General features: G+C 37.2%; 1 long non-coding RNA gene across 3 annotated transcripts; it reads left to right on the forward strand.

Moving 5' to 3' along the window:
* The first annotated feature begins 11,933 nt into the window (after positions 1 to 11,933).
* Positions 11,934 to 16,272, forward strand: LOC145072036 (uncharacterized). Of its 3 annotated transcripts, none has more exons than XR_013690896.1 (9): positions 11,934 to 13,200; positions 13,834 to 13,979; positions 14,101 to 14,150; positions 14,230 to 14,494; positions 14,564 to 14,628; positions 14,699 to 14,910; positions 14,985 to 15,034; positions 15,231 to 15,607; positions 16,062 to 16,272. It is a non-coding gene; the product is annotated as an uncharacterized LOC145072036 (long non-coding RNA). The 3 variants fall into 3 exon arrangements; XR_013690894.1 differs by having other exon boundaries at positions 11,936 to 13,200; positions 14,699 to 14,817; XR_013690895.1 differs by having other exon boundaries at positions 11,938 to 13,200; positions 13,834 to 13,913; positions 14,699 to 14,817.
* The last annotated feature ends 127,907 nt before the right edge of the window (positions 16,273 to 144,179 follow it).

The following is a 144,179-nucleotide window of genomic DNA, read 5'->3' on the forward strand; positions in this document are numbered from 1 at the left end:
AGTTAATTATGCATGTGAGTTCTATGAGTTCTCATTTTGAATGCATAAAAGGCAAAGCACCTTAATCAATGAAAGGTACATTGATAGGAAAGGGTGAGCTGCTTAACTACTTGGAAGACATGGTGGGCAGCTGTGCTACCATAAAGGCAAGAAATCGAGATCAAGAAAGTTCGATCCATAAGAGTTTGAATTTGTCGTAAACTTTGGTTTTGACAAATTCACATGGATAGGAACAAATACACTGTTTAAATCTAAGTGTCATAAGATTTCCTCCTTCATGAAAATGATTGTGAGGAAATGCTTTCACTAAGACAGATTTTAAGAAGATAGTGATTGTAAAATCGCATTCTCGAATTCAATTATGGTTACGGCATCCCTTTCCATAATTTGAATTGTGAGGTTTGGAAATTAATCTTAATTGTTTAGACACACATATGAACTATCGAAGGCAAATGTGTATAAGTTCAAGAAACCTTGATAAAAGATTATCAAAGCACTAAGTATTAGAAACATGAACTGAAGAAATTCAATAAGCATTGTTTTTCTGAAAGTTAAGATGTTTATGAATACATGTCGAAGCTAGTGGGAGCATAAGTGTTATGTTTTATAATAATCATCAAGATAGTGGGAGCATAAAAGTTATGATTGTATGATTATTAAGGAAAGTATTGCAAGGTTAGCAATATTAATTATAGAAAACAAGAGTCATACTTTGCAAAGTCGCAATAGTTGAAGAGTTGTTTTGCTATAACTAAGGGAGAGAATATTATGCTTCATTTCAAATCTAAAGGTTTAGGTTGAGAAATGTTAATAAAATTTAGTCAAAGGTACAAAGTGTGTTCTTAAAATTTCGATTATGATTACGGCATCCCTCTTCACAATTCGAATTTTGAGAACATAGCAAATAAAACATTATGCGTCATGTCCCATACGCTTCGGGTATAGGATCGATTGCAAATGCTTTAACGTTTGACCATTCTAAAATTTTCCAAATGTCGAGCACATTTAGAGGGAAAAAGGACTAGAATCGGTTTAGACTAAAAGGACAATCCAAGTTCGACGAGGATTGGTCGCTTGAGAGTAGTTGGAAGTATAGTATTGGAAAATATGGAAATGTTTCCATATTGGATGGACCATATCGACATCATTACGAATAGATAAGATTCTATTAAGAATGAGTTGTCATATGGAACATATGGAAGTGTGTCCATATTGGGAATTGAATATTGAGAAATCTATGATTAGATTAGAAACTTCTATGCAAAAGGATGTTCAAAGAATGTACTTTGAGTGAGAGACATCACGTCTATGGAATTGTCTTGTAACAATCTCCGATAGAGGACTTTGTAATATCATTGGCAATAGTCTTTGTGACTTTGGTGCAGTGACATTACGAAAGGATAAGTTGCATAGAATGTTAGAATCTAGCATATTCTATAAGTAGAAAGAATTTGATATTCTTTAACTTATGGAAAAAGGATTTGGAGTTGTGAAATGAGAATGATTGGAAATGTGTTCAATATGATCTATTTCACAAAGTAAGAACCATAGGTAAACATTGTGTGCATGCTAGGAGCATGGGACAAGTGTTGTAATTCAAGTAAGAAGTTGATTACCCGAAACTACAAATAATGAGTAATCAATATGGTGATAAATAAAAGGTGTTTTATTTATGCTCAAAGGGTTGAGGCCATATGGGATTAGTATTATTCTTGTGTTTCACATTTGCATGTTTTGACTTGCAGAATAATTGAGTTTATTAAGAATAATCGAATTATTCAAACGGGCCACAGTCGTTCATATGTTTGAAGTAGATATGAATGAAGACTGTCGTGAATTGGTGTGTGGATTGTCTAAAAGAGTATTAGACATAAACAAATGTTTGCTGCAACGTTCGTGAGTGCTTACGAATATGATTTGAGCATTGGATTAAACCCATGCTCACTTGGATCACTCCATGAATTGTATCACGAGTGATTGGTGAGATGATAACATCTTATATTCTTGAAACTAAGATGTGTGAGTTGTATCTTGCAAATCGGTTGCACATTGATAATATGTAAACGCACTAGTAACTTGGTGTTATAAAACATATTGTTGTGTATGATTCGGTGAGTGAATGCAAGCAAGAATTGTATCAAAGTTTATTCCTTTCCTTTTATCCAAAGTAGGATAAAAGCGATATCTTTGGGCCCCTCGATGATTTAGTGATGACAAACGTAAATGCTCGGCCGGGCTAGGGCTAATTTGATTTGTTCAATTAGTCAGTCGTCATAAATCGGGAATCGAGATATAATACAAAGAGAATGATTTGAAATCATATCTTATATGATATCTAGAATGGAGGAATATATGATCCCTTATCTAAGGACACACGTATCTGATAGGATCAAAGTTGACAGCGGCTTTGGAAAGGTACGATTGCAGACCAGGATCTGAAGTCATACGCATAATAGTTATTAGACTTATCCAACTGGGAAACTATTGGATTAGTGTCTAAATCCATAACTACTTTGTTATGTACTTGACCCGATGGTGCATGGTCCTTTTGGGTTGCCTTCACCAAAGCAACTTGATAGGATGATTTATGGAGAGAAAGGATTAAATATGATTTATTAATATATTATGAGAATAATATATTAAAGGAGAAATCATATTGTTTAATTAATATTAGTCAATAATTAATTAGTAATTAGTTTTGTGACTAAAAGAGATTAATTAAACTTAAGGGACTGGAATTGTAATTATAGGATAATTGCAATTTGGGCCATGGATTGCCTTGAATCAAGAGGTGGACGAATTCTATGGGGAAACCCATAAGAATTTCGTCCATGGGCTTGATTAAAGGAGTCTATGGGTTGCTTAGGGCTTAAGCAACCAAATTAGGGTTTCCTTGTTAGATAACCCTAATAGCCTCACTATATATAGAACCCTTAAGGCTCAAAAACGTGGGGAACTTCTTTTCTAGGGTTAGAACACGTTTTGGGCAGCCTCCATCCTCTCTCCTCTTCATCCTCTTGCTTATGGTGTTTGTGAACCATTAGAGGAGTGACACTTGTGACTCTAAGCCTTCCAAAGTCAATTCAAAGGAGGAATTGGGATTGTTATTGCTACATAACAATCAAGGTAATATCATAAACCTAATTATATGTTTATATTGATTTCCATATGCTAGAATTAGGGTTTATAGTCTTGGATTCAAAGCATGTACAATAGAGAAACCTAGATCCAAGCATTAGGGTTTGTATGAGCACATAGGATGTCTTATGACCAAAACTCATCACATATATTATCTAGCAATATCATTCTATAATGACTCTTGGGCATATAAATCTTTTAATGGATTCACGGAAGTTGAAGTTGGATCCTGCATCAACTTCTATCAATAATCCTCCAAACTTTGTCACCAAATTGTTTTCCTTATAGCATATGCAATCATGCACAATTTTTGCCTATGTTCATGTTGTAACTTAAAAAAAAAAGTCTTAAAGAAATAAAAATTTAGTTTTGAAATTAAGAGCTTAATAAGTGACTTAATGTAACACTTAATAGGATTTTGAGACACCATTTGAAGCGCTTAGGTGATATTTCAATTCCCAAACCATTCTTGAAATAGAAAATGTGTATTATAAGCTATGAAAGAACTTCGTGACGAGTTTACTGGGAGTACAAGTATTTTCCTTATTTTCACACCTGATATTGCATTTTATATTATATTATATATATATATATATATATATATATATATATATATAAGGAGAGAGAGACAGACAGACAGAGAAACAGAGAGACAAAGAGTTCAATTACAATTGATAATGATTATTGTTGCTTACTTGCTATGCGTGCGTCATTGCTACTTTTGTATGTATACATACATATATATATACATACATATACATATATACATATATATATACATATATATATATATATATATATATATATATATATATATATATATATATATATATATATGCAAAATTTAAAAATGGTTTTGAGCATACTACTTGTTGGAAACATGTGCTAGGATGGGTTGATTGAGAGATATATGGTACCTATAGATAGTGGTTTGTTGTGAGTAGATTTCTATATAATCTTAACGTTGCACAAGTAGAGGTTTGCTACCATGTGTATGGGCTATTACAAGATGGATACCCCAGTGCCTAGTTTATTGCTCATACAAAATTTGTTGGCTGTTTTTCCATTGATGAGTCGGGAGCTTAGCCATTGTTGAGTTTGGATTTTATGATGTTGAAAATTGATGCATGCATTGCACATCAGTTTGTATATAGTTCCTTGGAGTTTTGATATGAAATTTCAATCTCTAATAACCAATGTTTGGCCGTTGATTGAATTATGGGTTATTTAAACCCTTATGTTTTTAGAATGGTTTATTGAGAGATTAAACCTTATATGAGTTTATGAGTAAATAAATCCTTTTGGATGTGGGTTTTGTATTATGAATCCTATTGTTTGGATTTGAGGGTTATTAAACCTCTTTGTTTTGAAGTTTGTAATACTAATTTCCACATTATAGATTGTGGGTTATTAGACTTTTTGAAGTTTGTAATGCTAATTCCGTTGATTTGAAGTTTTGGATTTATTGGGTTTATTAGATTTGAAGTTTTGGATTTATTAGATTTATTTCCTTGTTTTTAATATGGCTTCATATGGCCTTTGTTACTGGCTATTCGAGTCCTTATTACTATATTCTTTTATTTAACAATATTTGTAGTTTTTCTTTGTTTTATATTGCCTTTTGGGGTTGGTATCGAGAATGATGATTGACACTATCATTAATCTAGATGAGTCAACCTTGGGTATCCTCACTAGACAATTTTATTATCTAACATTTTTTTTGGAACGACTGAGTTATATTAAACTCGCAAGAAGTTAGAAAAAACAATTACATCGCAATAGAAGAAGGGTTATGAAGCCAAACAGTCCAACCTAACTTAGCTTTTCTACGTCTATTAAAAATCCAAAAGAAAGTCTTATCAACGACATCATAAAAAAGTAAGGACTTTTTTGGAATAACCATTACAAAAATGGTTGCATTCTGAAAACTGCAAATGCACCAAAATGTCATCAAAACAACTGCATAAAAAATATTACGTTGACCTCCCCTCAATGTGACTGCATCAAACCGAGAGAGAAGCGATTGCACATAAATTTGATCAGGAAGACCTAAGCCCCACCAAATAGCAATACGAATCCAAATATGTAACGCTCACAAACCTTGGGCTAGACATTTAAAGTATAATGATACTAACTATACATTTATCGAACAATTAAAATCCTTCATTAGGTTGATTCTTCTTTATACGTGTTACGCGCTAATAAATATTTATCATATACACGCTAAGCGGAAAGATATTAACAGTATATAATACTTGTAGAAACTCTTAATATAATTTTTTTTGTTAAACAATAAAATAACATTAAAAATAAAATATTATTTACGATATATAATATTAACGAAAGTTGTAGTATTCATGACCACGAGTGCGTCGATATAAAGAACACTTAAATTTGACTTCGTATGAGGAGGTTATGATTTATCTAAGTTTCTCGTTCAACCCGATACGACAACGTGTCTTGTAAAATATATATCAGAGATAGGTTGCTTATTAGCCTAAGTGATCCAAAGATAGTCGTAGTAATCGTAATTACAAAAGATTGCATATAAAGAACATCTAAATCTGACTTCGTATGAAAGAGTTATGATTTTTCGAAGTGTCGAGTGTGACACAATACAATAGTGTGTGACACAGAAACTGAAATGAAAATCGGTTGATTGTTAGCCAAAACAATCTAAATGAAAGTTTTAGTATTCTTCAATATGAAATTTGCGATATAAAAAACGTCGAAAACACAACTCATATGAAGAAGTTATGAATTTCGCAACATTATTTATAGTCAAAGTCTTCTCGAATTGTAAAACGAAAAAAAAAGCGAATTAGACGATGAAGCCTAAATGAAAGTTGTAGTAATCATCGATTGGAATGCATGGATATAACAACCATCGAAAATGGAGTTTATATGCAAAAGTTTTGAATTTTTGAAAAAATAATAAATTCAGACCAAACCAGCAAGCGACGCGTGATGTAATCATAAGATACCCTTCCTCCCCATGACTTGTGACTAGATGCTGACACGTGGTAGGGCGCAGCGCACCCAGGCACAATGTGCCTCCTGAAAATTTCCTATAAATGGTTTGATTTTTGGCTCATTTTAACTCACTCCTCTTCCAAACTCTCTCTAACTCTCCCGAACCCTCGATGCCTGTTAGAAGAGAAGCTCTATTGAATCAAAAAGTCGAAGAAATAAAGCTTTTTTTGAAGTTTTGCCTACACAATGTCCGAATTTCGTTAAACAACTTGTAAGTTGAGTTATGATTACCGTACTTTAAGTATAACTTATATTTATGTTCGTAAACATTAATATGAACTTATAAATAAGATTTATTAGTAATACCAGTCGTTATACTGACTGATTTACCAAAGAAAGTGATGTCTAGTCTAGATATGTGAGGTATTTAAAGTAGATTTTCCAAACAAAAAATCTCAATATACCAAACAAATCCTACCTACGATACAATCTTACCTGGTTGTTCCTTATCAACTATACATCAATATTCTTTTGAGATTATTGATAAATATGATAAAAATTTTATAACGTTTAAACTTTATAAATGCAAACAACTATTAAGATTTAGCAATATTTGTGTTTCGGTCATTTAAATGGAAATATGAAGTGTCAGTCAAAGAGCTGACTTTTTTGCGAGTCTTCCACCTAAATCTAGTGAGTGCATAGTTATTTTCATGAACATGATTTTAATACAAGTAACTATTAAAAATTATTAAATATCTTTTGAAAGTTTATATCTAAATTAAATGTTTATTATCTGAATTATTTCTTAAATGTATATTTTTTAACATACACTGTGCGAACAATATATGTTTATATATGTGTTTAAGTGTTTATATGATATTATTACATGATAGTCTTAAAAATAAGTATTATTGCTTACAAGATTACTGTAAATTAAAATACCTGATACTTTGCATTAAATATATACACTAACTTATGATAGTGTTGTCTAAACATAATTAGCATTAAAAGTTGATTTCAAGGATTGTAATTTGGCCTAAGTTTAGAACTAAGACATATAAAAATATTTAGATCCAGTAAAGTTGGATAAAACGGTAGTCGTATATTGTATTGTGATTGCATGGTATAAATAGGAAAATGGATTTGGAAATTGATTATAAACACTATAGTCTTACCTAGTGATGAAATAAAATTTATAAAGGATGCTTAGTTTGAGTTAAATTGAAAGAGTGTTTAGTTATACCCTGTAGTGTAAATATATTACATAGGCAAAAAACTATGTTGATTACAGACATTGTAATGTTGTCTAGTTATACACTATGACTTAAAGAGGATGCTTAGTTTAATTAAGTTTGGATATTAGGTAGCATCATATTAAGGTTGTATGTAATAGGAATAGAGAGTAGAACTTTGTTCCGTGACATTATCATGCATCGATGTACGGATTACGTACCAGAGTATGATATATTATTTTTTTGGACAACCATATATGGTGGGTCCAATCATGAAACAAAAATGGTATGTCGGGTCATCTCCCAGAGTAAGATGACAATACTTGATCGTTATATACGGTCTTGTGAATTACTTTGCTAGTGTGGACTAATAATCCACATACGTAGATGAAATGGGATGACATATTCATCAAATACTCTGATGGCTTAAATTGCCTTTATGACTTACAACGGCCAAGGAAGCCGCTAGTTGTGTATTCAAACCATTGATCCAAACGATTTATCAGGCAAGTTGATTCTTCCTGATAATAATGGACTTGGATTTGTAAGAATCGATTGGGATAAGTATGTATAGGTAATCAAAGTAGAACATCCTGTGAAAAGATGATCAATGATCTCTGCTGATTAAGAGAAAACTAGACACATGATCGTCGCCACCATGATACCTCTAGAAGATAATCTCTCTCATGTAGGAATACTCTAAAGCTCCACCCTCCAAATCAAAATATTGAGTTTATTACAAACCTAATTATTCCATCTAGTTACCATATCTCCCGACATAATTAATCCACCATCGAGAAAGGGACGAGCCGAAGAGAATGAACAAGATATCAGAAATATCAAGAGACCACCTAGTGTATCCTGGACGTCAATAAGCTGCACATCCTGCATCAACATGGAGAAAGTGACCCACTGGGCCTGCATCATTTGGACGCTAGGAATTCTATTTTCTAACTTGTTTTGACTTGATTTCAGATTGAAGACTCGGTAGTTTCTTAGAGGATTATAAAGATATTTTGAAGGCATCAGGTTGTATTTGAACTTCGTTATGTTATTAAATTTATTAATATTGTGCTATTTAAACATAACTTTATATTTTCTATTTGAGCATAAATCCAACCAAAAGTATTTTTAAAGCTTGTTTTAAACTATAAGGCAATATGTTTTTCTATAGCTAAAACTCTGATCTCGATTTAATTAAAATCAAAATATTTTCAAAAGGTATTTTAAACTATAATAACGAGAGGTGCTTCAACTTATAAGCCACTTTTTAGTTTTATCAAATATGACAACCTAAAAAAGTTCAAAAAAATAAAATATTTTAGGCTTAAGGAGAGTGGTAGCACTCCTAGCATACTGCCACATCATTTTTTTTGGATGTCATGTTTTTTTTTTGCCACCTCACTGACGTCTTTTCCTTAGCATTTCATAGGAAATGGTAGCACCCCTAGCACTTTTTGATTTTTTTTTCTTTTTCAAACTTAAATAAATTATATTTTTTAATACATAATCATTTCATATCAAATAACTTTTTTAAAACATGAAAAATTAATATTAAATAAATTATATTTTTTTTTAAAATAAACTTTTCATATTAAATTAAAAATTTACAGTAAACTAAAACTTAAAATAGCTAAAAACACAACTTTATAACTCAAAACACGACTTAATACCTATAACATGACTTAATACATAAAAAAAAACACTTTTCATAACTAAATCAAGGAGTCCTCTTTCGAAAACTGGTCTTCCAATTCATCTTCCGGTAGCATATTAAGGTCAAGATTATCAATCGTCCAAAGATGATCGTTCAAATGGCGGTAAAGATCAACACGGATTAGTGTATTGTCGATTATCATCATTGTCCGTATCCATTATTGGCCACCATATTCTAGTGGTTGTGTGTTAAGGATGACTTTATTATCTTTGTACACACATATCGCGTTTCCTTCATGATCTAGTATCATATTTTGCAATATTATACATGTATACATCACCTCTGTCATCGTACAAATATCACAGAACATTGATGCATTCAAAAGTATTTGCCAATGCTTTTTAAGTTCTATAAATTCTCGCTCGATATATATTTTATCGCTTTTTCTTGGAGTCCTTAAATCTCGACCTTTGCAGGTCATCCGAATACAATAAAGTTTTAACAAATACAGAAAAGTCAGGATAGATCACATCGATAAGATAGTACCCAAATTAGTTTTCCATTCCTCGAAGTACAAATCACGAATTTGGAGCAATACTATCATACATTTTAATGAATATTGGTGAATTATTGAGAACATTAGCGTCATTAATCGAACCGACACTACCGCATTAGACTTACTAGAAACACAAATCTTGTGAGGTTATAGCTTCAAGTACTACTGTCGAATAATGATAATTGCCCTTTGTGAATGGTCCATGATGTATATTTGGACACATATTCCATCTCTAATGCATGAAATCTAAACTTCCTAACATCCCAAGTAAACCATGCATGTTCGCATGATGAGTATACAACTATTTTCTGCCAATGGAAGTAGGACGATGCAAAAATCGTGGACCGTACAAAGACATGATTGATTTCCAAATTCCGTAAAGAATTTCGCATGCAGTACATGCAGACATCCTAAAACTCCCGTCTAGTGCATGAAAGGGGGAGGGGGGATGCCATATGCTAATATACAAAATACAGCTATATATATATATATATATATATATATATATATATATATATATATATGAATTAGATCAAAGCCTAACATGTCTTTTGCGTCTAGGCGTTGCCGCATATATTCAGACGTTGCACTCACAATTTCGGCAATACACAAACAAATTTTTATGCATTTGGAGTCGTCGGCGGAGGTAATATCTTTGAAAGAGAGCATGCTTGACAAAATAATCATGCAGGCGACATTGGTGGGATGTTGCACGCTGTCTTTGGATATATCTTCTTTGTTTACGTTGCGAGCTTCATGGTTGTTAATATGTTGTTCTACTCTATTACGTACATAGATGATTGATTGTATTACTTATCAAGTGCATCGTCTAATGAAGATGACGACGATGATGCCGATGGAGACAACAATTATTTATAAACTGATGGAGTTGTTTATGCGATATACTGTAATGTATGTGTGTTGAAATATGAAAGGATACAGGTTATTTATAGTGGTTGAAAGAGATATTTAAAATTTGAAATTTATAACAAAAAAATAGCTCTTTTAAAAAAAATAAAGATTTTTTATAAAATATATGGTGGTCAAAGGATTTAATACAAAAGTCAAATCCCAACTACCCAATACCATTTCTCTCTATTCTTGTTGTGGCTATAGCGAGCCTTCTCGGACGAGCTTCATGGCGCATGTCAAGTGCGGTATGTAGCAAGCCTTAGTGCCCCACTCCCAACGACCGACTACTTTTAGCCTTATGAGCTTTCTGTAACGTGCTATTTAATATATATATATATATATATATATATATATATATATATATATATATATATATATATATATATATATATATTCAAAATAAACTAAATCAGTCCAAAATGATTGATATTATATTGCTTATTTCAAATGACAACTTTTGAATAAATGTGATTTTTTGAAGGGGTTTTTTATATGTAACCTACAAATTCTATTTTCTATCCCATTTTTGTATTTTCTTACTTTTTTGTCATTTTGTTTTGTTTTTTTACATTTTATTATTATTATTATTATTATTATTATTTAGATTAATAACAATGTACCATCCCAAATTCCCTCTCTTACCCCCCCCCCCCCCCATTGTGTTTTTTTTTTTTTTGTCTTTTCGTTGTTTTTTTACATTTATTATTATTATTATTATTATTATTATTATTATAATTATTATTTTTATTATTATTGATTAATTAATTAATCGATTTAAAAATAATAACAATAATAATAATAACAAGTGAGCGTGATACAACCTAAATATACAATATTATTATTAAATAAATTAAAATTTACATTTCATTAATTATCTAATATGTCTTTCAGTACAAAGATTATTGAATTGTCTATGTGGTCGAATATAAGTAGACAATCGAGCATGATACAATTTTTGTCATCCAGTAGAACATGCTGATTTGTGTATGTTCCACAACCAAGAAACAGTAGCCATGAGATGACCCTCTTGTAAATCAACCCTAATATAATGGCAACCGTTAAGGACAACAATATTTATAATCGGATGATTTGGGAAATCTAGTGCACTACAAGAAAAAGACCTTTTTACGACGCGCAAACCACGACACTCATTGATTTATGTTACGCAAAAGTGAGTGACATTAAAAAAGTGTCATCTCTTCGAAAAATTTAAGGATTTATGTCGCGTATTATTTTGCGCCCTTAAATTAGTGTCTGGAAAAAACACGGAGGGTACCTATAATAAAATGCGCGTCATCTAAGGATGTCGCTTTATAAATTTTAATGGAACGCGCGTTTTCAACCTTTAAGAGCTGAGCGGGAAATGAAATCCCCACAAATTAGAAAACCCCGCCTTGTTTTCATCTTCCTTCGTTTCTACTTTCTCTTTTCCATGGTTTGGTTAGTGAATTCCATAAGTTATCACACTCTAGGGCATTTTTTAGAATTCTTTGGTTCAAATAATATCTCCATTTCGATCTCTCTCTCTCAAAACGTCAAACAGGTTGAAAAGATTTGAGATGGTGGCTCGAGGGAAAGAATAGGGCAACGACGGTGGCTCCAAAGAAAAAAAGACGCCACACCGGTGACTTTAGGGATGGAAGATAACTACGATGAGTGGTCAAACCTCATGAAATTGATCCATAATTGCTACCTTTCTCCTACCTTTCACTCCCTCCCTTCTTTTTCACCATAATCATCTTCTTATTCATTCACAAATTTTCAACATGAAAATTGTTGCTACACATTCTAGTCATTCATATAAATCCCCAATTATTCAACTTGATTTTGAACCCTACCTACATCATCATCCTGGAAAAACCCTAGAACATCATCCCTAAAATGCCCAATAGAAATACCGATATTTAAAACCCTAAATTATTCAGATGATGATGAGAACTTGGATGAAGTCGCACCTTCTTCACCTTCCCGTTTGATTTCATTGCATTGTTGATTCAAACTTTTAAGTAATTTTTCTTGATATTTTTATCCTCAGATCTCTTCAACTATCTTCAATCGGTCGCTTCAATGTCTTTAATCGATCGCTTTTTCTTCCATCACCACCGGTCCTCTTCTTCTTTATTCGATTCTTAGGGATTGATTCATGAAATCGATGAGGCGACGACTTCAAAAGTTGATGGAAAGCATGTGGTGTTTGTGAGGTTCTCGGAGAAGCATATGAAGCTTCTGAATGCATTCATCCGCCAAAACCCTGGACTGCTTGAAAAATCCTTCTCCGTTATGCTGAAAGTCCCCCGTTTTATTGATTTTGACAACAAGCGGGTCTTATTTTAGATCAAAAATCAAACATCAACATGATCACCATCACAGTCCTTTGAGAATCTCTGTAATACGCGCATACATACTTGAAGATTCATATAATCAGCTGCGAATGAGATCCACACAAGATCTAAAGGGTAGGCTCACTGTTCACTTCCAAGGAGAAGAAGGGATTGATGCAGGCGGACTTACAAGGGAATGGTATCAGCTTTTTATAGAGGGTTATTTTCGACAAGGGATCTCTGCTGTTTACCACTGTTGGCAACGACTCAACATTCCAGCCAAACCCTAATTCCGTTTATCAGACAGAATATCTCTCATTGTTAGTGGACTCGGAAAAGGAGTGACTGCTAGTAGTATTGGTCTTCTTCTTCAGGCTTGCGGTCTTCGTGTCACTTCAATCAAAATTGGTTTGTATATGTTCGAATTGTACCCTGTTTTCATATTCCCATCTAAATTAAACTAAAAAAACATGAATTTTCATCACGTCAATGTTGTAATTGACATCAATATCTTGAAGATCTGGCAAGAAAAGGAAGTGTTTGCAGATTTGACATTACAAAATGGAAAAAAGTGCAATTGTTGCAACTTTTGTGGGTAGGTAGAATAAAAAACTCTCATTGGTTTTTCCCCGGTGGATAAATGGATAACGTAGATTAATATAATGATTTTGTTTTTGGTGTCTAGTCATTCTTGTTTAGTTAATTTTTATGAGAAGAATATTTCTTTGTGGGTTGGTGATGTGTTCTCTAGTCTTGTATGTATCTATCGGCCTCCTTGTGGGTACTGTTGTTTGAATTCATGTTGACCTGATTCCGATTTGTAGTTCTAATTAAATGTTTTCTTATGTCCCTTGTCAAGTGGGTGGGTGTTCGTAGTTCATCCTTGTTCTCTTTCCCACAAAACGCAAACATAAGTTCCAGTTTTTGAATTCAATAGAGAGTTTCAAAATTTCTTATTAGGACACGATTCTTCTAAAAATCTACACAATTATAACAGTGGGTGATATTATTTGAAATCTGTTTGATGTGTTCTCCATGCAGATCCGTATTTGAATAAAGATGCAGGAACAATGTCTCCTTTTGAGCATGGTGAAGTTTTTGTACTGGATGATGGGGGAGAAGTAAGTTACATACTGGTTTGGTGTTTTTAAGCTAAATTCAATGTTATTAATGGAAAGATTTACCAGGTAGTGTATTCTATTTCTGGTGAAACGTGAAGGAACATATATATATATATATATATATATATATATATATATATATATATATATATATATATATAATTTTAATGATTTGATTTGTGTGTAGTCTGTGATTGACAAGGAGATGAAGGAAATTATCTTGGAAGGACTGTTCAGGTAAAAGAAATGAAATTAAACAATGTGAGGGTTTGAGTTCCAGTTGGTTTAGATTTTATTTATTGTTTATTGTTGTCAGGCTGTTCCTCACATCACGGATGCCATTCAAGATTGGATCGAACGCGTGGCAGCTATACCAGTAGATGGAAAAGAAGGCCCACCTGATGTCTGTGTGATTGAATTGGGTGGCACTATAGGTAGGTTTAGTAAATAAAGCTATTACATCATATATACATATATTTTGGGATTTTTGTTGTTACTAATACATTTATTGATGTTGATGCCTGGGGACATTGAATCCATGCCATTTATCGAGGCTCTTGGACAATTCTCGTATCGTTTTGGTAAGTATGATGAAGATGAATTTGAATGGAAAAGTTAATGTGTGTGTGATGTGATATGTTTTGTTTTAGGTGCTGGAAACTTCTGCTTGATTCATGTCAGCCTTGTGCCGGTTCTAAATATTGTTGGGGAACAAGTGAGTTTACAATAACTACCTCTAGACTTTCTTCAACCTATTATTAACAAATTCATAATTTTTTTTTCAGAAAACAAAACCAACCCAACACAGTGTTCAGGGATTAAGAAGCTTGGGGAATATGTAGAAAGTATGTTGCTTGCTGTTCAGCTCAATAATGTAATCAGTTCTTCGGTCCCTGCATTTAAGGTATGCTTGAAAATGTTGAAGTTGAAGAGGATCATGAGTGTGTGTGTGTGTGTGTTGATGATCTCTTGTTATTCATAAACAGAGGAGATGAAGGTAAAAAGATTATACTCTTTTCCTTTTGCCCTTGGTTTTATAAATAATAACATATATACTAAACAATCTTATAGGGACTGACTGCAATGATGCCAACATTTGGTGCTGTCAGTTCTTGAAAAATGTAAGCATCTTTCACCATTTCAGTTTTCCATATCTCAAAGGATTAAATCATTAAATACGCATAACTACATAAGGTTTGGTTAAATATATTAACAGTTTGGCTGGCTCTTAGATAATAGATACCTACCTGCCTGATACACGAGTAAAACTAGTTTCTAAACATGATGAGATAGCTGATTGTAAATTTGTCGTGCCAGATAATTGTCTGGAAAGTGATAGATACTCCGAATCCTATGGGATCAAAATCAAAGAGAGTTGAGTACAAAGTTGTCCCAATATGTGGATTGGATTGGATGGGCATGAAGGTTCTATATACCATATTACATGGTCTTTGGATGGATCAAAACTGGTGTCTATCTCAGATGATCACATGTCAATTCTCATCCCAACTTTATGAGCCTTTTGACTCTTTATATTAAATCCTTTGATATCTTATTAGTGCAATGCTCGTGTCTGGGATCTTACTGGAAAAAAAGAGTATGATGATGCAACAGAGGTGATTGTTTCTCCTTTCACTGGGCTTGTGCTATTTGGCCATATTGCCAGGGTTTGGGATTGTTATATGTCCAACTCTGTAAGCCCACCTCTCACTTCAATTTATCTTTATTCTTGGTTCGCCTATTCTCTTTAGTGAAAACAATTTGAATGGAACATTGCCTAATATGTGACGTGATGTGATAGATTGTTTAAGTTGGATGTTTCCTTGTTAATAGTCTTCTTTATGAAAAATTTCCCTGTTAAGTCAACAAATAAGTTCAAAATCAATACATCTTTGTTTCATTTGCTACAGACAAGGAAAACAAGTCTGGATCACATTACCTCTTTTCTGGTTCATTGGATGTGCCATTTCAGCTACATTTGTTATGTGTGTTGTGTGGCCAACAAACATCTATTTTCATTACTTTGGTTTCTGCAATTATTGATCCACAGTAACTCCATGGACTGATTGTTATGCTTATAATGTGTTTTTGGATTGTCCTGTAGGTAGCATCTCAGCTTCTGATTAATTTGGTGTATTAATTTGGCAGGTTGATCTTGCTACATGGCCAATAATGATCTCTAGGGTCTGCTAGAAGGATTGGAGATAGCAGTTAAGCTATATGGCCAATAATGAACTAGTTCAACTATTATTTGTTGATGAATTTCATCTCTTTCACATTTGATGTATTACATTTGTCTACTATTGGAATGATTATTTGTATGACATTAACTTTTGTGCAATGGATTGTATATTTTGTATATGGTATTTTATTTTCTATTGAGACTTGAAATGCAAATTTAATTTGAAAATTAGTAAATCTATAAATCATTTTTTTTAATTTTTTTTTAAAATTACGATACGCAAAAATGTGTGTCATCTTCATTTATGACATGGCCTTTCTTGACAACGGTTTTAATGATACGCATTGCGAGTCATAAATGCACGTCGTAAATGCGTGTCGTCTCTAGATGACGCGCAAAAGCGTGTCGTCTCTCGTTATGACAGGGCCTTCCTTGACGCGCATTTGCACGTCGTCTGTGCGTTTTACGATGCATAATGAGCATCGTAAAAGGCTATTTTTCTAGCAGTGGTGGAACGCTCCAATGTGGGAAATGATGGGTTTTGAGCAAAAGAACCTCCTATGTGCACATGCAAAACCCTAAAACTTTGGATCTAGGTTTCTCTATTGTACATGCAAATTTATCAAAAGCTTATAAACCCTAATCTAACATACTTTGAAATCGAGATCTATAACGAAACAAGTTTAGATGATACCTTTCAATAGTTGCAAGAATCTTCAATCTTCAAGAAGTTTAGTGTCACAAGTGTAACACCTCTAATGGCTCACAAACACCACAAGCAAGAAGGTGGTCTAGAAGAGAGAAGGAGAGAGGCAGAATTCCGGATATAGTAACTGTAGGTTTTCTTGGTGTAGCCGAAACTGAAGCCTCGCGGTCCTTTATATAGCTAAGTTGCTAGGGTTTCACTCAAAACCCTAATTAAATGACTTAGGCCCTAAGCACCTTAAGAACCTTCTGGAATAAGGCCCCTTAGATGAAATTAGAGTGGGCATACACTCTAATTTTTGTCCCCCTTATATCCATAAGGATTCACAGCCCAAACCAATTATCTTATAATTGACAGTTCCAATCCCCCTTGTTCAATTAATCTCTTTGATCCACTAAATTAATTCTTAACTAATTCTTGACCAATATTAATTAAACTATATGATTTCTGTTTTAATATATCATTCATACAATATATTAATAAACCATAATAACCCCGCTCTCTCTCCTTAAATCATCATGTCCAGTTGCTTTGGTGAAGGCAACCCAAAAGGACCATGCATAACCGGGTCAAGTACATACCAAATATAGTTATGGGCTTAGACACTAATCCAACAGCCTGCTACTTGGATAAGTCTAGTAACTATAAATGCAAGTACGACATCAGTATTCGATTAGCAATCATAGCTCTCAAAGATGTTGTTGAACTCTAATCTTATCAGTAACCTGTCCTTTAGATAAGGGATCGTATACTCCTCTGTTCTAGATATCGTGTGGACAATTACATGGAACATAGTCATACTTATTGTCCACCGGCTTGTTTCTCGATCTCTAATTCGTCTGTCATAGAATTTAAGTGAACACATCAATTCAGTCCTGACCGGGCCCGACACATAAGTCAAACCAAATCAACGAGGGGCCAGATATCGCTTTTACCCTCTTAGAATAAAAGGAACAGATAAACTTCGACTTATATGCATTTACCATTCACTCATCAAATCATGCACAACAATGCGTTTTATAACATCACGTTGCTACTGCGTTTACGCATTATCAATGCACAACCAACTTGCAAACAATAAACCATATATCTAGGTTTCAAGACCATATGATATTATCATCTTGCGATCACTCGTGATAAATTCCATGAAGTGATACCAGCAAGCATGGGTTTGATCCAATGCTAAAATCTTATTCATAAGAATTCATGAATGTTGCAACAAACTTTTGCTATGTCTAATACACTTCAGACAATCTACACGCCAATTCATGACAGTCTTCTTTCATTCCTACTTCCAAAGTATGAGCGACTGTGGACTGTTTGAATAATCTTATTATTCAGGAAGTCAAAACATGCAAAAAATGAAACAATAGGCAAACAATTAACATAAGATAGTAACTTTACTCATAAATAATACTCCTTTATTTAATCATCAAATGTTAATTACAATTTATCTATTACACGTTTCGAATCTATCTAATCTAAACTAATATCGTCCTTCAGCCTAATGCTCCTAGCGTGATGCAAGTGCTTAACCCTACTCAGTCCCTTCGTAAGGGGATCTGTTGGGTTGTCCTCCGACGATACCCTCTTCACTACGAGGAGTCCCTCTTCCACCCGATGTCGAATAAAATGATATTTCAAGTCGATATGTCGAGATCTACCATGATCCCTCGGTTCCTTGGTCAATGGAACCGCTCCTTCATTATCACAGAAAATTTCCATGGGCTCCTTTATGGTTGGCACAACTCCAAGCTCTCCAATGAATTTCTTAAACGATATCGCCTCCATTGACGCTTCGCTCGCCGCTATATACTCTGATTCGCACGTTGAATCAGCTACGATCTCCTATTTGGAACTATTCCAAGTCACTGCTCCTCTATTCTGACAGAGAACGGTAGTTGTCCCGTTCGGTCTGAAAACTGGCGTCACTATACCCTCGCACGCTTAAGTCATCACTCCCACCGAGGAATAGAAACCATTCCTTGGTCCTCCGAAGGTACTTAAGAATATTCTTGAATGTAGTCCAATGTGCTCTGCCAGGGTTTCCTTGATATCTGCTTACCATGCTCAAACTCAAGGCCACATCAGGGCGAATACAAGTCATAGCATACATGATCGAGCCAATTTCGGAAGCATAAGGTAATCGGCTCATCTCTGCTATCTCGACTTTGGTGCTCAGGCTTTGAGACTTACTCAACTTGGCATTACTTTGGATCAGTAATTCCCCTTTCTTGGAATTCTCCATATTAAAACGCTTTAGTACCTTGTCCAAGTAAATATTCTGGCTAAGTCCTATTAGTCTTTTACTCCTGTTTCTCAATATCCTTATTCCCAGAATATAGGCAGCCTCTTCAAGGTCCTTCATAGCGAAACACTTCCCAAGCCAGGACTTAACTTTCCTGCAGGGTCGGGATGTTGTTTCCTATGAGTAGTATGTCATCGATATATAATACGAGGAAGCTAACTATATTCCCACTGTCTTTGACATATACACATGATTCATCCTCGTTCCGCAGAAAACCAAACTCTTTGACTTTTTCGTCAAAACAAAGATTCCATCTGTGAGACGCTTGTTTCAATCTATACATGAATTTCTCAAGCTTACACACTCTATTGGGATGCTTCGCATCGATAAAACCCTCTGGCTGACTCATGTAAACATCATCAGCCAACTTCCTATTAAGGAAAGGGGTTTTGACATCCATCGGCCATATCTCATAGTCATGAAATGGAACAATGGCTAGCATCACCCTAATAGACTTTATCTTTGCAACTGGTGAGAAGGTCTCATCATAGTCAACTCCGGGAGTTTGAGTAAAGCCCTTCGCAACCAATCGCGCCTTATAAGTGTGTACCTTCCCATCATTCCAGTCTTCTTCTTGAAGATCCACTTGCACCCGACCGTCTTATGACATGTTACATTGTCAACCAAATTCCATACAAGGTTGTCGTACATGGACTGAATCTCGTTGTCCATAGCCTCTTTCCATTTTGCAGACTCCGGGACTGCCATGGCTTCCTTATAGTTGTTAGGTTCGTCCAAATTTATTAGTGTACTATCACCAATAAACTCATACCCTTCAATAGTAATATGGAAACCATAAAACTGAGGTGGAACACTAATCCTTTCGGAACATCTAAGAGGTATGGACTCGTCAATCGGTTCAACAGGATTTTCCTCCTCATGTTGAGCGCCAGTGTCAAAGGTTCCTTCATCGTTTGATTCTTGAAGCTCTTCAAGATCGATTTGCCTCCCACTATCCCCTTAACTTATGAGTTCTCACTCTCAGAAAACCCTTCTCCTCACAACGAAGACAACATTGTCACTCGGTCTATAGAAGATATATCCAAAGGACTTATGCGGATAGCCGATGAAAATACACCGCTCACTACGAGGTTCAAGCTTGTCGTGAGTCTCTCGTCTTACGAAAGCCTCGCAACCCCAAACCTTGATATGTGCCAATGAGGGAGCTTTCCCTATCCACATCTCATGAGGTTTTTTGGCAACCTTCTTTGTAGGTACTAAGTTAAGGATATGGGCGGCAGTGTCTAAGGCATACCCCCAGAATGAGATAGGTAGCGAAGCACGACTCATCATGGAACGAACTATGTTTAGCAGGGTTCAATTACACCTCTCAGCCACACCATTCAACTGCAGTGTCCTAGGTGGCATCAATTGCGAAACGATTCCACATTCTTTGAGGTACTCGTGGAATTCAAGACTAAGGTACTCTCCTCCTCCATCGGATCGAAGCATCTTGATTTTCCTGTCCAATTGATTCTCCACTTCTTTTTTAAACTCTTTGAACTTTTCAAAGGTTTCCGATTTGTGATTGATTAAGTAGAAATACCCATATCTGCTATAATCATCAGTGAAAATCACATAGAAGCGGCTCGCATCCCTTGTGGTGGATCTAAAGGGACCACACATCGGTGTGTATGAGATCCAATAAACCCTCACCCCTTTCACAAGTACCAGTGAAGGGTGACTTGGTCATCTTTCCAAGTAAACAAGACTCGCACACGTCATTGTCCTAAGGTCGAATGACTCTAATACTCCATCCTTGTGGAGTTGGGCTATGCGCTTCTTGTTGACATGTTCAAGATGACAATGTCACAAGCATGCTTTGTCCAAACTATTGGAAGAATCGATACACAACACATCATTTCCTAGATTCTCTATAAGCATCACAGTTTCATATATTCCATTACAAGGCAATGCTTTAAAACAGAAAACACCATTAAGATAAGCATTAATAGAATCCTTTTCATTATCAAATGAATATCTAAATCCTTGTCTATACAAAGCATGAAAAGAAATGATGTTTCTTTCCATTTCTGGCGAATAGCAACAATTATTCAAATCTAGTCCTAATCCATTACTAAGCACTAAAGAGTAAACTCCAATCTTGGTGACAGACGATGATCTTCTGTTTCCCATGTTCAAGTTTATCCTCCCATGCTCCACATCCCTATTTCTTCTTAGGCCCTACAAATCAGAACAAATGTAAAAACCACATCCTGTATCAAGTACCCAAGAAATAGCATGTGATGAATCATTTTATTGAATAATGTAAGTACCTGTGTAGGATGGATTGATCTTTCCATCCTTGATATCTTGCAGGTACTTCGGGCAACTTCGTTTTCATTTCCCCTTCTTATGACAGTAGTAGCACTCTGCATCCTTTGTGTTGGAGGTGGGTGCACCGAGACCAGTCTTGGTTCCACTACAAGAGGAGCCATCATGGGACTTTCCCTTATGGTGACTCTTGGAAGGAGCCTTCCTCTTCTTACCCTTCCCCTGCATAATAGCCAAGACAGAGGCAACGGTAGGAGTTGATGCAATAGATTTATCCTTGAGGTTTCTCTCAGCAGTCCTCAACAACCCTTGAAGCTTGCTCAACGTGACCTCCTCTTTATTCATGTGGTAGGTCATGCGGAACTGGTTGTAGCAAGGAGGTAAGGAGTGAAGAATTATGTCAATCGCCAGTTCCTCATTGAAGTCCACATTTAATTCCTGCATGCGCTCAACATATCTTTGCATCTTTTGAAGATGAGCAGTGACAAACTCTCCGTCTATCATCATGGTCGTGATCATCGAAGTGATGATCTCGTACCTTTCCTGCCTTGCACTTTGATATCCATCAAATCTTTATGCATCTCGTAGGGGTAGAAGTCCTCATAGGACTTTTGGAGTTTTGTCGTCATGGTGGTGAGCATGATGCAATGCACTTTCGTAGCATCTCGCTCGTGGGTCTCATAAGAAGCAATCTCCTTGAGAGTAGTAGTTTCGAGGTTTGCCTCCTTCAGCTCCTTTTCGAGGACATACTCCTTGTCCTCGTAGGGAGTAACCATTCGTATTTTGCAGATCCAATCATTAAAATTGTATCCATCGAACATTACCCTCCCACACAAATTCATAAGTGAGAATGAGCCGGAAGAGTTCGAGCCTTGAGCGTTGTTTGAGTTCGACATCTGAAAAGGAAAGAGACAAAGTTTGATTAGATAATAATCCCCAATTAAACACCCAAATGAGAAATTAGGTCTAGGATCCAACAACAATATTTACAACTTAAAAGAGGAATGTTGTAATTTAAATTGCAAATAATTTGAAGGTAAGTGAATGATGACTCACTAATTTCCACCATGAAAAACGAAAACAATTAGGTTTTAAATGTATTGAAACTCCTAGATCCTTTTGAGATTCAATGAACTTTTCAATGGCATGTTTAAATCTCAATATGCCCTTCACGTTTGTGACTGGGATACCGAGGATCACAAACAAGGTGTGAATAACCATGCGAATGTACTTGGTGCCCTCGATGTTATAGTCACCTAATCAATGTGCCGGTTAACCACACACACTCCATTGATCTATGACAAACAACGAGTCACCCTTTTCCACCTTTGCTTAGAGCCAAATTAGTGTGTCGGTTAACCACACAAGCTCCACTAATGCCTTAGCAAGGGTACAAAGTGTAATTCCATGGAATACCCTCAAATTCACATTTTTCCTAAAGTAACTAAGATTGGAAATTATAAAAAAAACATTTAGTTACTTTATTAATCATTATACTTTTAATGAGGAATTAGGTTGTCCTATCCTACCCGTTCGGCTGACGACCCTCCACCAATCAAGGAAGCGGTGGGTGAGAGTAGACACCCATTAAATGGTCATTTTATAGGCCATAACCTTATACCCCCTTATAGATCGGCTTCGTGAATGAGGCCTACTAACGGTAAGACTAACATTAATGTTATACATATATAATAATTATTCTTATAATATTATAATAGCATAGGGTGAATTTCAAACTTGTAAAATTCTAGGGTTTGGAATTAATTGTTTTAAAATTAAACTTTTAATCCAAAAATTTAAATTCCAAAACTTGAGGGCAAGTTTTGAAACATTACAAAACTATCTAGATCAAAATTCAAATAAACAATTAAATAATTAATTTTGGTGATTATCTAATTGTGACCTAATCCTTTTTCATGCAAGATAATGATCAAACAATTCAAATAATTAATATTTATCAAATAAAGTAATAATTATCTAATTAAATGAAAAAGTCTTTTTATTTTGACAAGGATAATCATAGAGAATTAATAAAATTCATATTTTTATCAATTAGAAATAGTTATGGTAATTATCCTAAGTGAAAAACAGCAAAAATCCTAAAAATCCGTCTGTCTGACAACCCGACTCGTCGAGCCCCTTACAGGACTCGCCGAGTTCGTCCTATTAGCCGAGTTCCTCATTGGGCTCGACAAGTCCATCAGGCAGATTGCATAAAATTTGATTTTAAGCAATGAATAAATACACTATGCATCAAATACAATAGAAACCAAGCAAAGCCCTGATACCACTGATGAGTTTTGAGCAAAAGAACATCCTATGTGCACATGCAAAACCTTAAAGCTTTGGATTTAGGTTTCTCTATTATACATGCAAATTTATCCAAAGCTTCTAAACCCTAATCTAGCATACTTTGAAATCAAGATCTATAACAAAACAAGTTTAGATGATACATTTCAATAGTTGGAAGAATCTTCAATCTTCAAGAAACTTAGTGTCACAAGTGTAGCACCTCTAATGGCTCACAAACATCACAAGCAAGAAGATGATCTAGAAGAGAGAAGGAGAGAGGTAGAATTTTGGCTATAGTAACTCTAGGGTTTCTTGGTGTAGCCGAAACTGAAGCCCTGGGTTCCCTTAAATAGCTGAACTGCTAGGGTTTCAATCAAAACCCTAATTGGATGACTTAGGTCCTAAGCAACTTAAGAACCTTCTGGAATAAGTCCCCTTGGACGAAATTAAAGTGGGATTACACTCTAATTTTTGTCCCCTCTTATATCCATAAGGATTCACAGTCCAAACCAATTATCTTATAATTGACAGGTCCAGGCCCCCTTGTTCAATTAATCTCTTTTATCCACATAATTAACTCTTAACTAATTCTAGACCAATATTAATTAAACTATATGATTTCTGTTTTAATATATTATTCATAAAATATATTAATAAACCATAATAACCTCTCTCTCTTCTTAAATCGTCATGTCTAGTTGCTTTGGTGAAGGCAACCCCAAAAGACCATGTACAACCGGGTCAAGTACATACCAAATATAGTTACGGGCTTATACACTAATCCAATAGGAAAGACATTGAAGATTCGTATTTCCTTAAGAAATGAACAATAACACCATATTTATTAGCAATTAAAATACCAGTGTCAGGTATAATCATCCAATATTTTCGAATCGCGGGTGTTTCATATAAATTCAACGCTTCACTAATGACATTTATGTCATTTTAAAAAAAACCACTCTCTAATCATCAATGTGCATCAATAACTTTATGTATAAGTCTGTCCGAATTTGATACCAATAGTCTTCACTAAAACCAAGAGCAACAACTATTGCTTGGAATCCACAATGTCCATTTCTTTCCATATTTTGTATGTGTGACACATATGGTTGAAATTCACTTGGAATTTCATTCATAAGTGCATGTTCAAAGTAGGATCTTTGATACGTTGGTTCTTGGTTGAACATTGAAGATTCTCCAAAATAATGTGTGTTGTGACTCTCCGATTCCGGTTGTTTGTTTAAATCAAACATGTTAGACCCCATATATTCTGGTATACGAAGAAAAACTACCTCTACGAGGATCTTGAGTTGGCGAAATCGGAGGTTTTGCTTGTGATGGTTTTGTACTCGCACGTTGACGTCCACGGGTATTTTTTACCAACAGCAGGCTATGAAGCCATCGAAGGTGATCACTTCCATATATTCATCAATTTTTTGTCCAGATAATTAGCCTTCACATCATTTGACTGTTTATTATAGATTTTCTTTAAAAATGTTTGTTTCATCATCAAAAGTTGATTCATCATATTGAGTGACCGACACTACTCTCTCTACATCAAGTATTCTAAAAAAAATTAATTGACTGCAAAGGTATTTGTCGGCATGTATACTAATAAACTAAAATTTCGTGGGCACAAGCCAACCCATAAGTATGACATAGAAGAAAACAAAATATTAAATCAATTTGTTTATTATTAAAGATAAAGTTAAAGTGACATTAAATCAACTATTTAAAAAATAATACGATAGGCAATAACCGGAGAGGCACATCACGAAACCAAATGAGATATACAGTGAACAAATATTTAATTATAGTACACATCACGAAACCAAACGAGATATACATTGAATAAATATTTAATTATTGTAGTTGGTAAAATAATGATTAAAAAAAATGAATTTTTTTATTATTAAATTACTATAATTATTATAAATTTAATTAAATAATAATAATAATAATAATAATAATAATAATAATAATAATAATAATAAAAGACAACAAAAAAACAAAAAGAAAAAAAAAACAAAACAAATGACAAATGATAGATCGAAGAATTTATAAATTATGGGTACATACTACATACAATAATATCATTTTCTAAAATAACAAATCGAAAATTGTATTTTACTTTTTAGACAACAAGAATCGTGGTTTCTTATGCTAATTTCCATCAATGGCAGAGTTGGAAGGGAATTTAACGCATTTCAGTGACATAAAAATGAAATAATTATTAAAAAGGTAGCATAAAAATGCTTTAAGAATAATGTAATAGAGTTGTAGTTGTAGTGGTATATAGGATAAGTCATTCAACTAATATTCCCAACACACTTGCTATTTTCTTTCAAGTACTTTATTCATATTTATAACATATGACTGTAAAAATTGTGGAATATTTTTAAAAATTAATATTCCATTCCTTCTATAAGTCAGCCACGATTGATTTGATTTTACTACAAAAATATTGATTTTATTTTACTACAAAAATATGTAATTCGTTTTTATGTTTAAGAAAAAGGCAACTTGTATGAAAATGGATATATATTTTAATAGAATTTTAGTGTACCTCTAAGCATTAATATTTAGTTACTAATAAAAATTGTACTTTAAATATTATTTTAGGTAAACAGTTCTTATATTTGATATACGATATATCTTTTAGATGTTTATTTTGAAAGAGAAATCAAATAGATGAAAACTATGTTATTGTACGATTGTATTTGTCTTTATATTTATTTATATTATTTTACGTATCATATATGGTTAGGATGTTTTGGTCGACATATGTAAGCGTGTCGGGGTTTCTATCAAGAAAGAGGTTCCTATGAATTTTCTGACTGACCCAACAGAAGGAAGGTCAGCCTTTAAACCAGCTGACGTTTTGATTTTTGAATGAGTTGGAGGGAAACACACATGTGAGGACCTTACAGTGGTATCCCCTCTCGTAAGCTTGAGGGTCGAGGGTTTCACGACGGGACATGCTGCATTAGAAGCTGTTACATGCAAGGTCACGAAACATGAGAAACTGTGCATGGAAAATCAATACGTGTTCATATCATTTGTATTTGATACGTTTGGTTTCCTTACGGTGGAGCTTCTTAGTAGACTACAACGGATCATGCATAGCAATGTTATATCCCTAGATCTATTGATGTAGTCTTCAAAATAATTAGTTTTACCATACAAAAGGGTTTAGCGGCGCAACTTGTTGCCATTTGCCTTCTCATTCGTTGTATGTTGATAACTAAAAATCTAATTATTATTAAAAATATATATATTTAATGTAAAACATTGATTTTGGTGATATTAGTCAAAATCTTTTGTTAACATAAAAAAAAAAAGCAGCAAAAAAAATATTGTACAAAAATGAATGTTTTTCTTATGTTATGTATCAAGCCAAATTTTACATAAATAACTATGATTTTATAGTAATTTTATGAGCATGGGATGTAAAGTTAGTGGATTAATATGAGAAAAAAATATAATGATATGGATACAAGAAAGTTAAATAAAAGTTATTTTTTGGTGTATCATTATTTATTTTTTGTTTTATAGTTTTTGTTTTAATAGTTATATAATTATATGTTTGAGAATCATTTTAACACTGTATATACAATTTTAACGTAGTTTTAGGCTTTATTTTTAGCATGTACTGTTAACAACAATTTTGCTATTTGTTTACCGTTACGATTTAAGATTTTTGGAATTTATATAACAACTTTTTGCCATCCATAACAAGTATCTATAAATAGATAATTTTATGGGAAATAAACTTATTAATATAATTAACTTTTCGTTTTGTTTACATCTTACTAATTATCTTTTTTTTATACATCTAGGTAACAAAGTTTTTGAAAGTGTTCACATATGACTATTATGACCGACTGTAGCAGGTTATATCTGGTCATAATGGTCATATGTGAACACTTCTAAAAAGTTTGTTACCTAGATGTGTACAAAAAAAATAGTTACCTAGATTTGAACATACCGAAAATATAAGAGTAAATTACACAAATGGTCCCTATGGTTTGGGTAATTTGTGCGTTTGGTCCTAACTTATTTTTTAACTAGGAATTTAGATATAAGGGTATAAACATTGTCAATATATTATATGTAGTTATCCAGTATCGTTCATTAAAAAACATGTTATAATCTCTTTAGTTGGGGTTACAATAACATGAAACATATTTACAAATAATATTTTTTATATTGACAAAATTGCAAAAATGGTCCCTGTGGTATGCATTTTTTTGGGGTTTCAGTCCAAACCTCGACTTTTTTTGGATTCATGGTCCTTTTGACCTAGTTTGTATGTAAAATTGGTCCCCCGACTTAACTTCCGTTAAGTTGTTGTTGTTAACCCCCTCATGTGTCTCCCACATGAGGGTATATTAGTCTTTTTCACTCCTAAGGGACAATTTTTACATCTAAAAAAACTATATCCTCTTTATTTTTAAAAAACTTAATACCTATTTATTTATTTTAATAATTAAAAAATAAAAAGGTCTCTCTCTCTCTCTCACTTGTTAACATCACGAAGCCCTAGCAACAAGAACAAAATATAACATAAGGGGGAAGATGGCTAGAGGACAGATTGCAATTAGGAGAATAGACAACTCAACCAGTAGGCAAGTGACATTCTCAAAGAGACGGAATGGGTTACTGAAGAAAGAAAAAGAGTTAGCCATTTTATGTGATGCTGAGTTCGTCGCCATCACAGAATTTGTCTTGTTCAGATTCGTGTGGTTTCTTGTTGAGTTTGAATCTTGGACCCAGTCAAGCTCTCTATGAAATCGTTACGATGAACACAGTCGAGTTCGTTGCCACTTACCCATCTCCGACCCTTGGAGTGAAATTGATTCTCATAAAAGAAAAATCGATTTGCTAGAATCAGAAAACACAAGTCTCTCTGAATAGTTGAATTATCATCAGTTACAAGAAAATCTAGAGAAGGGAGTTGTTAACAATGTCGAGGTAGATGTTCTTAAATTAAGATGACTGAATGTTGAGCTTCATCTTCAAAAGAGAAGTGTCTGTTGCAGGATTTTATCAATGGAGTCTCAACTAGTTTCCTTAGCAAAAGATTCTGAGGTGCGTAACCTCTTCCAAATTCTTACTTCATTAAATTTCTTACAATTTATTTTTGGTTTAACTTTTAACGATTGACAGAATGAATTTATCCAAAAGATCAAATCCGAAGCATCCATAATACGACTAATAAACAAAGATTTATGCAAACAAGTTGAAGATCTACAGGTAAGCCGATTGAACGAAGTCGATGAGCTTGTTTATCTTAGATGGGTCAATTCCTGTCTCAAAAACGAGCTTCAAAATTCGACTTTTTTTTTTTTTTTTTTTACTTCTGATATATCTTCAAGCCCGGCTTCTGTTGAATGGCTTAATCCTTTTGTATCAAGTGATGAAACTTCTGAACACGGTAGCACTCAAAAGAGATTAAGATCGATTAAAAAGTGGAAAAAAATGGTCTGTTTTAGATTAAGAATCACAAGTCTCCAAACCCATGAATTACAAACTCAACCTTGGATGGTTAGAAGGAAGAAGACACTCTGTCAGTGGCACAAATTGTTGTCAAGAAGAATTGGTTGTTAATAAAAGAAGGCAATCAGATGGTTTTATTATATCTTCAATGGAAATGGAGATATTAGATTGAAATCGTGTTCCTGGGTGGGTATCGCTTGCTGAACTTCAACAAAAATTGAGTACCCAGTTGGCTTATAGGTTCGATGATGGTGGTGGGATTGATATCTTCTCCAAAACATGAACACAACAAGGAAGAAGTGTTTGGGGCTAGAGTAATTGTGTGTTTTCTTTTTAGGGAGAGAGAGAGAGAGAGAGAGAGAGAGAGAGAGAGAGAGAGAGAGAGAAAGAAAGAGAGAGAGGGAGACCTTTTTATTTTTTAATTATTAAAATAAATAAATAGGTATTATTTTTTTTAAATAAAGAAGATATATTTTTTAGATGCAAAAATGGTCCCTTAAAAGTGAAAAGACAAATATACCCTCATGTGGGAGGCACGTGAGGGGGTTAACAGCAACAACTTAACGGAAGTTAAGTCGGGGGACCAATTTACATACAAATTAGGTCAAAAGGACCATGAATCCAAAAAAGTCAAGGTTTTGACTGAAACCCCAAAAAAATGCATACTACAGGGACCAGTTTTGCAATTTTGTCTTTTATATATATATAAAACAATTTTTTGGGGGTACTATAGTACCCCCAACGCCCAATCTAGCTCTGCCACTGATCCTAGCATACGAGGAGGCTTGTTCATTTAACAAAGATGACATCAGATCCTTGAGAGAGAATGAGGATTTTCTTACCAGTACCATCTTTAAGCCTTTAAATGCTCTGATCCAACCTGACTTCATTTTTGGTACTTATGTTTGATTTCCCAAGTATCCTTTTTCTTTAGGTCTGACTTAACCTTTTTAAGGTGTTGTCTCTAAATTCTTCGAGGCCAGGAAAATTTTTACATCCAAGCTATGTCTGTGATATGGAGGATGCTTTTCTGGATTGATTGGTTGAATCAGTTCATGGATCTTAACATTAGTTTGTCTAAGCTTGTCCATGTCTATGATCTTTCAAATTTGGATCTTCTCGTTTCCTGTTTAATGTCAAACCCAAAAAGACACACCTAATTTTGAAAACAAAACGAAATGATGGTGCCTGGAAAGAATTTTTTTTTGTGAAACGTGAGGCCATCCCTAACGACGATCTTCTGCAAATGAACTGGGTTAAAAAGGGTAAAATTTTGATTATGTTAAGGAACCCAAAATTCACCGTTTTTTATTTTGTTTGACTTTATGTAGCCACCAAGTTTGCGTAACTTACTCCTACCACAAAGGAAACCGAAGAGAAGATCGAGAATTTTCTTCCCTTACCCGAAATCGAAAGAACCTTCAAGTCTGAGTAGCCTAGCTTCCAAGAGAGTTCATCCACTAGCTTCCCGATGTCTACTTGTATGGATCTTTTCTTTATTTATTTTAGTTTAGGATCTTGAACTCATGAAGATCCTATGTAATTTTTAGGATCCAAGGTTATTCTCTCTAGTGCTCACTTTGCACTCTCTAACGTTGAGGAAGCCATGTCAGGTAGTTAGCTTTTGGTCAAGAAGGAAAAAACTTCTTATCTTCATCCCCAAAGAGAGTTGTGATCGATCTATCCATGAAGACTCCCGAATTCAAGAAGAGAAATCCATCTGAGATCCCAGATCTTAGCCTGGAGAATCTGGGGACCGAGGAAGCCATAAAGAAGTTGATTTCCTTCTCGCAAGCTGTAAGCACTTCTGAGTTCTCTTTTTCCTTTTTTCTGTCTTTTCAATCTACTAAATGCACTCTTTCTTAGGTTCTAGATCATGTTTCCTGATCCACTAAGGATCTGAAGCTCAGGGTTGAGCAGGCGGAGTGCACATTGAAAGAGCAGGAGGCTATCTGGAAGGCAACCAACAAGAGTCTTCTGGCGAGGGTAGAGAGGATGAGCAAGTATAAGGCAAAGAAAGAGGAGGAGCATGCCCAATAGATCGAAGATGTGATCGTCGAGCTTAAGAGAAGTGTTTCCGAAACCATTTGGAAGCAAAGATCAAGATGGCAGAGGATATGGAGAAAGGGAACGCAAGATCCTTGAATGTGCCCGGTTGGCATGATGCCTTGGCCAAGTTTACTAGCAAGCATGTTAGGCTGATGATGATCAAACCTTAGATACATAAGTTTGATTAATTAAAAACAAATTTCATTTTTGGTCTGTAAACAAATGTTTTTTTAGGTTGGTGGGTAACCCTTTTAATCTCTTATGCTTTAGTTTTATTAACTCTTTTGCACGAATGATTTGTAGAAATAGGATCAGAGCATGTTTTTCTAAGAGTCTTAAGATGATTAGGATCCTAAATCGTTTAGGATTTATAAAAACTATTAGGATCTTAAAAGTCCAAGATTGATAGTAATTTGAGTAGGATCTTGAAATAGTTAGGATCCTAAGTCTATGAGGAGAAAAAAGTAGGAGGATCTTTTTAGAGGAAAACTTTAGGTGTAATGTTTTAGTAAACATAGAATAGAAGACATGGATAGATAGAACATGATGATAGCTTTCAAATTCCCTTCCTTAAACATCAACCATTCTTTTAGTCATTTTTTTGAATTTTTTGTTGAAATTCTAAATTTGAAGAAAACCTAAGTATTCGACAATCTTGGGATTTGATACATCCCTGGGTAAGATCTCAACTCATATTATACTAGGGAAATTCCTAAATTACTACACTGGGGAGGATCCCAACTTAGAGCACTGGGGAGGATCCCAACTTAGAATACCGAGGAAGATCCCAACATAAAATGTTGGGTAAGATGCCAACTTAGAATATTAAGGAGGATCCCAACCTAGAACACCGGGGAGGATCCCAAATTAGAATACTGAGGAGGATCCCAACATAGAATACTGGGGAAGATCATAACTTAGAATAATGGGGAGGATCCTAATTTGGAACACTTGGGAGGATCCTAACTTAGAATATTGGGGAGGATCCCAACTCATATAACTTGGGTAGATCCTAACTTAGAATACTGGGGAGGAACCCAATTTAGAACACTTGGGAGGATCCCAACTTAGAATACTGGGGAAGATTCCAAATCGTAAGATAACATGCTAATGTTATAAACCATAGATTTCCGCTTAGTATCACAACATATGTTCAGAGATAAGAGTGTTGCCACTTCACAAAACCATGGAATGATCCCCTTATCTACATTCCATAGTTAGATATTATACATTCAAGTGGGGTGTGGAAAACCAAACACAGATGAAAAGGTCATTAACTCCTTAAACCTTAGAGAGGATTAGGTACCCTTGATCGCAGGAGAGATGATCAATCTCTATTCATGTTTCTCAAGATCTTTAATTATTTTCATGTTGAAAATGTTAGCCTGGGGTGGGCGTTAGATTGGATAATGCCCATCCGATGCTTAAGTCAGTAATGATTTTGAGAAAAAGATCATCAAAAGGAGAGCGAGGATAAGGGATAGGTGGATACCTTGTCTTTTGTTGTAGTAACATATGGTGAACTTGACTTATATGAAGTATGCTTTGAGATGTATGGCATTCCAGGATCTTGGCAAGATAGTCCCTTCTAGAGTAGCTAGCCAATATGCCCCCTTTTCTACTTCTCAATCAATAACATAAGGCCCTTCCCACTTGGGTGCCAGTTTCCCTCCTTTAGGATCCTTGGTGTCCTAGCCTTAATATTATTATTGTAATATTTATCAATCTTTTGTTAATGGGCAGTGATGTGGATCTTGGCGAGATCCCTTATTTCATCAACAGTGTCAAGATCCTAAGCCAGGATCCTAGAGTTATAGTCTTGAGTCCGAAGTTGGTATCTTATTGTTGGAATCACCACTTCAGTTAGGATCAAAACTTCTACTCCAAATACTAAGGAGTATGGGGTTTGACATGTTTACATTTTTTTTGTAGTCCTATCTACCCATAGAGCGAAAGGAAGTTCAGCCCATCTGCCTTTCTTTTCATCTAATCTCCTTTTTAGGTTATTCACTATGATCTTATTATTGGATTCTGACTGTGCGTTAGCTTCAGGGTGAATCGGGGTGCACATTATCATTTTGATTCCCCACATGGTGCAAAAGTCCCATGTTTTTTTTGCTAATGAACTGGGATCCGTTATTACATATGATTTCTACCGGGATCCCAAATCTTGTCAGGATATTGCGCTTGATGAATGAGACAAGTTCCTTATCCCTTACTTGAACAAAAGCCTCAACTTCAATCCATTTTAAGAAGTAGTCTGTCATTGCTAGCATGAAGACTTTTCCACCAGGTGCCTTGGGCAATTTGCTAAATATGTCCATTCACCATTTCAAGAACGGCCAAGGAGAAATGATGGGGTGTAAAGGTTTTGTTGGCTTTTGAAGGGCATTTATATGTCTTTGGCAAGCATCACATTCTGAGCATGTAATAAGGTGTCTTTCTTCATGGTTGGCCTGTACTATCCTGTTCTTAATACTTTGGAGCATAAAGATCTACCCCAGTGTTGTTGCCACAATCCCATTCATGTATATGTGTTAAGACTTCCATAACATCATGATCTTCTAGGCATCTTAAGTATAGTCCTATCATAGATTTCTTGAAGGGTTTTGAGCATTCTAACACTCCTAAGGTGTACATGCAACCCTAGAAACCTTGGATCAATGTTTTACTAAGATACATGCAAATTTGATTTTCCAAGGTTCTTAACCTAACTAGCATGGCATGGGGAACTTGAAACATAAAAGCTAGTAGAAGAACTTACCTTTCTTGTTGCTTGGATTCCTTAAGAACTTTGTGAGCCTATCACCCCAAATGTGATGCCTCAAGTGTTTCACACAACATCACAACTATTGGAATAACTTTGAGAGAAGTACACGAACACTCAAAATCGGCTAGCCATCTTGTTCTTCCCTTAGTGTCGATTTTGGTAGCCCATGGGGTCTTTATATAGTGTGTCACAAGTAGGGTTACACCATGTAAACCCTAATTGACATGGTTTTTCATTTCCTTCATGATCCATGGGTTTTAACCTCCATGGACTATCCATGGAGGACCCTATGGGTTTTAACCCAATTCAATAAACCATAGATCATTAGCCTATTATATAAGAATGGATGATTTTCACAATCAACGCCATATATTTAATTAGTCTCTTTTTTATCACAAAATTAATTCCAAATTAATAATATTATTTAATTAGTATTGATCAATAATTACAGGAGTACTCATGAACACTGCAGCCCCTTTGTCCCAGACAAACTGCAGACCCTTCATGACAGGCTTGCCTCATTACCTACTTCCAAAGTATGATTGAATGTGGATAGTTTAAATAATATGATATACCATAACATAATGATTTTGTAAGTCAAAACATGCAAAAATGAAGCGATAGTAAACGATTGATAGAAGATAGCAACACTTTACTTATAAATAAACAACAACTTTTATTTATCATCAAATGTCAATTACACTTTACAAATTTCAAAAGCTATCTAATATCTGAAACTAATATCATCCTTTAGCCCAATGCGCCTCGCATGCTAAAGATGCTTAACCCTACCCATTCCCTTCGTGAGGGGATCTACTGGGTTCTCATCCGTTGATGTCCTCTTTGCCATGACGAGTCCTTCTTCTATTCGATGTCTAATAAAACGGTATTTTTCTGTCGATGTGTCTAGAGCTCCCGTGATCCCTTGGTTCCTTAGCTAAGGAAACTACACTTTCACTATCACAGAAAATCTCCATAGGCTCCTTTATAGCTGGTACTACTCCAAGGTCTCCAATGATGTTCTTCAGCCATAGTGCCTCCTTTGCTGCCTCGCTTACTGCTATGTACTCTGATTCACAAGTCGAATAAGAGACTGTCTCCTGCTTGGAACTTTTCCAAGTAATTGCTCCTCTGTTTAAGGTAAAGACCCAACCTGACTGAGAGCGGAAATTATCCCTATCAGTCTGGAAGCTAGCATCACTATACGCAACTACTCTCAAGTCATTACTCCCATCGAGGTAAGGACCCAATCCTTAGTCCTCCATAGGTACTTAAGAATGTTCTTTATGCAGTCCAGTGAGCCTTTCCAGGGTTCCCCTGATATCTACTGACCATGCTCAAAGCAAAGGCCACATCAGGACGAGTACAAGTCATAGCATACATGATCGAGCATACAGTGGAAGCATATAGTACACGACTCATCTCAACTATCTCAACCTCTGTACTCATGCTCTGAGTCTTACTCAATCTGGCATTACTCTGGATCGATAACTCTCCTTTCTTGGAGTCCCGCATGTTGTACCTATTCAACACCTTATCTAAGTAGGTACTCTAACTAAGTCCAATTAGTCTCTTACTCTTGTCTGTCAAAATCCTTATTCCTATGATATAGGCAGCTTCTCCAAGGTCCTTCATAGCGAAACACTTCCTAAGCTAGGACTTCACTTCCTGCAGAGTTGGGATGTCATTTCCTGTGAGTGGTATGTCATCCACATACAATACCAAAAAGCTAACTATACTCCCACTAGCCTTGACATATACATAAGATTCATCTTCGCTCCTCGAAAAGCCAAAATCTTTGACTTTATCATCGAAACAAATATTCCATCTGCGAGTTGCTTGTTTCAATCCATAGATGGATTTCTCAAGCTTACACGCTCTATTTGGGTACTCTGCACTGATAAAACCCTCTGGCTGACTCATGTAAACATCCTCCTTGTTCATATGATAGGTCATTCGAAATTGATCATAACAAGAAGGTAAGGAGGGCAGTATGATATCAATAGCCAACTCCTCGGGGAAGTTCACATTCAACTTCACAAGATGGTCCACGAACCTTTGCATTTTCTACATGTGGCCCGTGATGGGTTCACCATCTTTCATTCAGGTTGTTATCATGGAGGAGATTATTTCAAATCGCTCTTGATGAGCACTCTGATGGTATCTGTCCATCAAATCTTGGTGCATCTCAAAAGGATAAAAGTCCTCATAGGACTTTTGGAGCTCGGCTGTCATCATGGCAAACATGATACATGACACTTTGGTAGTATCTCTCTCATGTGCCCTAAAGTCAACGATCTCCTCGGGAGTAGCAGTAGACTCATCGAGATCCTTCAGCTCCTTGTCAAGGACATATTCCTTGTCCACATAGTGAGTGACCATCCTTATGTTCTTAATCCAATCATTAAAGTTAGTCCCATCAAAGACAAGTCTCCCATAAAGGTTCATGAGAGAGAAGGAGCCAGTAGGGTTTGAGCCAGAAGCAACATTGTTGGAAGACATCTGAAAAGGAAAAAAGACAAGTTTAGATTAGATATAAAGATATTTTATTTAATAAGACACCCAAATGTAATATTAAGGCTAGGACCCAACACAATATTTTATAACTTAGAAGAGGGATGTCGTAATCCAAGCTATAAAATATTTGAAGGTAGGTGAATGATGATTCTCCAATTTCCACCATGAAAAACAAAATGAATTACTAGGTTTTAATTGGTTTTTGAAACTCCTAGATTCTATTGAGATTCATTGAACTTTTCAATGACATGTTTCAATCTCGATTGTGCCATTCATGTTTTGTGACTGGGATGCCGAGGATCACAAAACAAGGTGTGAATAACCATGCAAATTACTTGGTACTCTTAATGTTTATCACCTAATCGATGTGTCGGTTAGCCACACGCGCTCCACCGATCTATGATAAACCTTAATCCACCCTTTACCAACCTTGTTAAATCCAAGTTAGTGTACTGGTTAACCACACACGCTCCACTAACGACTTAAGCAAGGTGCAAAGTGCAATTTCATGGGTTAGCACAAAATTCACATTTTCCTAAAGTAACTAAGATTGGGAATTTATAAAACATTTAGTTACTTTTTAATAGTCATTATACTTTTAATGAAAATTAAAGTCATTGTCCTGCCCATTCGGCTAACGACCCTCCACCGGTCAAGGAAGTGGTGGGTGACAGTGGACACCCATTAACCTGCCATTTTATAGGCAACAACCTTATACCCCCCCCCCCTTTATAGACCGACTTCGTGAATGAGGCCTACTAACGGTAAAACAACTTGCTCTTATATATATATATATATATATATATATATATATATATATATATATATATATATATATATATATATATATTATCTTATAATATTATAAAGTATAAGGGTTGAGTTTTAACTTTTAAAATTCTAGGAGCTGGAACTAAAGTTTTCTAAAGTGACTTTACATGTTACAAAACTTGAGGGCAAGTTTTGTAACTATTCAAAACTTTTCAACTTCAAAACTTATGAGTTAATGATTTATTAAAATGAAGACTCTTCATTTTATGTAACTTATGTGTTTTTTAATGGACTTTAAAAGAAAGACTTTCGGTAATCCATAACTTGAGGACAAATTATGGATTCCATTAAAAACATTTAGATCAAGTATTAAACTAACAAACAATTGTGCAAATAATTCCTATGATCTACCAAACTCATAAGTGTATGAGCATTCATATCAAAAATATCAAGCATCATATAAACACATATAAAACTTGAAATTTTGATAATAACCATTGTAAATGGATTAGCATAATCATTACCACATCAAAAACAGGTCTTATAAGTCCAGAACAGTTTAGGGTAATAATTCTAGTCCATTTCCAGCAGCAAAACTCGAAAAACTGCACTCTGGGCCTCCTACACGTCGAGTGCACGAACCTACTCGATGAGTAGGATGAATATATACATGGACTCGTCGAGTCCCCCCATGGACTCGGCGAGTTCACTCAACAAAATGCAGAAATTATGAGTTTCTTCAACAATTTGTATCAAGTATCAAGAAAACAAGCCTAGACTATGATACCACTAAAGGGTTTTGAGCATTCTAACACTCCTAAGGTGTACATGAAACCCTAGAAACCTTGGATCTATATTTTACTAAGATACATGCAAATTGTATTTTCAAAGGTTCTTAACCTAATTAGCATGGCATGGGGAAATTGAAACATAAAAGCTAGTAGAAGAACTTACCTTTCTTGTCGCTTGGATTCCTTAAGAACTTTTTGAGCCTAACACCCCAAATGTGATGCCTCAAGTGTTTCACACAAAACCACAACTCTTGGAATAACTTTGAGAGAAGTACACAAACACTAAAACTCGACTAGCCCTCTTGCTCTTCCCTTAGTGCCGATTTTGGTAGCCCATGGGGTCTTTATATAGTGTGTCACAAGTAGGGTTACACCATCTTAACCCTAATTGACATGGCTTTCCATTTCCTCCATGATCCATGGGTTTTAACCTCCATGGACTATCCATGGAGCACCCTATGGGTTTTAGCTCAATTCAATAAACCATGGATCATTAGCCCACTATATAAGAATGGATGATTTACACAATCAACCCCATATATTTAATTAGTCTCTTTTTGATCACAAAATTAATTCCAAATTAATTCTTTATCACTACTAATTAAATAATATTATTAATATATTAGAACTTTTAATATATTAATAAACCATAAGTGTTCTTTTCTCATTTTGTCTATCTAAGTGTCATGATGCCATGTAGCCCAAATGGACCATGTCAACCGGGTCAAGTACATACCAAAAATAGTTATGAACTTAGACACCTAATCCAACATAATAGTCCATGGATCATCACAAAGCATGAGACCTTCATTCTGAATGCTTTGTCACTATTTTCTTCCTTTTTGGATTGTACCATTATGGAGGTATTCTACGATGGGTTGGATCTAGGATCTTGTATATTGTCGCAGATCGTGAATGTTTAGATCAGGATTATGAACGATGCTATGATGGGTTGGATATGGTGAGGGGTTAGAGATCAGGATCTTCTATTGTTGTGATACTAGCTGCTTAATCTTGGGCGGTGAGATCTTCTATTATTGGGGTCATTATGTAGATTATTAGGATCTTGGTCTTCGGGGGGATCCTAAGGGAAGATCCTAGATTGTCTAGTGAGTCTGCTACGACATTATCTTCTCTAGGAATTTGGATTAAACTAAAATTTGTAAATTTTGTGGCTAGCATTTTGAATATCTGACACTATGATGCTAATCTTTCACCTTTGACTGGATAGGATCCATTGAAATTGTCAGTTATTAATAGTGAATCGACGTACACATGGAGATCCTTGATCAGAATATCCTTAGCTAGTTGTAGTCCGATGATTAGTGCATTGTATTCTACTTCATTGTTAGTTGCATTGAATTCACAACTAACTACCTGGGTGTATGGTGTTCCGTGTAAGGCCCTGAAACGGATCTTACCAGTGATCAAACAAACAAAACAATCAATAATAATAAGAATGAAGTAGAAACAAAAATCAGAACAAGCTTGCACACGCTTCTATTAATGAAAATGTCTGGTACAACTTGTTTATAGCAACCGTGAACTCTGTGGCATCAACAACCATTAAATGACCTAGCTAGCCTCTATATATAGTGGACTTGGGCTGACTCTGGGTTTACGGCCGTAAACAGGCTTACGGCCGTAAACTCATAACATGGCTGTAAACTACTATCAACACTACCAAAACTGCATATCGACACAAAAGAACCTATTACAACGAAAGCCTAGACCAAACCATTAATTGGACCCTTCAATCTCCCCCTTGGTTTGGTGCTAGCTTGAAGTTAATCTCTGTCGACCACCATCACATCTGCCTGCCCCATTGCCCCGTTCCACATACGTTTATTGATGATCTCAGTAACCATAGGTGTGTACTCTTTCGCAGCTTGCTCAAAAATATCCTCGGGAACTTTTATTTGATAAGTACTCAGATGATGAATGTCCCACTTCCTGAACTGGAACAAATACCTTCGATCATACAAACGAATGCACCCATTTTTAAGCTTGATAACAGCAGACGCTGTAGCCTTGTCAAAAACCCAATACTCCATGGAGCTTAGAGACCCGTCTGGGTAACTTTGAAGCACAGGAATTTGTTTAACCTGATTGGTTGTAGGCCACATCACCACCTGAAGAGGATGGCCAGTCTTGGGAACTATGACATTAGGATAATGCTTGATAACAGACTCAGCAGTCTTCATCGAAGGAAAACCCTATTTCACCTGGTCTTCTAGAAAATGTTTGAACTGAGTTGCTTGTGGATTATCCGAGGGATTTGAAAAAGGAGATTGTGACAACTCTGATAGATCCACCCTAGTCCATGAATTGAAATCATGACGGTCTTTGTATGGCTCGGTGTTGCCACTCTTTCTTCGCACTATCCACATGTTAAGAGGATCATGAAATCCCCAAGAAATAATCCCAGCTCTATCACCATACGTATCTCTAAAGAGAACAACTCCAAGATCCGTAACGGCGATTGTTGCTTGATCCGCAGGTGAATTCTTGTCAGAATTCCTCTTAAACAAGATTTGTCCTTTTTCAGCAGCTTCAGCTTGTATATCACATATAATTGCCACAACATGGGGAGCATGAGCGGGTTCCTCATCAAAACGATTAACGACCGATGAAGTCTGAACGGTTGGCATGATACCAGGAAAAGCTTGAGTATGTAGATTGATCCTGTACTCGTCTGCAAATGTTTGGTATTTGTCACCAAGATCTCCTTCAAGCTTCTTCTTCAACTCAAAATAACTAGAGGTAAGGGGATTAAAGTGGTCTTGAAGATCAGAGATTTGATTTGTCTATATCGCTCGATCATCCTGAAGATCAGAGACTTGAGATTTCAGTTTGACATTCTCATTCAATAACTCATTGACTTGAATACCAAGTTCAATGTTCCTCTGATCCAGGACACTGATCTTCTCTTGAAGTTCATCAACTGACGGTTTATCTGCTCCTTGGTGACCTTCTTCGAAAGAAATTCCTTTGCCACGAGAAGAAGGATCTATAATTTCATTTTGAGCGAGATGGCAAGCTAATCGCACATAGGCATCATCAGGATCTATCCTAGGAGCAGAGAATCCTGGTGGAACAGAGGAGCCACCAGCCTCAAAAGTGGTGCTAGGACCTCCATGAAATGGTTTTGTTGATACGATAGCAGGTCAAGTAGTTGGCGTAATCGGCATGTCATGAGATAAGTCAAAATCCAAAGGCCCAAACCTAGGATCACGTCTTCTTCTCTTAGGTGGAGGCTGTAAAGTCTGGTCTGTTGTATTATCACCTGAAGTGGTTCAATAGTTGGTGAGACAACGTCAAGGGGAGGAATCCCTGACACTGTCACCATTGGAGCTGTAGAATCAACCACTTGATCTGTAGACATGGGTGTCGACTCGAGAACGTCTTGAGGATCCCATATCTCCGTTGCTGTGTGAGCAACATCACTGGTATTGTCAAGCAATGAGTTGAGGTTGCCATTTGATAGAAAGTCATCATTGCTTCCAAAGTTGGTTGTAATCTCATCTCTATCAAAGCCTGCAAGATCAAGGTCTTCATACTGATTAGACTCCGCTGCATTCTTGGAAGAACCTTCATTGTAATCACCTTCAACTTGGACTGGTCGCAGGTCATGCTCCTTAGCTATAGATACATTAGGAGCAACTGTCTCTTCCCCTTCTTGATCTGATACCGTGATTACATCTCCTTCTGAGATCACCTTTTCTGATGAAGTAGGCTCCGAAGATATCTTATCAGAAGATACGTGGGACTCGGACGCTTCATTCGGTTTAGCAAATCATCCAAATTTAACCAATGGATATAGTCCTTGAAAATAACTTTCCCTTTGCGATTTTGTTTAATGAGCCCAATAATGTGGGAGTTCATATCAAGCGTTTCTCCCTCCTTTACCATGTCAGGAAATTGTTTGTTGATGAAGAGCTGGATGAATCTAGGATACATCAGGAAGTTATCCCGAGTGATGGCATTGATGTTGACTACAAACTCGTCCAGGATAAACCTAGAAAAGTTGAATCCAATCCCTGTAGCAAGAGAAACAATTGCTCCAGTGTTTCTCAAGGATATTTCATCCGCACCAGACCTTCTGCCGGAGATGCAGCTCATGAACACATGGGCTAGGAATCTCCAATAGGGTGGCAGAAGCTTTTTCACTGTAGGAGAATCACCTTCATACCCCATCTTCTTTAAAATTTCTGTAGGAAAGCTCGGTAGGTCATTGATCAGCAATGTCTCTCTTACGAACTGCTCATCGATTACAATTTTGCATCCTTTTACGACTGCATCTACCGTCACTGCTCCATCATCGTCTCTTCTCATTTTGGCAGTCTGCCAGAACTCTCTGATAATCTTCTGATAAACGATGGTGTTCATGGTGATGGCGGAGGCCAGACAACATTCCCTTAGTCCATGAATCATTGACTTAAATTATGCATGTGCCACCGGAGGCTCTGCCAGTACCATTGCCAGATTGTGCATGTCTGCAAACTTTAAAGCTGCCATTTGATCTGCACTAAAACATACCAAATAAGAAACGAAATACATTTGAGCAATGAAAGATTTTTTTAATTTAATTTTATTAAATCAATTTAAAATTAGCCCAAAATAATAAATTCTTTTGATCAAAATCAAATTTACAGTCAACATAGGGTTTACGGTCAAACTTGAGTTTACGGTCGTAAACCCATGGCCGTAAGCTAATGGCAGTAAACTGAGATTACGACCGTAAACTCTTGGCCGTAAGCTTGGGCCGTAAACTCCGACAATTCGATTTTCCTCGATTTTGGCCTCAAAACTCATCGATTTAATGAAACAAATGCATATCCTTGGTCAGAATCCTCTTACCTATGAGATGAATGGAGCAATTTCACAAAATCAAACAAAAAAATTTCGAAGTTGATAGAGAATAGAGGGGTGTTTGCGGCCGGAATCAGAGAAGTGAAGGGTTTCTGGCTGTAAACCCCCTATAAATACCTTTGACATGTTACCTGCTTTCCACACTATGTAAGGCACCGTCCAATTTTTTTTAAAAGTTTTCAAAAATAATACTTTGAGGATTTTAAAAATTAAAATAAGACTAAAAATAAAACAAAATAAAAACTTAACAAAAATAAAAATAAAATTAAAAATTGAAATTAAAAATAAAAATAAAATTAAATTAAAATAGCAAATAAAAATAAAATTAAACATTTCTAAAATTTTGACATACTCAAAGATAAAATAAAAATAAAATAAAATTAAAATTAAAACAAAAAAAAACAATTTCCAAAATTTAAAATTTAAAATTTTGATAATTACAAAATAAAATAAAATAAAAATAAAATTTAAAACAAGATAGACTAAACTTTATCTAAACGAACACTGAATATAATTTTGTGGCTTAGAGATCAAAATTGTTAGACAGCCTTATTCTACAGATCGGTACATTTATATTCATGTCTATGTCTGATTGATCGTCGGTATTGTGGTCCACTTAAACACGAAAAATTTGTGATAATTTTGGACAAACTAAAAATGACAAGACATTTTGATTCTATATTCTTAGATAGATTTCCTAGGGACCATTTAGCTGACGATGATCAGGGATATTGTTGTCCACCTAAATTGAGCCGCGAGATCTACAGACAATCTGTATGTGTTCAATTTTAATTGCACTAGAACATGTTTCCCGCTTCCTGATATGCTCCAGCAATCAAGAATTTCCAGAATACTCCTTACACCAGGTGAGCAGACAATTATTAAGAGAGAAGATAGCTTTAGAATGCATAAGCTATACATCTATGTCGGATCTCTTCCAATCACGTAGAGGATGAAACATATGACTAGTTGTAGTTTTAGAGAGATTGAGAAAAAGACTGATGCATATACCGTGTACCAGGTCAGATTGTGAGTCACGCAGAGGAGACAATATATGGCTAAAAGAAAGAAAGAATTGCATAGAAAGAAGATGCAGAGAGATAGAATTGCATATGTTACAGTCCAGGTCGGATCTCTCGATCATGCAGAGGAAGCAGCATATGGCTAACTGACAGAAAGAAAGAAAATAACCTTCTACAGACCTAATTCATCGGAATTCCCCAGTCACCCCATCAATACTGGAATTAAGGATAGAATCCGCACATCGAGGAAAAGTTAATCCACCGTTCTAGATACGGGTTCTTTTAGTGTGACCAGTAGATTCTCATTTATATCTCCCTGCTCAACCTATCCGAGCGTCGTGTTATCAGGCTAAACAGATCTAACTAGTTTAATATTTGTCAAGTCCTTGAATTCCTTAAGTTCAAATATTCCTAGCCAAGTCCATTTAGAATCTTTCGTGCCTACCGACGCATTGAGCACACAGCGTAGACAATTTAGCTTTGGTACGTTACGCAGATTCAGATTGCATTATCGCTTGATAATATCACTTCCCAACACATCACCTACAAGCAAGACTATCAGTAACATCTTTTAGATTTTTGATTTTTGAATTTTTTGTTTGGTTTTTGTTTATTTCTCCCCATAAATTTGTGCATGGGTGAGAATGAAATCACGAAAATGCGCACATTTAAACTAATCTAACCAAAAAAATAAAAAATAGAAGATAAGAATTAAAAAATAAAAATAAAGTAAGTAAAAAGGTAAAAAATAAAATTAATCCTCAAAACGAATCATTTTCAAAAATCCCATAAGCACATCAAATCGAGCTTTGTTAAAAGGCTTGGTGAACAGATCCGCCACATGATTAGCAGTGGGAACCCGTTCCAGCCGGATAAGTGAACGTTCATAACAGTCTCTGATAAAATGAATTTTGATATCAATGTTCTTGGTTTTTGAGTGTTGAACAAGATTTTTAGCAATTTGAATCGCAGCCTCATTATCACAGTAGATAGGGGTTTCTAGATAATTCAAATCGTAATCCAACAACTGATGTTGGATCCATATGACTTGAGAGCAATAGGCAGATGCATCAACGTATTCCGCTTCAGCTGTTGAAGTTGAGATAGTGTGTTGCTTCTTGCACTACCATGACACCAGCCGATCTCCAAGATATTGACACCCTCCTGAAGTAGATTTCCTGTCAAACTCACAGCCTCCATAATTACTGTCAGCAAAAGCATATAAATCAAATTCAGAATTTTTCGGATACCAAAGACCCAAATTTGGGCTGCCTTTAATATACTGAAAAATTCTTTTGACAGAAATAAGATGTGAAAATTTAGGATTAGCCTGATAACGTGCGCATTGACAAACTGCAAACATGATGTCTGGTCGGCTTGCAGTAAGATACATCAAGAATCCGATCATCAATCTGTAGTGTGTCTGATCTACGGATTCACCATCCATGTCTGGAGTCAGAAGAGGTCTTTCAGCCATCGGCGTCGATGTAGGCTTAGCGTCTTGAAACCCGAACTTCTCAAGAATATCATCCACATACTTGGCTTGATGTAGCAGAATTCCGGTTGAATTTTGTTTGACCTGAGGCCCCAGAAACATGGTCATTTCTCCCAACGAACTCATCTCGAACCGCTTTTTCATAACACCTTCAAACGCCTTGCATAGCTGCGGACTGGTAGACCCGAAGATAATGTCGTCAACGTAGATTTGAATCAAAATCTGATCATTACCAACATGCTTGATGAACAAAGTTTGATTGATAGTGTCACGAGAGTATCCATGCTCAAGTATGTGCTTTGTAAGAGTCGCATACCACGCTCGAGGAGCTTGATGTAACCCATACAATGCCCTATCCAACTTGTAGACATGATTAGGCAACTTCGAGTTAACAAACCCAGGGGGCTGATCAACATAGATTTCTTGCTTCACCTTGCCATACAAGAAGGCTGTCTTGACGTCCATTTGATAAACCGTGAAGTTCATATAAGAGGCATATGTAAGGAAGATACGTATAGTCTCCAAGCGAGCTACTAGAGCATAAAATTCAGTATAATCAAGACCCTCGACTTGTCAAAACCCGCGAACCACTAATCTAGCTTTATTTCTCACTATAGCCCCTAAATCATCCTGCTTGTTTCGATAGACCCAGCGTGTGTCAAGAGACTTTTTTCCCTTTGGTAACTCAACCAATTTCCAAACCCCGAGTTTTTCAAACTGATTCAACTCTTCATGCATAACATCTACCCAGTTGGGCTCATTCAGAGCCATTTCAACATTCTTGGGCTCTATTTGAGAGATAAAGCAATAGTAGAGACATGTATTGACATCTCCACTCTGACTTCTAGTTTTAACGTCATCTCCTAGCTGACCAATGATGTTCTTGATCGGATGATCGTGTCGAATTCTTGAGGGTATCTCCTTGCTGAAATCATTAAGCGAGACAGGAAGATTGTGAATATTGACACCTCCTTCATTTGCTGATTGTCCCACACCGGATGACTCTGCTACAAACTCATTAGAAATGTCTTCAGGAAAGAGTAGTTCCATAAAAGTTGAAGTGACATCGGAAGCATCTCTAGACATGAACTCTCTTTCAATAGGAGTGAGTGGTGTAGCCTCAGCATCAGGAGTGTCATTCTGAACTAGAGATTTTGGACTATCAGGCGGTACAGATGACTCCCCCTCAGGCGAAGCAGAGGACTCCTCCTCAGATGGTGAAGAGGATACCGTTGGGGGTCTGTAGACAACTTATTCGTCTTCATCTTCAGAAACATTCTTCAAACCAGAGAAAGACCCAGATGAGCTATCCGAAGACACATTTATGGACTTGAAAAGCGATGTGTAGTCAAATAACAAATCCAAACCCACTCGAGCATCCGTTTCGTTCTCCTCTAACCAGCGCACATCATAGGATTCCACAATCTGCTTTGTCTTCTTATTGTAGACCCTATATGCAGTACGTGCAGCATACCCTACAAAGTAACAATCATCGACTTTGGCATTAAACTTTGGGTTGGACTCTAGGTGAAGAAGGGTCCAAGGGCAGCCAAATACGCGAAAATGACCGACTGATGGTTTTCGACCATATAGAATCTCATACGGAGTCTTCATCTGAGCTTTGTTGATCAACACATGATTCTGAACGTAGCAAGCAGTATTGATCGCCTCGGCCCAAAAGAAAACTGGTAACTTGGAGTCACACAACATCGTCCTTGCAGCGTCTTTTAAGGTTCTATTTCTCCTTTCAGCAAAACCATTTTGTTGAGGTGTGTGAGCGGAGTTGTATTGACGCATAATCCCCTTTTCTGCACAAAAGTGATCAAGAATAAAATTCTTGAACTCTGTTCCGTTGTCGGTACGATGCGCCTTCACCCGATTGTTGGTTTGGTTCTCAATTATCACTATGAACTTCTTTATCAGTTCTGCAACCCCAGATTTGTTGGATATGAAGAAGACCCACGTAAAACGAGAGAAATCATCAATCACAACCAGACAGTATGAACTTCTATTGATTCTAAGGATGTTGACTGGACCGAACAAGTCCATATGTAATAATTGGAGCAGCTGACTGATTGATTTAACTTGTTTTGGCCGGTGTGGTTTTCTGTGATGCTTACCCTGGGCACATGACACACACTTTTCAAATGTTATGAAGTTTCTGACAGGTAAACCACGAACCATCTCACTCTTTGCAAGACGATTTAGGTTTTTGGCGTTAGTATGACCGAGTCTTCGGTGCCATAACATTGTATTTTGTTCTAAGATCTTTGAAAAGAGGCACGTAACTTGTTCTGGAAGATTGCAATTCATATCAATAATGTAAGCATTCCCATCCCTTTTAGATTTTACACGAATCCACTCTTCTGGGATGACAAAGCCTGGCTTGAGAATCATACATTCCTTGTCAGTGAAATGTGTAGAATAGCCTTTGTCTCATATCCACTCAACAAACTATACTTAAACTCGGGAGCAAAGTTGACATTCTCGAAACTTAACACTCCATTTGTAACGGCTCCTCTCTGAGTGATCTTGCCACTTTCTCCACCCGCAAAGGAAACATATCCCCCATTAAAAGATTGAATGTTGTTCAGTTGGGAGATATCTCCTGTCATATGTCGGGAGCGGCCGCTGTCGACGAACCAAGGTCTGACGACATTCCCCCGCAGCTGTCCCTGCAAAATGTGTGGGATCATTCAGATTTGGGAACCCAGGTCATCACTTTTCTGGGTTGGCCCGTTGTCTTTTCAGATTTATCATTATTTACTAATTTTCCAGAGGATACTGATGATGGATTGGAACTTATTTTGGGCAGCCATTGATAATTAGGTCTTCTAACACTCACCGATGGTTTTGAAATAGGATTTTTATCAGTTTGCCTTGAGCACCTGGGTTTTCTACCTGAATTGGTTGAAGACCCAAAGTTGCTCCTTAATGAAACCAATCTTGGCTGAGCCATGTTTGGTTTTGGCAGACTGTTCGGGACTTTGTTATGAAAGACCTTTTTATTACTTTGAAAAACTCCCCATTTTCTACTACGATCATCCTTCCAATCATCATTCCGAGAAAGAGTTTTAGAGGACCTTCTAGTTAAAGACCTTCCTCTAAATTCGTTCTCTCCTCTTTGTGACATACAATGTACAAACATTCTATTAGGACAATTCCTAGCTATATGACCACCAATACCACAATTGAAACAAATTTGTTTGTTATTGTTAAAACATGTACTGCTCTTTTCAGATTTGTTTTCCACACCGACACCCTTGCTTTTCTCACATGAGCATGAACAAGAAGTAGGTTGTCAGATAAGTGAGGGTGTATCATATGGAGAAACTTGTGAAAATGGTGGTTTTTTATTATTATCATCACACACAACAGAATTGTCAGCCATCTCATCAAACTCTTTAAAATCATCAGAAAAATTAAAGTCTTTATTTAAAACTAAAACTCCAGGTTCAGACTCAGTTTTATTTTCAAAAACAGATCCTTCACCTTCGTGCTTTGACTGGTTTAAGGATTGATCTGCAGGAGAAGTAGAAATGTTAGTATTTTCAACATTAATAAATCCTCCCGAAACAAAACCAGACGGCTTGCCATAAACCATGAATGGTTCATTGGCAATCTCCTCCTTGGACAAAGGTTGAAACTGATATGAATGGTTGAAAGGAGGAGGCACTTTGTCATACCCTAGACCCTTTAACTGATTATGTTTAATTTGCATGCAGTGGTCTATCATGTTGGCAACTACTTCACTTGATACATCAAATTTTCTAAAATCGAAATTAGCAGTCTCAAATTTGCTCTATAATGTGTCAAGTTCAGTAATTAATTCAGCGTTCTGTCTCTTTATGTAGTCATAATTCTCACATTTATTACTGTAGTCTTCCTGAAGTCTTCTAAAGTCCTTTATTTTAGTTTCTAATTGGGCCTTAAGGGGTTTTTATCCTTTTCTAAGTTGATAGCCCTCATATCTAAGGTCCTCTACTTCTCTATGTAATGTCTCTATTTCTTCATGAAGAATTTTAACATGATCAATACAAGCTTGAGAGCATGAAGGCAAACTTACCTCACTTTTATTCGGTTCAAGAAGTAGAAGATACCATCAATGCAAACTGAATCTCCATCATCTTTTCTTCAAAAACAACACTCTCCATAGAAGTTTCATCTTTGACTTGGGCTAGGTGAGCATTTTCAGGTTTTGAAATATTCAAGGCCTGCATCTGGTCCTCCAAGTCGAATGACTGAGCAACCATAGCCTTCTCACTATTGTCCTGAGAACCTCCCCAATTGTTTCCCATCGCCACCATTGTCCTGTTGTTGTTCAATCTTCGATCCGACATTGGGCACTCATGAACAAAATGACATGGCTCGTGACAATTGAAACAATGTAGCTTTCCCTTGTTGAACCCTACCTTCTTATCAACACTCATACCCAGTTGTTCTTCCCGGTCTTCTTAGCAAACTGCTTCTCCCTGAATACTACCATGGAAATTTGCCATGTAATATCCATTGCTTCCACGTCTTCTGGATGAATCTGATCCAGATCAGCAAACGAAAATTTTGGTGGAAGATCTCCAGCTACAAGAGCATTGTAGCAGTTAACAAGTCATGTGGTGAGAGCAAGATTTTCATCACACTCCTTAGCACTTGAGCAAGAAGCCCCATTAGAAGAAGAAGCAACTTGAGAACCCACAAATGATGCACTACTAGAAAAAAGGCCTTTTACGACGCGCAAAATACGACGCTCATTGATCTATGTTACGCAAAGGAGAGTGACATTAGAAAAATGTCATCTCTTCAAAAAATTTAAGGATAGAAGACACGCATTATTGCGCGCAAATTAGTGTCTAAAAAAAACACGGAGGGCACCTATAATAAAATGCGCGTCGTCTAAGGATGTCGCTTTATATTTTTTAATGGAACGCGCGTTCCATCCTTTAATAGTGGGGGAAAGGGGGAAATGAAATTCTGAAAAAATTAAAAACCCCGCCATGCTCTCCTCTACCTTCTTTCAATCGTTCTTCTCTCTCTCTCTCTCAATTAAATACCAAAAATCGACTATTGTTGGAACTAGGGTTCCGGTTCTTAGTGAAATCGAAGGTTTTTTGGTCACTAGGCCATGAAATTGATCAAAGGGGTACAGTTTTTGGTCACTAGGGCCATGAAAGTCAAGGTCTCGAAACTCCATGGTCAATCACCATCAACATTCTACTTCTTTATTTGTTCCAGAGGTTTGTCTTCCTTTATTACGAGTTTTATAACCTTTTTAATCAAACTCGATTAGCCCTCGATACCTAATGTTATCTTTTGCGTTGTTGCTTCTGCTCTGTTCTTCTTGAAACCTCCCCACACTCTCATGTCGAAACATAATTTATGATATCGAGTTGGAAATCAATAGAAATGGCTATGAAGGTCGGTTGGGTTGGACGATTCTCTGGAGGACGAGAGAGATTTGGACATGGCAGATCGTAGGGCTACAGAGATTGAGCTTGATACCATGGAGGGTTTTGCGTCAAGGGAAAAGCTCCACCATCATCTCAACGACCAAGGTTGGTTAGGGTTTCTGTTTTTTTTTTTCTGTTTTATTTCCATTCCTTCACCATCACCAATGTTACTTTGTGCTTCATCTGATGTACGATTACCTTCTCCTTGTTATGGTGGCAATACTCCTATGGGTTGCTATGATTCTCCATGGGATAATTTTGCCCCTTCTCTTGTTCTAATTAGGGCAATAATGAGAGTATGATGTTAGAGATGGAGTACAACTCTGAGAGTATAAATTTTGTTTGAGTATAAAATCCCATATCGACTCTCTCTGTTCATGGATAGCTTGAAGTTTATACATCTTTTGTATATTCTCTAAAATCTTGCAGGTAATTTACTTTTCTTATTTTAAACCAAGGATTTGAATGGATAGATGGTTTCATTTTTTTAATTCAAAAATTGGAACTCTTATACTCTGTAATATTTTTTTTTCAGCTGATTTGATACAAGAAATTGACAGCAAACTACCTGTTGTACAGCTTGCTCTTGAGCTCACTCACAAGATCTTTGGTTCTTGTCCACCTATGCAAAGTTTTGATCCAGCCAAGATGCTCACAGTAAGATTTTATTTAACTATAACATTGATGCAATTTTCCCTTTTTCCTATTCCTAAAATGAACTGATGGTATAGTAATTAGGACTACGGGAAGCTTCAAACACTTGATATAACGGTTGCATGCAGGAAATCATCATGTTCTCCTGTTTGCTCGCAAATCCCATTTTGGCTCTGTTTTTTTTAATCAAGTGCTGTTAAAAAAAATATATTTTATAAAATGAAAATGCACTTAAAAAATGAAAATGTTTGATGCTTTCAAGAAAAGATACAAACATGTTTGGTGCCTTTTGTCTTTGCCTTTTCTCCTCGTGAAACCAGGGGCTCACATGTATACACTTCAACTATTCAACACACACTCACATACGTATTTTTATCTGTATTTCAACACGTCTTCCCGTTCACACCCTCCAACTGTTTGATTTAATGTCCCAGTGAGTTTTTATTTTCTATCACTTTTATTATTGCTTCTCTCTCTCTCTCTCTCTCTCTCTCAGAAGAAAAAGAAGGGGAGACTCAATTCAGTGTTTTGAATTGAGAAGAAAGAAGAAGATCAATATCTGGATCAAGATGGGTTTTTGTTTCAGTGTTAGATTGAAAATTGAAAGTTCACGTTGTTATAACTTTTATATTTTTGTGATGAATTTTTATATGTTTGTCTAGAAGAACTTATACTTCTCATTTCATTTTCTTATCGATAATCTGTGGATGCATTGTGTAAATATAAAAATAGAACATAATAAAGTTGAATTTCTTCACATTTTTATAATTTTGTGATGTATCCAGCTGCATAAAATTAAGCAGTATAGAGAGTAATATGGTCTTTTTGATTAAAAAAAGGGTGTTATGATCTGTTTGATGTGTTTAAACTTCAACAGGTAAAGTTACATCTACATCAGTACCTCCAAGCTCTTGGACTCCTAGAAGTCAAACAGAAATCTTACAATTGGGAAATTTAAAGCCTTTTAGCTTCAATGTACTTAAATTGGCTACAAGAAATTTCCGACTCGATAATGTTCTTGGAGAAGGTGGATCTGGGTCGGTTTTCAAAGGATGGATCGATGAACAATCTGTTAAGAGATTAAATCAAGCGATCTTTAAGGTCTTCAAGAATGGCTCGCATGTTCTTATGCATAAGACAAATTCATTCTCGAATCTTCTTTATTTAAATCAATGAATTACAACTCATAATTTATTTTTTTAATCATGTTGCAGGCAAAATTAATTATTTAGGGATGTTAAATCATCTCCCCCTGGAGACACGATATTAAACTTTGGATCAAAGACATCAATACCGTGAAAACTTAGGACACTTACGTTGGCTTCTTCATATCACTTGACTCGTCCTTATTTGCAAATCTCTATTCTTGGCAACAACAGTTGGCTTCTTCATATCATGCTTCCGAAATTACCCCTGCATAATCCTTGGCAGCTAGTAATAACTTAACATTTAGTACTTTGACCTGAAAATTTAAATAGAATTTGTGAGCGGGATGAATATAAAGAAATTTTGAAAATTAAAGGGCTTTATACTTGAAGTAATTGTGAACTAAACGCCCAACTTCAAATCATCAAAATTATTTATAAGATGATCACAGCCTGTTGGTATACGAGTTTTTTCAACTTGTTTTTGTCCTCTCCGTAGGCTCCTTTTTATACTTTTTTAAACATGTTTTTTTTATCAAAAACTTTCCTAACATATTATTTATTTTTACGTGAAGGAGTTTGGATTGGGAATTGTTACTTAAACTATCAATGAAAATAATGAAGCTTCAAGTTTCCTTTTAAGGTTTTGTATTACATTTTTTTAGGTTTGTGTTATTATATACAAATTGTTCTACTCAAAGTACTTATGGTGTCAGGTTACTTCAATAAAAACTTGTAGTTGGTATTCACCATTGACTATTGATTGACTTACTTTTTTCTGTTTGATGCAGAGTCAATTGGTAGGGAAATTGTTAATTTTTCAAAGTAAAACAAAGGGTTGATTGAACGAGAGAAAAGAAAACACCAACACTCCATGGCTAATAAGAATAAAAAAGATAAAGATATGAGGAAAAAAGGTAAAACAAACTCGTATGTATGAATATGATTTGTATGGTAATTAAATTTATAGTGTATGTATGTTTTGGTTTGCATGCAGTCTTTGTTTGGCAGCTTGGACAAACTTTGTAGCACCTGATCGTCCATGCCACTCTTGGTAAAACAAATTTATAGTGTACTTCTTCCAATTCATGTTAGTAATTTCTCATTATGATGTGTTGTTTCTTGTGCATTTTTATTTTTAGGAGGTATTTTACTTTCTTTAATATTTAAAGTTACAGGACATGAGTATCGGCACATCATGGAACATTTAGGTTAGTTGTTGTTTTTCCTCTTGGTGATCCATCAATGAAGTGGCCAACATCATGTAACATTTTAGGGGAAGATGTATGTATATGTTTTTTTAATGAATAATGTAATCATATGTATGAATATAAAATACAGTTTGTTATTTGTATGACAAAAAAATTTATGCAATGGATAGTATTTTTTATATATGGTATTTTATTTTCTTGTTATGAGACATTAAATGCAAATTTAATTTAAAAATTAATAAATATATAAATATATTTTTTTAGAACATTTAAAATTATGATACGCAAAAATGTGTGTCATCTTCATTTATGACATGGCCTTTCTTGACAGGGGCTTCCTTGATACGCATTGCGTGTCATAAACACGCGCGTCGTAAGGTTACGACATGCAAATGCGTGTCGTCTTCATTTATGACAGGGCCTTCCTTGATACGCATTGCGTGTCATAACCGCGCGTCGTAAATGCGCGTCATAAATGAGCGTCGTAAATGCGCGTCGTCTATAGATGACGCGCAAAAGCGCGTCGTCTCTCTTTATGACAGGGCCTTCCTTGACGCGCATTTGCGCGTCGTCTGAGCGTTTTACGACGCGCAATGAGCGTCGTAAAAGGCCTTTTTTCTAGTAGTGATGGGTTCTGAGGAAGAGGCATGGATGATGCAGCAGGAAGTGAAGTGGCTGATGAAGTGGAAAAGGATTGAGTCTGAACTTGCTGAGCAGCATAAGGTTGACCTGTAGAGGGAAAAGTGAGAGATGAAAGAGCAATGTTAGATGAAATTCCAAGATTTGCAGCTGAATACGAATTCACATGGTTTATCTCCCACTGTTTATCATCAATATCACAAGCCTTGATGATTGCCATCACTTCAGCAAGAGTAAGGCGATTTAGGTCTTTGATCTTCTTGATAACAGCTACATTAATGTCTCATGACTTTGGAAGAGCATTTAGTAGCTTCTTGTTTATTTCAGACTTTGTCAAGAAGATTCCAGCTATGCTCATCTCAGTAGTGAGAGTTGTGAATCGTTGTAGCTGTGCCTCCAAGGTCTCACCAAGAACGTAATTGAACATGTTGAACTTTTCGCGCAGCATGTCCTGGCGACTCTCCTTCATATCTTCATTCCCTTCATATACCTCAATTAGGGCTTCCCACAAAGCCTTTGCTGAAGTATACTCCCTAAAACCTTGAGCTATATCCGGAGACAAGGCCATGGTCAGAGTGTCCAAAGCCCGTTCTTGCTCCTCAACCTTCTCAAAATATTCATCAGTGTAATTCTCAATCTCTTTGTCAACCACTTGCCCTGCAACAGTTGTGATTATTCTGGCGGGATTCTTGATGATGCTTCTCCAAATTTTGAAGTCCTTCATTTTAATGTACTTCTCAATTCGGTATTTCCACTCAGGAAAACCATCTGCAGACAAGAATCTTGGAATGCGAGTAGTTGTGCCCATGACAGAGTCCAGCTCATGATGATGTGTTTGATTTTGTGAATCCATTGAGTATTAATTTTTAAATAAAAAATAAATTATTTCTTAAAAGATTGAGTTTCCGGTCAACACAGGCATTTACGGTCAAGGGGGTGTTTACGGCCGTAAACTCGGTTTATGGTCGAGAGTTTACGGTCGAGAATTTATGGTCGAGAGTTTGTGGTTTCTGAATACGGTTTATGAACCTAAGCTTGCGGTTATTGATGAAACTTAATTTATGGTCTAAGAACTGAGTTTACGGTCCAAGAAATTTCTTGAGCTTGCGGCCGTAAACTCATTTTGTTGTCGTAAACTCTGGGCAGTAAACTTCCAAAACTTCAAGAAATCACGATTTTTTGGATTAAACTTGATTCCCCCTTCACAGCAAACACCAACACCAATGGCAAACAGTGAGGAATATGGCCAAAAACTCGATTGTAAGATGCTTTGACACTGGTTTTGCTCTGATACCAATTGTAAGGCCCTGAAACGGATCTTACCAGTGATCAAACAAACAAACAATCAATAATAATAAGAATGAAGCAGAAACAAAAATCAGAACAAGCTTGCATACACTTATATTAATGAAAAACGTCTGGTACAACTTGTCTATAACAACTATGAACTCTGTGGCATCAACAACCATTAAATGACCTAGCTAGCCTCTATATATAGTGGACTTGGGCCGACTCTGGGTTTATGGCCGTAAACAGGCTTACAGCCATAAACTCATAACATGGCCGTAAACTACTATCAACACTACCAAAACGGCATATCGACACAAAAGAACCTATTACAACGAAAGCCTAAACTAAACCATTAATTGGACCCTTCATTCTAATGTGGTGATTTTAGTATGATCCCAAGGCCTATTCCTTGAAGTTGGATGCTCCATCTGTAAAGAGTATCCACTCCCCCACACTTTCCTCTTTATGAAGTTGTTGAATTTCTACTTCTACTTCGAGTTGTATGTCATCACTAAAATCAGCCAAAAAATATGCTAATGCTTGTGACATTACTGTTGATCTTGGCTTGTATTTAATGTCATATGTGATGAGATTTACTGACCACTTATCCATTCTACGTTACATTTTTGGGTATCTCGCAACATTCTTAATAGGATAGTTAGTTTTGACATGTATAGTATGAGTTTCAAAATAATATCTTAGTTTGGTAGAGGTTATAACTAGTGTAAGTATTATTTTTTTATGGTAAGAGAACCTGGTTTCATGATCCAAGAGACATTTACTATAACATCCCGATGTCAAGGTAATTTCAATTTCAACCCTATGTTTGAATAATATTGCATTTTGACCGTTGGGTTTCAGGAGGGTTTCCAGATTAACCCATTGTGGCAATATGGTAATTTTGTACAGGTGTTGTACGCTGAGCGTGGATTGTGTATGCTAGGCGTGCTAGGGTACGCCCTAGTATGCTGGGCATACACCTCGTACGCAGTGCATACGTAAAGAATGTGCAAACCAAAATGTTTAGTTCTTGGTCCATATTTAATCAACATTAAAGCCTCATTTCTCATTACTTCATAAGCCTCATTTTGTGAAAAATGACCCCAAGTAAACCCTAAGTTAGAAAAGTGCATTTTTAGCCTATTGGAGTGTTTTGGAAGTGTTCTTGAAGAAGGAAAAGGTGTGAAAAGAGCTTGGAGCTTGTAATCACTTTGGATATGAGATTATCTTCTTGTTAGCAACCTATAAGGGGTATAAAGTTCTCAACTTGATCACCCATCTTGTAGATGTAGACATTTCCCCCTTTAAGACACCCTTTTGTCCCAAATACGGTGATTCTTGAGCATGGCATGTTCTTGACCCAATAAGTCATCCTTTTAAACCTTTTGAATGGTCTTGAGTCATAAAAATGTGGTCTTAAAGGTTCGTTTTGCTCCATGCATGCTATAAAAGCTCTTAATGCATTAATATGTTGAGGTTTTGTGTTTTAAGCACTTAATGGGCATGCAAAGTCATAAAGTTGGAAACTTTATGACTCTTAAGGACATTCTGGCTTTGGATATGATTTTGGACGTGAAGATATGGAGTATTAAGCTCTTAATGAGGAAAGGGATGAACAGTACACTAGGTGTACCGAATGGTACGCTGCGCTTACATGGTCAGCGTCCCGCATACATAACAGTACGCCCAATATACTCGGCTAAGTCGAATCGGTCAGGTTGCCTTGGCTACGTTGACTCGACTAGGTGTTGACTTGACTTCTAACCATTGACCAAGTTTGACCAAGGGCATTTTGAGGGAAAATATTATTAATGGATAATGTTTTGACATTTAGGATTTAGGTGAGCCGACATTTGGTAGCAGATTATTGATCAACTATTCGTCAGATTGTGAGGTGAGTTTTCCTCAATGTATTTATAGGTCGAAGCCACCAAGGCCGACCCATTGGATTGATATCTTGTTATACATTGATTTATAATATGCTGAGTGTGGGATATATATATATATATATATATATATATATATATATATATATATATATATATATATATATATATATATATATATATATGTTGGATTATATGATAGTCGTTTTGTAAGTCCCCAAATTTGCTTGTGTATCAATCAGATCCAATGGATGGTGCGAAATCTCAATTAATTGGATGATTTCAGATCAAATAGAAGAGAAGGAGAAGAAGAAGATGATGAATCTTGTATGATTTGATTAGAATGAATATCTAGACACAAGATTCACACACACTAAAGCTCCTCTCTTCTCTCTAACTTCTCTCTAACTCCTCACCCACTTAACATCTATTTAGATGTAAATGGGGAACAAGGACCGCAAATGGGTCTATGGTCGTAAACAAGACAGTAAACACCCACCTGGCCGTAAACATGACCGTGAACATATATTACATTACAGAAAAATATATTTTCCTAGAAAAGTAAAGTATAAACCATAATTTTGACCCAACAATCTCCCCCTTGGTTTATAGCTTTCTTTTCTTGATTGACTCAACAAGCTCCCCCTAAAAAGTAGCTGACTTTTCTTGTTAATCTTCATTGAGAGCTTGGCTTCATCATTAATCTTCAAATTCTTCACAACTTCAAGATAAACTTGATGAATCTTCAATGAATGACTTCATCTTGAGCAGCTGGGCTTTTCTTCAGAATTTGACATTGAACGCGCATTGGGTGAGGAGACTTCTTGTAGAGATTCTTGAAAGAAGGCGCTTTCAGCTTGAGAATCTTCATAGAGAACAGAGAGAACGAATCTTCTAGATCACTTCAGCAGGTTCATAGATAGCAACAGACTGATTGAGGAGGAGGCTTCAATGCAATCTGTCACATAATCTTCAAGAACAGCTTCACCTTGCTTCTGGTGTTGAAAGATTCAATGTTGGAAGAATAATCTTCATTTCTTACTCCTTCGAATGAGAATTCTTCGATGATCACGGATGAAGCCTTGGCTCAGAAATCTTCATACAGACTCCATGAGTCTTATCTACATCTGAATTCATTTTTCAAGACAAAACAAAACTAAAAGAAAACTTTAGCACACAATATTTTTGGGTTTTTCATATTTTCTAAAAAAATTAAAACATAAACAAAAATATTTTTGGATTTTCTGATTTTTCTGAACAAGAAATAACACTATTTTTGGATTTTTTTGATTTTTGTTTGATTTTTGTATTTTTTTTTATTCTCCCCCTAAATTTCTGAATAGAGGAAAACTATGAAAAAATTTAAAGAAAACAAAAATATTTGGGATCAAAGTTGTGAGACAGTCTTACCTTGTTTATCGGTACCTTCACATTCATGAATAGATCTGGTCAATTGTCGGTATTGTGGTCCATTTAAACATGAAGGATATCGACAAAATTTTCTAAATAAACCATTTAGCTGACGACAAACATGAGTATTGTTGTCCACTTAAATTAAGCAGCAAGATCTACAGACAACCTCTAAATGGTTCAGTTTTAGTTGCAAAAAGAACGTATTCCCCACTTCCCGATATACCCTGGTTATCAATAACTTCCTAAGGACTCCTTACATTAGGTGAATAAAGAATTATTAAGGAGGAAGTCATATTTAGAGAAGGATGCATATGTTGTGTCCTAGGTCGGATATATTTCAATCACGCAGAGGGGACAACATATGGCTAACTAGGATAGAGGGATTGAGAGGTTGAATGTTGCATATGTTGTGTACCAGGTCGGATCTTCCGATCACGCAGAAGGGACATCATATGGCTAACAGATAAAAATAGTTTTATAGATAAGAAGGTGTGTAGAATAGAGTTGCATATGTTGCAATCCAGGTCGGATCTTCTGATCACGCAGAGGAAGCAACATATGACTGACAGATAGAAAGCAAGGAAATAATTTCCTACAGACCTACTTTATCAGAACCCCCAAGTCTCCCCATCAGAACTAGAATTAAGGACATAAGTCCGTACATCAAGGAAAAGTTAAACCACAGTTCTAGATGCATATTAATTTAGTGTATCCCGTGGGTACCCGTGTTTATCTCACTTCTCAATCTACCTGAGCATCGTATGGTCAGTCCAAAAAATCCTATCTAAATACACATTATCAAATCCTTCGTGCCTACCAGCACATTAAACATAGAGTCTAAACAATTCAGATTCAGTCCCTTACACATGTTTAGACTGCCCGTTATCACTTTCTTGATATCACTTCCCAATAATAACTACTAACGAAAAACTATTAAGAAAATGAAAATTTGTCTTTAAAACGAATCAGAGTAAGATAAACTCATGAGTATAGAGAAGAAAACGCAAACCGTAATTCACTGATTGAATTTGCATCCAGAAGGTCTGAGAACAGCACGCATAATCTCAGAACACATCCGGAAATTCTTCATGTCATTAAGCACTAACCCCATTTGTGATCTCTTCCTTTCCTCCTTTCCCGCAAAAGGACACATACTCTCAAACAAATGTCTGAATGTTGTACAGTTGGAAGATATCCCCTATCATGTGCCTGGAATAGCCACTACCAAGAAACCGAAGTCTAATGATATGCCTCCATAGTTGCTCCGACACAGAGCGGGATCAGTTGGTCTTTGGAACCCAATCCATTTTCAAACTGGGTCGACCTTTGTCATCATTGTAGGGTACTCTCTCCCATGACATATCCTGTCTATCACAAACAAAAGATGAAGAAATGTTAGAATCGTTAGAAGATTTGGGAGAGTGAGCCTTTGGAACCCATTTGTAGTTGGGTTTAACCCATTTCTTTTCCGATCTAATGGGTGGCTCAGTACTTGCTTTTGATCCTGATGTCGGCCCTTAAGATGACTTTGATTTTGGCTTCACGGGAGCATCTCTTGGATTTGGCTTCTTGACCGGCATTCCCTTCTTGCCCTTGGGATTCAGATTCTTGGCCTTCTGGGTTTGATTCTTGGCCTTCTACGCGTTCCAGTCACCATTGTTTGAATGTGACCATGAGGGGTTTCTTTTGGAGTATCTCCATCTTGGCGCATTTTGCCATCCTTGTGTGTAGTAAGGAACATATGCGCGACATGGATAGTTTCGGGCAATGTGACCAGGTGTTCCACAGTGAAAACAAGTCTTTTTCTTCACTAGGAAATTGTTTCTTCCTGCCCCTGGTGGCGTGTCCTTGCCTTGTCTCTTATTGTTCCTACAAGCACAATTACAACAGGCCATCGGTTTCGCTTGTTTTGGTGACCTGTATTTCTCAACAGCAGGTTTGTTAGGAATAACTGAGTTAGAAGCAATAGATTTAGAGTTCAAGGAGTCATTGGATTGTTCAATAGTGTTCTCCTTGTTCGCATCCTCTACTACTTTACCTACACAGGAAGTAGAAACATTAGTATCTTTCATCTCAACACCCTCAATTGGCCCTGATTGTTCAATCTTAACTGAAGCTGGAGCAGAGGTTTGGCCATACGGAGCAAGCATTTCTTCCTCATTGGTCTCAAGGGGTGAGTTATAGTTGTGATTAAAAGGAGGTGGCACACTGTGGTACCCTAAACCCTTGGTATGATTATCTCTAAAACATAATTGTTTTTCTACTAAGGAATCGACTGTCTTACTTGACAGTATAATTTTTGAAACTAACATCTGTTTTTCCACACTTAATTTTCAAAGTGTCAAGTTCTTCAGTTATAGCAACAAGTTTGCTTTTAATGTGATCCTAATTTTTACACTTGTTGCTGTAATCTTCTTGAAGTTTTCGGAAATCCTTGATTTTGGCTTCAAATTGTGCTTTTAATGGTTTTTGACATTTCCTAAGTGTATATCCTTCATATTTAAGGTCCTCATTTTCTCTTTTTAGCAAATTAATTTGTTCACGAAGAAATTTAATTGTAGTTTCACAAGATGGAGTACATGAAACTTCATTGACCGAGATGATTGAGGAACTCATTCTTTACCAAAAATGCCCTTTGACTAAAAACTCAAAAGTCAACCTTAAAAATCAATTTTAAAAAGTCAAACTTAAAAGTCAAACCGATAAGCTAAATTTGAAAATTTGAAAGTCAAACGAGAAAATCAAAGGTCAAACTTTAAAGTCAAAGTCAAAAATTTAAGTAAAAAGTCAAATATTAAAAACTAAATTTTTTGGGTTGAAAAAGAATTTAAAATTAAAATATTTTGAATTTTAGGCTAAAAGTGTCAAGTTTTGTGAAATTTGGAACCGAGCAAAGACTCATTTTGAATTAAATTTCGAAGGAATGAACCAAGATGCTTGCTAGATGGGTTGGCAATGCGCTAGAATGATGAATCAAGGGACCGAAGTTCGAAACTTGGCAGCCCCAAAAACGTTCCTATCTTTTTTTTAAGTAAGCAAGCTGTTGTGAAGCTGTATGATTTAAAAAAGCGGGATGTTTAACGTCTTCCTTTGTAACTTAACTGATAAGACTTCGATTTGAAGAATTAAAGGACCCGAGTTCAAATCCTGCAACCCTCAAAATTCTTTCCCCTTTTTTAAAGTGTAAACTGCTGATTAAAGACTCGCCAGACCGTAAACTCAGGCCGCAAACCGAGGACCGTAAACACCGACCGTAAACCCTTCAAAGAACGTAAACTCCCTTCAGATGCGAAGAAAAATGACGTTTTTCCACCATTTTTGCTCCAAAACTCGATCAAAAACTCATTTTTATCAAAAACACGAAGAACAAACCCCACTTATTTTGCCAAGATCTATCTAAAAACACAGCAATCCTTCCAAAATAAGATCAAATAAGCTCCAGATCTGACAAAATTGATTGATACAACCAAGCTCTGATACCAATTGTAAGTCCCCAAATCTGCTTGTGTATCAATTAGATCCAAATATGGTGTGGAATCCCAATTAATTGGATGAATTCAGATCAAATAGAAGAGAAGGAGAAGAAGAAGATGATGAATATTGTATGATTTGATTAGAATGAAGATCCAGATACAAGATTCACACACACTAAAGCTCCTCTCTTCTCTCTAACTTCTCTCACACCTTAGAATACACACACATAAGCTCATTGGTTATGCACTCCTCACCCACTTAACATCTATTTATATGTAAATGGGGAACATGGATCGCAAATGGGTTTACGGTTGTAAACCAAACCGTAAACACCCACCTGACCATAAACACGACCGTGAACACATATTACATTACAGAAAAATACATTTACCTAGAAAAGCAAAGTATAAACCATAATTTTGATCCAACACGTTTATATGCGTAGACCGGTAGATCTATAGGAATACCTATGACTTCTGGCTGCATGATTATGTTGGATTAGTGTCTAATCCCGTAACTATATTCTGTAAGTACTTGACCCGGTTGTGCATGGTCCTTTTGGGTTGCCTTCACCATAACAACTTGACAGGGTAATTTATGGAGAGAGAGAAGAAATTATGATTTATTAATATGTTATAATAAAAATATATTAAAAGAGAAATCATATTATTTGATTAATATTAGTCATAAATTAATTAGGAATTAATTTGGTAACTAAAAGAGATTAACATAATAAAGGGGCATAAACTGTCAAATGTGTGATAATTGAGTTTTGGGCTGGGAAACTTAATGGACTAAGGGGGAACGAAATTATGATGAAGGATCATCATATTTTCGTCCAAGGCCCCATTCCAGAAGGTTCCATGGGCTGCTTGGTGATTAAGTTGTCCATTAGGGTTTTGGCAGAAACCCTAGCAGCCTACAGTATAAATATGACCCTTGTGCTATGAAAATCGGCTACAACTGATCTCAAGAGAAACCCTAGGTCAATTTTAGCATTCCCTCCTCTCTCTCATAATTGCCTTCTTGCTATTTGGTGTTTGTAAGCCATTATAGGAGTTACACTTGTGACTCTAAGCTCCAAGACAAGAAGAATCAAGAGAGGAATCAAGTAAACAACAAAGGTAATCATCTAGATCTAATTTGTTATGCTATATTTCGAGTTCATGCTATTAGATCTAGGGTTTGCAAGTATTGGACTCATTGCATGTACAATAGAGAAGCCTAGATCCAAGCATTAGGGTTTGCATGATCACATAAGATGTTTATTTGTGTAAAACCCATCAGTGGTATCAGAGCCTTGATTGGCTTCTATTGTATTGATGCCTTGTTTATTTGTTCACCCTTTAAAATTGATTTTTATGCTTTCTGCCAGATGAACTCAACAAGTTCCATGAGGAACTCGACGAGTTCCAAAGTGGACTCGACGAGTTTAGACGTCAGACAGAAAGATTTTCGGGATTTCTTGCTGTTTTGCTTAAGGATACCTACCTAAATTGTTTTGGTTCAATAAAATCTGAATTTTATTACCTTTTTGTCAATATCCTTAACAAAACAAAAGATAATTGCCAATTAATTGAATGATAAATTCCTTATTTGATAATATTTGATTATTTGAATTTACTTGTTGAATTATCTTAATCTTGATTAGTTCAAATCTATATAATCATTAAATTAATTGTGTAATTTAAAATTATTTGTTATTTGATCATTTATGCTTTGAAAAGTTCAAAAAAACTTGTCCTCAAGTTTTGAAATATAAATTTTTTGCCTTAAAAGTTTAATTTAAATTATTTAAATTTTAAACCCTAGAATTTTACAAGTTTAAAATTCATCTTATACAATTATATTATTACAAGATTAATATATATATATATATATATATATATATATATATATATAAAACTTAAATGCTAGTCTTAATGTTAGTAGGCTTCATTCACGAAGCCGGTCTATAAGGGGGTATAAGGTTATGGACTATAAAATGGCCATTTAACGGGTGTCCACTCTCACCCACCGCTTCCTTGATTGGTGGAGGGTCGTTAGCCGAACGGGTAGGATAGGCCAAACATTTCTCATTAACAAGTATAATGAATCTATACAAAGTAACTAAACGTTTTTACAAAATTCTCAATCTTAGTTACTTTAGGCAAAGTGAATTGATGCAATTCCATGAAATTACACTTTGTACCTTTGCTAAGAAGTTAGTGGAGCGTGTGTAGTTAACCGGCACACTAATTGGTTCTAAGAAAAGATGGAAAAGGGCGACTCATTGTTTTTCATAGTTCAATGGAGCGTGTGTGGTTAACCGGCACATCGAACAGGTGACTGTAACAATGAGGGCACCATGTATATTTGCATGGTTATTCACACCCGCTTTGTGATCCTCGACATCCCAGTCACAAACTAAAGGGCATATCGAGATTTAAACATGCCATTGAAAAGTTCAATGAATATCAAAGGAATCTAGGAGTCTTTCAATACATTTAAAACTTAATCCTGTTATGTTTTTCATGGTGAAGAATTAGTGAATCGTCATTCACTTACCTTCAAATTATTTGCATGTTAGATTACGGCATCCCTTTTCTATTGTGTAAATAATGTTGTTGGATCCTTGCCCTAATTTCTCATTTAGGGTGTTTAATTAGGGATTCATTTCTAATCAAACTTTTTTCTTTTCTATTTCAGATGTCGAACTCAAACAACAACAATGCTTCCTGCTTGAACTCCTCCGGCTCGTTCTCACTCATGAATTTGTGTGGGAGAGTGATCTTTAACGGGTCCAATTTCAATGATTGGATTCGTAACATCCGAATGGTCACTCGTTACGAGGACAAAGAGTATGTCCTTGACATGGAGCTGAAGGAGGTGAACATCAACACTGCTACTCCCGAAGAGATCGCTTCCTTTGAGGCCCATGAGCGTGATGCTACGAAAGTCCATTGCATCATGATGGCGACCATGACTGCTGAACTTTAGAAGTCCTACAAGGACTACTATCCCTATGAGATGCGTCAAGATTTGGTGGACCATTACCACCAAAGTGCGAGTCAACAGAGGTATGAGATCATCACTTCGATGATCACTGCCAAAATGGGCAGTGGAGAGTCCCTTAACACTCATCTGCAAAAGATGCAGAGATATGTTGACCGCCTGCTGAAATTGAATGTTAACTTCGATGAAAAGATAGCAATCGACATTATCCTTCACTCTTTGCCTCCCTGCTACAACCAGTTCCGCATGAACTATGACATAAATAAGGAAGAGGTCACCTTGAGCAAGCTTCTTGTCAAGGACAAGTCTGTTGCATCAACTCCCACTCCAACCGCTACTCCTGTTTTGGCCATTGGGCAAGGGAGGGGCAAGAAGAGGAAGGTTCCTTAAAAGATCCACCACAAGGGAAAATCCCAAGATGGTACCTCTTCTAGTGGAACCAAAGTTGGTTCTACTAAGCCCAACTCTAACCCAAAGGAGGTAGAGTGCCACCGCTGCCACAAAATAGGGCATTGGAAGAGAAGCTGCCCGGAATATCTACAAGCCATCAAGGATAGGAAGATCAAGCCATCTTTCACAGGTATTTACACAATTAAGTCTAATGCTTCATCACATGCTATTTCTTGGGTTCTTGATACAGGATGTGGTTTTCTCATATGTTTTGATATTCAGGGACTAAGAAGAGATGTGGATGTGGAGCGTGGAAGAATAAATCTAATCATGGGGAATAGAAGATCGTCGCTTCTCACCAAGATTGGAGTGTATTCCCTAGTGCTTATGTTACAACCGTCAAATTCTAGTCAAGTCAGAATCAAATAAAGTCAACAAGTCAAACTGGTCAACTCAATTAGCCGTTGTATACTAGGGTTCACATTATGTAAGTAATGTACAAATCATTATTTTAATGAGGAATCATCATTTGGAAAGTTTGTGTATCTAGATTTCTTTAACCTAAAACTGTGGTAAGTAATGAACCAATGCCATAAAATACTATTGCATACTCATCGGGTATGTGTAAGATCCTTAAACATGGCATAACGGGGTTTACGGACCCTGCGTTGCGAAGTCGGACACTCAAAAAGGTCACAAAATAAGCCTCTCCCAATCTCTTTCACTTTATATCTCTTTATTAAAAATCTCTTCCAAATCTCTCACAAAAGTTCCTATAACTTTTGAAATCATTCGGGTCATCCCGACCCTTAACTGGGTCAAAAACCGCTCGAAACGGGAAGATACCCTGAAAAATAGCCATGTTGGGCTGATGCCCCTCTTAGGGCCGAACCTCTTAGAGGTGAACCTCTAAGGACCGAAGCCACCTGAAGGAACCGAAAGTAGCCTTTTAGAAACGAACCCGAAGCTGCTGAACCAAAACCACAAGGACCGAACCCGAAGGTCCCTTCGGACCGAACCTCCTCTCGGTCTATTTCGCTCCTCGCCCAGGTTCGCTTTTGACACTTCCCCTTCGCTCCCTTTTGGTCCTAGCCTCACAACTGAAGTTTGGTCCCATCCTCTAAGGACCGAACCCTCGCACCTTCGGTCACCCATGCGAGAAGCCTCGTAGATTCAGCCTTTCTTCCCGGTTTTCGACTATGACTTCATTTTAGGCCCGTTTTCCATTATTTTTGCGTGGGATTTTCACCAAAAATCATGTTTTAACATATAAAACCCCATACTTCATGAATAATCATGTTTTTGAGTGCAATCATTGTCCAATATTAGTGGGTGAGATACTTAAGGTGGAGTGTTGACTTTGCTTTAGTGTATGACACAAGCAACCACCCCATGCCCACTCCATGACCCACCCTTGTCCTTCCACCATACCTAGTCATTCGATAGTACTTTCCAACATTTTCTAACCACACACTTGGTCAAGGGCTGGAAAACCCTCCTCTCTCCTCACATTTCTCTCATTCCTCTCATTTTCCACCAAAGAACAAACTTCATTTTCTCTCACTTTATCTCTCTAAAATTTCGAGATTCAAGGCTATTCTCCAAGATTTTCTTCTACTTTTGTTAAGTATTAACATCCTCCATATCATTATTTCACTTCTTTCTACTCAAATCATGGATATCTTACACAAACCTCATCACATTCATGTTAGATCTTCGAATCTTCAAAGCATCTTCTAAGTGTTCTTGAGTTGAACACCTCTTTTTCTTCATCCATCCACTAAGAACACACAAGGTGAGTTCATACCCCTACATTTTCATGTTTTCTTCAAGTTTTAGGGGGGGGGATACATGTTAAATCACCATAATATAACTTAAACTCTATCATCAGTTTTCAACAGGAAAGCTGAGTCCCATTAACGGACTGTTTTGACCTTCATAAGCTTTTTATTTTCCAAAACTGTTTAATATGCAAATAGCTCGGGTTAGTACCTTTAAAATGACTACTTGCACATCTCCATACGATTTTTCTACAATTTATGGCGATTTTTACAAGACAACCTATGATTTCAGAAACCACTTCGGACCAGTCTGTGAAGTTGGACATTTTGACACAAGTTAAATGTCACTAAAAATTATGAATAAAATAGACACATTTTCTAAGCTCTCAGAAGTTACGGATTCTGATTTCGAATTCAAATGATTTTTCTATGATTTTTGTAAGAAGGGGAACAACAAGGTTAAAACTAGAAAATGGTTAACAATTTCATTTGCACCTTGTAGCTTGTTAAGCAAGGTGTGTTATTATATATATATATATATATATATATATATATATATATATATATATATATATATATATATACATGTTGTTGATAGTACGTATTATTTACCCTAGTCTAAAGGTACGAATAATATACAAGGGGTTACTACCTCTACAAATAATATTAATAAATTATAATTGGCATAGTTAAGCCTATTATACACCACAAACAAATCTGCTAAACTATAGTAGGTATAGTTAGGTTGCATATGCATTATAAACACAATGATAAACTATAATATGTATAGTTTATGTTACAATTACGTTTCAAACTCATTACGAAAGGTTTTCTTTTCATATAAAAGGGGTACAAATACAAAGTACCGGGTCTATACAAAGGGGTACATTACAAAGTACCGGGTTTTCATATAAAAGGGGTACAAATACAAAGTACCGTGTTTTCATATAAAAGGGGTACAAATACAAAGTGCTGGGTCTATACAAAGGGGTACATTACAAAGTACCAGGTTTTCATATAAAAGAGGTACAAATACAAAGTACCGGGTCTATACAAAGGGGTACATTACAAAGTACCAGGTTTTCATATAAACGGGGTAAAAATACAAAGTACCATGTCTATACAAAGGGTTACATTACAAAGTACCGGGTTTTCATAACTAAAAAGGTACATTATAAAGTACCGGGTTTACACAAAATGGTTTTTATGATATTAGAACTATAATTCATCTAGAATTTGTTAGTTTCCGGTTATAATTGCTAAGTGTATATGTCTGAGTTATATAAGAATTCAGTTGCGATCGACTTAGAGTTGGTGGGCCCGCCTTACTTCCTGTTCTTTGTTTGGTTGTGGACCTAGGGCAGACCTATTATATTCGAAGGTTTATTTAACTTAAATTTTATATAACTTTTATACACTGGGTGATTATACAGGAAATCTATGGGTTCTTCTATGGTACATTATTACATAACATAGGAGCTTTCCTTACACATTTTATAAAGAAAATATTGGATTTTTTGGAATCATACTCATTCGCTTTTACAAGGAAAATGACATATTTATCAAATAAAACTCTTATGAACTCACCAACTTAATTGTTGACACTTTTTCGAAACTACTTGTATTCTCAGGGAATCAGTAAAACAGGAAATCAGTGGCTTTTGAGGATGGAATGCTAAGGCGTTAAACATTTCATTTTTCTCAACATAATGTGATTGATTTGGAAACATGTAAACTCATACTATGGTGTAACATTTTCAATTATATTTATGTTGGTTGTTTTTACTTTGAGCACTATTATACTCGTTGTTGTGATACTATACATGAAGTCCTCCACCCCCAGGCGTTTCTGCCATCCTAGGTTTGGGGGTGTGACAGCTTAGTAATGGATTAGGTTTAGATTTAAATAGTTTTTGCTATTCGCCAGATATGGCAAGAAACATCATTTCATTTCATGGGTTGTTTAGACAAGGATTTAGATATTCGTTTGATACTGAGAAAGGTTCTATTTATGCTTATCTAAATGGTGTTTTATATTTTGAAGCATTGACTTGTAATGGAATTTATGAAACTGTGATGGTTGTAGATTACCTAGGAAGTAATGTATTGTGAGTGGATTCTTCCAATAGTATGGATAAAGCATGCTTGTGGCATTGTCTTCTTGGACATGTCAACAAGAAACGCATAGCCCAACTCTAAAAGGATGGAGTGTTGGTGTCATTCGACCTTAGGGACGATGACGTGTGCGAGTCTTGTTTACTTGGAAAGATGACCAAGTCACCCTTTACTGGCACTTGTGAAAGGGGCGAGGGTCTATTGGATCTCATACACACCGATGTGTGTGGGCCCTTTAGATCCACCACAATGGATGCAAACCGCTTCTATGTGACTTTTACCGACGATTATAGCAGATATGGGTATATCTACTTAATCAAGCACAAGCAGGAAACCTTTGAAAAGTTTAAAGAGTTCAAACAAGAAGTGGAGAATCAACTGGGCAAGAAAATCAAGATGCTTCGATCCGGTCAGGGAGGAGAGTACCTAAGTCTTGAATTCCACGACTATCTTAAGGAATGCGGAATAGTTTCGCAATTGAAGCCACCTATGGCACCGCAGTTGAATGGTGTATCTGAGAGGCGTAATCGACCATTGTTAGACATGGTTCGTTCCATGATGACTCGTGCTTCACTACCTATCTCATTTTGCGGGTATGACTTAGGGACTGTCGCCCATATCCTTAACTTAGTCCCTACGAAGAAGGTTGCTAAAATACCTCACGAGATGTGGACAGGGAAAGCTCCCTCGTTGGCACATATCAAGGTTTGGGGTTGCGAGGCTTTCGTAAGAATAGAGACTCACGACAAGCTCGAACCTCATAGTGAGAGATGTATTTTCATCGGCTACCCGCAGAAATCCTTTGGATATCTCTTCTATAGACTGAGTGACAATGTTGTCTTTGTTGCGAGGAGAGGGGTTTTCCGAGAGCGAGAAATCATAAAACAAGGAGATAGTGGGAGGCAAATCGATCTTGCAGAGATTCAAGAGCCGAGCGATGAAGGAACCTCTAACGCTGGCACTCAACTCGAGGAGGAAACTCCAGTTGAACCGATTGACGAGTCCTTACCTTTTAGACGTTCTGAAAGAGTTAGGGTTCAACCCCAGTTTTCTGCTTTTCATATTACTATGGCAGGCCCGGAGTCTGCAAAATGGAAAGAGGCTATGGACAACGAGATTCAGTCCATGTACGACAACCTTGTATGGAATTTGGTTGACAATGTGCCATGTCATAAGACGGTCGGGTGCAAGTGGATCTTCAAGAAGAAGACCGACGTGGATGGGAATGCGCACACATATAAGGCGCGATTGGTTGCAAAGGGTTTCACTCGAACTCCTGGAGTTGACTATGATGAAACTTTCTCACCAGTTGCTAAGATAAAATCTATTTGAGTGATGCTGGCCATTGCTGCATTTCATGATTATGAAATATGGCAAATGGATGTCAAAACCTCTTTACTTAATGGGAAGTTGGTTGAGGATATTTACATGGCTCAGCCAGAGGGTTTTGTCAATGCGAAGCATCCCAATAAAGTGTGTAAGCTTGAGAAGTCTATTTATGGACTTAAGCAAGCGTCTCGCAGATGGAACCTTTGCTTTGATGAGAAAGTCAAAGAGTTTGGGTTTATACGAAGCGAGGATGTATCATGTGTATATGTCAATGCCAGTGGGAGTATAGTTAGCTTTCTCGTATTGTATGTCGATGACATACTACTCATAGGAAACGACATCCCGACACTGCAGGAAGTTAAGTCCTGGCTCGGAAAGTGCTTCGCTATGAAGGACCTCAGAGAGGTTTCCTATATTTTGGGAATAAGGATAGTGAGAGACCGAAGTAAGAGACTAATAGGACTTGGTCAGAATACTTACTTAGACAAAGTACTAAAACGTTTTAGTATGGGGAACTCAAAGAAGGGAGAGTTACCAATCCAAAGTAATGCCAAGTTGAGTAAGACTCAATGCCCGAGTACCGAAGTCAAGATAGCATATATGAGCCGAGTACCATACGCTTTTGAAGTTGGCTCAATTATGTATGCTATGACTTGTACTCGCCCTGATGTGGCCTTCGCTTTGAGCATGGTCAGTAGATATCAAGGGAACCCTAGCAGAGCGCATTGGACCGTAGTCAAGAACATTCTTAAGTACCTTCGGAGGACCAAGGAATGGTTTGTAGTCCTCGGTGGGAGTGATTACTTAAAGGTGCGAGGGTATAGTGACGCTAGTTTTCAGACCGACAGAGACAACTACCATTCGCAGTCGGGCTGGGTCTTTACCCTTAATGGAGGAGCAGTGACTTGGAAAAGTTCCAAGCAGGATATCATAGCTTATTTAATGTGTGAATCACAGTACATTGCAGCGAACGAAGCATCAAAGGAGGCGATATGGTTGAAGAACTTCATTGGAGACCTTGGAGTTGTGCCTACCATAAAGGAGCCCATGGAAATTTTTTGTGATAATGAAGGAGTGGTTGCCTTGACCAAGGAACCAAGGGATCATGGTAGATCTCGACATATCGAAAGAAAATATCACTTTATTCGACATCGGGTAGAAGAAGGACTCCTCTAGTAAAGAGAGTATCGTCAGAAGATAACCCAACAGATCCACTTACGAAGGGACTGAGTAGGGTTAAGCACTTGCAGCACGCTAGGAGCATTGGGCTGAAGGACGATATTAGTTTAGATTAGATAGTTTAGAAACGTGTAATAAATAAATGTAATTGACATTTGATGATTAAATAAAGGAGTATTATTTATAAGTAAAGTTACTGTCTTATATTGATTTTTTAACTATTGTTTCACTTTGCATGTTTTGACTTCCTAAATAATTGAATTATTTAAGAATAATCGAATTATTCGAACGGTCCACAGTCATTCATATGTTGGAAGTAGATATGAATGAAGAATGCCATGAATAGGTGTGTAGATTGTCTAAAAGGTATTAGACATAGCAAAGGTTTGCTACAACGTTCATGAGTACTTATGAACAAGTTTTGAGCATTGGAATAAACTCGTGCTTGCTGGAATCACTTCATGGAATTTATCACGAGTGATCACAAGACGATAATATCATATGGTCTTAAAACCTAGATATATCGTTTATTATTTGCTGGTTGGTTGTACATTGATAATGCGAAAATGCATCAGTAACTTGATGTCATAAAACGCATTATTGTGTATGATTTGATTAGTGAATAATAAATGCATATAAGTCGAAGTTTATCTATTCCTTTTATCCTAAGAGGGTAAAAGCGATATCAGGGCCCCTCGATGATTTGATTTGACTTATGTGTCGGGCCCGGTCAGGACTGAATTGTTGTGTTCAATTAAGTTCTATGTCAAATGAATCTGAGATCGAGAAACATATTGTTGGACAATAAGTATGACTATGTTCCATGTGATTGTCCGCACGATATCAAGAATAGTGGACTATACGATCCCTTATCTAAAGTACAGGTTACTGATAAGATCAAAGTTCGACAGCGTCTTTGAGAGCTACGATTGCTAATCAGAATATGCTTACATTATAGTTACTAGACTTATCCAAGTGGGAGACTGTTGGATTAGTGTCTAAGCCCGTAACTATATTTGGTAAGTACTTGACCTGGTTGTGCATGGTCCTTTTGGGTTGCCTTCACTATAGCAACTTGACAGGGTAATTTATGGAGAGATAGAAGAAATTATGATTTATTAATATATTATAAGAATAATATATTAAAAGAGAAATCATATTATTTGAGTAATATTAGTCATAAATTAATTAGGAATTAATTTGGTGACTAAAAGAGATTAACAGAATAAAGGGGCATAAACTGTCAAATGTGTGATAGTTGAGTTTCGGGCTGGTAAACCTAATGGACTAAGGGAGAACGAAATTATGATGAAGGATCATCATATTTTCGTCCAAGGCCCCATTCCAGAAGGTTCCATGGGATTCTTGGTGATTAAGTTGTCCATTAGGGTTTTGGCAGAACCCTAGCAACCTACAGTATAAATATGACCCTTGTGATGGGTTTTAGCCATAAGAACATCCTATGTGCTCATGCAAACCCTAATGCTTGCATCTAGGTTTCTCTATTGAACATGCAATTCATCCAAGACTTTAAACCCTAGATCTAGCATACAATTAATCAAATTAACTTATGAATGGGGTTTAGATCTTACCTTTATTGTTATGTAGCAATAACAATCTCAAATCCTCCTTGTAATGACTTTAGAAAGCTTAGAGTAAAAAATATCACTCCTCTAATGGTTCACAAACACCAATAGCAAGAGGATGAAGAACAAGGAGAGAGGAGGCTGCCTAAAACATGTGAAAACCCTAAGGAACAAGTTCACCACGTTTTTGGGTCTCAAGGGTCCCTTAAATAGTGAGGCTATTAGGGTTATCTAACAAGGAAACCCTAATTTGGATGCTTAAGCCCTAAGCAACCCATTGACTCCTTCTTTAAAGACCTAGGACGATTTCTAATGGGTTTCCCCATAGAATTCGTCCACCCCTCTAATATGGAGTCCATAAGCTCAATATTCAACTATCACACAATTGACAGTTCTAGTCCCTTAAGTTTAATTAATGTCTTTTAGTCACAAAGTTAATTCTTATTAATTCTTGACTAATATTAATTAAACAATATGATTTCTCCTTTAATATATTATTCTCATAATATATTAATAAATCATAATTAATCTTCTATCTCCATAATTCATCGTATCAAGTTGCTTTGGCGAAGGCAACCCAAAAGGACCATGCACCATCGGGTCAAGTACATACCAAAATAGTTATGGACTTAGACACTAATCCAACAGTCTCCCACTTGGATAAGTCTAATAACTATTCAGCGTATGACTTCAGATCCTGATCTGCAATCGTAGCTTTCCAAAGCCATTGTCAACTCTGATCTTATCAGATACGCGTGTCCTTTAGATAAGGGATCATATATTCCTCCATTCTAGATATCATATAGATATGAGACATGAACTTAATCATTCTCTCTATACTATTTCCCGACTTTCGATTTATGACAACTGACAACAGACTACAATTGATCACATCAAATTAGTCCCGGCTTGGCCAAGCGCTTAGGTGCCATCACTAAATCATCGAGGGGCCCAAAGATATCGTTTTTATTCTACTTTGGATAAAAGGAATGGATAAACGTTGACTCAATGCTCGCTTGCACTCACTTACCGAATCACACACAACAATATGTTTTATAACACCAAGTTACTGGTGTGTTTACATATTATCAATGTGCAACCAATTTGCAAGATACAACTCACACATCTCGGTTTCAAGAATATAAGATGTTATCATCTCACCAATCACTCATGATAAAATCCATGTAGTGATCCAAGTGAGTGTGGGCTTAATCCAATGCTCAAATTGTATTCATAAGCACTCATGAACGTTGCAGCAAACGTTTGCTTATGTCTAATACACTTTAGACAATCCACACACTAATTCACGACAGTCTTCATTCGTACCTACTTCCAACATACGAACGACTGTGGCCGGTCGAATAATTTGACTGCTCTGAACCAATTAAATTATTCAGGTAGTCAAAACATGCAAAGTGAAACACAAGAATAATACTAATCTCATATGGCCTCAAACCTTTGAGTATAAATAAAACACCTTTTATTTATCACCATATCGATTACTCATTATTTGTTGTTTTGGGTAATCAACTTCTGAATTGAATTATAACTATACTTGTCCCATGCTCTTAGCATGCACACAATGTTTACCTATGGTCCTTACTTTGTGAAATAGGTCAAATGAACACATTTCTAATCACACTCATTTCACAACTCCCAATTCCTATCATAAGTGTAAGAATATCAAATTTTTATTACTTATGCTAGATTCTAACATTTTATGCAATGATTATTTCGTAAAGTCATAGCTCAAAATCATCAAGTCTTGGCTAATCTCTATCAGAAACAATTCTATAGATATGATGTCTCTCACTCAAAGTACATTCCTTTGAACATCCTTATTGCATAAAAGTTTCTAATCTAGAGATACATTCTCAATATCCAACTCCCAATATGGAAACATTTCCATATTTGCCATATGACAACTTATTCTTAATAAAATCTTATCTATTCATAATAATGTCGATATGGTCCATCCAATATCATAATTTCAATTACTCACAAGTGACCAATCCTCAGCGAGCTTTGGATCGTCATTTGATAGTTGTTTAATTATCTTAGTCAGAACCGATTCTTGTCCTTTTTCCCTCTAAATGCGCTAGACATTTGGGAAATTTTAGAATGGTCAAATATTATAGCATTTGCAATCAATCCTATACCCGAAGCGTATGGGACATGATGCATAATGTATTACATAAAGATTTGATACTTTATCAATCTTTTGCCATAATATTTTATGTGTCACGTTCTCACAATTCGAACTATGAAGAGGGATGCCATAATCATAATCGAAATTTGAGAACGCACTATGTATCCTTGACTAAATTTATTAACATTCCACAACCTAAGCCTTTAGATTTGAAATGAAGCATAATATTCTCTCCCTTAATTATAGCAAAACAACTTTTCAACCCTTACGAGTTTGCAAGGTATAACTCTTGTTTTCTATAATTAATATTGCTTACTTGCAATACTTACCTTAATAATCATACAAGCACAACATTTATGCTCTCACTATCATGATGATTATTGTCATATAAGCATAACACTTATGCTCCCACTAGCTTTGACATGTATTTAGAAACAGCTTAACTTCTATAAAAACAATTCCTATTGAATTTCTTAAGTTCATATTTCTAATGCTTTGATAATCCTTTATCTAAGCTTCTCAAAATTATACACCTTTGCCTTAGATAGTTCATATGTGTGTCTAAACAATTCAGACTAATTGCCAAATCTCACAATTCGAATCATGGAAAGGGATATCGTAACCATAATCGAATTCGAGAATCTAATTTTCACAATCACTATCTTCTTAAAATCTCTCTTAGTGAAAGCATTTCCTCACAGTCATTTTCATGAAGGAGGGAATCTTATGACACTTAGATTTTAATGGTGTATGTGTTCCTATCCATGCGAATTTGTCAAAACCAATGTTTGCGACAAATCCAAATTCATATGGACCGAACCATCTCAATCTTGATTTCATGCCTTATGGCAAAACGAGTGCCCACCATGTCTTCCAAGTAGTTAAGCAGCTCACCCTTTCCTATCAATTTACTTTCCATTGATCAAGGTGCTTGCCTTTTATGCGCTCAAATGAGAACTCATAGAACTCATATGCATAATTAATACACTTGGAACGGCACAGGAACAAGATAGGTCGTAAACCTCAAGTCGTGTGCTAGTGATGATCGATAAGGTTTAATTTTGATTTGTTCTTGAAACCTTTCAAGACCATTAAGACTCCCACTGACTCCTTGACATATAAGATTCTCTTGTCAATAAACATTTCTTGACAAACAAATGTTCAAGAGTTAGTGTAGCTTTTATCAAAACAAAACATTTCATAAAATTGGTCCTAGTTGATCTTTGTCTTACCCAAGACATCACAACTTTCCACATTTGATGAATGTTATAAACCTTCCTAATGCTTGTCACTCAATGTCACAATCTTAACTTTAAGACTTGTTTTGGAACGAAGTATGATTGGCCTTTTGATTTAACCATTTCTTCAATTCTTGATTCCTCTTCTCAAGCATACAATTGTACTAAGACTCACTTAGAGGATCAATTGAGATATGGTTCTTAATCATTAAGACCTATCATAAAACATAATAAAAGGTACTCTCCCTTCTTCTTAGAATAGAGAAACTTTTATCTTTCTGCCTACTTGATTCTTCTTATTCGTTCTACTATTGATTTAAACCTTTTCAATCAATTTAGAATTACACTTAATCTTATAAGTATAATCATATTTACTAAACTGTTATGATGACGAATATCTTTGTTATTCTTGTGGTGGACTTGATCAACACACAACCTTGTGTACTCGATCTCCTAGTCCTTCACTTGACGCTTTGTCAACGAATTAGTCTAATTTCCAAATATGAAATTTGTCATCCATTGTGCAACCAAGTTGCATGATTCCAAGTTTCTGTCCAATTGAAACTTGGTCGATGAGAAACTCTCCTTATTTGGTAAATTCTCGACATTTCCACAAATAACATAATTAAGAATCAAATCCATTATTTCAAATAGTAGAAACATTCAAACATCAATTTTTCATACACGCCATTGCAAGGATAAATAAATAATATAAAATCAAAATTTATTTTATTGTGGAAAAATTTGTCCTCACAATGCAATTCATTGAAAAACTATGCTAATATATGTTTCTAAGCAATCTTATTCTAACTCTAAGTAGTAGCTCAAGAATCTAATCTTCATGTAATGCGGTCGAAATCCATTTCACGATTAAATTCCGCTCACTTCTTCCCTTAAGCTTCCTCTATTTTCTTCGATCCTACAAGACATCGAATTGTAATCTTATCACATCATGTATTAAGAATCTAGAATAGGAACTTAAAAGAGTTGGTTAATGGATTTTACCTAAAGCAGAGCCATACGTTTTGACTCTCCCATCTCTTAGATCTCTTAGGTAAATAGGGCAGCTTCGTCTCCAATGCCCTTCTCTTGGCAATAAAAGCTAATTGACTCTTTTGGAACATCACACGGAGCTACTTCTGACTTTTCCTTTCTCTTATGATCAAACTTTTTGATCATGGCATGCATTTCGTTGCCATTGCCTATATCCATAGAGGTCGGGAAGGCCGACCCACCAATCAACTTTGCTTTTCCAGTGCGCCAAATCATCACTGATTCAGCTTCAGCAGCAATAAGCATGTAGGTGAGATCTATAAGGGTCACGTCGTGGTTCATCACATAGTACTCTTTTACGAACTCACTATATGAGTTAGGAAGTGACTGAAGAACCCAGTCAACAGCCAGCTCCTCACAGATAACGGATTCCAACATTCTTAACCTTTCAATGTGTGACTTCATCTCTAGGACGTGTGCACACACCGAATTTCCTTCTTCATGTTTACTTGCCAAAAGGGATTGAGTGAGCTTGAACTTTTCAAGCCTTCGAACTTGTGGGTTAGGGAGAATAATTGGAGGAGGTGGAGGAAGTGAAGCATGATCTCTTGTTCCTCGATCAAATCGTGGAATATCATCTTCATGTGGAAAGCTTGATCCACAGAATTTGGTAATACCATAGTTGTCCTACTTTGACATCTACAAAATGGGAGAAAACAAATTCAAGTTAGTTGATTGATTGAGTCCTTAATAAATCACCCAAATGAGATATTAAGACTAGGACCCAACACAATACGCTACAACCTAGAAAAGGGATGCCGTAATCTAGTTGCAGAATATTTGAAGGTAAGTGAATGACGATTCACTAATTTTCCACCATGAAAAACGAAAAACCGATTAAGTTTTAAATGCTTTGAAAACTCCTAGATCTTTTGAGATTCATTGAACTTTTCAATGGCATGTTTAAATCTCGATATGCCCCTCGATTTGTGACTGGGATGCCGAGGATCACAAAACAGGGTGTGAATAACCATGCAATCTTACATGGTGCCCCCACATGTTACAGTCACCTATTCGATGTGTCGGTTAACCACACACGCTCCACCGAACTATGACAAACATTGAGTCACCCTTTGCTACCTTTTATTAGAACCACTTAGTGTGCCGGTTAACCACATACGCTCCACTAACATCTTCGCAAGGGCACAAAGTGTAATTTCATGGAATTGCATCAATTCACTTTTGCCTAAAGTAACTAAGATTGGGAATTTTATGAAAGCATTTAGTTACTTTTGTATTTCATTATACTTATAATGGAAGGTTTTTGTCCTATCCTATCCATTCGGATAACGACCCTCCACTAGTCAAGAGTGCGGTGGGTAAGAGTGGATACCCATTCAATCGCCATTTTATAGGCAATTTCCTTAAACACCGCTTATAGACCAGCTTCGTGAATGAGGCCCACTAACGGTAAGACTGACTTTTACTCATACACATATATAATGTTAGACTTTTAATGTTATATATTATAAGGTGTATTTTACACTTTTAAAATACTAGGTGGTCTAATTTAATAATTATACTTTTAATTTATTAATAATACCATAAGGGTGTGATATGAACTTTTCAAAACCATACTAGGGTTTTAGAATTTAACATTTCTAAATTAAACATTTAATCAACTTTTAAATTCCAAAACTTGAGGGCAAGTTTTGAAACATTTAAAAACATTAGGGTTTCAACTATTTAAATTTCAAAACAAAACCTTTAAGTTCAAATTTAAACCATAAAACACACGTGGGCACAATTGAAACTTTTTCACAACACAAGGATCAAAAAACAAATAATAGAAATTAAACAATTAATTTTGTCATTATCTATATTTGATCTAATTTCAATTTCTTGCAAGATAAGTTACCCAATTAATACAAATAATCAATCTTTAATCATATAAGGAAGTTATTATCTAATCAATTGGTAAATATATTTTGTTTAATCAAGGCTATACTCAAATATAAGATAAAATTCGAATATTAAAGACCCAAAACAATTAAGGCAAGTATCCTTAAGCAAAACAGCAAGAAATCCCGAAACTACCTCCTTCTGATGCTTGAACTCGCCGAGTTCCTCTATGGACTCGCAGAGTTGGAGCTACTCGCCGAGTTCACATTGGAACTCACCGAGTTCATCAGACAGGGGGGCCAAAAATCGATTTTGCAACAAGAATGAATATGCTAGGCATCAATACAATAGAAGCCAATCAAGGCTCTGATACCACTTATGGGTTTTGGCCAAAAGAACATCCTATGTGCTCATGCAAACCCTGATGCTTGGATCTAGGTTTCTCTATTGATCATGCAATTCATCCAAGACTTTAAACCCTAGATCTAGCATACAATTAATCAAGTTAACTTATGAATGGGGTTTAGATCTTACCTTGATTGTTATGTAGCAATAGCAATCTCAAATCCTCCTTGTAATGACTTTAGAAAGCTTAGTGTCACAAATGTCACTCCACTAATGGTTCACAAACACCAATAGCAAGAGGATGAAGAACAAGGAGAGAGGAGGCTGCCCAAAAGGTGTGAAAACCCTAAGGAACAAGTTCACCGCGTTTTTGGGTCTCAAGGGTCCCTTAAATAGTGAGGCTATTAGGGTTATCTAACAAGGAAACCCTAATTTGGATGCTTAAGCCCTAAGCAACCCATGGACTCCTTCCTTAAAGGCCTAGGACGATTTCTAATGGGTTTCCCCATAGAATTCGTCCATCCCTCTAATATGGAGTCCATTAGCTCAGTATTCAACTATCACACAATTGACAGTTCTAGTCCCTTAAGTTTAATTAATGTCTTTTAGCCACAAAGTTAATTCTTATTAATTCTTGACTAATATTAATTAAACAATATGATTTCTCCTTTAATATATTATTCTCATAATATATTAATAAATCATAATTAATCTTTTCTCTCCATAATTCATCGTATCAAGTTGCTTTGGCGAAGGCAACCCAAAAGGACCATGCACCATCGGGTCAAGTACATACCAAAATAGTTATGGACTTAGACACTAATCCAACACCTTGGGCTATGAAAATCGGCTACACTTGATCTCAAGAGAAACCATAGGCCGATTTTAGCATTCCCTCCTCTCTCTCATAATTTCCTTCTTGCTAGTTGGTGTTTGTAAGCCATTAGAGGAGTTACACCTATGAATCTAAGCTCCAAGACAAGAAGAATCAAGAGAGGACTCAAGTAAAAAACAAAGGTAATCATCTAGATCTGATTTGTTGTGCTATATTTCGAGTTCATGCTGTTAGATCTAGGGTTTGCAAGTCTTGGACTCATTGCATGTACAATAGAGAGGCCTAGATCCAAGCATTAGGGTTTGCATGAGCACATAGGATGTTTATTTGCGTAAAACCCATCAGATTATCTGTCTGATGATTATGTTTATTATCTGGTATATGTCTACATATTGTGTTAGGTTGAGACTTTACTTCTATGTGCACGAGTGAACCGACCGGGGGTATTCTGGTCCAATGACTAAGTGAACCCGAGGGTATTCCAGTTTGATGACTGAGTGGGCCTGATGTATATTGGTATTCCAGTTCGATGACTGAGTGAACTTGTTGTATATTGGCATTCCAGTCCGATGACTGATTGGCTCAGCGGTAATCCAACCCGCTAGCTATGGACCCATGGGTATTCATTTCAATGACTGATTGCACCCAACATGCTTGTTTGTATATGATATGTGTATATTATGGTGGTACTTTGGGGGAAATTCACTAAACTTTGGCTTATAGGTTTTGGTTATGGTTTCAGGTACTTCAGAGGAGCGTGGCAAGGCGAAGGCATGGCCGTACACATCCTGAGTTTTATGATGTTGATCTTGGGAGACTCTATTTTAAATAATATTTTGGAAACAATGGTTCTGTAAACACTTTTATTAGTAAATGGGTTGATTTTAAAAGTGAATTTGGTAGTGATTTTTGAGATGTTACAAGTTGGTATTAAAGCCATGGTTTGAGCAAATTGGAGGAACACATGTGTGAATCCAATCTCACCTAAGGAACCACAAAGGTTTTAAAAATGATTTTGAAAGCTATTTTTAAAAATAACCAAGAAAGGATATGATGTGTACGATTAGCCAGATCTAGTAAGTAGACCCCAAATTACGACACTATTATTTGATATTATGATATGCTAGGACAACATGCTAGTGATATGTAACAACCCGTAACTTCTCTCTTGTACACATAGTCAAATCAATCCATATTCAACTTGTCTTGTTGATTTCTTGTACTGTATAAGGGTTCATTTAAGTGTTCTAAGCTCGAGTATGACCAAGGTTGAGGTTAGGAATGAGTCAGTGTGTCGTATAGTGAGAAAACTAGGAGGAGTGTACGGTCGTACACATGGGAGTGTGGCCGCACACCTACTCCTTGGCCACACACTCACTTTTTGGCAACACTCTTTCCCCTATATAAAGGGTAGCCCTTTCCTTTCATTCCTTTGACACCTTGGCAACACACAACATTTTTCCTCTCAAGTTTCTTCAACCACAAACTCTCCAAAGCTTCAAGAACGTGAGTAATTCATCCTCTAACTTGATATCCATGAAAGACCTCTCTATCTAAGCCTTAAGTGTGCAATAATCGACATGTTCTTTGTGTTGGAAGTGAGTGCGGCCGCACACCCCCTTAAGGTGGCCGCACACCCTTAAAACACCCTCCAAAGTGAGAGTTTAGCTTCCATATTCGAGATAAACATGCCCCTAGCCTTGTTGCACCTTGGAATGGACATTTTAGACATCATCTTGTGGGGTGTATGACCGCACACACCTGTGTACGTCCGCACACACCCAATTGTGTGACCATACACTCTAGTGTGCGACAACACACACATCCTAGGGCCGCAAACCCACTTCTACGACCCTTATCTTGCACTAGAACTGAGTATAGACCTAGAGTGATTCTCTATCGTATCTAGTAGTGAAATAACTTCATTTGACTCCTATGTGTGTCATTACATGTTATTAGGGTCAAGTTGAGTTCGAGGTTTCACTTGACACTCAACATCCCATACCGGTCTTTTGTTCAAACCACTCGGTCAAGGTGAGTTCATACCCCTACATTTTTCCATGTTTTTACTGTTTTCAGGGGGAGAATACAAGCCAAACCATAAGTGCTTTTGTAAATTAATACAAAGAGCTTTTAACAAATATAAAACTCATGCAATTCTCATACTTTAACCCTTTTGTACTATGTTGAGCATAAGGTGAGTTTTACAACTTATCAATAAATTACATAGTTTTCCGGACTCGATGTTTACTACGCTATACATGCAAACTATAATTGGTATAGTTTGGGATTTTGCGAAACATAACAAGTACATAAACTTTCACTACTAAACATATACACTATGACAGATATATTTTACAGTTTACATCACTACATAAACATGGCATTCATAACTATAATTGACACTACATACGGATTTCACTATGGTATAACACTACCACGCTACATGTAAACTAGATTGTACGATACTGTGAGGCACTACTTCAACACTGTACCCTTAGGTGTACAGGGATAAATCCTACCATAGTATAACCAGAGTCTCCTGGAGGGAGAGCTTGAGATTTGAGAATAGATTTATTCGCGACTGACAATCCCACACCTGAACTGCTAGCTACAGTTAGGTAGGCATGCCTGGGGTGAACAAATGTCTTTTGACTCAACGCCTGAAGAACGTTGGAAAGGTCTCTAGGTCATATCAAGTATGGTTATACGACTCATAATATGTATAAATCACCTTTGTTTTACAAGTTGGCACTCTTCAACAGTTTTATTTATACTAAATAAAACTAATACCCACTATAACCAGAGAATTTCTAGGGATTTCGCTACATGGTTTTATTTTAAGCAATAAAATACACTACGTATACTGGCTATAGCCAGGGTTTTCAAACAAAACCGATTTTTCAATGGCTTCACGTACGAAATACTTATACATCATGATTAGCATTAGCTGGTCACATGAAGTAGTATTTTCGCATATCTCTACAGTTTTCCATAACGAACATTGATGGTTTTATATAGAATTGATAACGCTACATTCTCACTAAAGAAAATATCGGATTTTCTTGAAACCATATGAACAATTTTTTCCAATTTATGAACAAGTTTTCATTTTAAAATACCGCTTATGAACTCACCAGCTTTATGCTGATATTTTCAAACTGCTTGTATTCTCAGGAAATCAGTAGACAGGTACTTGATTGATTTTTGAGAAGCTGGAGCAATAAGAGTCTTACGTTTATATTTTTGTTACATACTATTTGATGTAATTCAAACAAGTTTCAGACAAAGTTCCAAACTGATGTAATCATTTTCATTTATGTATTCATTGTAATGGTTGTGTTGCTATGATTACTATTATTTATTGGTTGTGATGCTTTACATGACGTCATCCACCCCAGAATATTTTCTGCCATTCTGGTTTTGGGGTGTGACAGATTGGTATCAGAGCCCTTGTTTATAGAGAACTAGTATACTGAACCTTACGTGGTATACAACTATAAACAGTAAGCGGGCTAAGTGCTCTACACTAAAAGTATACTTTCAAAAATATAAGTATTTTTTATAAAAAGTATACGGACATGCATACATAACAGAATCCATGTCATAGGACAAAACAAAAAGCATTTGGATGTTGAGGCACTGCGGTTAAACCTGGGCAGTTATGTAATCATGTCTGTGTTGAATATAGCCTGATCAACTATATTCAGTCAAGACATGACCAACATGCGCTTGGGAATGACGGTAGTGTTACAGCAGGCCTAAAACTTACCAAAAACATTCATCATAAAATACTATAGGAGTATTTTTGCTAGAGCCATATTCAATAGAGAGATTCCTCTAAGTGTTGCTACCACTTCCTTCTCAAGCGATAACTTACTTGCATTAATGACCTTTTTGTGCGCTTATCGCTTGGTAGAACGCTTTTAATTTCAAGACGAGATATATCATGTTTCATATATCTTGAGGAGTTACCATCCTCTTCTTCCTGATTGTTTCTAGAACAAGATGCCTCCCCCGAAGAAGACCCATCAGAAGGAACAACGACATCCCGCCACCACCACCGCAAAACTCAAGCCCTTCGATGGAAAGGGAGGTGTTATCGCTCTGACTCGATGGTTCGAGATGATCGAATCCTTCTTCGAAATTTGCACCTGTTCCAAAGAAAACAAGGTAAAGTTTTCTGCCTGCACCTTCACCGACAGAGCTTTAACCTCGTGGAATGCTCAAGTCAAAACCCTGACCCTACCCACGGCTAATCCCATGGGTTGGGAAAGACTAAAGGAACTCATACTTGCATAATACTTCCCGAGGAGCGAAGTGCAAAAGTTGGAGCACGAACTCTGGAATTTGAAGATGAAGGGTTCCGACATCACTGCCTACATTGCTAGATTTTGTGATATGGCTCTCCTCTGTCCGGGAATGGTCACCCCAGAAACCAAGAAAATCAAGAGGTACATTTGGGGACTGACACAACCAACCAAAGGAAATGTCTTGGCTACTAGACCGGCTACATTTGAAAGCGCATCTGGCGCAGACTCTGATCGATCATGGAGTCGATCTGGTTGAGGCATCAATGGTCGCCGAGCCACAAAAGGAGAGTGGTGGGAAGAAGAAGAAATTCTAGAATAAGCGGAAGGACCAGTCTTCTCAGGAGCCTTCCAAGAAGCAACAAAAAATGGTAGGTCATGTTGATACTGCTCCTGCTGTTGCTCCAACCACCCAAGATCCTACTGGTGGTTATTCAAGGAAGCTACCTTTGTGCAACAAGTGTAACTTTCATCATCATGGACCCTGTCGTGAGGTGATTTGCAACAGCTGTGGAAGGAAAGGACACACAGCTCGATACTGTAAGACACCATCCCAACCAACCAACCAAGCTCCAAGAGCGGGCGCTAGTCAAGCTTGTTATGGATGTGGAGAAGTTGGACACTTCAGCAGAAACTGCCCCAAGGAAACAGCTAGTGGCAATACAAGGAGAGTTCTGGAGATGGGCCAGGAGGAAGCGGTCGCTGATCCTACGGTTGTTACGGGTACGTTCCTCCTTGACAACTCTTATGCATGCATTCTTTTCGATTCTGGTGCGGAGAGGAGTTTTGTTAGTCATGCGTTTAAACATCTAATCAATCATAAACCCCAACGAAAAGAAAGAGAGCACTAACGACCTATTCATAGGTTTTACTCTTACCCTAGACAATTACTCCTTTCCCATCGACCTTTTTTCCTTGTCCATCAAGAGTTTCGATTTCATTATCGGCATGAACTGGTTGAGCTCCAATCGTGCTGATATTCTTTTCTTCGATAAAGCTATCCATCTCAATCTTCCCTCTAGTGGAACCCTCGTGATTTACGGAGATAAACTTAGCTCAAACCTTCGTATCATTTCATGCATTAAGGCCCAGAAGTATCTGCGGAAGGAATGCCATGCATTCCTAGCTCACATCGTTGATGAGACACAAATAGTTAAAAACCTCAAGAGTCTCCCTGAAGTCTACAATTTTCCAGATGTCTTCCCCGAAGACCTCCCAGGAATTCCTCCCGAGCGTCAAGTCGAGTTTCGTATTGACTTAATCCTCGGAGCTACTCCTGTACCATCAGTTGCGGGTTCACGATAATGATGTGCCCAACAACATTCCGAACTCGCTATGGACACTACGAGTTTATAGTAATGCCCTTTGGTCTGACCAACATACTGGCAGTATTCATGGACCTGATGAATCGAGTGTGCCGCCCTTTCCTAGACAAGTTCGTGATCGTGTTCATCGACAATATACTTGTCTATTCGCGAAGTGAGAATGATCATAAACAGCACTTGAGGCAGGTGCTGGAAACATTAAGGGCAGAGAAGCTATATGCGAAATTTTCAAAGTGTGAGTTCTGGATAAGGAATGTAACTTTTCTCGGTCACGTGGTTAGTGAGGAAGGCATACACGTGGACGCTTCCAAAATCAAGGCGATTGAGAATTGGTCTGAACCAAGACACCCACAAAAATCCAGCAATTCTAGGGTCTCACGAGCTATTATCGTAGGTTCATTCAGAACTTCTCCAGAATCGCTAAGCCTTTAACTACCCTGACACAAAAAGGTGTAACCTTTAGTTGGGGAGTCAAGCAAGACACTGCATTTCAAACATTGAAGTAGGCCCTGTGCAGTGCACCTATCTTGTCCCTGCCCGAAGGGATGGAAGACTTCGTTTTCTATTGTGATGCATCCAATCAGGGCCTAGGCTGTGTACTCATGCAACGAGGAAAGGTTATCACCTATGCCTCGAGACAGTTGAAAACACATGAGGTAAATTACACAACTCATGATCTAGAGTTGGGAGTAATGGTCTTTGCATTAAAGATCTGGAGACACTACCTTTATGGAACCAAGTGCACTATCTTCACAGACCATAAGAGCTTGCAACGCATCTTTGATCAGAAGCAGCTAAACATGAGGCAACGACAATGGGTAGAGTTGCTCAGTGATTACGAGTGCGAAATTTCCTACCATCCCCGCAAGGCCAATGTGGTAGCAGACGCTCTCAACTGAAAGGATTATTCAGGGCATAAGGTGAAAGCGCTAACAATGACCATTCATTCCCATCTATCCGCGCAAATGAAAGAGGCTCAGCTGGAAGCCTTGAAACTAGAGAAAGTGGCAGATGAAGCATTGCGGGGAATGGACAAGAACTTAGAGGTCAAGGGAGACGGAGTGTACTATTTCATGAATCGGATCTGGACCCCAAAGTACGGCGGGAACAGAGAGGTTGTCATGAATGAGGCTCACAAGATGAGATACTCCGTTCACCCAAGTTCAGATAAGATGTATTTGGATCTCAAACAACCCTATTGGTGGCCAAACATGAAAGCGGAAATTGCAACCTTTGTGGGCAAGTGCTTGACTTGCACCAAGGTGAAGGTGGAGTATCAAAAGCCCTTAGTTTTACTTCAGCAGTCAGAAATACCTGAGTGGAAGTGGGAAAGGATAACAATGGATTTTATCACTAAGTTACCCAAATCTCCGAGTGGTATGGCGCTATCTGGGTAATTGTCGATCGGTTGACAAAATCCGCTTACTTCCTGCCAATCAAAGAAAAATTCAAAATGGAAAGATTAACGCAGATCTACATTTGAGAGATAGTTCGCCTTCACGGGGTACTTGTATCCATTATCTCTGACCTAGATAGCAGGTTCACCTCGAGATTTTGGCAATCGCTACAGAAGGCTCTTGGAACTAAGTTGGATATGAGCACGACTTATCATCCACAAAAAGATGGACAGAGTGAGAGGACAATTCAGACATTGGAAGATATGTTGAGATCCAGTGTCATTGACTTCAGCACGTCATGGGACGCTCATCTTCCTATGGTCGAGTTTTCTTACAGCAACAGCTACCATACCAGCATCAAGGTTGCACCGTTTGAAGCCCTATGGCCGCAAGTGCAGATCCCCTCTGTGCTGGGCTAAAGTGGGTGATACGCAACTAGCTAGGGGTTAGGTCCCCGACAGTGCTCTCGCAGGTCCTGAAATCATCCGAGAGACAACCGAAAATATCATACAAATCCGAGAGCGACTGAAAACCTCGCAGGATAAACAAAAGAGCTATGCCGATAAGAGACGAAAACCCTTGGAATTCCAGGTTGGTGACCGCGTCCTTCTGAAGGTCTCACCCTGGAAAGGCATGATACGTTTTGGAAAATGTGGAAAGCTGAACCCAAGGTACATTGGAACATTCGATATCCTTGCTAGGATCGGTCCCGTGGCATACAAACTCCAGTTACCACGAGAACTCAGCAACATCCATCCTGTATCCACGTGTCGAACCTAAAGAAGTGTCTATCGATGAGACACTTGTGATTCCTCTCGGTGAGATTGAGTTGGGCGAAGGTCTACACTTTGTGCAGGAACCTGTTGAAATCATGGACCGGGAAGTTAAGCGTACGAAGCAGAGCCGCATCCCGATAGTAAAGGTTCTTTGGAATGCCAAGCGAGGTCCTGAATTCACTTGGGAGCACGAGGATTCAATGAAGCAGAAGTACCCTCACCACTTTCCAAGTTCATGATTTGTACTCCATTCTTGAATTTCGGGACGAAATTCCATCTAACGGGGAGATGATGTGACAACCTGGAACTTCTCTCTTGTACACTTAGTCAAATCAATCCATATTGAACTTGTTTTGTTGATTTATTGTACTGTTTAAGGGTTCATTTAAGTGTTCTAAGCTCAAGTATGACCAAGGTTGAGGTTAGGAATGAGTCAACGTGTCGTATACTGAGAAAACTGGGCCATACACACCTCTAGGAGGAGTGTATGGCCATACACATGGGTGTACGGCCACATACCCACTCCTTGGCGACACACTCACTTTTTGGCAACACTCTCTCCCCTATATAAAGGGTAGTCCCTTTCCTTTCATTCCTTTGACACCTTGGCAGCACACAACACTTTTCCTTTCAAGTTTCTTCAACCACAAACCCTCCAAAGCTTCAAGAACGTGAGTAATTCATCCTCTAACTTGATATCCATGAAATACCTCTCTATCTAAGCCTTAAGTGTGCAATAATCGACATGTTCTTCGTGTTGGAAGTGAGTGCGGCCGCATACCCCCTTAAGGTGGCCGCACACCCTTAAAACACCCTCCAAAGTGGGAGTTTAGCTTCCATATTCGAGATAGACATGCCCCTAGCCTTGTTACACCTTGAAATGGACATTTAGGACATCATCTTGTGGGGTGTACGACCGCACACACCTAAGTGTGCGACCACACACACATCATAGGGACGCAAACCCACTTCTAGGACCCTTATCTTGCACTACAACTGAGTATAGACCTAGAATACTTCATGGATGCAAGTATGGACCTTGAGAACACTTCAAAGGCATCCTATTTCATGAGTGTACGACCACACACCCATTGGGCCACACAACCATGGCGACACACACACTCAAGGTGGCCATACACTCCCTTTACTCAATCCTACAAGGTTCTATCACTTGGTGCAAGTAGTCCCAAGTCCCTAGAGTGATTCTCTATTGTATCTAGTAGTGAAATACCTTCATTTGAATCCTATGTGTGTCATTACATGTTATTAGGGTCAAGTTGAGTTCGAGGTTTCACTTGACACTCAACATGCCGTACCGGTCTTTCGTTCAAACCATTCGCTCAAGGTGAGTTCATACCTCTACATTTTTCCATGTTTTTACTGTTTTCAGGGAGAGAATACAAGCTGAAGAGAATTGTTATCGAGATTTAGAAAGCAATCATGATTGTATGAATGAAAAATAAGAACACAGAAAGTAAATATTAATCAGATCTTATATTGATGAGGAACTTATTACAATCTAAGCAGAGAGAACTTGAGAATGATTAATAAATCACTTGTATATCCGTTCTACTTCTAACCTCAGTCCCTTTTTATAGGAAACCTGAGTGTACAAAAAATATACTAAGTCCTGAACTATAAGCATCGCACAAATGAAGACTTAGTAAAATAACTAACATGCGAAACTAAAGAAACAAACATTTCGACTTTTACAACATCTAGTCTCTACATTCTCCCCCTTTGTAAACAGTCGAAACTATTCAGTTTGTGAGATGCTGAATAGCTGAGAACATTGTTCTTCGAATTTCTGAATACCAAGTGATTATCTTTTTAAGCTCCTTCTTGTCTCCTTCATTGTTCTTCGCACAATTATTCATACAAACAATGAAATTCATATATTGCGAAGTGGTGAATCTTTCTATCTCTGAGACTTTAAACAAACACTTCTTAGGCTTCCCCTTCGTATCTTTTCTTGCAAAAAACATGCCAAAAGGTTTAAGGCATATTTCTCCATCTGCATACTTCCTTAACTCCGTTTGAGGCAAGGTTGATTCCCAAGAGACTGTAACTTTTCTTCCAAGACCTGATGCAAGTTCTTCATCAGTTAATGCCAAGCAATCATAGTATGAATATCTTGATATGTGCGAAACCAAATCTTAACACATCAGTATCATATCCTTTCATCTTGTTTTCTTTCATCTCTTTAAGAATAGATGCCACTTGAATGAGATCATTTAGATTCATCAAGGGAAAATCAGCAATGGTAAAATCAAATGCCTTGTTATCTGCACGAACCACAAAATATCAAAAGTTTTGAAGCATGTTCTCGAACATTACATCCTTCTTGATTGTTAGAACTCTCTTGATTTTTATTAAAGACCAAACTTCCTCTTGATCCTTCGCAAGTATAGCATGAAATCTGATCTTCAAGTAAGTGTAATCATCAGCATTATCAAAATTTTCACTTATCTTGTACTGCGCCGTAATAAACATCATTTCTTTTATTAGAAAATCAAGTTGGCTTCTGTCTGAGTTTGCAACATCATAACTCGTTATCGGCTTTTTCTCGAACTCAAACATTTCACTCCCAATCATTTTGGATTCAATGGTCTCATCAGAATATAACTTCGCCGGATCACCCTTGTTCATTGTTGGTGGGTCATTTGCTCTTTGCCTCTTAATACTCTGTACTTGTCTTAATCTTTCCATTTCAGCTTCTTCCTCTGCTTTCTTTTCTTCTTTTGATTTTTCATAGGCCACCCCTTTTCCTTTTCCAATATCCTCAGTTTGAGGTTTCGCACTTGAACTTCCTCCTTCTTTTGAACCAATTGTAATTCCTTTGGTAATTGGTTTTGTTGTTGTTACTGTTGAAAAAATTGGCTTTGTGAGCACTGGCAAATATGTTTTAAGTTGGGTAGAAATAAGCTTTCCTACTATTTTCACATCTTCTTCTTTACCTCCTTTTCTTTCTCCCCCTTGCACCCCTGTGAAAGCAGGCGGGGCATTCTTCGGTAATATGTAAGTAAAGCTCGTGATGGGAGCCAATGCCTTCTGAATAGCTTGCTCCAAAGTGTTGACTTTAAGAGTTAAGAATTCAGGAGTAAGGATGGATTGGTGAGAAGATTGCGAAACAAAAGTTTTTAATTCAGTCACTAACTGAATTAGTTTATCAAACTGCTCCTTATTTTCCTTATGTTTGGCTTCGATAATTTGAGCAGATGGTTGATAATCAGTACCAATTTTGTTAAGAGCTGCAGCAACCACATCAACCCTCTTTTGCACCTCCAAATTTTGAAAATTAAGATCTTTAAGCTCTTTTGCAATCTCCTGCTTTAACTCTTCAACTTTAAAATTAACATCTTCTCGAACCTTTTTAACATCCTGTACAAAAAGAACATGACGTTCTTTTGTAACATTTTTCAATTCATTAACAATACCATCAAACGATTTTCCTCGAGCTTGATTGCGAAGCTCATTGTTCTTGTCAGAATGATCAACTTTGTCAGTTATTCGTTTCTCAGCAGCTTTAATCATTGACTCAACCTCTAAACCCGAAATGGAAGACTTAGTGCCCGAATCGGCTTGTGATTGAATAATAGCGTTTAACTTTCGATTCAAAATTTTGAATTACTTTCCTGACATAAGCATTTGATCAGGTATCTCCTCCTCCTCTGAATCAAAATGTAAAGCCTCAAATGTCCCTCCAAAACCACCTCCTTCGGTTTCTTCATCAGACATAGCTTGCGAAGGTTGTGGTGTTTCAGGTGATTGTGATGGAAATAATATGGTGAATGGATGTTGTAAAGGATGATAAAGATTGAGGAAGTGGTGATATTAGTGTTTGAAAGAAGAAATGGTGGTAATGAAATAGATAAATTCTCAGATGAGATGGGTAATGATGCAGATAAGATGATTGGCATGGTAGTGTCGACACTCGTGATAGGTGCCCCCGTATCAGATATGTTGACAACCATATCCGAAGTAGGTACCTCCTCAGGAACTGATTTGGTAGTGACTACTTCAAGTGGAACGGTGGTTGAAGTGGAAATTTGCGAAGTGATAGGAAGAGATATGATTACCATTGGTGAAGTTGAGACAGGTGGAGTTTCAGGAACCACTTCATCATCTGTCGATTCAGTGCGAATAATCATCTTCCGTTTCTTGTAGAGCTTTTGAGTAATATGCTTCGCAACCTCTTGAGCTCTTCTTCTCTTTGAACCAGGAGAAACAGGAGCTGGAACGTCTCTAAACACAGCCCCCTTAGTACTCACCTTAGTTTTGCGAATAGTAGGGGAAGTAGTCTTCGTATGTAATGATTTGCGAAGCTTCTTTAATACCCTTAACTTTGTCGGTATAATCTCCTTCTTAGTTTTGGGAGAAAACTCATCTTTCTCAACCCTTTCAGCCTTTGACACTTTGTAAGATTCATGTTTTTCTTCCTTTTGAGTTTTCATCTTCTTCTTTGAGGACTCAGCACTGACATCAAGTAACACTCCAGTTCGCACATTAGGATTAAAAGTCTTCATGTATCGAACTAACACCTTATGAGTAGAGGACACTTTGCGAAGTATTGCATCAGGAATTCTTGCAACACTTGTGAAGATATTTTCATCATCTTCAACAACTTTGGGAAACTGATACAAAGAGAATTCTGCAACATCTGCTCCTTCAGGAACTGGAATCCCCTCCTTCGCATAAACTTTTTCCAGAATTAAACTCCAGTACCTTGCACAAGAAATCCCCTTATCAGCATTAGTGTTTTCTAAGCTTTTGATGAACTCCTTCCAAAGTTGAGTTCCATAATCAACACTAAGATCATAGTAAAGACCCATAACCATTGCATAAACCTCCATCCGTCCCCTGTCTAGACCAACAGTCCTTCCTGTTAAACAACGTAGAAAGATTCCAAACAGGAAGTTCCACATGTAAGGTAAACCTGATTTCCTGAAATCACTTATCTTTTCAAGAGTGGGTTGATGTTCCATCTCATTGAACATGAAGATAATCTGTGAATTGATGGGTTTAAAGAACGGTGGGTTATGAGGAATGTTCAGGAACTCAACGAACATGTTCTTGGTAAGACGAACCCTCTTGTTATTCATTAGATTGAAAGTTATGATATCAGTTGCATAGTTGTATAACGCAGTTGATGCCGCCATTGACAACCAAGTCATAGGAACATGAAAAGAACTAAACATAGCAGTTGATAATGGTGATCTTTTCAGTGCAACGATCAACATCTTCAAGTCTTCTGGGTAGGATGAGACATTAGGATCAACTTGGTAGTTTGTGCTTTGAATCTTCATAAGAGACTGTGAGATAACTTCTTCGGTGTTGGATTGAGTAGCAGCCATTGTTAGGGTTTGAAGAAGATGAAGAATCAGAGAATTTGGGAATTTTCGAGTTTGATCGCGTAACCGTATAAAACACTCTTGAACCCCCTTTTATATGTAACCCTGATTGATTTGAATATGAAGCGGGATGCATATAATGATATCCGACATGGCACCTTGAAAATCGGACCATTACTGCGAAAAGTTATCCATGCATCAAAAAGCAGTTGTCACGTCTCCTAGAAAATCGGGCAGAATACCATGCGTCACATATACACAGCCTGTCATTATCCCCTTTATTGAATTGTAACCGTTAGAACCCTTCGCATGGAGGCAAGGCTCTTTCACTTTTGGGATGAAAAGCGAAGTCATATGCCAGACTTGCGAAATCTTCAGCCTAAGTTGGTATTACTTAGAACCTCAAGGATTTCGTGAGTGCATGTGAGTCAAAGAAATAAGATAAGAAGCAAGTTAAAAAAATTGGAATTCTGTAATGTCAAAAATGCAATTTGACACGAAGGCAGTTAAACCCCAGGCAAAGGTTGCTTCGTTAATCATCAAGAGAGAAGATCAACAGCTTGTTTTAAAAGTGAATCGTGAGTTGGTTTAAAATTTCGTCACATGTCATCGTAAACATAAGGTGATAAATTGTAACAGAAATTACTTGTATGACCAGTGTAGTCAGTGACAAGTCAGCTTTGAAAATGTTTATCATGACCAGGATATTCAAATGAAACTCACACGGAAATCATATTAAAAAAAATTATGTACTGGATCTTCTTGGGTAACAAACATCGTGGGTTTCGAATGTTTGATCAAGACCACACATGTGAATTGAATATGATTTGGAGTTTCGAACTTTGGTACTGAAACAAAAGTTTCGTCAATATCTGGAACAATGTTCCCCGTTAATTCCTTAAGTTGGAAGATGTTTGAGTTTCACCTTCATCACGGACTCATGATGTCAGATCATAAACACATAATTTTTGTATATCTAAGTCTCGATGGGTTTGATCAGAGACCTCTCGGACATACGTCTTTGTGTGTGATTTGTGTGAAGAATTTTGTGATGAAAAAGATTGGTTATAAGATCGAATGTACCTCTATTATTTGTGGACCAAACAGAAAACTCTTTACTCATATGAGAAGAGTAAGGTAGCTCTTTTGACTAATGCGAATATAAGCCTAACTGGGAAGAAATTTTCATGAGATAATTTCATTAAGGCTTTTGTTTCTTACACATAGATTCATATGAGGCTTGTGTCAACATGCTGCAGCATGCTTCTGGGGACATCCTAACTAGTACAAAGTTAAAAGAAATGATACCTTCCCATAGAAACATATAAGCATGACCTCTTCGCATTATGCTCTAGACTAAAACTAAAAACACACAATACTTAAAATGAAATCTTTTCGGATTTTTGGACTTTCGAAAATAAAATATATATATATATATATATATATATATATGTTGATTTTTCAAGTTTTTTTTCGCAAAGCAAAGAAATTAAATTGAACCTTAGTTACTAGATGAGCGAATGCGAAGCAATGTGAAGCCTCTTAACGCACAGTAACTTCTGAATGATTTAGACTCAGAGTTGCTGAATGGACCTTTCATTCTTGAGTTATTGATTTTGAAACTGAATTCACATCGATTATCCCCAAACCTGCTAAAATTCTTACAAATGATTTTTCATCAAGAGGTTTACTACAAATATCAACAAGTTGTTCAGTGGTTTTAGCAAAATGTATTTCAATATTCCCATCTTCCACATGATCTTTGATAAAATGATATCGAAGAGCTATATGTTTTGTCTTTGAGTGTTGTACTGGATTATGACAAATGCGAATTGCACTTTGAGAATCACAATACAAGGAAACTTTTTCATATTTATAGCATAATCACGAAGTTGACTCTGAATCCAAATGATTTCTGAAGTGCAAGCAGCAGCTGAAATGTATTTAGCCTCAGCAGTGGATATAGCAACACAAGTTGGCTTCTTCGACTGCCAACTCACCAATTTCCCATCCAATAGTTAACACCCACCACTTGTAATTTTTCTATCCAAAGTACATCCTCCTAGATCAGAATCTGAAAAAGCTTGAATGAAGAATCCCGATTTTGAAGGATACCAAAGTCCAAACGAAATTGTCCCCTTAAGATAGCGAAAAATATTTTTCACTGCGGTTAAATGAGGTTCTCTGGGATTAGCTTGAAACCTAGCACAATTACATACCGAAAACATAACATCGGGTCTGCTTGCAGTTAAGTACAACAACGACCCTATCATGCTTCGATAAAGAGTTAAATCAACAGCAGGGGTATCTAATGAAGGAGTTAGTCTTGTTCCCACTACCATAGGTACTCTTAGCTTCGTGCTGTTTTTCATTCCAAACTTTTCAAGCAGGTTCTTTGTGTATTTTTCTTGATTGATTAAAATTCCATCCCTGTTCTGTCTTATATTTAAACCAAGAAAATTATTAATTTTTCCCATCATACTCATTTCAAATTGACTCTTCATTAGATTTTCAAATTCAATTGACAATGTTGGGTCAGTTGAGCCAAAAATAATATCATCAACATAAATTTGAACAAGCATGAGATGATTCCCAACTTTCTTGCGAAACAATGTGGGGTCAACTGATCCTTGTTTAAATTTAGATTGTTTCAAAAAATTTGTAAGTGTTGCATACCAGGCTCTTGGTGCTTGTTTTAACCCATAAACTGCTTTGTCTAGGATATAGACATGATCAGGATGTTCTTCATTTATAAATCCGGGTGGTTGTTCAACATAAATTTTTTCTTCTAGTTCTCCATTTAAGAATGCACACTTAACGTCCATTTGAAAAACGTCAAAGTCTTTGTGAGCTGCATAAGCTAAAAATATACGAACTGCTTTGAGTCTTGCAACAGGAGCAAATGTTTCTTCATAGTCTATTCCTTCTTGTTGCGAATAGCCTTTAACAACTAGTCTAGCTTTATTACGAATAATATTGTCATCTTTGTCGGTTTTATTTTTAAAAATCCATTTTAATCCGACAATTGAAACATCAGAAGGTTTGAGAATTAATCTCCAAACCTTATTTTGTTCAAATTCAGCCAGTTCAGATTGCATAGCAACAACCCAATCTGAGTGTTCCATAGCATTCTTTAATGTCTTTGGCTCTATTTTCGAAATAAAAACATTAAACATACACAATTCTTGATTCGCATTCAGTACCTCATTTTTCGCACGAATTTGAGCCCTTGTCAACACACCATCTTGTGGATTCCTAATCACCTGTTCTTTGGGATGATTCCTTGTCCATTTCTCAAGTGGTGGAAAATCAGGATTAAATTCCAATGGTGCGTCTTCGTACATATCTTCATTTTCAGATCCTGCAACAGAAAAATTATCATTTAATTCATGAAATTCATCATTTTCATCAAGATTAATTGTCTCTGTTGCATCATGCTCCTCCTCAACAAGATGTTCATTTTGATGCTCCCCCTCAAAATGATGTTCCTGTTGAAATTGCGAATGCTCCCCCTCAACTTGGTGATTCATGTTTTCATTCTCCCCCTCGATAGTTTGCTCTCTCTGTACATTGGTGATCGTATGCTCCCCCTCCATACGAACTTCAGGCACACTTTCGCAAGAAATTGACTTTGTAGTTATTGTTGAATCATCAGTATGTTTTGAGGATTCTGATGTTTGATTATCAGGAGCATGAACTTCTGCATCAATTGCCCTGTCAGGAATTCCGACAATTAAGTCATAATCAAAATCATTTATTTCGGAATTATCAATTTGAGTATCTGAATCAACAAGAATTGATTTATTTTCAAATTTACAATCCGGTTGTTTAAGATAGTAATCGTCAAAGGTTAAGTTGAAAGTTTCTTCAAGTTTTCTTGTTCGCTTGTTTAACACCCTGTAGGGTACTGAATTTTGCGAATATCCTAAGAATATGCCTTCATCAACTTTAGCTTGGAACTTGGTTAAATTGTCTTTTAGATTCATTATAAAACACCTGCAACCAAAAACATGGAAAAATTTTACATTAGCTTTTCGATTGTTGAGTATTTCATATGGAGTGACATTGAATCTTCGATGAATGAATGACCGATTCTGAGTAAAACATGCAGTCCATACTGCTTCAGCCCAAAGATATTGAGGTATGTTCGCATATGTTAACATGGTTATGGCTGCTTCGCATAGAGACCTATTTCTTCTTTCAACAACACCATTTTGTTGTGGAGTATATGGTGATGAGAAATTATACGAAATGCCTTTGCCTGTGAGAAAGAAATCCAGTGTTTGATTTTTAAACTCAGAACCATTGTCACTTTTAATTCTGCGGACACTCTTTTTAAGACTAATCTCAATCTTTTTGATAAAATCAATCATCATCTGAGCAACTTCAGATTTTAACCTGAGAAAAAATACCCATGTGAATCGAGAAAAATCATCAACAATAACTAAAATGTACCGCTTCTTATTGATTGCAGAAACAGTCGACGGTCCACATAAGTCAATGTTAAGAAGTTCCAATGGTTCCATAATCTTTGAATCAATCACAATTGCATGACCTTTTCTATGTTGTTTTCCTTGTTCGCAAGCTGCACACAAAGTATCATTGTCAAATTTTAGTATAGGTAAACCTCGAACCAAATCTTCAGTGACAAGTTTATTAATATTGCGAAAATTCAAATGCGACGATCACCTATGCCAGAGCCAGCTAACATCATTAGAGGCCTTTGATAGTATACACACTGCAGGTTTGCCGACAATTGGTTTGATGTCTAGTGTAAACATGTCATCATATCTTTTGGATTTGAGAAGTACTTCATTTGTCTTTGTGTTTGAAATGATACTTCCTTCGTCGTTAAACACAACCTGATTTCTAGTACCCACAACAAGTTGTGAAACACTAATCAAGTTATGTTGAAGACCTTCAACATAAGCAACCTTGTTAACTGTGAATTGTCTATTTGTGACTTTTCCATATCCTTTCACTTGACACTTGTGATTATTTCCAAATTTGACTACTCCAGCATTCTCCAAGCTTCTAAAATCTCCCAAGTTTTCCTTTCTTCCAGTCATGTGACGAGAGCAACCACTATCAATATACCATTTTGCATCATATTGCTCGTCACATATTACCTGCATTTATTGAAAAAATTTAGGAACCCAAGACTTATTGGATCCTTCATTAGTAGTATTGAACAAATGCTTTGAATTTAAAAACCATGTTTTCACTTTGTCTGTGACACTATCCATTAAATCAACATCATCAGATCTAGATATTGAAATATAGTTGTTCAATAGTTTTGGATTTCCATTGACTTTCATCTTATCCTTCACAACATTCGCAACTTTCATAACTGGTTTCCATTTTTGTACCGGAACTTGCGAATCATGAGATGATGAACTACCAGTAGTAGACTTATTCACAAATTTGTCAAATGCAGTCTTTATATGTTGCTCTGAAAACTTCCCATTTTGATATTGTTTTCCTTGCCCTTCAAGCCAACTGTTGATCGTACATACATCTGATTTTCCTTTTGTATACGAGACTTTGGTCGGTTTTGAAATCGAAGGATTTGGAAAATTTGGTTGTTTAGGTGAAAATTTTGGTTTTGCATGAGTTTTGACATTCAAAGTTGATGAATTATTCGTTAATTTGCCAACATTGTGAAACTTATGATCATTCACAAATTTTTGCGAAGTTTCAAATTTACTAATGCTGTCATATTTCCGAACAAATTTATCGTTATTTTTCATTGGAATTTTGTCAACTGAATATATTGGTTTGTGAAAACTTGTATCCTTTTGTTTATTTATCCTCTGAAATTTTGAGGATTTTGTCTTTGAAATTTGTGTTTTTTCAACTTTTGGTTTATCATTAGTCACAACTTGCCAAAAGATTGCTTTTCTTGCTTCTCTTTTTGAAACATTATTTTCTGTTGAGTACTTTCCAACCATCAATTTAAATTCATGAGAATTTAATTTCACTTCCATCTTTGGTTTTTCATCTTTTTCAAAAACTTTGTTTTCTTTTTCACATTTAACCACCCATTTTTGTGATGATTTTTGACCTTGAAAAATATATGAATTTTGAGTTAAATTGTTTTCTATTGTATTTTGATTGGCAAAGAAACCTTCAGTAGTTGACCTTTGATTATCATTTTCAACCATTTTGTTGAATTCAGGTTTAATTTTCTCAACATTTCCAGTTGTGATAAAGACTTGATTTGGAAAAATTGTGTTATCTGTACATGTAAAATTTGGATAAACCACAGTGTTAGTTTCCAAATAATGTGCACCTTTGTCATTAAAAATTTTGTCGAATTCTTTTGTATCACGAAACACTTGATTAACAACAACTCGTTGAGGTGTTTCATGTGAATCCTTCACTTCTTCTTTGTCTTCATCAGTGTCATCAGTCTTCCAGCTTTCAACTTCCACATTATCAAAATCAGAATGTTGCGAAGTAGAGGGTTTATCATTTTCATCCTTTACTATCGAATCAACTATAATTTCTTTACCTTTGACCTTAGATGTGATATTAATGATTGACAACTTTGAACAATCGACCTCTTCTTCCTCTTCGATCTCACTGATTTCACTCACATTATCTGAATTGTCATCGACATCAGCATAATGGAGTTGAGAATCAAGAGTTGAAGTTGAAGTTTTCTTTAAGATTTTCACTTGTTCATTCTTTGTCAAACTTTGATTGACAATACTAACCAACTCATCAGCATTCAAAAATTCATCAATTTTTACAATACCATATGCGAATCTATCATCAGGTATTTTGTCAAATTGAGCAATTGTGTTTTCACAGTCATAAGAAACAATATCAACTTTTTCGCGTTCATATTCAAGAAAAGGTAAAAGTTTCCTATGCTGTTCTTTGCTTATTTCAGATGAATGATGTAAAGCTGTCAACTTCGCATACAAACGTTTAGCAGAGTTACAATAAATGTTTCTTTGTGCTAGTAACATCCTAACTTCTTTATCAAGATTGTCCCTATCACAATTTACATTTTTCATCTGTAATTCAAGTTTATCTACTCTGCTTCGTTTTATTTCTAACTGACTCCTTGTCTCAACTAGTTGCAAATTTAGATTTTGAGCTTCAGTACTAGCAGACACAATAATAGAATCAAAATAAGCCACAGTATCATCAAATGAAGTAATTTCAGCATCATAAGCAGATAAAGGAATATTAAAAGATTCAAGAATAGCACATACCTTGGTGGTCATTGGAGATTTATCAGTGGACTTGGACACAAAGCATCGTCCAGAAACATCCTCTTCGCAATTATTTTCATAGCTTGAGAACATTGCACCATGAGTTGGATGCCTCATTTCTTCATCATCAGATCCTGAAGACCAAATCTGATAAGTTCCACTTTCTTCATCATCAGACTCTCCTTTCGCAACTAATGACATTCCTTTTGCCTTTGCACGCACCTCCTCAAGCTTTTCTGAGTAGTAGGCTTCATCTTTGATTTTGCTTTTCTTCTCCTCTTTCTTTCTCAGCATGCAATCAGCTGCGAAGTGATTTGCACCATTGCAGTAATGACAATAAATTCCAGAATCACCTTTTAGTCTCTTCTCTTCCTTCGCATCTTTGTGCTTTTCTTCAACCTTTTCTAATCTCCTCTTTTCCTCACCTCCAGCTTTTATGAAACCACTCTTCGCATCATTTGGCTTTCCTTTTGGATTGAAAGGATTTTTGAAAAAATTCTTAACTCTGTTGTTTGAATAGAATGCAACTGCTTCATCATCAGAATTCATTAAGAAACCTTCATTGTCTGATCCTTCCGTTTCACCAGTATCAATTTCTGAAATCTTTGAAACCAAAGCCAAAGGACCTCCTAGACTTTGTTTCGATTCTTCAAACATTTCTGTAACCTCACTCAATTTCGATTCTTCAAAATTTCTTAACTTTGTTGATTCTTTATCATCATGCTCACACTACGCCATTCCTTGCGAAGGCCCATGATGAATGTAAGATTGTATTCCATGAGAGATCTTGTGATTCCATACCTACTGCAACGATAGAGAAGCTCATTCAGACGATCATAGTAGTTTTCAAGAGTTTCAACATCCTTTTGTCTGAATTCCTTAAGTTCGAAAAGACATTGCTTAACAGAATTGATCTTCGTCTTTTCCCTACCTTGATACTTCTCTTTTAGTGTGATCCAAATGTCCTTGGTTGTTTTACAACTACAAATGTAATTGTAAACCACAGGAGGCAAAGCACCTCTTAGTTCTCTCATACACCTTTTCTCATTTTGCTTCATGCGATTCTGTTGATTAGCAACTTCATCTGAAGAAGCAGATTGTCCAATTGGTTGAACATTACCAGGAAGTTGACCTTTTCCACTTATACAATTCCAGAGCTCTTCATCAATTCCATTTAAGTAATCCTCCATCCTATCAGCCCACTGATCATAGTATTCGGGGATTAACATTGGAATTTTGGTTGAAGAACCAAGTAAGTGAGAGAAAGAAGTCATGGTATTCATGTTGAAGTTCGCCATTGATGAACACGAGAATTTTTAGAAAGCTTAAAAAACTTGATGAATTTGCGAATTGATCAAATGAGTTGATCACCGATTGCTAATCGATCACTTGAATAAACAATTCAAACGCAGAATCGATTCAAATCTGAAGATTAAGATAGATTTTCATAACCAAAATGCGCGGAAAATTTTGAGTAAAGTTACTACTCAAAAAGCAAATGATTCTAAAACGAAAATCAGATCAATGCAGTTTGAAATCCTGCTCTGATACCAATTGAAGAGAATTGTTATCGAGATTTAGAAAGCAATCATGATTGTATGAATGAAAAATACGAACACAAAAAGTAAATATTAATCAGATCTTATATTGATGAAGAACTGATTACAATCTAAGCAGAGAGAACTTGCGAATGATTAATGAATCACTCGTATATTCGTTCTACTTCTAACCTCAGTCCCTATTTATAGGAAACCTGAGTGTACAAAAAATATACTAAGTCCTGAACTATACGCTTGGCACAAATGAAGACTTAGTAAAATAACTAACATGCTAAACTAAAGAAACAAACATTTCGACTTTTACAACATCTAGTCTCTACACAAGCCAAACCAAAAGTGCTTTTGTAGATTAATACAAAGAGCTTTTAACAAATATAAAACTCATGCAATTCTCATAGTTTAACCCTTTTTGTACTATGTTAAGCATAAGGGGAGTATTACAACTTATCACTAAATTGCATAGTTTTCCGGAATCGATATTCACTACGCTATACATGCAAACTATAATCGGTATAGTTTGGGATTTTGCAAAACATAACAAGTACAAAAACTTTCACTACTAAACCTATACACTATGACAAATATATTTTACAGTTTACATCACTACATGAACATAGCATTCATAACTATAATTGACACTACATACGGATTTCACTATGGTATAACGATACCACACTACATGTAAACTAGATTGTACAATACTATGAGGCACTACTTCAACACTGTACCCTTAGGTGTACAAGGATAAATCCTATCATAGTATAACCAGAGTCTCTTGGAGGGAGAGCGTGAGATTTGTGAATAGATCTAGTCGGGACTGACAATCTCACACCTGAACTGCTAGCTACAGTTAGGCAGGCATGCCTGGGGTGAACAAATGTCTTTTGACTCAATGCCTGAAGAACGTTGGAAAGGTCTCTAGGTCATATCAAGTATGGTTATACGACTCATAATATGTATAAATCACCTTTGTTTTACAAGTTGGCACTCTTCAACAGTTTTATTTATACTAAATAAAACTAATACCCACTATAACCAGAGAATTTCTAGGGATTTCGCTACATGGTTTTATTTTAAGCAATAAAATACACTACGTATACTGGCTATAGCCAGGGTTTTCAAACAGAACTGATTATTCAATGGCTTCACATACGAAATACTTATACATCATGATTAGCATTAGCTGGTCACATGAAGTAGTATTTTCGCATATCTCTACAGTTTTCCATAACGAACATTCACGGTTTTATATAGAATTGATAACGCTACATTCTCACAAAAGAAAATATCGGATTTTCGTGAAACCATACGAACGATTTTACAAATTCATGAACAAGTTTTCATTTTAAAATACCGCTTATGAACTCACCAGCTTTATGTTGATATTTTCAAACTGCTTGTATTCTCAGGAAATCAGTAGGCAGGTACCTGATGGATTTTGAGAAGCTGGAGAAATAAGAGTCTTACGTTTATATTTTTTTTACATACTATTTGATGTATTTCAAACAAGTTTAAGACAAAGTTCCAAACTGATGTAATCATTTTCATTTATGTATTCACTTAATGGTTGTGTTGCTATGATTGCTATTATTCATTGGTTGTGATGCTATACATGACGTCCTCCACCCCAGAACGTTTCCGCCATTTTGGTTTTCGGGTGTGACATGATAGGCTAGGTATCTTCAGGAGTTGCACGATAGAATTGCCTCGTTATATGAGGCCTGATAGCCTAGGGTTCTTCTTATATGATTTTGACATCATTACCAAGATTTTATAGCCCGATAATGTTTCATTTATCCTTATTTATTGTTCCTTGTTTAGTTGTGGGCTTAGGGTAGAATCAAGTACCCAACTGTCTATATGATGCGGTGTTATGTATGATTAGCATATACAAGTGTTGCAGGGTTGGTGGAAGTTTCGTGGATGAGTTATGTGGGGTCAGCAGAACCGTTGAAGGATGTCTAGCCTTTCTCTAGGAAGTGAGAAAAGGGTGTATGTGTATTTCAGCGAGTGTGGTTATGGTTGTTGTGATGATCTTCTGAGAAAAATACGGGTAGGTACGGAAGGTAGTATGGTCCCATACTACTGGAAACACAGGACCCGTACGCGTAGCAGGGAAATCACAACCCATAGGGTTTTTTTGGGGAAATGGTACCAATGGTATGATGTGCATTTTATCTGATATCTCTCTAGTTTATTTTCAGTATGGTGGTTACGAGGCGATTTGAGTCAGGATTCGGATCAGGAGTCAGAGCAGGTGGCTAGGATAGGCCAGGATTGACTGCGGACCAGGTTAGGGAGATATTTCATGAGGATTGTCGTATGAATTTGGGGTGTTGGTCCTCTTCTGAATTTCTTTGTCTTATTTTTGTCTGATGAATCTAAACGCTCTACTTCTCACTTCACCCATTCTCCTGCATGGGGTCGTAACAAGATCTTCATAAAATGGAGAATCCTTCTTTAGGCCCATTTTAAAAGCTTGTACGGTAATGGCCATCTTAATATTGAATGTTTAATGCTTCCCTGCCAAACCTACTTACAAAATCTGTAAGAGGTTTCTTAGGATCCTAGACTACTTTATATTGATTACTAGTGATCCTTTCGAATGTCCTGCTCAAAAGAGAACTGAATATTAGAAAGGTTGGCAAAATGAGAAAAAGAAGTAATGGAGTAAGGAGGAATATTGATAAGTCATTTTAAGGCCGATCTTGTAAGGGTTGAAACAAAATCCATACATAAACAAGCTTCTTTTAAGTGCGGTGGAATGGGAATGATTTCCATTCTTTCTCTCTACTGTGTTATGTGCTCCTCAAGACATGTAGCTCCACCATTGGGTTTCTTCTAGGAGTTTGGAAGCGTTTTGGAACTTTAGTGTCAGCTATTGCGGGAGCAAATCTTGAGATCCTGTGGCTAGTAAGGGATACTTCAGGTATTGGTTGAACTACTATTGGCACGCTCGAGATCGTCTGCCTCAGTCGCTGAAGTTCCCTATCCATGACTGGACTTATTCCTGCATCAAGATCCACATAATTAGTATTAAAGACATTATTTTCAATGAGTTTATCGGTATCTTTGTTCTTAGGATTAATGAAAGTTTCTTCAAGGTTCTGCATCACAAGAGTTTCATTGTTTGTAGTTATACCCCCTGTCTGAATAGCCGAAGATGTTGGGTCTATTGTCTCCGAATGACTTGAGGATCATGTGCTGTCAAAATTTAGGAGCTTGGGTCGCAAAATCGAGGGCGCTACTTCTTAAGGTTTACGTATCTCTGCTCTTATTGTTTCCATTTCTTTGAGCAATGTTTTTTTTGTCCTCCTATTGTTGACTCACTTGTTGATTCAACTATAACCCTATTTAACAGCTCAAACTGTAACCCTAGTTAAAATGTATGAAAAACGAAAATGCAAACACTTTATTGTCATAGTACATGTTCCTCTGTTTCCAAAAATATAAAGAACGTCTAAAACGAAGTCCGTACACAAAAGTTACGATAGTTATAAGTATACAAACCAGTAAAACACTGCTTTTCTTTAAACTGCTAAAAGCGGATGGATTTGTTGAGGCACATGCACACCTCAAATATTTAATTTCATACTCAAAATATTTTTAGCAAAAATATTTGCAAAAGTCAAAAACTGAACGTTTCGGGCCAGAGTTCTACAACTCGAAAAATTCATCCGTTCAGTTTTTTTGGAATCTTTGTACTTGGATTTATCATACGACACTTTCGAAAAAATAGTAGATTTTGGGATTTCGATGCACCAAACTAGAGTTGTTTTTGGGACTCTTTGCTAAACATGACATCCCCTTGGGCCCGTATCTTCTTGTAAGGGATGAAAATTAATCAACCAACTTCTTTCATGAACCATAACCCATGTACGTTATCTACCTTTGTGTCGACACTTGCTTAAATTGTACAAGCCATGGACATAGGTTGTGTGTTTGACTTTCCTTAAGGGCATGGCTTGCATGGGTTGTGAGTGCCTTCCATGGCTATAAATAGAAGACTAAACCCTTCCATTCCTATCATTCAAATTCACAGTAAAAACCTCTCTGCACTCCCTCACCATTCTCTCTCTCTCTCTCTCTTGATTAAGAAAACCCACCCAAAACAATCACTCCTTCCACCATACACTATTGTAAACCACCACCCCAACTACCTCTTCTTAATGTTTTGGTCGATCAACAGCCCTCCCAAAGGGGATTGCAAGCACCCAAATATAGTGTGATAGTATCCGGTTGAAATACACCGAAGGGGATTGCATGCACCTAGATATGTTTGATAGTATGCAGATGAAATATACCGAATGGGTAGGCGAGCACCCAGATATGCTTGGTGGTATCCGGTTGAAATAGACTGAAGGGGTAGGTAGACCCCCATATATGCTTGGCAATATGTTTGTTTAGTATGTGGTATTTTCGGGAGCTCACTAAACTATGTTCTTATGGTTTTCAGTTTATGTTTCAAGTACTTTCGGTACAAATAAGAAGGAGCTGATGTGACTGCACTGCATCCACCCATGTTTCTGCAACCTTATGATTTGTAGGATTGTACTCTAATAACTATTTTTACATATATACTTTTAAATGGTTGGTAACACTAAATGGTGTTTTAATGGTTGAATTAAAAATGAAGTTTTTACCTTACAATTTTTGGGATGCTACAAGTTGGTATCAGAGCCTTGGTTTGAGGGATTCGGGCATACTCTCGGGATGTTTGAACTCAAACTGAGGGTTTGTTGAATTTTTCATAAAAATAAATGTTTATTTTAAAGGGTTTTTGAATAAATGAAAGGGGTGTGATGCGTGCAATCGGCCAAGCTCAAGTAAGTGAATCCTAGAATACTCATACATGTTTGTTATGATTATATGTTCTGAGAATTGCATGCTAGAATAGGACTAAGGATCTGCTCATGACTTCATGTTTGGAGAGATTCCTTTTTATGCCTGATTATTTGAGTTTTTAGAATTACATGATAGTATGGCTTTCAGACAATTGGATAGAATGGCTAGATTAGTTGGTACGCTGGTTAGATTTTCCAATGCCCGATTGCTGCTTGCTTTGTGCTTTGTGGAACTCATAGTAATTTCGGTTAGCTACTAAGTGAATATGACTAGTCACATGTTGAATAGGTTAAATAATCTTAGAGTTATGGAATTGACCCTATTACGCATCTCTTGTCTAAGTCTAACCGTTGTAAGGTTGAGTCTTTACTCAAAGGATTAGTTAAAATTTGTAGCATGTGATTGTATTCGTGGAATAGCTAGCTAACTTTGGTGGGAGTTCCTCATCAGCTAATAGCGGCGCGAGGTGACGGATCCTAGGGGAGCTTAGCAAGTGTTTTACTGGGTTAGTTGCGCTGCATAGCGAATATTTGGGGTTTCAGATTGTGAAGGTGAATTAGAAGATTCGAGATGATTCTTGAGGAAAGTATGGGTAGGTGTGGAAGGTAGTATTAGGCACGTACTACTGAAAGCACATGATCCATAATCGACTTGAGGAGAGTCACGATGAATCTAGGAAGTCGGTGGCATGAGGATTATTAGCGTAACTTTTGATCATGTGTGTGATTTCTTTTTAGAATATCGATCAGCACGCATTGAGAAGGTTCAAGTTTTGGTTTAGGCTCTGGTGTTGAGACAATTGGTGGGAGAACTGCCAAGGTTCTGAGTTCGCGTTGGATTGAAGAAATGGGAGGTGTATTCCTCACTAGTCCTTATCCCACAAGAACCAAGGTTCAGTTTGCCTTGGATCTATTGCATCATCCGGCAAGGAGTTGTTGGGAAATGATTGCACAATCTATTGCTCTTTCTGATTTGGAGACCATGTCACGGGATGAGTTTGTGGCCCAGTTTAGGGCGTAGATTTTGCCAACCATCATAGTTCAACCATTGGAAAGGGAGATTGTAAGCATGCCAAGGTGTAAGACCCTGAATGACGTGATTGCTGGTACCTGTGAGCGGGAGATCGCTTTGGAGCACCTCGGGAAGACGAAGGCAGAGCAAATTCAGACTGTAATGGGCCAGACGAAGAGGCATAGGAATTTGGATTCACTTTCAGGAGGCCAGAAGGATCGGAGCCGTTGTGCCACGTGTGGGAGGACCCATGTGTGAGGCTGTCGGGAGACAGGGAAGATATGTTTCAGTTGCGGACAGATGGGTCATTTCCATAGGGATTGCCCTCGAGTATCGGTTTTGATATGTTTTCATTGCAACCAATTGGGCCACAAGAAGGCCGATTTTCTAGAGTTGAGGAGAGGATCAGTGAGGACACCTACTCCATCCACTTTGAGGATTACTAATGGATGTGAGGGGATGTGGAGGTTCCTGTAGTTAGGAGCCGAACATTGCAGTCATAGGTCGAGGGGATCCGAGTTCCATCCATTGATGTTGCAGGTGTTTATTACATTCCTTTCCTTCATATTTTTATTAATTATATTCATTATTGCTTGTTGTGTATGAGATGCTATGTGGTTGTACCTAAGTCTCCGCCTAGGATTATAGTTATTCATCATGATGGTCTAGACATTTTTATCTTGAGAATCTCCGTATGTGGTACCTACAAAAATTCGAGGAATCTGCGAGGTGGGCATGCCGGGTCAGAATGTCAAATATGAAGGGGTTTTTCATGGTTTCGAGGCAATAAGGAATAGGTTGATCATGAGTTTATGATCAGTGGTTGTTGGTTTACACCTTCGTATCATGGTCAGTAGAAGATTTATATTGGAATTTCCTTACGTGCTTCGGATCTTGGGATTCGTTGGCGTATTGGGAGTAATAACTCGGTCATGGAATGTATAAGCATTGGACTTGGCTGATCGAGGGAAGCTAGCCATTGTAAAGATCATGTTGTCGACTGTTGCTACCCGTAGGAGATGAGCAGTGGTATCGTATAATTCTTAAGTAATGCGGAGGTAGTGTGGTAGTGTTGTAAGACTGTAGCATTCACCGGTTCTTTACTAGTTGTAAGAGCATGGAAAATCTATGATTTGTCTTATAGTTTTCTCATGGTGAGATTAGACCATGGCAAATCAGATTGTGAGACTGTGGGAAGTTGACAACATTATTGGAATTAAGAGAGATTGCGTGCCAGATGGGACCAGTTGTGATATTGCAACAACCTATACTTTCCATATTTTTTTTCATCTTTAGTAACAAGGTCATTTTCATAAAGGTAGCATTCCAATGACATTTGTTTTTCAAAAATCCATAACATCATATAAATTATTCAAAACATCAAAGTGTCCAAACTAAAATGTCGAAGAGTGCACGTTGCGCCATCATGTTGGGCCCTTGCCTATAGATCCTGAAGTACCTGAAAGAGCCAACAAGATGTAAGCTAATGCATAGTGAGTTCCCCATAACATACCTCACATAAACCATATAAACCACATAAATACTACATAATCCATGCCTACAAACATATAAGGATGTCGTGGACTTCGTCCAAGGTCTTACTCCAGGATGTCATGGGCTCCCCCAGGGTCATATACATATGTGACATGGGCTCCCCACATGGTCTGATATCCAGCTGCCACAGGCAACCCCCGGGGTCTTCACATATCAAACCAATAAGGTACTAGCACATACACAGACATACATACAAGGCATATCCATAATGATTCCACAATAATCATCAAAACTAACTAAATGGGCCGACCTTGGTGCCTTCGACCTATTGGTATGGTGAGGAGACTCACCTAAAATGCGAATTGTACTTGAGTAGGTCCAAACTCCGAGTATCAGCTCTGCCGCCTCCTCAATCATCAACAACTTCTTAGATGCAACTCAACCCTTCAAAACCTTAAAAGTCAACTCTGGTCAAGGTCAAAGTCAATGCTCCGAGTTGACCTAACTCGTCGAGTTATCCCTGTAACTCGTCGATCCCATCCCAAAGCCAGAATTGCGATGTTGCGATCCAACTTGTCGATTTTCCTTCAACACGTTGAGTTCCTCTCTTTCCAAAGAATCGTGGTAACCTCAATCCAACTCGTCGAGTTCCTCTATGAACTTGTCAATTTCTTCAGTCTGTCAACCCACTTAATCCCTTTTTCTCGAATCCAAAGGTTCCCCCTTCCTAGAGATGTCTACAAGTGTCAAGTTTCCAACTTTAACCAAGGATCATCCAATAAGCTCTAAACCCAAACCCTAGTTCCTTTAAGGAAGGTCTTGGCTCGTTAAGCCCTTAAACTCTCATCTCATTGTCCTAACACACAAATATGATTCCCATAGGTGGAAAAATCATGTAAAGTTTCTAACTTAACGTCCATGCATGCTTGAACCACTCTCCAAGGTCCATTTAAGGCTTCATAGTAGACATATTACATGAATGCGACATGGAGGCTATTAAAGTTTGACTTTAATCCTCTAGAGGTCTTATAGAGGCCAGATCTACACCCTTAACCTCTAAAAACCTCTTTTCTTTGGACATCCAAGACAAAATCCCAAAACCAAGCCAAAACTACAAGGAATGAGATCTAAAAGTTACATGTCAAGGTTATGACTTTATACCACTGAGATGTTTCCATTGATGTAGAGTTTATGAATCCAATTTCACTCCTCCAATCTTGATATTTCTCTTTTCAAAACCTCCTTGAAAGATCTTGAACAGTCACTCAAACACTCACGAACCTCAATGAACAAGTAGGAAGGCGATTCTAGGGTTTTCTCTAGACAAGGGGGCTGGTAAGGAGGCCAGCCCAAGAGGTTAAGTCCTTTAAATAGGGTACAATGGCCGAAAATTAGGGTTTTCATTTCCAGTGTCAACTCGTCGAATTGGGGCTCCCCAACTCATCGAGTAGGTCCTCCAATCAACGCGGCTGGAAAGCTTTCTACTCGTCGAGTTGGAGCCTCCCAACTCCTCAAGTTCCTTCCAATATTTAACATAAAATAATTATAATTAATTCATACCTGGACCAAGCATTAAAAATCTCCCCCACTTGAACTAGACTTCGTCCTCGAAGTTTGCTGATGCAAAAAGGTCCGGATAGTGCTTCCTCATCTCATCCTACGGCTCCCAGGTCCATTTAGATCGTTTTTAGTGCTACCATTGCCCCTTCAAGAGCTTCACTTCCTTGTTCCGTGGGGCGTTGGTTTTCTAGTCTAAAATAGCTATTGGCTTCTTGACGTAATTCAAGCTCTCACAACCTAAATATCATCCAAGGAAATGATTGGGGCCTCGTCAACAACATACTTCCGAAGATGAGACATGTGAAAGGTATTGTGGATCTGACTAAGCTCGACCGGTAGATCCAATCGATAGGCTACCTTGCCCACCCGGGAAGAAATCTTGAATGGGGCAATAAACTGGGGCCCTAGCTTGCCCCTCTTCCGAAATCTAATGACGCCCTTCCATGGCGACACTTTCAGCAAAACAAAATCTCCCACTTGAAACTCGAGATCTGATCGGCACCAGTTAGCATAACTCTTCTGACGGCTTTGCACGACTCGCAACCTATCCAGCACCTGCTGAATCAACTCGGTAGTCTTGAGCACCACCTTGGTGCTTCCCATGACTTGATGCCCTACCTCACCCCAGCGTACAGGAGTCCTGCACCTCCGTCCACACTACATCTCAAACGAGGGTCGGTGAATACTAGCATGATAACTATTGTTATATGAAAAATCTTATAGTGGGACGTATGTAACCCAACTCCCTTCGAAATCAAATACACAAGCTCGAAGCATATCCTCGAGTGATTGAATCATCCGCTCGCTCTGAACATCGATCTGGGGTAGTAAGCGGTGTTGAAATGTAACTGGGTGCCCAATTCATCATGGAACTTCCTCCAAAACCTAGAGGTGAATTGTAAATCGCGGTCTGAGACCACGAATATCGGCACTCCATGTCTGACCACCACCTCTCGCACATAGATATCCGCTAACTTCTATGCAGAGATACTCTTAGAGATTGGAATAAAATGGGCACTCTTCGCTAATCTGTCCATAATGACCCATATGGAATCCACACCCCTCGCCGTCCTCGGTACCTTCGTGATGAAGTCCATGGTGATCTCTTCTCATTTCCACATGGGAATGGGTAACGTCTGGACCATGCCATAAGGCCTCTGATGTTCGCCCTTGACCTACCTACATGTCAAGCACTGCTTTATGAACCATGCGACCTCCCGCTTCATGCAGGGCCACCAGTAACTCAACCTCAAATCCCTATACATTTTCGTAGCCCCCGGATGTATAGAGAACTTGGAACTATGTGCCTCCTCCAAGATCTTCTGTCTCACTCCCCCAGATACCGCTACCCACACCCGGCCACATTGTGTCAAAAGACCCCGACCATCACAAACAAACACGGGAATCTAACCATGAATCCGCTCTATCTTCCAGTTCTTTTTCTTTAAACCCTCCGGCTGAGCCTACTTGATCATATCCAATAAGGGGGAAATAACCATCATCCTCAAACAAACAACTCTAATTGGAGCACACGCCGCTTTGCGGCTCAAGGCATCGGCCACCACATTGGCCTTCCCTGGGTGGTACAAAATCTTGAAATCGTAATCTTTCAGTACATCCAACCACCTCTTCTACTACATGTTGAGGTTCTATTGATCCATCAAATACTTCAAACTTTTGTGGTCAGTAAAGATGGTGCATCAAACTTTGTACAGGTAATGCCTCCAGATTTTGAGGGCAAACATAACCGCCCCCCACTTCTAGGTCGTGAGTGGAGTAGTTCGCCTCGTGAGGCTTCAGCTGCCTCGCGAAGTACACGATCACATTCCCCCTCTACATCAAAACATCCCCTAACCTTATGATAGACGCATCACAATACACCACCACGCCATCCATCCCCTCGGTAGTGCTATATCAGGGCCTCACATAACCTCTGTCTCAAGGTCTCGAAAGCCAACTGCTGATTCGGGCCCTACCAAAAAGTCACATCCTTCTTGGTCAAGCAATTCAAAGGTATGGTGATCTTGGAGAAATCTTGAATAAATCTACGATAATACCCCGCTAGGCCCAAGAAGCTACGAATCTCAGATGCATGATTCGGTATTTCCCATCACATCATTGCCTTAATCTTGGCTGGATCAACCAAAATACCCTCTTGGTTGATGATGTGCCCGAAAAACTGCACCTCACGCAACCAGAAATCACACTTTAAGAACTTGGCATAAAAACATCCCCTAACCCTATGATAGACGCATCACAATACACCACCACACCATCCATCCCCTCGGTAGTGCTATATTAGGGCCTCACATAACCTCTGTCTCAAGGTCTCGAAAGCCAACTGTTGATCCGGACCCTACCGAAAAGTCACATCCTTCTTGGTCAAGCGAGTAAAAGGTATGGTGATCTTGGAGAAATCTTGAATAAATTTATGGTAATACCCCGCTAGGCCCAAGAAGCTACGAATCTCAGATGCATGATTCGGTATTTCCCATCACATCATTGCCTTAATCTTCGCCGGATCAACTAAAATACTCTCTTGGTTGATGATATGCCCCAAAAACTGCACCTCACGCAACCAGAAATCACACTTTGAGAACTTGGCATAAAGCTTTTCCACCCTTAGTGTCTCCAATACTTCCCTCAAATGTTGCTCATGATGCCTCTTGGTCTTAGAATAGACCATGATATCATCGATAAAAACGATCACAAACCGATACAACATCGGTCTACACACCCTGTTCATGAGGTCCATGAACGCCGTTGGGGCATTGGTGAGACCAAATGCCATCACCACAAACTGATAGTGACCATATCGAGTCCTAAAAGTTGTCTTCGGTATATCCTCATCCCTAATCCTCATATAATAGTACCCTAACCGTAGATCAATCTTGGAAAAACAAGATGCACCCTGAAGCTGATCAAACAAATCATTGATCCTCGGAAGCATATAACGGTTTTTCACCATTAGCTTAATCAGCTCTCGATAATCGATGCACATCCTGTGTGACCCGTCCTTCTTTATAAACAGGATCGGTGCTCCCCACGTAGAGTTGCTCGGACAGATAAACCCTCGGTCTAGCAGCTCCTGAAGTTGCATAGACAGCTCCTACATCTCAGGCGGAGCTTGCCGGTATGGTGCCTTGGCTATCGGAGCTGCACCCGACACCAAATCAATGCAAAACTCTACCTGCCTCTCCGAAGGCACCCTAGACAACTCCTCGGGAAAGACATCCTGAAAATCTCATACAACCGGTACACTGCCCAAATCTGTTGTGGACTCAACCCTTGTATCTTAGATGTAGGCCAAAAATCCCGAACAACCCTGATGGAGAAGTCTCCTAGCCCTCGCAGCTGAACAGAGGGTTGGCCCTTCTGAGGCCCTATCCCCATGAATAACCAGTTCTCCCCCACTAAGAGTTCGAACCCTCAGCAGTTGGCGCTCACAAACTATCAGGGCCCCAATGGCCCCCAACCAGTCCATCCCGACGATCACCTTCAGTCCTCGCAACGGTATCGGAATCAGATCAACACGAAACCTCTCCCTAAGCACATTCAGGACACAGTTCCGATATACCCTAGCAACACTCACGGTGCAGTCATCCGTAATATCAACCTCAAGCATGGAATAATATCAACATGAAAACAATTGATTACGTACCAGCCACATTGTCTGGTGCTGCTCGAGCCTTCTCTTTGGTCAACTGAAATATGCGACTCTTCACCACAGGAGCTTCCACCTTGGCAGGGCAGCCATCAGTGATCCTCATTGTGGCGAGCGCAAGCGCCGCCACTGCTCCACCTCATCCCTGCAACCTCGGACAATCGGCCTTTTTATGACCGATCTGGTTGCAGTGGAAACATATGAAGCCCTTCTTGGGGCAATCCCTGCTCACGTGGCCCGGCTGGCCACACGCATAACATCCCGATCCTACCGCTCAGCAAACCCCACTGTGCGGCCTACCGCACTTGGCGCACCAGCCATGACCCTGCATGCCCTACTGGAAGAATTAGAAGTCTTAGGCTTTTTAGCCAGACCTACAGTCACCTGAACCTGCTCCGGCTTCTGCTTTGTGCGGAGCTCTAACTCAATCTCTCGTTCCCGGGCCTTCTCCACCATGTCATTCAGGGTTTTGCACCCTGAAAAACCTCACAAACTCACAAATATCATCCCTCAGCATGGAATGATACCTTGTCCTCCTCATATCCTCATTCGCAGCATACTGCGGAATCAATAGTGCTCGTTCCCGGAACATGGTGGTGATCTCTGCTACGGTCTCGATGGTATGCTGTAACTCCTGAAACTCCCTCACTAACCGTTGCACCTCAATGAATGGTGCAAACTCCAAGTCAAAACACCTGACAAACTCCTCTCATGACATCTCAGCCACTCCAACTGATCCCGCCTAATGGGTCACCTCCTCCCACCAGTCCCTAGCTCGGTCCCTCAACATGCACGAAGCAAATCCTACTTTTGCTGCCTCGGGGAAAGAGCTCGTGCGGTGGGCGTTCTCCATGTCTACCACCCAGCGTCGACTAACTATGGGGTCCCTGACCATAAAGAACTTAGGCGCCACACCCAACTTGAACTCCCGGAATGAGGGAGTTCGGGCCCCGCCCTAGCCCGCATCAATGTTGGCTTGGAAAGACCTGAGCCATTCCTACATGATCTCCATCATCCCACCCTTGACAGCCCCAAAAATCACTAGGGTAGCGTCAAGGATGCCCCACGTCACCTCTGCTGCGATAAACTCGCGGAGCCTCTCGTCAATAAGCTTAGTACCATAGCCCGACCCTAATCCTGATCCCCCTGCTCCATGACGTGTCACCACCATACCATAAGACAAAATGATCAAGATATTTTAAAAGGGGATCCCTCTAGACCGGTCTCCTTAGAGCTTTCAGATCTAACATTTGTTTGGGTACAAGTCCTGTGCTTCTAGTATTACCGGCCCAATACTACCTTCCACACCTACTTGTACCTTCCCCAAGGCTCTACTTGATAACGGTAATTCGTCTCAGAACAAAACATATCTCGAAAACTACCGCATAACTCAAATCCTAGGCTATCCTAAGATTTGCTTCATCCCCATCAAACCAGAGCTCAAATCAATCATAACATGTTGCCTAATACATGCAAATTATACACAGAACATGATCAAATAGACTGTTGAATAACAGACTCTACCCTACGACCACAACCAAACAAGGAACAGGAAATAAGGACAAATCAATTATTCTAAGGCTATATGATCCTAACTGTATATAATTTTTAAAGCATACACATAGCAAGATTCATTCGATTATCACATTCCAAATATCAATATAGAATGGCTAACATATTAGGGAAAACACTTACTTGAGGTCGACCGATTACGCGCATTGCACTCTCCTTTTTCCTGACAAGAAATCAGGTTTAAGAAGGTTTTTTTAACTTTTGATTTTTGAAAAAAAAAAATTACAATTTCCTTAGTTTGAGTTCTAACACACGCGAGAGTGTGCCCAAATCCCTCAAACCAAGGCTCTGATACCAACTTGTAACGACACAAATTTCTAATAATTTTTTTTTTCATTTTTAGTAACAAGGTCATTTTCATAAATATAGCATTCGAATCATATTTGTTTTTCAAAAATCCATGAAATCAAATAAATTATTCAAAACATCACAGTGTACAAAATAAAATGCTAGAGAATGCAAGCCGCGCCATCATGTCGGGCCTTTGCCCTTTGATCCTGAAGTACCTGAAATAACCAACAAACTGTAAGCTAATGCTTAGTGATTTCCCCATAATATATCCCATATAAACCACATAATCACATAACCATATAAACAACATAAATACTACATAAACCATGCCTACAAACATATAAGGATGTTGTGGACTCCCTCCAGGGTCTTACTCCAGGATGTTGTGGGCTCCCTTCAGCGTCTTATACCGATGTACCATGGGCTCCCCCACATGGTCTTTAACTAGAATGTCATGGGCTCCCCCACATGGGATGATATCCAACTGCCATGGGCTTCCCCCGGAGTCTTCTTATATAAAACCAATAAGTTACTAGCACATAATGATTCCACAATAATCATCACAACTAACTGAATGGGCCGGCCTTGGTGCTTTTAACCCATTGGTATGGTGAGGAGACTCACCTCAAATGTAAACTGTAGTTGAGTAGGTCCAAACTCTGAGTATCAACTCTGCCACCACCCTAATCATAAACAACTGCTTAGATGCAACTCAACCCTTCAAACCCTAAAAAGTCAACTCTTGTCAAGGTTAAAGTTAAGGTCAAAGTCAATGCTCCGAATTGACCTAACTCGTCGAGTTATCCCTGTAACTTGTCGAGTCCATCCCAAAGCCTGAATCATGAGGTTGCGATCCAACATGTCGAGTTTTCCTTCAAATCGTCAAGTTCTTCTATTTTCCAACAGAATCAGGGTAACCTCAACCCAACTCGTCGAGTTCCCTTGTAAACTCACCGAGTTCTTCAGTTTGTCAAGCCACCTAATGAATTAAGCCCTTTTTCTCGAATCCAAAGGTTCAAAACTTCAAATCCCCCTTCCTAGAGAAGTCTAGAAGGGTAAAGTTTCCAACTTTACCCCCAAGGATCATCCAGTAAGCTCTAAACCCAAACCATAGTTCCTTTAAGGAAGGTATTGACTCGTTAAACCCTTAACTCTCATCTCTTCGTCCCAAAACACAGATTTGATGCCCAAAGGTGGACAAATCATGTAAAGTTTCTAACTTTACATCCATGCATTCTTGAACCACTCTCCAAGGTCCATTTTAGGCTTCATAATGGACATATTGCATGAATGGGACATGGAGGCTATTAAAGTTTGCAACTTTAATCCTCTAGAGGTCTTATAGAGGCCAGATCTAAACCCTTAATCTCAAAAAACCTCTTTTCTTTGGACAACCAAGCCAAAATTCCAAAACCAAGCCAAAACTATAAGGAATGAGATCTAAAAAGCTACCTATAAAGGTTATGACTTTATACCTTTGAGATGTTGCCTTTGATGTAGAGTTTCTGGATCTAAGTTCACTCCTCCAACCTTGATAATTCTCTCTCCAAAACCTCCTTCAAAGATCTTCAACAATCACTCAAACACTCACAAAACTCAAGGAACAAGGAGGAAAGCGATTCTAGGGTTTTCTCTGGACATAGAGGCTCGTAAGGGGCCAGACCTAGTGGTTAAGTCCTTTAAATAGGGTACAATGCCTGAAAATTAGTGTTTTCATTTCCAGCGTCAACTCTGATGGGTTTTGAGCATTCTAACACTTCCTAAGTGTACATGCAACCCTAATAACCTTGGATCTATGTTTGTCTAATTATCATGCTAAGTTGAATTCCAAGGCTATATTCCTATCTAGCATACATGGGGAACAATTTTAACTTGAATAATAGATAGAATAACTTACCTTGTTGTTGCTTGTGTTCCTTGAAACCTTGTGAGCCTAGCACCCCAAATGTGATGCCTCAAATGCTTCACACAACACCAAATGCTCTTGGAAAAACTTATGAGAGAACACACACTTCTTGAAATCGGCCAAGCCCTCTTGTTTTCTTAGTGTAGCAGATTTTGGTGGAGAATATGATTCTTATATAGTGTTGACACATCTAGGGTTACACCATGTAAACCCTAATGTGTCATGACTCTTCATTTCCATGACCCATGGGTTTGTAACTCCCATGGAGCATCCATGGAGCATCCTATGGGTAGAACCCAACTTGATAATCCATGGAGCCTCTTAGCCCACTATACAAGATATGGATGATTTACATAATCAACCCATATATTTAATTAGTTCTCTTTTGACCACTTAATTAATTCTAAATTAATTATTGATCAAACTAATCAAATATTATTATTAATATATTAGAACTTATAATATATAAATAATCTCCAAATGCTATTTCTCTCATTTAGTCTATCCAATTGCATGGTGCCATGCAACCCAAATGGACCATGCCGGGTCGGGTCAAGTACATACCAGAAATAGTTATGGACTTAGACACCTTATCCAACAGTCTCCCACTTGGATAAGTCTAATAACTATTACTGCAAGTATGACTTCAGGAACCGATCGGCAATCGTAGCTCTTTTCAAGGTTTCTCGGAACTGAGAAGATGATGATACGCCATTTAAGATAAGTGATCATATAATCCTCTGTTCTAGATATCAGCCGGACAAATACATGGAACACTGTCTTGCTTATTGTCCAGCATTTGTTTCCCGATTTCCGATTTGTTTGACATAGAACTTAATTGAACACATCAACTTAGTTCTGACCGGGCCCGGTACATGGGTCAAAACAGAATCATCGAGGGGCCCAGATATCAGCTTCTAATCCAAGAAGGAACAGATAAACTTCGACTCATATGTTTGTTCTACCACTCATTGAATTACACACAAGAGCACGATTTATAACATCGAGTTACCAATGCGTTTTCGTACAATCAATGTATAACCAACTTGTAAGTAACAAATCATATCTCTAGGTTTGAAGACTTATACGATATTACCGTCTCACGATCACTCGAGATAGAATTCCATGAAGTGATTCCAGTGAGCGTGGGTTGAGTCCAATGCTCAGAACTTATGAGCACTCATGATTGTTGCCTTGTCCAAGACCTCTACAACCAAACATGACAGTCTTGATTCATACCTACTTCCGACATATGACTGACTGTGGAGGTTTGAATAATATGTTATACCAAACAAAAATTATTCTGGAAGTCAAAACATGCAAAAGAAATATAGTAAACGATCGACAAGAGATAGCAACACCTTACTCATAAATAAAACATTTTTATTCATCATCAAATGTCAATTACACTTTACAAATTTCGAGGTTATCTAACTACTAAATCTAATATCATCCTTCAGCCCTATGCTCCGAGCATGCTGAAGATGCTTAACCCGAGTCAGTCCCTTTGTGAGGGGATCTGCCGGATTCTCATCTGATGATACCCTCTTTGCCACGAGGAGTCCTTCTTCGATCCGATGTCTGATGAAATGGTATTTTCTGTCGATGTGTCTGGATCTCCCGTGATCCCTCGGTTCCTTGGCTAAGGCAATAGCACTTTCACTATCACAGAAAATTTCCATTGGCTCTTTAATAGCTGGTACAACTCCAAGGTCTCCAATGAAGTTCTTCAGCCATATCGCCTCCTTTGCTGCCTCGCTAGCTGCAATATACTCTGATTCACAAGTAGAATCTGCCACTGTCTCTTGCTTGGAACTCTTCCAAGAAATTGCTCCTCCGTTTAGGGTAAAGACCCAGCCTGACTGAGAGCGGAAATTATCCCTATCAGTCTGGAAGCTAGCATCACTATACCCTACTACTCTCAAGTCATCACTCCCACCGAGGGTAAGGACCCAGTCCTTAGTCCTCCGTAGGTACTTGAGGATATTCTTTACCGCAGTCCAGTGTGCCTTGCCAGGATTCGCCTGATACCTGCTAACCATACTCAGGGCAAAGGCTATATCGGGTCGAGTACACGTCATAGCATACATGATCGATCCTACAGCCGAAGCATAAGGTGTTCGACTCATTTCTGCTATCTCAGCCTCAGTGCTAGGGCTTTGTGTCTTACTCAATCTGGTGTTACTCTGGATGGGTAACTCTCCTTTCTTGGAATCCTGCATGCTGAATCTCTTCAGCACCTTATCCAAGTAGGTACTCTGACTAAGTCCAATTAGTCTTTTACTCCGATCTCTCATGATCCTTATCCCTAAAATATAGGCAGCTTCACCAAGGTCCTTCATAGCGAAACACTTCCCAAGCCAGGACTTTACTTCCTGCAGGGTTGGAATGTCGTTTCCTATGAGTAGTATGTCATCCACATACAATACCAAAAAGCTAACTATACTCCCACTATCCTTGACATACACACAAGATTCATCTTCACTCCTAGTAAAGCCAAATTCCTTGACCTTCTCATCAAAGCAAAGATTCCATCTGCGAGGTGCTTGCTTTAATCCATAGATGGATTTCTCAAGCTTACACACTCTATTAGGGTACTTGCTGCTGACAAAACCTTCTGGCTGACTCATGTAAACATCTTCAGCCAACTTTCCATTAAGGAAAGCGGTTTTGACATCCATCTGCCATATTTCATAGTCATGAAATGCAGCTATGGCTAACAGAACCCGAATAGACTTAATCTTGGCTACTGGAGAAAAGGTCTCATCATAATCCACTCCAGGAATTTGAGAGAAGCCCTTTGCAACCAGTCTAGCCTTATAAGTGTGTACTTTACCATCCATGTCGGTCTTCTTCTTGAAGACCCATTTGCACCCTACTGTCTTACGACCTGGTACATTTTCAACCAAGTTCCAAACTTGATTGTCATACATGGATTGTATCTCGCTATCCATAGCCTCTTTCCATTTAGCAGACTCGGGGCCTGCCATGGCTTCCTCGTAGCTGTTAGGGTCATCTTGACTTACTAGTGTCCCATCACTAATAAGTGTCTCACCTTTTGCAGTAATATGGAATCCATAGTAATGCTCAGGTGCACTCCTAACTCTCGTGGAACGCCTCAGAGGTACAGGTTTGTCAATTGGCTCAACAGGAGTTTCCTCCTCAAGTTGAGGGCTAGAGTTTGAAGTTCCTTCACCACTTGATTCTTGAATTTCTTCAAGATCAATTTGTCTCCCACTGTCTCCTTGGCTTATAAACTCTCTTTCTCGAAAGACTCCTCTTCTTGCTACAAAGACCACATTGTCACTGGGTCTGTAGAAGAGGTAACCAAAGGATTGCTGTGGGTAACCGATGAAAATACACCTCTCGCTTCGAGGTTCGAGCTTATCATGAGTCTCGTGTCTCACGAAAGCCTCGCAACCCCAAATCTTGATGTGGTCTAGTTTAGGTACTTTACCAGTCCACATCTCGTGAGGAGTTTTGGCAACTTTCTTTGTAGGGACTAGATTAAGAATATGGGCGGCAGTCTCTAAGGCATACCCCCAGAATGAGATTGGTAGCGAAGCTCGACTCATCATGGAACGAACCATGTCTAACAAGGTTCGATTACGCCTCTCAGCTACACCATTCAACTGTGGTGTCCTGGGAGGTGTCAATTGTGAGACTATCCCACATTCCCTTAGATAGTCAAGGAACTCTGAACTAAGATACTCACCACCACGATCGGATCGAAGCATCTTAATGTTCCTGCCCAATTGATTCTCGACTTCCTGTTTAAATTCCTTAAACCTCTCGAAAGTCTCTGACTTATGCTTGATCAAGTAGACATATCCATATCTACTATAATCATCAGTAAAAGTCAAATAATAACGATTAGCATCCCTTGTGGCATGTTTGAATGGTCCACACACATCCGTGTGTATAAGGTCCAACAAACCTTCACCCCTCTCACACGAACCTGTGAAGGGTGACTTTGTCATTTTTCCAAGTAAGCATGATTCGCAACTATCATCTGACTTTAGGTCAAATGACTCCAAAACTCCATCCTTTTGGAGTTGGCCTATGCGTTTCTTGCTTATATGTCCAAGACGACAATGCCATAATGATGCTTTATCCAACTTATTTAATAAGATCATCCCGAAATTCAAGTCTGGAACGGTATTGAACACCTTTCACTCCGAAAGTTTTCAAAGTTCACTCCGGAAGTTTTTCAAATTTCACTCCGGAACTTTTCCAAATTTCATCCCGAAACATTTCAAATTTCACTCCGAACTCTCGACACCGGAATTTTCAAAAATCACTCCGGACCATTTTCAACTCAAATGCTTCATTCTAGAACAAGTATCAAAAATCTTTCATGTTTCAAGATCACCAAATTTCATCCCAGACTCTTCATGTTAAGAAACCATTTTCAAAAACATTCCGGAATCCTAAGATTCTAAAATCAAATGACATAATGAAGTCCAAAAGGTTTTAAGATAAAACATTTTCCTAACGGTTACTTTTTGTCGATACATATCCTCTTACCCTTGAAACTCGCACCTCGTTGCATGTACCCCTGAAAAGCAAATCTCACATTACCCAAACGATGGTTTCTATTTTTTGCTTTGAGCCAATAGGACCTTTAGTCTTTGTAGGTCAACTCACCAAAAACGGAAACATAATTAATGCGACCCATTTCCATATTTGGATCTCATCATTACTTTTCAACCCAACCCACTCATTTCCCAAACCTATAAAAGCCCATCAATCCGTTGGTAACCAACGCTTATCACTGTTAGTGTTCCAACTAACTAATACTAAAGGAGTATAACCCTTGAAGACTAACGGAATACTTCCCGAGTTCCAATCACGCTTACTACAGCTACTGCAACATGGGAACCCTCTAAATCAAGAGACGATCTCACACTTCTACTCTAAGATTCCTGGTATGCAAATGGAATATAATCTGAACATAAGCAGAAAATATAACTCTGAGATACACTTACTCATACCGATGAAAGACAACAGCAATAAAATCATAAATAAAAACTGATATGAAAGCAAAAGATACACACCTGCAACATTGGAAGCCGCTCGTGCCTCTTCTGTAGTTAGTTGGAAAGCCCTGCTCCTCGTTGCAGGCGCCTCTGCCCGGCCTTGACGGCTGTTGGTGATCCTCAATGTCCTAGGGGAAGGTGACAACACCTGTCCCACTACAGCCAAACTCGGATATTGGGCCTTCTTGTGGCACCGCTAACTGGAATGAAATCAGATAAGGTATGATCCCTGGGTGGTGGTAGCAGTACAAGCCCTGCTATAATGACCGATCCGGCTGCACTTGAAGCAGCCAGAATCACCACCACTGCCACTACTACACGCACCCTCGTGTGTCCTGCCATACTTGCCACAACGGCTACGGTCCTGATGATCACTCAATCTAGAATCTGATACCTTGGGCCTCTTGCCTGATCCCGCGGATGTCTGAACCCCATCTAGCTTTCTCTTCCTTTCCTCCTCTAAGTCGATCTCCATCTCCCTAGCTCGAGCGACCATATCCTCCAGCGTCTTGCAGCTGGATCGGCTCACAAACTGCCTAATGTCACTCCTCAGCATCTCGTGATATCGGGACTTCTTAATCTCCTCGTCCGCTCCATACTGTGGGGCAAGAAGGGCCCTCTCCCTGAACTTGGTGGTGATCTCAGTCACCGTCTCAGTAGTCTTCTGGAGGTCCTGGAACTCCTGTGTTAATTGTTGCACGTCAATCACTGGTGCAAACTTGGCCCTAAACCTGGCTGAGAAGTCACTCCATGTCATCGCATCAATAGCGGCATCATCTCCAATAGCATGTCCAACCTCCTCCCACCAATCACGTGCTCTGTCCTTCAGAATACAGGAGGCGAGTCGGACCTTGTCCCCCTCGGGACACCGGCTAGTACAAAAAGCGTTGGTGACATCTGCCAACCACCGACTTCTAGCAATAGGGTCATTAGCCCCATGATAGTCTGGAGCTCCACAAGCTCTGAACTCCCGGAATGTCATCGTGCGCGCCCCCATCATGGCCGCTATCTCAGTGCGGAACGTACTCATCCTCTCATCAAGAAACTCTAACATGACTTCCTTGACCGTACCAAAGATCACAGGAGTCTGGTTAATGACACTACGTGTAATCTCAGCTGAAATAAACTCTCTCGTCTGATCATCAAGTTGCCCGGCTCCAGAGCTCGAGCCTGATCCCTTGCCAACACCAGAACAGCCAACTGATCAAGTACGCAGCGTCACCATGCTGCAACATATTATAACAACCATCGGAATACTCATCACTATCGAAGGATTACACACGCACTACAAGTTTCCTGGTTTTATCTCAGCCCTCCTTGACTCGAGTATGGATCCTCTTCTTTCAGTAGTACGGGCTAATACTACCTTCCACATATATCCATACTTTCCTCAATAATTTCCTTGACTCCACCAAGTCCCTTTCACTACTACTGCTCTTCACACTAATCTCATCCTAGGCTTGCCCTAGGTTAATCTCCGACCCACTCTTTGTCATCAGATGTATAAGAAGTCCCTGCTACCTTTCCCTAACTAGCTCACGAATTCCATTACATATTACTAAGACTAGATAGTTCTTCGAATGAGAGGTCTCTCCCTACGACGGTTAGACTCAAACGAGAGCTGCGAAATAGGGCTAAACCTAACCTTCTGATATTTTGTAGTCCTCGTAATATGTAACTTAACATATTCATTTACTAGTTAGTTAAAGATAACTAGAACTCTTAAAATCACAAAGCAAGCAACATTCAGGAATCGAGTAAACAAAACCAAGCATATCCTAATCATGCCATCATATCACTGACTAATCAGTACTCGCATGCAATTCAATAAGCTCATACAGTAGGCATACAAGGCATCTTTCCTAGATCCTTAGCCCTAATCTAGCATACATTTCACATATTCACAATTCATATCATAACATAAACGTGTATGGGCAATTTGGGAGAACTTACTGGAGCTCAACTGATTGTATGCACCATGCCCTTTTCTCTTTTTGAAATCCTTTTTATAAAAACAGTTTTCTTTTGAAAATTTTTATACCAAGTCCTTAGTTTTAGTTCAAGCACACCCGAGAGTGTGCCCTAATCCCTCAAACCAAGGCTTTGATACCAAATTGTAACATCCCAAAAATTTATGACCAAAAAATTCATTTTAAACCATTAAATAAACCTATAGCTATCAAACCATTCCATCAAAACACAAGTCAAAGTATTTCAAAACATTATCATCAGAGTTTCCATATCAAAACATCAGAGTAAACATCCCAGGCTAAACATCATGGTGTGTGCGATGCAGTCATCCCGAGCTCTTCTCTTTGCAACTAGAAGTACCTGAAACCAAAATTGATAACCGTAAGCACAAAGCTTAGTGAGTTCTCATACTACCACATACCATACACATAATCACATATACTGGCCCCCGCTCTTTCATCGGGACCCGCCCGACATTCGACAGTGTCTAACATCAGGCACCGCTTGGCATCGAGTTCCGCTCGGTATATAGCATGTTTGCAGAAATCGGGATTAATCGGCGATTAATCGTGGATTAATCGCTTGGCGTTCTCCAACCGTCGAGGATTAGGGCATTAATCAAAAATTTAGGATTAATCGGGTTTAGCGGGATTAATCAGCCTTGGCGGGATTAATCGGTCAACGAAAGTCAAAAAAGTCGAAAAAGTCAAAAAAAAAAAGTCAAAAAAAAAAAGTCAAAAAAATCGAAAAAAAAGTCAAAAAAAGGTCAAAAACTTTTAAAAAAAATTTTAAAAAATTCAAAAAACCAAATTTCTTTTTTTACTCCAAAATTTCAAAATTTCAAATATTATACCAAAATGTTCATATTTTCGTATTTCCAAATTTTCAAATTACAATTTTTCTTATTTTCTAATTTTGAAGTACTTGTTTTTCTTAAGATATATTAATATTTAATTGATTTTAATATTTTATTAATAATTTATGGTCCCCGATTAATCCTCGGTTAATCTCGGCCAAGACCAATTAATCCCTTAACACCGGTCGACCGTCGAGCTACCGTCAAACGATTTTTACAACCTTGGTATATAGATATGTTTCTCCCAAGCCCTGACTGTCACCAGGCCTCGTTTGGTATATACATACAAACAATATCATATAATCATGCTAGCACATAAAGAATCATAAACAATACTATATGTTCCAGTCCTAAGGCCTCGCCTATCATGGGCCCTGCCCCTACTCTGCTAATGAAGAGATATGGAACCCCGTCCACATTCAGCTAGTGATGAGATACGGGACCCCACCCACACTCACCCCCATACCAGGCACATACAAGTATCACAAAGACAACAAGTATAACTAAACATGCACATAGTCATCGAGTACCACTCGACATCGAACTGTAGTCTGGAATCATACATATAAACATTCCTCGGGCCTCGCCCGACATCAGACCGTAATCTGGAAAGCATACAGACATTTCCCGGGCATCTCCCGACATCGGACCATAATCCGGAAACTTACAAATACAGACACATGCAAGAATCACGAAGACATCAAGCATCCCAACATTCCTCGAGCACCGCCTGACATCGAATCGTAATCCAAAAACACATAACATAAATACGGGCCATCATTGGTGCATTCGAACCATTCAAATAGGATGAAACTCACCTCGCAAAGCTGGATCTCATGGATAATCCTCTGGCTGGTAGCTGGTAGATCCCCGAACAGTTGATCTCTCAACTCCCTGAGCTACTAATCATCACATAAACTAGTTAAGTTCGGGATTCTCATAACTTAACCATAAGTCCTCACTGGGGTAAAAGACCATTCTACCCCTCACATACTCTTGTCCCAAAATGAACTCTACTCAACTCTTGGCTCAAATAGATAAACACTCCTACAAGGCCCAATATATGGCCCAATTTCAAATTGGGCCCAATCCCTTCACATGGGCCTCAACCTAAGGTCCAATAATGCTTCTCTAGTCTAAAGGTTCAATTCTAGATGGCCCACTAAGGCCCAAGATACTAGCCCAAGGAATTGGCCCAAATCGAGGCCCAAACAACGCAAAGCCCAAATCCAATGAGTACGCTAAGCGTACATGTTGTATGGCTTGTACGTTACGCGTACATGCTTGTACGCCCAACGTACTGCTCTGTTAAGCCATTTATACCATTAAGCACTTAATAATTTATTCCAGAGGCTAATATCACAGATCCAAGTCCTCTTCTACATCTTAATCCACAAAGTCACTGACTTGGTGACTTTACATGACCCAAACGAACCGAAACTCAAAGTATAGCAATTTACTTCCATGAAAATGGCCATAACTAAAGCATGGAAGGATTTAAATCCCATAGATGACAACTTTATGATTCATTGACCCAAATAACACTGAGAATGGAAATTCTAAGGTTCATAAACTATAAGGACTCGTGACACTTCATCAATGGGACCAAAAGGGTCCATAAACCCATGCTTCAAGAGATCTAAGCAAGTAATGTCACACCCCCAAATCAAGGATGGCGAAAATGTCCGGGGGTGGAGGACTTCATGTATAGTATCATAACAACAATTACAATAGTAATCAAAGTAAACACAACATAAATATAATTGAAAAAGTTACACCATAGTATGAGTTTACATGTTTCCAAATCAATTACATTATGTTGACAAAAATGAAATGTTTGACGCCTTACGTCCCATCCTCAAAAGCACTTGGTTACCTGTTTATGGATTTCCTGAGAATACAAGTAGTTTTGAAAAAGTGTCAACAATTAAGTTGGTGAGTTCATAAGCTTTTGAAGGTGATGCTAAAATCCTTTCCTTGTAAAAGTGATGTTTGTTCAAGAAAAATCCCATATTTTCTTATGTAATGCATTGTAATCTTAAAAGTCAAGACCGAAGTGTACAAGTATTTTACCATACTTAAAGAAATTTATGCAAGTTTAAATCGACATAAACTCATTAAATTTAGAAGTAAACCCCGTAAATCTTATGTTTGTTAATACCACATGTGAGTTATTATAACCATACTATGACTCAGATGGCCTCGTAATACGACGTTCTTCAGGTGTCGCAAGTTAAATGACACTTGTCACCTCAGACCTGCCGGTCTAGCTGTTGCATGAAGCTCAGGTATGGGTTTGTAAGTCCCAATATAGATCTATACACAACTATCACGTTCTCCATACAAGAGACTCTAGTTACAATTTATAGGACTTTTGACTTTGTTACATGAATGTAACACGAAGCGAGTGTCTCACAAACTTATTCATTAATAGATTTACATGAACTAAGAACCTTTGGTAAAGAGTTTGAAATGGAATGAAACATAAACTATACCTATTATAGTTTATCATAATCGTTTATAATGTAATAGCAACATAAACCATACTTCCATAGTTTATCAAATATTTGTATGCAATGGACGTAAACTTTGTTTATAACAATAACTAATTACCATTCTTAAGAAGGTAAAAATCCATTTGTTTTCTGATGTATGTCAATACATTAAGACAAAATGACATATAATGTAAAAACATATATTCACATAACGATACACACCTTGCTCAACAAGTTACTGGGTGCAAATGAAAATGATAGCATTTTTCTTGTATTAACATTTCTATTACTGCTCTTAGAAAATTTATAGAAAAATCATCACAAGTCCAAATCAGAATCTGTAAATTCTGAGAGTTTTGAAAATGATTCTAGTTTGTTCATAAATTTTATTATGATTTTTAGTGACCTCCAACTTGTGTGAAAAGGTCCTTAATCACAGACTGGTCCGGATTTGTTCTTGAAATGATAGGCAGTTTTATAAAAATCACCATAATTTGTAGAAAAATCGTATGGAGATGTGCAAGTAGTCATTTTAAAGCTAAGAACTTGAACTATTTGAATGGAGTCCAACTTTTCTGATGAAAGCTGTTGGAAGAATTTAGTTGTGTTCTTGTTGTTTTAACTTGTATTCCCCCTCCCCCTCCCCCTACAACTCAAGAAAACGTGAAACGATAGGGTTATGAACTCACCTTATGTGATTTCAGTGGATGGATGTTGAAGTACAGAAGTGTTCAACTCAAGAACACTTGGAGGATTGATTGAAGATTCGAGAATCTAACACAATTACGATGGAGTTTGTATACGAAATCAATGATTTGAGTAAAAGGAAGTGTAATAACCTTATGAAGGGTGATGATACTTACCAAATGTAGAAGGAAAGCTTGAAAAATGCCTTGGAAATCTCGAAATTGTGAGAGAGAATTTGAGAGAAAAGATGTGTTTGATTTTTGGTGGAAATGAATGAAAATGAGTGAAGTGAACAGAGAAGGTGGGTTTTCCAGCCCTTAGGACGTGAGTATGGCTGGGAAATGAGTGGGAAAAGTACTCTTGAATGACCAGGTATGGTGGAACGACAATGGCTGGTCATGGAGTGGGCATGGGGGTGGTTGCTTGTGTCAAACACTATGGCAAAGTCAACACTCCACCACAAGATCTTACTTAATAGATCTTATTCTTAAATAAGGATCTCCTTAAAAATATGCCGAATTTATGAATATATGGGACCTTATATGTCAAAATATAAGTTTGGGTGAAAATCCCTCATTAAAATAATTAAAAACAGACTTAAAACGGAATCGTGGTCGAAAACCGGGTGGAAAATAGGGAAATCCAAAGTCAGGGCGAGGGTCCGGTCTCAGCAGCCTTAGAACCGAAGTGGCTTGGTCGTTGAATTGGGTCCGAGGGGGAGGGGACTGCGGTCCAAGCAGGTATCGCAGGCAGCTCGTTAGGAGGGACCGAAGGCGAAGTTCGGATGCGGTGCTCCAGGTTCATTGGTTGTGGTTCGGTGGCTGTGGCTACTCAAGGGGACTTCGGTCTTGGTTCTTGGGGCTTCGAATCAAGGAGGGTTTGGTCCCTATAGAGGGACTTCGGCCCTAAGAGGATATTTTCCAAGGTATCACCCCTTTTTGAATGGTTTTTCACCAAGTCAAGTGTCGGGATGCCCCAAATGATTATAATACTCAAAAGAGGTTTTGAGAGAGATTTGGGAGAGATTTCACATTCTTTGAGAGATTTCTCATTCAGAGAGAGATTTGGGAGAGATTTCACATACTTGGAGAGATTTCTCATACGGAGAGAGATTTGGGAGAGATTTCATATACTTGGAGAGATTTCTCATTCAGAGAGAGATTTGGGAGAGACTTCTTTTGTGACCTTTTTGAGTGTTTGGCTTCGCAAAGCAAGGTCCGTAAGCCCCGTTAAGCCATGTTTAAGGATCTTACTCACTCCCAATGAGTATGCAACATTGTTTTATCGGTTTGGTTCATTACTTACCACAGTTTTAGGTTAAGGAAATCTAGATATACAAACTTTTCAATTGATGATTTCTCATTAGAATAGCGAGTTGTATTGTAATTACATAGCGTAAACCCTAGTATACAAGGGTTAAATGAGTTGACCGGTTTGACTTGTTGACTTCGTTTGACTTTCACTTGACCAGAATTTGACGGTTGTCACAAGTAAACACCAAATTAAAAGCTTTATACCTTATATGAATGCCAATATTGATAAGGTTCTGGATCTATAAGCCTTTGCTCCTTTGATGATGCTTCAACAATGGCCACCTTCCTTCAAAACACTAAGATGCACTCCAAAATGGTCTTTTAAGCTCCAAGATCACTCAAGTATCGATTAGGGTTTTGTAGTAGCTGCTTTAGGGTGAGAGGGAGGCTAGTCTTTGAGGCATAATGTTTCATATATATTGTCATACCTTAAAATTTAGGGTTTTATTCTGAAGGTAGTACGCCCCGCGTACCCCTTAGTACGCACGATGTACTCACAAACCGACTACTTAACTTTTTACGGTGGGTGTAACCCAGCTTACGTTGGGCGTTCCCAGCCGGACACGTGCATGCATCTGTTGCATGCATGGGACTTATCTGCCAAACATCTCCATTAGGGGCCAAATCTGCCAAAACCTTCAAAGTGCTATAACTTCCTTATCAGAGGTCACTTTCCAACGAATCTTATATCTACGAAAAGGTGACGAGAAGCCCGACGCTCCAACATCACACCCAAGCCTTAAAACCTTCAGAATAAAACCCAATACCCATAAGAGACCAAATCATCATATTACGATTACACCCTTAGCCTCTGAAGACACTATCAAATACTTAAATCAAGTATACCCAAACATCCACATCCGAAATGGGCCAAATCCTTCCTTTCCCAAGGCCCTAACCCTTATTACAACTGATGATTGGTCTGCAGCCCCTAGCAACGAAACACTTTCAATACCAGGTGTTACAAATAACATCTCAAAACCCCTCCGGATATAAGAAGATTGTTCCACGGTAGGAATGACAGAAGAAAACTTATAATCAACCATTTCATGAATGGCTTCAGACGTACGGGTTCTTAGAGATGCTATAGCGTGGCCACATGGTATACCGCTTTTTTGCCATTTCCCACAACTACATACCCTACGTTCAAATTGTACTTTGTTGGTGGCAAAATTGTTATCAACTTCAAATGTATCCGCATACAAACGTTTTGCCACCCAATTATAAGACTTGTTTACACGCTTTTGAACCTTAATCTCAACATAAGGGGTCACCCCATCAGACAACCTCCCTGCAATATTTGTTAATTTTAAAATAATAATAAAAGAAAAAACCAAATATAAGTATAAAGTTACCTACCACTTCAGCCCGTTCAGCATACGTTGTTTGTATCAACGTATTGATTAACTTAATTATCGTTGTTATAGGAAACTCACGTGTGGACATGGATATAATTTGCAACATTTCAGGGACATCAATCGATTTAACATTGTAACGTACTTTTGGGAAAAATGCTCGTGTCCATTTTGAAATTGCTATATCATCAAGCCAGAAAATTGAACTCCTAAACAAGGTGCAGAAAGGTGCTTTCCTACATGCATTTTGCAACCTTTACAGACACAAGTAAAAATCATGAACACTATATGCATTGCATGACTTCTAAAACAATGTTTCGACTTCCATATCATTATGTTTGACAGAATCTCGTATTTTTCTGGCTATATATTTAGGACAATATCCATGATACGAATCTGGATAGACACTCTGAACAACAAAGTCTATTTTATCACATAGGTTGCTTATGAAACCAACCTCTGTATCCTCACCTAAACACTCTTTTAACTTCATCATGAACCATCTCCATGATTCTTCACACTCTAAGGTTCCCAAACCAATTACTAAGAGTAGGGGTTCATGGTTTCCATCCAAAGCCAATGCGAAGTACATTGTTGTCGGATACTTGCCAATTAGGGGTAAATAACCCACATATATTAATGGTATCATGCACCTAAGGAAGGTACGAATCTACATAAAAAAAACAAACATATATTAGTGATAAGTAAAGAGTAAACAAGATACATTAGCAAGAAATATTATATAACTTAATAAAAAAAATATGTTATACTGTTGGGGTGCAAAGTTATTCATTCATGACTTTGTAAATGTTTGACTTTTGTAAAACCCACTTGCATGTGGTGCTTTAGCCTTTAGACCCATTTGTTAGAGAGTGAGAGAGAGACATGTAAACACCTCTATAAATAGTGGGTTCATACCACTTGTAGAGGTGTGTTTGAGAGATCTAAAAGTGAGTGTGTAAGTTTGTGTTAATTATGTAGTCTAGATCTAGATCCTTTTTGTGTAACACCATATACATTCAATATATCTCTTAAACACCCAAATCACCATGTTCAATTGTGCAAGCTTTAATTCCGCATGCCAAACCATGTTCTTTGTCACTACAATTGGTATCAGAGCTTGGTTTTCACAATCAACGTGACTTTTGAAGAACGATTCTCGGTTTGGCAACTTTTGTAGCAATTTGAGCAACTTTGGTGAGTCTCTCTCTATGATCTCTCTTAATCTCGTTTAAATCGTGCGTAATGTTTTTGAATTTTTGATCGTTTTGATTCATTGGATCTAATTTGTTTCAATTCTCTTTGTTTGATCCAATTAAAATTTTTTTTAGATCAAACCGAAATTGATTTAGACTAAAACACATTTTCTTTCCAAATCTCAAAATCTACTGTTCATAATGATCTAGAGCACAAAATTTTCATTTGTTTAGATCGAGCCCAAATTTAATCAAAATCTGTTTCAAAAGCCCAATTTTTGTTATTTGACAATGTTCATCTCCAATTATGAGCCCATGAGTCGATATCTTAACACAATGAGCCCAAAGAATCATTTAATCAGGTATAAGATGTGTTCACTTCATTCGTTCATAATCATACGCATAAAGTGGTTGTACGTTCCATTGTTCTAGACTTATGTTCATACGTATTCGTTTTCTTCTCGTCATCCTGAACAATCGATGTGTTTTAATTGTTAGACTTTTGAATCGAATCTTATTGATTTCTAATTTGAAACTGAAAATTGATTTCATATGATTCACTATATGATGAAATCGATTTTATTCGAGTCATATCTTAGAAATCGGGAACTGGTCTTTTAACTTTGATGAAATTGTTGATCAAGAACACTTGAAGATTATGAAGAACAGTGAAATATTCATGTTTTGATCTAAAATTCTGGGTTGCATTTAGCAATATCGTGTTTGTGACTTCCGATTTCAAAAAGTTAAACTCAGAAAAGAAAAGTAAAACTTGATTTTTTTTGGGGGTTGATTCGTTGAATTGGAGGTTGAAATCAGTTGATATGAGTTGAACGAAGACTGTGAATGTTGAAATCAAGCTTATTTTGAGTTTAATTTCGAATGGTTGAAGTCAAATATTTGTTGATCATCGGTTGAAGTCGATTTTGGAATTGGGGTGAATGATAGATGTTTGGAGTCGATTTTGATGAACGTCCTTGAGTTGTGAAAGAAGCGATAGAGAATAGATGATCAATGTGAAGTCAAGCAAAATGGAATTTGGACTAATCGTTTTTAGATTCTCATATTTTGATGTCGATGAGTGCGAATTTGGTTTGTGCAAGTTCGCATCTGGGTCTCACGAATAATGTTCGCATTTGATGACTGGGTTGGTATAAAAGTGTTTCATTCGCATATAAGGATATGATATGGTTCGCAATTTGGAATTCAAACAGGAAGTTCATTCGCAATCTGAGATGTTTTGGAGAAATTCGCATTTGGGTCTCAGTTTTGAGTTCGCATTTGGCTACAGAGATCACTTGAGTTCGCATATAAAATCAAATTCGCATCTGGATTTCAAACATGAGTTCGCATTCTATTCAATTTTGGAGTTAAGATGTGAAGTATTTTCTTATCCATGGTTCGCATATCTGAAAGTAGTTCATTCGCATTTGGTTCATTTGGTTAATTGGGTCAAACATGCAAAGAATGGAACATGCGAAGAAATTGAATGATAATGCGAAGTCTTTTACAGTAGAATGCGAATTGGGGAAGAAAGCTGAGAGTTTCGCATTTGGCCCCTGATCTTTTCACGAAATAACACAAATGGACCAACTTCGCAAATGGGGTCATAAAATGATGAAATTACAAAATTTTCAAATCTAGTCCCTGCAGTTTGTGCGAATTTACACATTCTACCCAGTTTCGCAAATGGGAGTGTGTTTTGCATATTTGGCTGTTTTTGATGCAACGGGTCACTGCAGAATTTTGAAATTGACAATTTCTACCCATTTTTGAGAAATTTTGTCAAAGGCAATCCGTGAACGAAGCTAAAAATTGATTATTTTTTGGATTTTCCGGATTGAAGCACAAAGTTTATGCCACATGTTAAGGGGGAGTTTTAACATTAAAAATTCCGAATAAAGCACGTTCTTTTTTCCTTGGAGTTTTATAATCAAATTTCGATTATAAAAAGGGGGAGAAGTTTTATATGGAAATTCGAACTTGAATTTTTCATATTACGCGGATTTGAAGACTGAAGTGATCTTGAAGTTTTGAAGTCACGAGATGATGCAATTGGAAGTTTGGAAGTGATGTATTCGAAATGGGTTTGGAATTATTGAAGATTTTTGGGGTATGTTTTTATGCGCAGCTTTTGGGTGATTATTTGGAGTTTGGAATACTCTTGATCATTCGTTGCTGCTCGGATTGTATGGTCTCACATCCTAGAGCCCAAATTGAAGAGTCATGGAAGATTTGAAGATTGAAGTTCGTTTCGACATGTGTGACCTTTGAGGCTCGAACCGCGTAGTGCTTGATTTTGGAAGATTTGAAGTGGGTCATTCATTCCTAACTTTGAGGGGGAGAATGTTGGGGTGCAAAGTTATTCATTCATGACTTTGTAAATATTTGACTTTTGTAAAACTCACTTGCATGTGGTGCTTTAGCCTTTAGACCCATTTGTTAGAGAGTGAGAGAGAGACATGTAAACACCTCTATAAATAGTGGGTTCATACTACTTGTAGAGGTGTGCTTGAGAGATGTAAAAGTGAGTGTGTAAGTGTGTGTTAATTATGTAGTCTAGATCTAGATCCTTTTTGTGTAACACCATATACATTCAATATATCTCTTAAACACCCAAATCACCATGTTCAATTGTGCAAGCTTTAATTCCGCATGCCAAACCATGTTCTTTGTCACTACATATACCACTCAACCTAAAGCCACAAAACAGAATTGAAAGCGGTTGGTATCCGTTTTCTTAATGGCTGTGAAGGTATTAGGATTTTTTCTTTGAAGATTATGCAAGAATATTGGTAACTGAGAAAAGCTTCTTTCGGTGTAAGTACTCATTTTCACAACCAATGAAAGTGTTTTACAATCATCACACAAATCCAATTATAATTATATTGAAATTAGTGTTTCTCTAAAGTTCATACTTCATAGTTCAACTTTTTAAATTCATAGTCAAACCAGTTCATTTCATAGTAAAAAATCACTGACCGACAAGACAAGACAATGTACTTGTCTGCAGTTCATAGTTCAACTTTTTGAATTCATAGTCAAACCAATTCATTTCATAGTCAAACATCATTGATCAATAAGACAAGACAAGACAAGACAATGTACTTGTCTGCAGTTCATAGTTCAGCTTTTTGAATTTATAGTCAAACCAATTCATTTCATAGTTAAACATCATTGATCGACAAGACAAGACAAGACAAGACAATGTACTTGTCTGCAGTTCATAGTTCAACTTTTTTAATTCATAGTCAAATAAGTTCACTTCATAGTCAAAACATAATTGTTTGTAATAAAATTTCTTCTATAAATGGGTGTAAAGTCATTCCATGAAATTTATCTGAGAAAGTAACTCCTATTTAATAGAAAAAATAAGTCGAATGACATACTGTAATTGCGGAGGTGAACGTATCGTTAGGATTTCGGGTACAGCTAAAAACTCAGGAAGATTGTTTTACGCTTTCCCATATTTGGTATCATGTTCTTAACGTCATTCATATTTACACCCTCATGTTTACATGGCAACAATTCTTATTGTCAATGTTTAAATTTACAAGGACCAAAATGCGGGTTTATCAGTTGGGTTGATGAAGAGAAGGACTAATCATCTATGGTAATAGCTAAAGTAGCTAACTCTAATAAGCTCTTTCAATCAGAAAATAAGAAGTTAAAGATAGCGTTAGTTTATAGTTGGGTGTTGTTTTTGGCAGTTCTTGTTTACAAGTTGTAAGCTTTTTAATATTGTTTTGATAGTTTTGAAGTTGTTAGGTCAATAAATTGTTGTATTTGTTGTTATGTTTTGAACAGTGTACTTGTAACATTAAAACAAATGTTGGTGTCGTTGTTATGTTGTAAGTATTGAAGTTATTAGTAGGTCATTAAATTGTTGTAATTGTTGTTATGTTTAAACGTTTGTATTTGTAAAGTTAAAACTAAAAATAGACTAATGGTGTACTCTTTTGTAGTTGTAACATTAAACAGTTAATAATCAAATCCAACATTCAATTACATATGCAAATATATAATCCAACAACATAGGACCAAGACTCGACCCCCAATAAATTTTTGTCATCCGTTGGCGAAACTCTAAAGTTGTGTTCCTTGGGTCAATAAGTTCATGTATTGGTTGACCTAAAACTAATTGTTCCATAAACATACAAACAAAAACATCGGAATCTCCCAAATGACTACTTTGTTGGGGAACATTTTTTTTCAAAAATAAATTACATATTCAATGGAATCCTTGGGATGTTCCTCTAGGCCCAATAGTTAATCTTGTCTAAATAATTTGCCACCCGAGATTCAAATTTGGTAAAGGTTTCATCAGAGTTGAATTTTTCATAAGCCACTCTACCGAGACTGTCATAAATATGGACTTCCATTGACGCCAATCGTAGTTCCCCCAAATAATCAGTGATTAGGGGATGAATGAATCGGCAATAGGACCAGTATAAGGATCAAAAAATAAAATTATGTTTTATATATCAGAATACAAAAACATAACGACAATAACGATAATATGTTCAATATAAACAATTTAGTTTACCGTATCGACATCCCACCAAGCAACCATGAAGTTGGGGTACGTTGCAATACCAGCCATAAACGCCCTCCAATCCTGCCCTTCCTCCAAAGCATGGCAAACAAAAAAATTTAGAGGCATTATTGTATGTCGGTCGCCATCAAAACGTCTCTCCATCAATAGTCTATACCAAATGGTTATATGCTACACAAAATTATGATACTTTTGTTATTGACTAAAGAACAAATTACTTTTAAAATAATAAATTGACAATTATTTTACCGATGACTCCAACCATCCGTCACGTGTATGTCCAAACAAGGCGCTCCAAAAAATCTCTATATAACACGAACTTAAACAAATGATGCTGGACATCATATGAACGAAATAAATAATTGTGGATGACAACCTCACCGCCTGCTACGTAAGGTTGCAGGCGCAACACGGAGAAGTCGTGAATAATAGCAAAAGCTGGAGGAGGAACGGGGCTTGTTGATTTGATATCAACCTTCTTTTTTGGTCTTCTTTTTTGCTTCGGTGTCGTGTGCAACTAAAATCAATATTCAAAGGTTTAAATCTTTATCTTTCAAATAATTCACATAAACATAAAATTCTATTATTACCATATAATTTTATAAATTAAACGAAAACCTCGGTGTAAGGAGGGCACAAATATTGTGATGATTTTCGAGTCCTCAGTTTATCGGGTGTAACTTCTTTGCCATCAAAACCATAAGCATCATAATAATCTACATTTCCCGTAATTATTACTTCATCTTCCTCCGACACCTAATTTAATAAGCAATAATCTCTACTAAAAAAATGTTTCAATCTACTAAAAACAAAATTAAAATAAATGTAAGTATAACAACCTTTTTAGCTTTATTATAATCATTTACATCAAGCACATCATCATCAAATTTGTTCCCCGCATTGTCATTCCTCTCCTCCAACTCCTACATTAAAAATAACACATTATACTTATTAACGAAAGAAACATTAAAAATTAATTATTAAAATCGTAAATGTAATATCTATAACAACCTTATCGTCTTCAATATCACCAAAAATATTTTCATTTGTATTATATTTATTCATCACTTCATCTTCTACATCTACATTTTCAAATATAAAATATGAACACAAATATTCATACATGTTAATAAATTAAAAAAAATAATGTAGCGTGTAACTAAGCCGTTCATCAAATTTTGTTTGGAATATTGCAAGCTCCTCAAAACTTATGTTATTCCATAAATCTTCATTATTCACTTCTTCAACAAACACCTCTCTAGGTTCTCGGTTCGTAAACACATGTTGCTCTAGTGCATGTAGCCGTTTCAACACCTCCTCTAGGTTGTGTTTCCCACTGCGCCCACCTCTACCATGAGAGTGACCACTAGATGACATACTAGACGAAGATTTGTCATGTCTCCTAAAATGGTCACGTACTGGGGATGGAACTGATTTTCGTTCACCATATACATACTCTTGAAATGACATATAATAACAAGATGTCATCTCACCATCACTCGGTAACATGTTTTGTCTTGGTGGTTGTCCCACCTAAAAAAATTGAACATATTAAAAATACATATAAAAGTATAATAATGAAGTTTATTAATAATAAAAAAATATTTATAAACCTGTATCTTTGAAAAAATCTTGTTCACATCAACCCATTTCAATTTTTTTGTCCCACTCCATCGTTTCATCCGCAACATGTCTCTATTTTTTCTCAATACAAATCCACAGGCACAAACAGCCGGGAGCATCTCATATATTCATATCTACAATTTTTACAATTATAGTAATAAAAGTTAAAATTAAAATAACTAACATAATAATAAAACCATTTAAATATAAGTAAATTTGTATATCCTAATTGGAGCCGTAAATCCTGAGACGGTGCATTTTAAAGTTTGACGACGCTTAGGATGTGATAAATATTTATTTATCTTGTTTCATGTATACTCAAGGTCATCATACGTAAAATCTCATAGATAGCTACCCCAAGTGAAACTAACAAAACAAAAAAAAATAGTTATAATATAAATTAACATTAATAATATAAAACTTTCAAAGTAAACAAAAAATACTTGTTCCAGACATCCAAATTCTCAGCAAAAAAAAAAAAAAAAAAAAAAATCTTGTGCACCCGATCATTTATTTCTTTTCCCAAAAAACTTTCACACAAAATGTATATCAAACATACTCTAACTGCATCGGCGTCATCAACTTCTAAGAATGGTTGATTTAAAATAAAACTTTTAAGGTCACCGATTTTCACCGAACTATTTGTATAGTTCAGAAATAGCCGCTCACGCAATAAACATCTTTTTTTATTACTAACTATTTTTTCTGACATTTTTTTCCCGATGTTTTTTGGATACTCCCCAAAATTCAACCCAATTATCAAACAAAACTCTTCCGACACATATACCATTTTCGTATCGCTTACTCTAAAATATAACCGTCTTATTCTATCTAGAGATAAAACAGCGTCCGGGCCTATCTGATGAAGGAACATTTTGTGGAACAACAATTTGTCCCTTTGTATACGAGGGACGTCCAACAAGTAACCACATACCGTATCTCTAAATATATATCACGTCTGACACCATCCAACACTTCAAATACTTCCCATATATTACACACCGATCCTTTTAAATTTACAATAGCTTTCATATTGAAATTATTATAATCATGCTGCACAAAACACAATAACATATTAGAAAACTAAACAAATATTTCATTTTAAAATATATGATTATTAAGTGCAATAATAACATAAACAATAATAACAATGCAAATACAAATATTTAATAAATAATTTATATATTTACGCTAAAAAACATTAACATATTATAACAATTTTTCAACTTAAACGACAACTATATAAACAATTTTCCAAGTTATACGACAAATATACAAACAATTTTTATCTTTCTAATTATACAAAATAACATTTTCTAACCATATAAACAAACAATTTTTCAACTAAAACGACAACTAAATTAGCAATTTTCCAAGTTATACGACAAATATACAAACAATTTTTGACCTTCAAATTATATAAAATAACATTTTCTAACTATACTATAAAATTTTTTCTACTAAAACAACAAATATATACAAATTTTCAAGTTATATGACAAATATACAAACGACTATTATACACATATTATAAAATTTTCTAACCATACTATAAAAATTTTTATACTTCACCAACAAATATATACAAATTTTCAACTTATACGACAAATATACAAACGACTATTTTACACATATTGTAAACATTATTTTAACAATTTTTCAATTTATAAAAACAATTATACGATAAGAATATACAATTTTTCAACTTATACAACAACTATACAAACGACAAATAACATATTCTAACCATGTTATATCAATATATCAACTTAAACCACTAACCAAAACATATTATAAACATTATTCTAACAATTTATTTAAGTAATAACTTAAAAAATTAGCATATTCTAACCATTTTACTAAATGTACAAGTACCTGATGCAGTCTCTACTTGTATATTCATACAATCACTAACAAAATAGCATTTAAACTTCAAGTTTACTAATAACAAATATTAAAACTATCAAATACAACAAAATTACCCTATCACAAACAATATAATTTCATTTTTTTTACACTAACTAATACAATAAATAATAAAATAATAAAGACATATACTAAATAAATGTTAATTAAAACATAAAAAAAAGTTAAAATCTAACCATATTTGCGGAATTGTTGAAATAATCCTCCATTTTCTTCAAAAAATCATCAAAAGGAATCCCAGAGAGAAAGAGAGAGATTTTCTATATTGAAGAGTGAAAAATGAAGAAAAAAAATAACGTTTTTATAGATTTCCCCCCCGAAAATCGCAGATGGAAAGCCAAAATCGCAGATGAGGCTTTTCCATCTCCGAATTTAATGGTTATTTTTGCAATTTCTATTTTTTTGGCTAAATTTATAAAGTAATTAGTGTATTTGGCTAATTTTCACAAAATATTAATCTACAATAGTCTATCAAAATAATAAATTCAGATCATAGTTAATTACCATAGCCATCATCATACACAGACACTTAAATTAATATGTACAAAAATCTAGTGAATTACCATAATTTTTATCTCAAAATAAATAATAGGTTCAATATTTTTAAAATATTCGTTTGTGGTTTTAGAACAAACACGGGAATAAGAAAATAATAATCTATCACATGTACATATGTATCCTCCAATCCCCAAAACACACATGAAAACACTCATACCACCCAAGTCAATGCTCTTTATGTCCGTTCACCTTTTCCTTGATTCTATCAATACCCTCTCATCTTCCAAGCTTTAAACAGATTAGAATAATCGTAATTTTTAATACGGGATAAAATTGTATGCGACATCGGGTGATTGCTATGTCTTTGTTATTAGCATTGATTTAATTAAAAACTAATATATTAAATATATTATTAATATATCATTATTAAAATATAAACCATATCCATTTAAACAAAATATGAGATACATTTTACACGACATGTATTTAAAAGTTATATAACTAATTTGTTCAAAATAGAATGTAATTTTTATAATTTTAAGTTCATATATTTTCATTAAACTATCATTATCGTTTTCTTAATTTATCATTTTAAAAGTACATTTTCTTATGGCACACTATACCCACTTATCGTTTCGCGTCCATCGACTTTAGTCACTTTGACAATTCAATATCAGTTGCGCTTTTTTCCATCCCTGTACTTTTTGTTTTATGCTTTTGCCAGAAGTAAACCATATGACATGATATAACTATACGTCTATACCTATATTGGAATTCCTCCTATTAGGGAATCAATGCCTTAACACCCCTATCATATTTCACAACGTCATCCACTATATTCAATCCAATATATATTCATCACTGATTATTCATTATTGTATATTATCACCGTATTAGGTAGAGAAAATGATAAAAATAGTCATTT

This window comes from Lactuca serriola, chromosome 9 (genome assembly GCF_051521515.1).
Source record: "Lactuca serriola cultivar US96UC23 chromosome 9, Lser_US96UC23_V15, whole genome shotgun sequence".
In the NCBI taxonomy this organism is placed as follows: domain Eukaryota; kingdom Viridiplantae; phylum Streptophyta; class Magnoliopsida; order Asterales; family Asteraceae; genus Lactuca; species Lactuca serriola.